The 137,255-nt window shown below is 37.8% G+C and overlaps 20 protein-coding genes and 1 non-coding gene across 33 annotated transcripts; 12 read left to right on the top strand and 9 right to left on the bottom strand.

Annotated features, from left to right (window-relative positions):
- The first annotated feature begins 3,661 nt into the window (after nt 1–3,661).
- Trnar-ccu lies at nt 3,662–3,734 on the top strand. The gene has a single exon. It is a non-coding gene; the product is annotated as a tRNA-Arg (tRNA).
- A 4,275-nt stretch (nt 3,735–8,009) lies between these two features.
- Nucleotides 8,010–8,740, top strand: LOC108595825. Its single transcript, XM_017981115.1, has 2 exons — nt 8,010–8,070; nt 8,134–8,740. The coding sequence occupies exons 1-2, from the start codon at nt 8,023–8,025 to the stop codon at nt 8,683–8,685; spliced, it is 600 nt and encodes a 199-aa protein (XP_017836604.1). The 5' UTR covers nt 8,010–8,022; the 3' UTR covers nt 8,686–8,740.
- Nucleotides 8,741–24,670: 15,930 nt separating this feature from the next.
- On the bottom strand, nt 24,671–25,071 carry LOC117134702 (protein FAM76B). The gene has a single exon (XM_033293207.1). The coding sequence runs from the start codon at nt 25,017–25,019 to the stop codon at nt 24,810–24,812; it is 210 nt and encodes a 69-aa protein (XP_033149098.1). The 5' UTR covers nt 25,020–25,071; the 3' UTR covers nt 24,671–24,809.
- Nucleotides 25,072–26,152: 1,081 nt separating this feature from the next.
- On the top strand, nt 26,153–34,027 carry LOC108594695 (sodium channel protein Nach). Its single transcript, XM_017979836.1, has 9 exons — nt 26,153–26,625; nt 29,822–30,019; nt 30,085–30,369; nt 30,432–30,668; nt 31,923–32,077; nt 32,209–32,274; nt 32,727–32,818; nt 33,750–33,855; nt 33,918–34,027. Exons 1-9 carry the CDS (start codon nt 26,153–26,155, stop codon nt 34,025–34,027), a joined length of 1,722 nt encoding a protein of 573 aa, XP_017835325.1.
- Nucleotides 34,028–35,886: 1,859 nt separating this feature from the next.
- LOC108595118 lies at nt 35,887–38,526 on the top strand. The gene is made up of 5 exons (XM_017980280.1): nt 35,887–36,624; nt 36,702–37,278; nt 37,344–37,414; nt 37,470–37,759; nt 37,823–38,526. The coding sequence occupies exons 1-5, from the start codon at nt 35,951–35,953 to the stop codon at nt 38,068–38,070; spliced, it is 1,860 nt and encodes a 619-aa protein (XP_017835769.1). The 5' UTR covers nt 35,887–35,950; the 3' UTR covers nt 38,071–38,526.
- A 457-nt stretch (nt 38,527–38,983) lies between these two features.
- LOC108597490 lies at nt 38,984–47,375 on the bottom strand. 4 transcript variants are annotated; one of them, XM_017984069.1, is made up of 7 exons: nt 47,245–47,375; nt 42,824–43,058; nt 42,545–42,763; nt 41,717–41,811; nt 40,077–41,658; nt 39,785–40,020; nt 38,984–39,714 (listed from the first exon to the last, which is right to left on the bottom strand). In XM_017984069.1, the coding sequence occupies exons 2-7, from the start codon at nt 42,923–42,925 to the stop codon at nt 39,546–39,548; spliced, it is 2,403 nt and encodes an 800-aa protein (XP_017839558.1). In that variant the 5' UTR covers nt 42,926–43,058; nt 47,245–47,375; the 3' UTR covers nt 38,984–39,545. The 4 variants fall into 4 exon arrangements, with proteins under 4 accessions (XP_017839558.1, XP_017839557.1, XP_017839556.1 ...); XM_017984068.1 differs by lacking the exon at nt 47,245–47,375 and adding an exon at nt 47,010–47,150; XM_017984067.1 differs by lacking the exon at nt 47,245–47,375 and adding an exon at nt 43,354–43,418.
- LOC108597491 lies at nt 46,171–46,677 on the top strand. Its single transcript, XM_017984071.1, has 3 exons — nt 46,171–46,195; nt 46,250–46,359; nt 46,421–46,677. The coding sequence occupies exons 1-3, from the start codon at nt 46,184–46,186 to the stop codon at nt 46,668–46,670; spliced, it is 372 nt and encodes a 123-aa protein (XP_017839560.1). The 5' UTR covers nt 46,171–46,183; the 3' UTR covers nt 46,671–46,677.
- Nucleotides 47,376–52,004: 4,629 nt separating the features above from the next.
- Nucleotides 52,005–58,410, top strand: LOC108597007 (semaphorin-1A). Its single transcript, XM_017983284.1, has 6 exons — nt 52,005–52,600; nt 53,605–53,698; nt 55,205–55,881; nt 55,946–56,965; nt 57,030–57,213; nt 57,279–58,410. Exons 1-6 carry the CDS (start codon nt 52,429–52,431, stop codon nt 57,448–57,450), a joined length of 2,319 nt encoding a protein of 772 aa, XP_017838773.1. The 5' UTR covers nt 52,005–52,428; the 3' UTR covers nt 57,451–58,410.
- Nucleotides 58,411–58,496: 86 nt separating this feature from the next.
- Nucleotides 58,497–63,269, bottom strand: LOC108597008 (ryncolin-1). Of its 3 annotated transcripts, XM_017983285.1 has the most exons (5): nt 61,637–61,823; nt 60,975–61,577; nt 59,706–59,847; nt 59,044–59,646; nt 58,497–58,984 (listed from the first exon to the last, which is right to left on the bottom strand). In XM_017983285.1, the coding sequence occupies exons 2-5, from the start codon at nt 61,078–61,080 to the stop codon at nt 58,933–58,935; spliced, it is 903 nt and encodes a 300-aa protein (XP_017838774.1). In that variant the 5' UTR covers nt 61,081–61,577; nt 61,637–61,823; the 3' UTR covers nt 58,497–58,932. The 3 variants fall into 3 exon arrangements, with proteins under 3 accessions (XP_017838774.1, XP_017838776.1, XP_017838775.1); XM_017983287.1 differs by lacking the exons at nt 60,975–61,577; nt 61,637–61,823 and adding an exon at nt 60,403–60,441; XM_017983286.1 differs by lacking the exons at nt 59,706–59,847; nt 60,975–61,577; nt 61,637–61,823 and adding an exon at nt 63,071–63,269.
- A 737-nt stretch (nt 63,270–64,006) lies between these two features.
- LOC108594696 (ryncolin-1) lies at nt 64,007–64,588 on the bottom strand. The gene has a single exon (XM_017979837.1). It carries the CDS (start codon nt 64,586–64,588, stop codon nt 64,007–64,009), a length of 582 nt encoding a protein of 193 aa, XP_017835326.1.
- LOC108597775 (general transcription factor 3C polypeptide 3) lies at nt 64,029–68,205 on the bottom strand. The gene is made up of 4 exons (XM_017984490.1): nt 66,228–68,205; nt 65,243–66,161; nt 64,698–64,830; nt 64,029–64,640 (listed from the first exon to the last, which is right to left on the bottom strand). The coding sequence occupies exons 1-2, from the start codon at nt 68,124–68,126 to the stop codon at nt 65,283–65,285; spliced, it is 2,778 nt and encodes a 925-aa protein (XP_017839979.1). The 5' UTR covers nt 68,127–68,205; the 3' UTR covers nt 64,029–64,640; nt 64,698–64,830; nt 65,243–65,282.
- Nucleotides 68,206–68,454: 249 nt separating this feature from the next.
- LOC108595498 (DET1 homolog) lies at nt 68,455–70,317 on the bottom strand. Its single transcript, XM_017980750.1, has 3 exons — nt 70,036–70,317; nt 69,277–69,980; nt 68,455–69,220 (listed from the first exon to the last, which is right to left on the bottom strand). The coding sequence occupies exons 1-3, from the start codon at nt 70,286–70,288 to the stop codon at nt 68,540–68,542; spliced, it is 1,638 nt and encodes a 545-aa protein (XP_017836239.1). The 5' UTR covers nt 70,289–70,317; the 3' UTR covers nt 68,455–68,539.
- Nucleotides 70,318–70,862: 545 nt separating this feature from the next.
- Nucleotides 70,863–73,118, top strand: LOC108594698 (putative helicase mov-10-B.2). Its single transcript, XM_017979838.1, has one exon. It carries the CDS (start codon nt 70,863–70,865, stop codon nt 73,116–73,118), a length of 2,256 nt encoding a protein of 751 aa, XP_017835327.1.
- Nucleotides 73,119–73,502: 384 nt separating this feature from the next.
- Nucleotides 73,503–89,311, bottom strand: LOC108596769 (PHD finger protein rhinoceros). Of its 4 annotated transcripts, XM_017982863.1 has the most exons (8): nt 83,295–83,718; nt 80,224–80,606; nt 79,781–80,169; nt 79,552–79,674; nt 78,777–79,342; nt 77,278–78,109; nt 74,811–75,545; nt 73,514–74,624 (listed from the first exon to the last, which is right to left on the bottom strand). In XM_017982863.1, the coding sequence occupies exons 1-8, from the start codon at nt 83,701–83,703 to the stop codon at nt 74,015–74,017; spliced, it is 4,047 nt and encodes a 1,348-aa protein (XP_017838352.1). In that variant the 5' UTR covers nt 83,704–83,718; the 3' UTR covers nt 73,514–74,014. The 4 variants fall into 4 exon arrangements, with proteins under 4 accessions (XP_017838351.1, XP_017838350.1, XP_017838353.1 ...); XM_017982862.2 differs by lacking the exons at nt 77,278–78,109; nt 78,777–79,342 and having other exon boundaries at nt 73,503–74,621; nt 74,811–76,976; nt 83,295–83,732; XM_017982861.1 differs by lacking the exons at nt 77,278–78,109; nt 78,777–79,342 and having other exon boundaries at nt 73,505–74,624; nt 74,811–76,976; nt 83,295–83,727.
- A 7,760-nt stretch (nt 89,312–97,071) lies between these two features.
- Nucleotides 97,072–99,968, bottom strand: LOC108595193 (sphingosine-1-phosphate lyase). 2 transcript variants are annotated; one of them, XM_017980377.1, is made up of 6 exons: nt 99,883–99,968; nt 99,366–99,529; nt 98,278–98,939; nt 97,774–98,222; nt 97,571–97,717; nt 97,072–97,515 (listed from the first exon to the last, which is right to left on the bottom strand). In XM_017980377.1, exons 2-6 carry the CDS (start codon nt 99,517–99,519, stop codon nt 97,293–97,295), a joined length of 1,635 nt encoding a protein of 544 aa, XP_017835866.1. In that variant the 5' UTR covers nt 99,520–99,529; nt 99,883–99,968; the 3' UTR covers nt 97,072–97,292. The 2 variants fall into 2 exon arrangements, with proteins under 2 accessions (XP_017835866.1, XP_017835867.1); XM_017980378.1 differs by lacking the exon at nt 99,883–99,968 and adding an exon at nt 99,587–99,692.
- A 356-nt stretch (nt 99,969–100,324) lies between these two features.
- On the top strand, nt 100,325–101,863 carry LOC108596762 (enoyl-CoA hydratase domain-containing protein 3, mitochondrial). The gene is made up of 4 exons (XM_017982848.1): nt 100,325–100,425; nt 100,479–100,538; nt 100,602–100,978; nt 101,036–101,863. Exons 1-4 carry the CDS (start codon nt 100,387–100,389, stop codon nt 101,415–101,417), a joined length of 858 nt encoding a protein of 285 aa, XP_017838337.1. The 5' UTR covers nt 100,325–100,386; the 3' UTR covers nt 101,418–101,863.
- A 523-nt stretch (nt 101,864–102,386) lies between these two features.
- Nucleotides 102,387–106,144, bottom strand: LOC108596763 (glutathione S-transferase S1). Of its 3 annotated transcripts, none has more exons than XM_017982850.1 (5): nt 105,994–106,144; nt 103,164–103,459; nt 102,926–103,105; nt 102,725–102,858; nt 102,387–102,665 (listed from the first exon to the last, which is right to left on the bottom strand). In XM_017982850.1, the coding sequence occupies exons 2-5, from the start codon at nt 103,432–103,434 to the stop codon at nt 102,498–102,500; spliced, it is 753 nt and encodes a 250-aa protein (XP_017838339.1). In that variant the 5' UTR covers nt 103,435–103,459; nt 105,994–106,144; the 3' UTR covers nt 102,387–102,497. The 3 variants fall into 3 exon arrangements, with proteins under 3 accessions (XP_017838339.1, XP_017838338.1, XP_017838340.1); XM_017982849.1 differs by lacking the exon at nt 105,994–106,144 and adding an exon at nt 105,583–105,704; XM_017982851.1 differs by lacking the exon at nt 105,994–106,144 and adding an exon at nt 105,583–105,698 and having other exon boundaries at nt 102,725–102,867; nt 102,938–103,105.
- A 6,529-nt stretch (nt 106,145–112,673) lies between these two features.
- On the top strand, nt 112,674–116,832 carry LOC108597581 (kalirin). The gene is made up of 7 exons (XM_017984195.2): nt 112,674–113,819; nt 115,162–115,257; nt 115,316–115,610; nt 115,669–115,755; nt 115,812–115,916; nt 115,974–116,108; nt 116,167–116,832. The coding sequence occupies exons 1-7, from the start codon at nt 113,011–113,013 to the stop codon at nt 116,668–116,670; spliced, it is 2,031 nt and encodes a 676-aa protein (XP_017839684.1). The 5' UTR covers nt 112,674–113,010; the 3' UTR covers nt 116,671–116,832.
- Nucleotides 114,142–114,920, top strand: LOC108597582. Its single transcript, XM_017984198.1, has 2 exons — nt 114,142–114,772; nt 114,841–114,920. The coding sequence occupies exons 1-2, from the start codon at nt 114,242–114,244 to the stop codon at nt 114,850–114,852; spliced, it is 543 nt and encodes a 180-aa protein (XP_017839687.1). The 5' UTR covers nt 114,142–114,241; the 3' UTR covers nt 114,853–114,920.
- Nucleotides 116,833–118,527: 1,695 nt separating the features above from the next.
- LOC108595048 (pleckstrin homology domain-containing family G member 4B) lies at nt 118,528–128,107 on the top strand. Of its 2 annotated transcripts, XM_017980188.2 has the most exons (7): nt 118,528–118,969; nt 120,300–120,464; nt 120,558–120,891; nt 126,537–126,623; nt 126,683–126,787; nt 126,840–126,971; nt 127,601–128,107. In XM_017980188.2, exons 1-7 carry the CDS (start codon nt 118,692–118,694, stop codon nt 128,042–128,044), a joined length of 1,545 nt encoding a protein of 514 aa, XP_017835677.1. In that variant the 5' UTR covers nt 118,528–118,691; the 3' UTR covers nt 128,045–128,107. The 2 variants fall into 2 exon arrangements, with proteins under 2 accessions (XP_017835677.1, XP_017835678.1); XM_017980189.1 differs by lacking the exon at nt 120,300–120,464 and having other exon boundaries at nt 118,529–118,969.
- A 6,851-nt stretch (nt 128,108–134,958) lies between these two features.
- LOC108595887 (maker34) lies at nt 134,959–135,641 on the top strand. Its single transcript, XM_017981176.1, has 2 exons — nt 134,959–135,445; nt 135,506–135,641. Exons 1-2 carry the CDS (start codon nt 135,040–135,042, stop codon nt 135,523–135,525), a joined length of 426 nt encoding a protein of 141 aa, XP_017836665.1. The 5' UTR covers nt 134,959–135,039; the 3' UTR covers nt 135,526–135,641.
- Nucleotides 135,642–137,255: the final 1,614 nt, after the last annotated feature.

Below are 137,255 nucleotides of genomic sequence, written 5' to 3' on the forward strand. Positions count from 1 at the left end.
TCAGTTTTATCCAATTGAAATTGAACTTTTGACCTAATGATCTCATATCCGCTTATATCCTAGGCACTAATATCCTCAATTTATATTCAGTTTATATCTATTATGTTTGTTCATAATTATTCCTTTGTTATTATTATTATTATTCTGATTTGTTTAAGTTGCCCAATTAGGTAACAGTGCACATAATCCTTGATATAATTTCTTAAATAAAAAAAAAAAAAAAAAAAAAGAAATTGAACTTTTACATTTAAAATGAACTTACTTATTTTTTGAATTAAATACTACTGCATTTAATATTTTCTTGATGCTATACAATACAAAATAATCGCTAAACCAGATTGGATTGCCGACAATAATAATAAGTTTAAACTTTTAAAAGCTCAAAGTCTACGAAATGGAATCGGTTTTGAGCTTCAAATGTATTTAATTGTAAATAAATAAACTATTTTCAAGTTATTTTATGAATTTCCAAGCTTATACATTAAAGTCTTGACTTACCCCTGAGCCATTTGAATACCTTTGAAGCACAGAGACAAACAACAGCACATTTAAATAATTTAGTAAATAAATCTGCCAGCTGTATTAGCGCTTTATGCCAACTGGCCCACTCATTGGGCGCTACCACTCACCCCTGTGACTATAGAGGGGAGTGCGCAGAGTTGTTGTTCTTCCTGTTTGGTGTTGAATGATAGCAACTCATTTGTTTGTTGAGCCAATTCAGCGAACACCTGCGCTCAAAAATGCGTTTTGTGGCACTGTGAATAATATGTTCTAATTAATATGTCGACCATACAATAAGCAACTTGGTGTGGACCATTTAATTAAGTGAAAACGCCTTGGGCTTGCGCTTGGAATTGGAATTGGTTTGAGTTTTATTTGAGGCTGCATAATCGTCATATGAAGTGTCATAAAGTGCAGAGCATGGGTTTGTCGAAATCTATGAATGAGTGGAACATTAAATGCAGCCTCAAGTTGCGTGCACGGCAGCTTTACGGCCGGAGAGCAAAGGAGAGAGACAGAGAGAGCCGTAAATAGCTTCACGGCTATAGCGATAGCAGCAGCTGAGTTACGACTTAGCCAGCATTTTAATTGCCAAGTGTCTGCCATTTAGGAAATTATGCCGAAATGTGAAATTTGTTATAGGTGCTTCATAGATACAGATACACACACACATAGACAACCAGACAGTCGTAGCTGTAGCTGTTAATACAACTGCATGCATATAAATTTAAGTGATGCTGGCGTATAAAAAATTAATGGCCACAAATTTGTTAAAACGATGCGCAAACGGCCAAAGCCAAAGCCAAATTGGCCAAACACAGGCAATTGTGGCAATAGAGCAATTCTAGGATATTGGCTTTAATGTCTGACCAGAATAATAGCTGAAAGTAATTTTTGTAAGAGCTTTAACCGCTAATGTAGGAATAGTACTGCATACAGAGTCTGTTCATTTTTAATGAAAGTGAAAAGGAATGCATTCAATTTGAATTAGCATTTTTAGAATGAATTCTGTTTGAATTAATTCCGGGGAATGCATTCAAGATAACAATTCAAATTGAATCTTAAAAAAGGAATTCATTCAATATGAAAATAATTCTTTTTAGAAGGAATGTGCGCGTAATTTTAATTCAGATTGGAAAAAGTGAATGCATTAACATGAATTAAATTCAAAAATGATTTGAATCTTTTACATCTCGATACAGGCTAAAAATCATTTAAAGCTGATAATATTATTTCGAAATATTCCAGAAACAGAAGAAGCATCAGAAATGGTAGAAGCCTTGATATATTTTATTCAAATGGAGAAAGGAAATAATTTTTAATTAATGCGTACAATTTATTTTGAATAGCAATTGACTTTGATAAGTTAATTTAATTTAGTTTTTATTTAAATTTAAAGCAAATTGTATTTCAGTAAAAATGAGTTGAAAATTTGTTATTGTTGGCAATTAAAAATGCATTCGGCTTTAGCTTTAACTCTTCGCTCTTTACCACTGAATCGCTCTCTCTTGCTTTTGCTCTCATCTGCACACATCCCAACTCAGTTAAGCTTTAACTTGTCTTGCCCTGACATGACAACATAAGCAAGAGAACTATTGCTAAAAATCCGAGCCATCAACTTGCACTTGTTTTGGAGCCCAGAGCGTGTTGAGCCCTGGGCTTAAGCTTGCCAAGAAATCTGTGTGTGCGCTTAAAGTAAATTGTTGGCTAGCCAAATATGGCTAAGCAACTCTTTGGATTGCTCTTGTCAGAGAGCGAGAGAGAGTGAAAAAAGGCGACAAACTAATTCGCATGCATTGCTGGGGGTAACCGCAAACTGTTTGCCGCTTATCTCGCGGTTGGCTGTTGTGAATTATAGCGGTGGCATGCCAAATAAAGCGACCAATAAAAGTGTGGCAGCGATAAGCCAAAAGTGGCAAAAAGGGCAAAAACAAAACAAAGCAAATGAAAACGAAAACAAAAATACAAAAATATTTGCTGTGATTTGTGCAGGGAACAAACAAAGCGTAGCAAGAGCAGCGTGTGCTGCTCTATTGTGTAAATATCATTTTTAATTGCCGCCAGATACTTGCAACAAAGACTGCATGTTGCAATCAGATACGCAGATACTTTAAGCATTTAAGCAGGTTCGAGCTACTTCGCATTCCACTTGACTTCGCTACTAACAAATATATGCACACACATGTGTGTGTGTGTGTGTTTGTGATGCTTTCAGCAAGATGAATGCGTTTGCTTATCTATTTTAGTTGCCCGCTGGCCACTCTGTTTAGTTTGGTTTTGTGGCCACTGATTTGGCCACGCGCTCGGATTAGGTTCCGCCTTTAGTTGGCTGTCAAGCTTCAACGGCGGATGTAGTTGCCACAGCCAGAATCCGAATCCGAATCAGTCTCAGCCGCAGTCTGTATCGTTTGCTGAAAGCTTTATGTCGGCACTGCGGCTATGTTTTGGGGTTTGGGCTTTCGTTTAGGGTTGCAGACGCTGTGTGTGGATATCTTTCAGCTTGACAGCGTCTTAACTAATATAATGCCCAATTTTCTGTGGTTTATGGCTTACAACTGTCAATGGCTTGTCCTCGTCGCCACCATCCATCTCAGCATCGAGTGTGTGCTGGTCACTCTATTGGTCACTTTTGCACAAAAGGTGGCTGGCTGTAGCTTTTTAAGCATTTGATTAAGGGGCTTGCCACTGCTAAAACACTGAAAGGTCGTTATTTAAATTGATATAAATGATATGTCTTCATTGCCCCGCCACAGCTTTCGTCTGTCTGTCTTTCTGTCTGTCTGTCCGTCCGACTGCAAACAGTTGGAGTTGACATTTTGGTTTCGCCAACTTGCTCTAAGTGAATTTCCAATGAGCGCTAAGTGACGTTGATTTATCATATAAGATAATACCTAAAGTTACACACACACACACACACACACACTTACACTTTTGTGTGCTTTGACGCAAAGCAAACATTTGCCAAAGACCTTGCGCTGTTTGCTCAGCTGTTGGCCCGCATGCGTTGCTAAACAATTATCAAAGGCTGCCTCTGTTTGCAATAAAACAGCTGTGGCTACTTCTAGATACAAAAGTAACTCATAAATACATTTCAATCTGAATAAGTTGCCGCTACATGCGCTGCGTTTCTTATAAGCATATAGCGCTTTACCCAATCGTTGCCTCAGTGGCCTAATGGATAAGGCATCGGCCTCCTAAGCCGAGGATTGTGGGTTCGAGTCCCATCTGAGGTAAAATCAGTTTGTAAATTTTTTTTATTTTATTTAATAGTTTACTACATATTATATAATTTTTATCTATTATCTTATTTATATTATTTATATTATAATTGCTTACATCAAAATACGCTTGTGACCTTAAACATATTCAATGTGTATAAGCAATTGCTTAGTAATTGACTTTAAAAAACACGCAAATAAGAACAAGACTATATAATTTGAGTTGACATTAAATAAATAAATACACATGTGCTAAATAAAAACAAAAACTAAAAAGTTGAAATTCCATCACTCTGGTCTGGGGGCTTGAACTCAGGTTCCACACGCGACAATCGGAATCTCTAGCAAAAACCCAATGCCCACTCAACGTTTCTAGCGACGTATGCGCTATATCAGATACGTTGAAATATATAGATATAGATTTGTATCTGCTAGTGTGAGTTTAAGAAACAACAGATAATTTTATTAAATTACATATATTTTTAGTTTTACGTTTTAATAAATTGTATGAACAAACAAACAATTTATTGAAATATTGAAGTGCAAAAGCATAGATAACGCTAAAGTAACTGTTTCAAAAAGAACAAAACAATCGAAAAACCGTTTCAAGCATATGTAAGCTCAGATTTTGTTGCTTTATAATATTCCCTTGGAATTTTTTGTACTTAGTACATATTAAAAATATTCTATATAATAGTTATGCATAAAAAAAATATAAGAAACTTACAACAAACAAATGACTTTGCATAGTCAAAAAATATGTTTAATTCTTACTTCGTACAAATATTGGGAACAGCTTAGTGTACAATTTAAATGTTATTTTATTAGCAAGTCAACACTTAATGCTAAAGTCTCTTTGTTCTATATTGTAACATATTGTAGCTATATTTGTCTATCTCAATTCTATTCGATTAGGCCAATTGAAGCGAGTCACACATATAGCTGAAAATGATTGCTTACAATACTCGAGTCTCGAGACCACAAAAATCAAATTTTCAACTTTGTGAGTGCTTGTAGCGCTTTCATAGATTCATGGAATTTTATATTATTTTTTGTTGTCAGTGGGTGGGCCGATCTGTACGCAAATAAGTTATTTTTTGCATGTTTTCAAACATGACACCTGAAACTTGGCGCTGTGCAAAATAAATTTATGGAAATATTTGCACATCAATTTGGCTGCTTGGCAAAACGGTTTGGCCTCGCTCCTTCCAAGGACTAAGTTAACTGCGACAGCCAATCAGCTAAGCCAAGTACCAGAGCTTGTATATATGTGTGTGTGTGTCTGTGTGTGTGTAACAAGCAAACACCTTTGGCTTCATTGAACTTGCAGCTTCGTGTTACAAATGCCTGAAAAAGTTTACTTTTCACATACATAAACCGAATCAATTTCTGAGCGTAGGTGGGGCCCAAAATATTTTTCAGCGATAAACTCAAGTTACACCTACCAAGTGGTGAGTGGTGAGGGGTGAGTGTAGGGGGGTAACGGGTGTAAAATGTTGTGTAAAATTTGCAAATGCAATAAATAACTCGTTTCGTTTGCGGGCTGCTTTTTCGATAGAAGAGTTGGTGGGTTGCGGGGTCGGTGGGGGGCTCTGGCAAGCGGATGCATGTAACGGCTTGTTTTTTGTTTAGCTTTTTTTACGCTAAACCAAAAGTGCGCCACATGTGCCACCAACTGCTTGTCGTAAGCCCCTTTATACAAAATATACACACATACTATATTTTTATACCTACAGCTACTACATCTACATATATTTTTGTATTCTACAGTTTTTGTTGCCTTGCCGAGCATCCCTAAAAAGTATGCAAATAATTTTTGGTATATCGTCTGCGCCAAGGCTCATATTTGATATTCAGTGTCAGTTGGCGGAAGGGTTACACATATATAAGTTATTGAAATTTGCATGCAACAGCAACAGCAACAGTGTGTGGCACGTATGGGTGGAGAGGGGGGTCGGAGGGTAGCCAGAGGGTTCATTCTCTTGGGGGCGCTCGCAATTTACAACACTTGTGTGTGCATGTTCCCTGGCAAAGTTCCTTATTGTTTAGCCATATATTTCAGATACAAATCTGCTGTGGGAGAGTGTAACATGCGATTCACGCTCACTCTATACACACGTGTGTGTGTGTGAGTGTGTGCGTGTAGTTGCTCTCAATGGGCGTAATTGTTTTGTAGTAAACGGGTTGATTATCTGCCGTTGATTTGCATTGGAAACAGAAATTTCGTGTATGCAAATACCTTAAAGGAAATAAAGTATTTTTAGTACAGATACAATAGCATGCAAATTATTCGATTAACATGAAATTACAAATTGCTCTGCATAAGATTTAGTTGATTTATGGAATAAAAAAATGCAGATATCAAAAAATTATATAGAGTGAAACAAAATCAACATAATCATTTAGTTAAGATAAATTATTGGCAAAATAAAACAAAACGAAAAAGTTTATGCGGTCAGCTGGCGTTTGTTTATGGTTTCAGACTTTATAAATGCTAAAATGCTTATAGTATAAGCAAAACATTTAGATACAAATTATGGAAATACTATACAAAATACTGTACAAAATCCTATTAACGTTGTTTATTAACCAATGTAAAAATAAATTAAAACACAAAACTTAACACAACTGAACATTGCTGCACTAGTTAATAATTTTTAGGTAAAGCTGATAAATATTAAATATAACCAAATTTAACTAGCCTGGTTCATAGATAAAAGAAGAATTCTTAACTAAAACTATATGCTGCGTTAACGACTTGTCGCTAACTTTGTGTTGCGATCGCGATTAAACGCCCGAATATATAACGAAATGTTTATTGTACTTATATACATATATTTATTATATGTTCAGGCAATTTATGTTTTAATTTAAATACACAAATAATGTTCGATATGTAACAATGTATTTAAATAATTATTGGCAAGTGAGACCCGCTTGCGAGAGCGACAAACTAATATATGTGTATTTAATTGATAATTTGTGAAGTAATTATAGGCACGGCCGTATTAATTATTAGCAATATTTATTAATTAATATAGTAAGCGACGGTGAGAGCGGCTTTCGAGAGTGAATAAGGCGATGAAGATTATAACGAGAGTGTGCAGCTGTGCGGAAGGCAAGTGCATAGAGAGAGCGAGAGAGAGAGAGAGAGAGAGAGCGAAATAATTAGCGCAGTGCAGATGGCAAACGTAAAAAGAGAGCGCCAAACTTAGGTGAGCGCAAAGAAGAGAGCGCGTGGGCTTCTTCAGCGCTATGCAAAGGCAAAGCAAATATCAAACGCTAGATCAGCTGTTCTAGTTAGGTAGTCGAATTAGTTGCCTTGCATAAGCAAGCACTATACTTTAACTAGAGCTTCGTTTATCTTTTACTATTTTATTACGCTATTGAATAGGCTAATGCCATAACCGATGTCTAATCTGAGATCAAGATACTTATGCTGACACATGAAAGTAAAGGCTTACCAACAATCAGTTGACTCGGCTTTTCTTTCTGATTAGATTCAACGATGATTGCTTCTGTTTGTTGTAAACTGTTCAAATGTTTATTGTGACAATTTCCATAATCTGGAAGCGACAACTTATATTAAATACACATCTATGTAACACCCTTACTCATATGCAGCTCATTTATATCGCTTACTCGCCATGTTCATATGTCAGAGGCTTAAAATTTTTGCAATAATTTGGGCTAAGCATTGTCAAATGGCAGAGAGCGGGAGAGATTTGTGGCTGTGAACTGTGCAATTGCCACTAAACATGGCTTATCAACGTTTAAATTGCAACTCGACGTTGCGCGCATTTTCATGGATTTGCCGGCACTCAAAACTCCACAAATGGCAAACATAGAGAAAAAACACAATGCACAGCAAATGATTTTCATTCGCATTGTTGTTGCTGCTGATGCCAGCAAGTTGCAACAGACGCTGCTGACCTAGTTTTTGGCATTTATCACACATTGTGAACGGCGAGGACTAAAGCTGGCAATATAACTCCCTGGACAAATGAGTAAGTGTCCACTTATATCGCTGTAAGGATTAGTTGCAGCAGCTACATACTTAGAGTTAAATTTTATGGTTTGTTTAATCTGCAGTTATTTCTTTGTGGCAGCTATAAAAGTGCGCTAAGCGCTTGAGGCGCCCATTCATCACTCACAATCGTCGGACAGTTGATTTCATATCGAACCTGCAATCGCAGTTCATCGTCAGTCGACATGATAACGGTAACGGTGTTATCTGCTAACGCACTCCTCAGCAACTCACTTCCCACTCGTTCAGTAGTCAAAAGTCAGTCCAGCCAACAAGATGAGCACATGGTCAAGCGTCGTACAATTTGCGCTGCTTCTTCTCTTGGTAAGTTTCCAATAGCCGCATGGCAACTCACTTCGCTTAGCCTCTGTTCCGTTCCGATCTTAGCTGCAGTCCGCTGCTATATCAGGCTATGGCGACCATGAGCGTCATCGCTTGACTTCGCAGGCGGCGCATAAGCTGAGCGCCATAACCAATCAGGCTGTAGCTCAGGCTACCGACTTGGCGGATAATGTGGTGGAGGATCTGCTGCTGCTGGACTCGCAGAACTCCATTATGCTGGGCTATCTGACCAACTTTGAATCGTTTCTGGGCATAGGCGAGCAGCAGGCAAATCACACGCTGGAGAACTTCTTTGACATCGTCTCGCAGTTCCTGGACGCCGATGCAGCTGAGCAGGCGGATACGCTGGAAACTCAGCTCATTGCCATGTGTCTGCAGCGCAACGGATTCGACCGCTGGAAGCGCACTGTGCAGCTGCGCACCACGCAGCTGGTGAAGTCCTTTGGCAGGAAGCTGCGCAAGCACTTGGACACACTGGATCTGGAGGAACGAGTGCCGGTCGAGCAGCGTTGGCAGCACATTGAAACGCGTGATGGGCAAATCAAACTGGAGAAACTACGCAAATTTATAAATTGGCTGGGCTCAAATGCTCATTGAGCAGTCCCATTTATATATTTGTTGTTATTATCGAGGGCTTTAACGAAATGTATTTATATGATAATTTATTTCTTCAAGCTGACATACCAACACATTCTGTATCAAAAACTATTTTTTAGATAAGCTAATTGCTGTGGTATCGTTCACATTATGCGCTACACTTGCCACGCTTGAGAGCTTTATGAATTTGTCAAGCAAAGTGTAACAAAGTGGCCAACTTAGTATTAAAGCGATCTCTTTCTCTCTCTCTGGATACCATTATTATGTTAATATTCATCTTAATAAACGCAAAGTGTTTTATAACGCAGATCATGTCAAATTATTTGCCCCAAACTTTAACAATCAGATAAAGCAAACTTATGCTCATAGCCTGTACTCCAGTGTTACACTTTTAAGATACAGTTACGACTATGTGCATATGTACACATGTTACACTGAAAACAATTGCGCATACATACATTTGGCTTAAGAAAAACATAAGCATGAATAGTTTGAAATAGTTTAGTCTTTAATATTTCTGTGAGCTTACAACGAAAAAAGACTGAAGTATCTAATGGATTGCAAAAGTAACTGTCTTAGATACCTTCTATTTTTTATATTGTTGCTTAAAAATCTTAGCTGTTACCATGTTGGCATTAAAAAATATTAACAAATATTTACAGACATCTATATTTCATATCAAAGTTGTTGACTATATATAATGAACATTAGTATAATACTATTATTAATAATAGCTTGACTGTGTCTTCGATGCTTTCAGCTCTGATAATAAAGTAAGTCAAATGCAAAGCTTTGAACAGCTCGATAGACTACAAGATTTTGAAACAATAATTTTGAAATTTAGCAACATATGTTTGATTTGATTGATTTATCTGCTGTTTGTACTACGAGAGGGGATTAGACTCTTCGTGAAGAAGACTACAACATGGTTAAGATTTTAAACGGAATCCGTAAAAGCGTAGCTCATACACTAAACTTGAATTCGGGAAATCAAGCAAGACGAACTCATTATTATAAGCTCATTAATTTTAATTGAATATAATTTTAATAAATGTAAACACTTAATGGCTTTTTATTTTGTGAGCATACTTTGTATTGTAATGTGTTTCTCTCAGTGTATGCGCACATCGTGCATACGCAGCATAAAAACCCAAAACTTTTACCTGTGGCTGTGAAGATGGCAATGAAAACTTTTCGCTTTATGGTGCACACAAAAACAAAACAAAATTGTAAAACTTGCTGCAAAATTATAAAACTGCATATGGGGAACTGCTGGGAACGCTGCTGGTTTAGAGGAAACAACAGAGCAGTCAGGTTGCGAAAAAGAAAATGGATACTCTTTATGCTATACAATGCTAAAAATATATATGTACATATATATATATGCATGTTATATGGCAGTGCAGACAGCCCAAAAAGATGTAAGACTCTGGTCGTGTCTAAGTGCAGTCCTGGCTTAGTCGGAGGACAACAGCGCGGAGCTAAGCTGAGCGAACTGTAGTGCCAAAGAAAAATGGCAACTGCATTTCCTGTCTGAAAGCTGACAAAGTGCTGAGTGCATTTACGACTTTTACTGTCGCTCAGCTCAGTAGTTTGTCTTTGTGCAGCTGCAAAATATACAGCCAGAGATATTGAAATGTCAGCGCCATAAGCATGCGTATCTATCAGATACAGCAGCAGCAGGCTATTAAAAGATTAAAATAGAAAACTAAACAGTAAATGAAAATCCAAATATTTATTTCGCAGCAGCATTGCATATAGTTTGATGCTCTCTACTGAAACAGTTGGGCTACCAATTCAGATTCAGATTCAGTACTCCTCAGATTCAGTACAAAATCCCAAGCCACACATAACGCCGCAAAAGAATGGAATGCACATTAGACCACAGACCAGGCACAAGGCCGACATGCCCACCAGGACGAAGAGTGCCGCCTTGACCGTCTCCTTATCTGGATTTGAGTTTCTCATTTTTGCCAAATGTAAATTTAAGATTTTGATCTCCAAGCCAAAATGATATTTATTGAATTTAAATGCAGTGCTTGCTAATATTAAATAATTAAGTATAATTAAATGTCTTGAAGCTTAAGTGCAGGATTTAAAATTGAGCGGCTTGTATATTTATCTCTTATATATCTATCTTAATACTTTTGATTTGTTTAAAAACTTTTTACTATGAAAATTAAACCATGAAATGCTTTATTTAATTATGAACAAAATTAGCTAATACATAAATTTGATTAAAATCTTAAGCTAAAGTACGTCATATCTCCTCAAGGACTTATGCGCCTCGACATATCTTCACAAGTAAATATATCCTTTGTCATATAACCACGATCATGACTAAAATCAAATCTAAACCAAAACTTTTGAATTCAGTTTGCTTGAATGCTTACTGTTTTGTTCATAGCTTGGTTATATATAAAGTTAACTTATCATATTTATGCTTATCATACATATCTATTAAATCCGCTTTGATTTTTGCAGACGATAACAATTAAAATAATAATGAAAAATAATTAAATATTATTTCAAAACTAACAATAGGTGCTTGAAGAGTTGTGCTTGGTCCGCTTTCTACATTTCGAGATCTGCTATAAATATATAAAAATCAACTTGCCCACCCTGCTCGAAGGCTCATTCCAGTGGCTTCGAATTAAGAAGCTCAAAGTCAAGTGCACCGCTTCAAGCCCTTCGCATTCCTTTTTTTTCGGTAAGAGCATTTCGCTGTGAAGTGACTTCTAATGATGCTTGGGCAACAACCACACACAACAAAAGTGCTCATTAAACACACACACACACACTCACTCACACACACACATACGCATTACTGCGCGGGTTATGCAGCCAAAATATAAACATAAAATGTATAAAAATTAATTTTTTTGCTTCAAGACATTTTTCATCTTTTGTTTCTATGCCATGCCAAAAATCTTTCTAGATCAGATTAATACACAATTAATATTAATAATTGTAAGACACGTCATCCAAAGACGCATAAAAAAATCATCTCAGCTAAAATCTTTACTTTAGAACTTTGAGGTGCACATCATATCAAAACATCGCCGCTGCCATCATTTATCATAATTTGAATGCGTTTGTCGAGCGACTTTTAAAATATTCATGCGAGTTGAAAGATTTTCAAGTGTTCGCACGTGTGTGCATAACAACGCCCACTGTGGCAATCTATGTGTGTGCCTGTGTGTGTGTGTGTGTGTGTGTGTATTTGCTTTGTGCTTTAAATCGCGATAGCTGCTGTCACACTGTTTATTGTAATTATAATAACTGTATTTTGTTTCGCGCGTATGAATGAATTAATTTTACAAGTAAATTGCTGACAAATTTATTTATTGCTTCATTCATTTGTAGTTTCTTGTTAAGCCTTCTTATATACACAAAGCAGTTGTACAGTGGGCAGCATAGCCGAAGAATTGACAAGCGTTCAAAGCTTTGAGTGTTTATAGTTAGTATATGCTTAATATATAAAGTGAAACTGATTTGTTTTTAGATTTGTTATATGCTATGCATCAAGCCGAAGAGCTAATCTTCTGTAGATTCAAGCTTAAGCTGCTGTATCTGTAACATTAAATAAATAATTAAAATATGTTAAAATAAAGTAGAAAAAAGTAATAATTGGTTTAATACGGTTAACCGCTGCTTTTTGTGACTTCTTGTAGTTAATTATTTCACCCAATAAATAAAAAACAATATATTATCATTTTCACTTGCACTAGCTGTAGACAATAGCTAAGTGCATATTTAATTATAATTTGTTGGAAATAGGTGAATTACATTACATTTGTAAGCACATTACGTATACGTCTGGTTGTCATTTATAAACTTTTCTTTTGCTTAAGTAGTACGAATGTCCTGTGTTCAGTTTCAGCTTGTTAGCTGCAATTATTTGCCCATCCAGCCCACTGTACATTGAAGTAAATAAAGCCATCGCTTGCGCTCTTTTGCATTAACAATGACTTTGTTATATGCCTGATTGCATTAATCGCTCTTAACTGTGTTTGTGGCTGTCGCTTATTTAAAAGTATTGCAAATGATATTAAAACTCTGTTTGTTGTTTATTATTTATTTAAAAAAAAAAACGCTGTCAAAGCCAAGATACATGCATAATCCCAATCCAAAGTTGTTGCGTTGCTTTTGCGACTATTGGCGGCATTATTAATGTTTGTCAGCCTATTCAAATCGTTGCCATTGGCTGCTAGTTAAGCTTCTTGCCAACTCAGATGTCAGCTAAAGCGAAAGAATGCGCATTCAACACACACACACATACACACACACACACGCACACTTACAGCATCGTCATACACACGGCTGCATGTCAAAGTGCAAAATAGTTTTTGTGGCGCAAAAAAGTGGCTCGAGCTTTGAGCTCACCCAAAAGCAAAAAAAACTGCAAACAAAATTCCTCCCCAACTTGCAGCTTGTGTGTGGCCCGAGGGACATGCGGGGAGTGGATTTAGTCAAAAGCACCGCTTGTCGATGTTAAAAGTTACGTTTACCTGTCGTTGCGAGGCTGAGTGAGCAATAGGCAGTGCGAAAGCTTTGCCAATTTTTAACTGCTCCAAAAGTTGCACAGCTCACTTTGCTGCCAAAGTGAGTTTAGGGGTGATGGGCGCATGAAAATTGCAAGTGCGGCACACTGTTGCGGTTGTTTTTGTGGCGAGAGGGGGGCGTAGGCGTTGCTAAACGCAGTTCAGGCAACGGACGAATGCACAAAGTAAACATGAAATGCTCTCTGTAGCTTTTGCCAGCAAACATTTATCCATGTGTGTGGCTAAAAAAAAGAGAATTGAACTTTGCTTGAGCGCAATTAAGTTTATACTCAACGCGCCGTTAACATAATCAAATAGAAACATTTTTTTATATATATATTTATTTGAAATCTATCTAATTAAAGATAATAAGTAAGTTCTATGACTATTTACATATTTACATGATAATTATGGGGTTAGCTACCACCCAAGGGTGGCCTTAAATAGAAACATGATGACAAATTAGTGAAAGTGTTGCAAGCAGCGTTTACTATGAAATTTCATGGCAACAAATTGCAGCGAGGCTCATTACATCTACATTTAATAAAATAACAAATTTTAGCAACTAATGTTGGAGCATATAACTTTTAAATATGCTTTCATTTACAATGGAGATACTCTCTTCAAATATATGGCGCAGCCGCTTAGTCTAACCTAAACAAGATAAGAGTAGCAGAAGCACAAATTCTGAGAAAAATTTCCGGCGTTTCGTGGTATGTCTGGAACAGGGAGATTGAAAGAAATTAAAAAGTTCCAATGATTGGAGACTTACTCCAAAACTTGGCAACTAGTTAGTGGAACACCTTGGAGACCACAAAAATTCAGTGACCAGGTAACTAACAGCGCAGCCTAGGAGAGGACGGTTCAAAAGATGCCACCCAGTTGATCTCCCTAAAAGGGTCATCAAATGAATGTAAATAATTTTATATAGTATATTGTAGTTAAACGTATGAAAGCATATGTATGTTTGATGTGATCCTTTTGTTATAGTTGTCCCTTATATATAACTATATTAAGTTTCCCAGCGGTAACAGAAAGCTTGTTTGAATTAAATAATAAAAAAAACAATCGAAAATCATTCACTAAATGATTCAATTTTAAAATAATATTGTAATATAATAGTAATTAAATTAATAATTACGCAGTTAATCTACCACTTATGCTAATAGACTACTTTTAATTAATCTCCCATCGTAACTAACCGCCGGATATGTTAGGCTCATATTTTAATGAATTAAAATATAGTTAAGGAAAATGACGCCTCATATTTGTTTGATCAACTAATTTTCATTGCTTCCCTGATTACAACAAATTATTCTTTACAACCCATAGCACTGGTTTTTATATCATCTTTGAACATTTTTGTAAAATGGAAAAAGGTATTAATGAAGCTGCTCAATTGGTCTGTACAGGGAGTAAGGAGCGTGGCCAGGACCTCCAGTATATTATATTCTTGATCGCTCGTACTAGTGAGCGATATAGCCATGTCCTCTGTCCGTTCGTCCGTCCGTCCGTTCCGTCTGTATGAGTGCGTGTTCTGTATGAGTGCGTTCCTCACAACTATAAGAGCTATAGCAAATAAATTTTGTAAGTGGGTGCTCCTATATCCAGGACACTACTCTTTTATTTTTTTTTTTTTTTATTTCTCCCCTGTTCCCCCGCAAATCGAAAAAAAAACTATATAAAGCAAGGCAGTAAAAATCTTTAAAATCTGAATATAATCACAAAATGCTCTAATCATTTTTTTGCAATTCAGAACGATCGATAACATAGCTTAGGATTTTACAATGACAATTTTCAATCTAGACAGCGGTGCACGTGTTGAGCGCCATACAATTACGTGCTGCCTGACCTAGCGGCGGCGTTCTGCTGTGATCGCTATCATTGCGAAAACGAAGCTTTGAGACGCGTTGCTGTTTTGTGGTATGTGTTTGTGAGTGGCATGCGTGTGTTGTTGCGATACCTCCTAATGGTCAAAGTGTATTTAAATGTTGTGGGCGCCCAACTTTAACCTGTCCACTTGTTTACTAAACGATTTATTTTAAATTTTTTAACTTAATAAACACTAATTTAAAAACAAACACTTCATTTTTAAATACTTTTAAATTTAATTGTAAATATTCTTTGTAATCATTTAGTTTCATAGTTGACATTAAATAAATAAATAAATAAATAAGCGAACTGCTATTAATTTTTAAGCATTCGCCGTACTTCACTGTAGATTTTTCTCTTAATAAAATAAATACTTCAATTTTATGCTGCTGCTGCAGCTTTTCTATATCAAACAATTTATTAGACATGACAACCTTTGGCCTGCAGTCGTTTGGCAACAGCTGCACAGACATTTTTCATAATCATCAGAGTTTCTTTTGTTTGAATGCAGAATAAAGCAACAGAAGATATTTTGGCATGTTCAATCGAATTTAGTCAACATGTAAACTGAACTTTAACTAAAACACGCAGCCATGTCTCGATTGTTGGACATGCACAGATACTTGTCTATTCCTCAGTTTTTATGTGTGTGTGTGTGAGCAAAGCAAATGCAATCATAATAATCATCTTAAACGCTGATCATCGCCTGGTCATCATCATATTCATTGGCACTCGGGCAATGTGGCCGAATTGCAGTCGTAAACTTGATTGTAATGGCATAATATTTGGCATTAAAAGTCAAACATTGCGCTAGCCGACCCACCCCCCCCCCCCCCCTCCTCACTTCAGTCATGATGCCTACTATGATTGTTGTCTTACATTTTCATGCAATTTTTATGGGTAGAGGAAGTAAACGCCCAACAGTCAGAACAGCCAGAACAGGAAAAAAAGAAATGCTATATAAATAAAGCAGGCAACGGAAGCTAACGCATAATCCGCCCCCATGGACCGTTCGCCGACTGCCCGAAAAGTTATTGTTATCCTTTTGTTTTAGTGCCGACACGCCCCCCACCCCACACACTCTCCACTCTAGAGCAGGATATGCCAGGCAGTGTAGATGTACATATAAGATTTTGCACGCTACGCATTGATTCATAATACATAAATATAAATATTGCGTATACGCAGCATTGCCATAAATTCTTATAAACGTGCCAGCAACACTAACACACACATACACACACACAAACACATATATATAGAGAGCTACTGCTCGACTGGTCATCAATCTTTCAGCATTTCACTTAGATATATACGAATCGCCCTCATGAGCTTCGGCTCTGCTTACTTTACTTTCAATATTTGTTGCATAAATATTAATATTGCATGACCTTGTTTATTTGCTGTCACGCCCACACCCGAGCACACGGAATTATGCCGCATAATATTTGCTTTATTTATACAAAAGTCTTGACTGGCTGATATTTCTCTGTTATAAACTAAACTAGATTTAGTCATTTAGTAAGCCCAATTCCAGTCCTCGGCACCGGCACAACACCACCAGCCATCACCACAGAAAATACAAAATAGGCAGCATCCAAACCAGAGCGCAACACACAAGAGCACTGCCAACAGTATATACAGATTGAGGTTCTCCATCTCGATCTTATGCGGCCGCCTGGTTGTTGTATCGTGATAGAAATGAATCCATTCCGTCGTACCCGTCGTGGTCATTTTCATATATAAACTATTTACTTTAACTAATTTAGAACGTACTAGCCAAGGCCAACTGATACATAGAACAAGCTTCACTTCTTATTTCAATTGTAGCTTCGTATTAATTGTTTAGTAGCCAAAGCAATTGAGGCTGTGAAGCAAATGTTCCAGACGAACAAAATGTCAGTGCCTGTAGCTCAGCTTGACAAGATGTTCCAGATGATGATGTCAATGATGACACTCATCACAAAAAGGGCCAGGAACTGCAGAAGCAATCTCTGGACTTCTCTCAGTTCATCCAACCCAGCCATGAATCAAATTTGTTGTTATTTTCGTTTTCTTTCTTGTTTGTCACTATTGCCAGACTCTACGTTTTATAACCATCAAATTGGTTGATTAGTGTAAAATAAACATGTCGGAAATGGATTGGTGGTGTCTCCCAAGATGGTGTCATTATTGTTATATGTAGCCATATTAACTTGTTTTTATATATAGAGCGATTGCACCGTGTCAACAGCTCAAGCCAACTTCACGTTGCTTAGCTGTCATTTACTGAGATTAGGTGACCTTTCATCCTTTTCCATCACTAACGATGCTTCAGAGTCCCACACTACCAGGGCCTAACATTGAATCGCATACTAACGGTCAAACATTATCCGCGCATTTCTAAATACTTCTTATATTACATTCTCCGACACATATAATATTATCTACAATACAATAACTATTTACTTTAACTAATTTAGAACGTACTAGCAAAGGCCAATTGATGGAACAAGCTTAAATTATTATTATTCCAATTGTAGCTTCGATTTAATTGCTTAGGCCTGCAGGCTGTGAAGCTTCAATTAATTTAAAAAGTTCAATATTTTACTTTAGCCTTTTCACTTTCCTTCTCCAGCTGCTCTTGCTTTGCACCCTCTAGGCCTTCGTAAGCAAATTCGTTTGTCGTTTGGCAACCCTCGCATGCAAATGACTTGAAAGTAAAAATAATAAATGATTGTGTTGGCAAGTGCACCCTCGGCGTGGACAAATCACAGCACATGTTGACATTAGCTGCGACTTATGCGGCAGAGAGGCAAGTGCAGGACACAGGACAGTCAGCACACTCGGAAAAACAAAATACGACTACAAGCGACACATTTTATTGATGTTAATTTAATGCAAGAAATAAAACAGGCGGCGCTGCAGCGGAAATAAAAGAAGAAAGCAGCGAGTCGCGGCGAGACAGAAATAAAAGATTTGCATATAAACAGACGTCAATACACACACACACGTGCACACATGTGTCTGTGTGTGTGTATGTCTATAGTTGGACATTTGCATAACAGGCCAGACATTGTTGGCTTGGCTTGGAGTTTTTGGTACTGTCATTGCCAAGGTTTTACATCCGCTTGTCGCAATCATCTGTCCATGCCGCTAAATGGGCGTATGGGCGTTTGCCACGCCCATCCATAATATTTATGGCAACGACTCATTCTTAAATGGCGTCCGCGACATATGCAACTGCTTATTGCTACATTCTCAAGTGGGGCTACAACAAATGTAAGTTGCTCTATATGCAAAATGGCCTCACACAAAATTTGTGCTCAAGTGTTCAAATAATCGAATGTTGAAGCCAACAACAAATTTATTGGCATTTGCCGCTGTCTGTGTCTGTGTCTTGGGGTTGTTCTCTCGTGACAATATCACTTCAATTCCGCATGACATTTTATTCAAACACCCAAAAAACAATATGCCATAAAGATTTGCAGGCCATAAGTGAGGTTATGTAAGGCGAAACAACATGTGGCGTATACTTACTGTACTCCCATTTAAATGTAATTGCAAATTGCTATTTAAATTTTATGCAAAGCATCCGCTGTCTTCAATATTGAAAGAATTCTATTTATTGCTTGCTAAATGTGCTGCAAATATTTGAGGCGCTAATTAATGGCACACAAACATATGCAGAAGTGTATTGGTATGGATAATAAGTAAACTGGAATTTATTACATACTTATATGCCTGAGCTACTGTTGAAATAAGTATTAAGCAATTGTTATTTATTTTATTTACTGTAGCAAACAGTCTCAGTTGATAAGCTTTATGCATAGAATTTAATTTTAAAATATGCATATTTGAAGTTTCTTATAGAATAATTGTTTGTTATTCATATTAATTATAATAATCCTTAAGAACTTCTTCATTTTTTTTTTGGCTTCCCAGTTCCTGCTATGTTACGACTAAAGTGACAAGGAACAAAAGGTAAAGTTATGGCTATGAAAATAATACAATAAATAATTTTTTTAAAATGGTCCATCAATGTTGATTGTGCATCGCTTATGGTCACCGTTTTTTTCACTAATTAATTTACTGACTAGACTCATGTCAGTTATGTTTTGAAGCATTTTTATTATATTTTCTCGACTTCACTATTGTTTAATTAAAACAAAACACATACAATTGTTCTTACAGACCGTTAAAACAATAATTGAACAATTTTTAATTTACTGGAACAAATTGGTTTTCAACTCAGCAGAGGTTGTATTTACTTAGGAAAAGTTGTAGCCAACAGATGCAAAATTTGCTTACCAGAAGTGGAAAAAAAACTGCTTAAAGTTTCTAAAAATTATGAAATAAATGCCAGAAAAAATGATAAATTAATAAATATTTAATAAGTCTTTTTTGTTTTGCTTATCAGATAAGCTAATATGATAAGTTTACATTTCAAGAGAAGAAAAAAAGGTCGTCAAAAGTGAGCAACTTAAGTACAAGTTCCGATGTCTTTCTGAACCATTTGCTAAAATTGATAAAAGAAAATTTAAAATTACAATACTAATAACAGCATTTTAAACAAGTTCTGCATTTTTTTGAAAGTTGCCTGAATTGCTAAACTTGTAGTCATCTTACCTCATCAGCTTCTGTTGAATTTATAATGGCAGTTAGCATTCAAATATGTAAGCAAATATCTCAATTAAACGTTGACCCGAAGCACATCGTTTGTCTCTTGTTGGCTCCGCTTTATATTTCAGCCTGCGTTATATGGAACAGTAATCCCAACTACAAACAGCTTCCCATACACATATATTTATTATGAATTCGCATAATAACTGCAGGGCAGACGCTCAATATAAGAAATGTAAAAGCTAAATTTTTATTCTGATTAAAAATCATTTTAAAAATAGTAAATAAAAACAGCATGCAATCTCTATATATATCGCAGCTTATATGCAAATCAATATACATTACTTTAACCTGCAGAGAAATATCATTAATAATTCAGTCAAATCACCTACTAAGCTGCCTGTAAGCATTCAAGGCACACAAAGCCCACCCACCACCCACCCACTTGCCTATCAATTATGCTCAGTACACGCTTTGCAAATCTTTCGCTTTGAGCGCAAAATTTTTGTGATAGATTTGATGGCAGCGCATGTAAACAGCGGCTTTTGTTAATCAAATTAAGTGCAAGTTAATGGCGTTACAAGTTCCACCCAAGTAATCCCACTCAAGGGGGGGTGGGGTGGGTGTGGAAGTTGAGCTCAAGAGTTATTGCTGCACATCATTCGATTTGGTGGGTTTCTTGCTGCTCGTTGTTTGCACACTGGGAAATGATGAATAATAAATTGCTAATCATAAATATTGCGAAATCAGGCAAAAGGCAAAAAATGTGAGCAGCCATTGCGTGAAAAAGAGCTCTCGCTCTCGCTCTTTCTACTTTGCTGAAAGCGAAAACAATAGCATAAGTACACATTGTTAAATTGAAAGGAAACAAATGTAAAATTTATGCAGCTGCAGTGAAAGCGCCTGCTGGCTAACCGCAGTGGGTGCAAAATCAAAGATTACTTAAGCTACAAGATTTGGTTGCTTAAAGTTTATAGCGAGTTAAACACAAAGTGCACATTGAATACAATATTTCGCACAAATACAAATTCCAAGCAGTTCAGTATCAGTAGTATGCTGAATCCTTTGAAGACGAGCTCCATGGTCACCTTGAAGCAACGATTGTCCACTAGCGACTGTTGCTGCTTAGATTCTTTACTCTGTCGCTTGCCCTTCGACGCCTTGGGCTGCTCCACTTCATCCAATGCTTCGAATATGCTGCTAAAGTTGAACGTTTCACACAAGCCATTGATCCAATACATTTTTGGTGGGTTTAGAAAATTGTGTAAATTAATTAACAATTTTTACAGCTTATTTTCAAATAGTTAGTGTGTAGAACAAAAGCCAACTAAGCTTAAAGTCAAGCAAAAAGTATTGCGTGCTCGCTTGCACTTGTGACTCAATCGCATAGCTCGCTATGGTGAGTATAAGTGTTTGAGGTGAGTTTCGCAGTCTATGGTCAAATTGATTGGCTAACTATTTAACGCAGAGTATTAATAAAAATAATTTATTTAATTTATTTTAATTTATTACTTTAGTCTTTACTCTGCTCGATTGTTTCTTACATTTGCTTAAAGTAAGCATTAGTCATTTTAATTTAATATATTGCAAGATATGTTGGTTGCTGTTTAACTTATTCGATCATTTATCTATATGTATCTTGTACAACTTCCAATGCTAAGCCACAAATTCAAAGCAGGCGCATCTGTTTATGCAACTTGACGACGCCTTGAGTTGCAGCTACAGCGATTAGTGAATGCAGCGCTGAAAATCAAAATCATGCAATAGCTGCTGCCTGAACAGATCTTAACTATCAGCCGCAATTAATTTTAAACTCTACTCTTCTCTCTCTCTCTCTCGCTTCCTCTTTCTCCATCACTCTCTCCTCCCTCTCTCTCTCTCTCTCTCTCTCTCTCTCTCGCATGCTGCTCTTGAGCTCTTAGTAATTAGCGCTGAAAAATCAATACAATCTCTGCCTTGCTGCATTCAGCAAGGCATCGCAATCAGCACGAAAGTTACGTGCGTGTATGCGTCTCTGTGTGTGTGTGTGTGTGTGTCTATGACAAATGCGATTGCGATTGTGCCGCAGCAATCAACACGAATCGAGCAGCTGACAAGTTTCTCATGAGAGGGCCAACTGTAGGCTACCAAAAATGTGTTGGTTTAAAACACAAATGACCGAAATGTACAAAAGTCAAGTGCAGCAGGTCCGGTGATTACAGTTACAGTTCGTTAGCAAGCGCCGTAACGGGAACTACAGACCAGAGCAGAGTGACACCAAAGCAGTTCATCCAGCCAGGCAACTGTAAGTTGTGTGGTCCATACTAAATTATGGCCTGATAACAAAAGCGCATTTAATTAAATTTCCTTTTTTTTTTTTTTTTATTTCATTTATTCACTGGGAATCGTTCAGTCTCGTATGAACATAACCTATGGGACTAAAACTTAAAACAATTAAACAACAAAGGTAACTAGGAATCTTCCATCCCACGATCTCCTACTCGCAAACTCCTATTACCCTTTTTGTAATGTTATATAGTTTATCCCACTTAGTTCATGTCATCAACGCACGATTCCCAGGAATAATAAAATAATAATAAAGATTACTCAGAATCTAAAAGATGAAAAAAAAAAAAAAAAAAAGGAGATCTTGCGAGTAGGGAGATCGCTGGGGTGAATTAAATTTCCTGTTCAATATCAGCAAAAACTACTTGCCTACTTTACAGCGCAAGAAACTGTGGCACATACACACACACACACAACCGCACAATGTTGGCTAAGGCAACAATAACAGCAGCAACATGCAACCAAGCAATTTGCAACATCTTGCCAAGCAACAGCTGCGCCACAGCAGCAACTTATAGATAAAATATTGCATCGAAGCTTAAACTGAACGCTGAATGTTCTGCAAGATATTTAAGCAAAGCAATAGAAATGTCAAAGCATTTGAAAAGCGCTAGAATTTCAATTGGCCAACGTGCAGTGAACTTTTATTATTTTCATATTTTTATGCATTGATAGAGCATCGAAGCGTCGCGATGCTCTGAATTTGTTGTAACTGCCGCTGTGTGGACGCTGTGAATTGTTGGCGGAAATGCAAGCTGTGTTGCTAGCTGTTGTTTCTAGTGGCATTGCCCATGAATATTCATGGCGGTTGCTGGGGCAGTCATTCATTCATTCGTGATTTCACGCAACCCGCCGTAGAACAAAGCGCAATAGGCAATAGGGTGGCTATAACAGATAGACAGTCAGACAAACAGTCAGACAAAAACATAAAACCGAATAAATAAAACAAATGTCAGCAGCCACAAAGGCGGCGATGCCAAGAAATTGGCGTGAAAAAAAATCAAGAAACAAATTGGAAAATTTGTTAGTTCGCTAAACAAACAGCAAACAACAAACGAAAATGCAAGTGTGTGTGTATATAAATATTTTAATAATTATAAATAATAATAATATAAATAATAATAAAATAATATAATAAATTAAATCGCCACTGCATTGCGAGCACTTAAAGCCGCCGCTTGGCCCACAAAAGTGAAGGCCAATTAAAATGTCCTTTAGGCAATTTAATTAACATACTCCTGCTTGCCTTCAGTTTGCAGCAGCGCAAGAGCATAAAGCACGTTTATTTAATTGTAAAATATACATATTTAAATAGGGCTTATTAAAAGGCAGTAGCAGATCAGCGGAGCCTGCTTGAGCTATAAACGCCACCCACGCGGCCACGCCCACTGGTCACAGCGCATATCAGCTGGCAAAGGTAATCAACTGGCCATGTAAAAGAAAAAATAAATAAATAAAAGTATGTAAGCCCGTTTTTAATGTAGCTCATGTGGGCGGCGGCCTCAATGCCCTGCGTCTGTCTCGCTGCAGCACAAAGAGCTGATTCTCAGATGCTGGGCGGCTGGGCAGCTGGACCGAAGCGAGGTCGAAGCATTCACTTTGAATGCGGCTGCACTCATTTAAATGCAAATTTAAATGAAATTTTAATCCAGTTTAAGCACTGTGCACTGTGTGCTCGGCGCAAAAACCTTTTGATGTTGCATGCAACATGCCGCACAATTGTTTGCCTTAAGGCCCAATGGCCAGTTCGATTTTACAGACGCTGATTATAATAAGTACAGCTTGCTGCAGCGCTTCAAGTTAATGGCAGCCAGTTGAGCGATTTATTTAAAATTACAATTCTATATGCCAATCGCTTGCTTGATCTGCTCCCAGCGTTGCGCCACCGAATGCTGCCTTATGGGCGATTCATCGCGCTCGTATGGCGGCGGCACCGGACGCGGCACAGCCATCGCCAGCTCCAGCTCTGCATCCGAGTCCTGCTCCAGCTCCAAGCTCAGCGGCGGCGGCGGCGTCTGATCCGTCACATGCCGCACCACGTGAAAATCACAGCGCTTGCAATGCTGCTCGTTGACCTCGCGTGGCTCGAATCTGCGACAGCAAATGATGCAGCCCTTGTCCGGCAGGCGGCAGCGTTGACAGCGATGCTCCTGATCCGACAGCTCATCCCACAAGCAGCGCTGGCAGCACTTGCTGCACAAATACAAACGCAGATCCATTAAATAACTTTTTTAACAGCAAGTAAAATGATTTTCAAGCAATTGAATTTCGTTGCAAACTACTTTGTAGGCTATAAGTTTTTTCAAAGTGAAGCAAGCAGTCTTCTCCAGGCAGAGCTGATTTATTTATTTAAATACAAAAATAAACAACTTGGTATTCGCTTTTGTATAATCTATTAAGTTTACTTTGATTTCATGTCAAAAGCGCAAAAAGTTGAATCATAAATGACGACTAAGCGACTCGCAAACTAAATAACTTTGTTATATAAGCGTAGCCAAGTCACAGCTACAAATTTTAAAATAAAAATATATATATTGCATCCGTTTTTAGCAAAAATTTCATGTGCAAGCAGCTAGTTTATTAAAAATTATAAACAATCCTTTTTAACATACTTGTAAGTTAAGAATTGTATAGCTCAAAAATATTACCTCAATAGCAGCGGTGAGAAAGACTTTGCTCTCAGTGCATCCAGTGCAGTTGCTCTGGTTACTCTCATTTGCTTGATGTAAATTATTGATGTACAATTGTTTGCTTAAAGTTCGATTTTACATCGGCTGATTATTATAAGTACGGCTTGCTGTAGCGCTTCATGTGAAATGCACAGCGGTTGCAATGCTGCTCGTTGTGTTCTCGTGGCTCGAATCTGCGATTACAAATGATGCAGTCCTTGTCCGGCAGTCGGCAGCGTTGACAGCGATGCTCCTGATCCGATAGTTCATCCCATAAGCAGCGCCGGCAGCACTTGCTGCACAAATACAAACGCATATCCATTAAATAACTTTTTGAACAGCAAGTAATTCACTAGATTTAAGCAATTGACAGATATATTTTCAATTTCTTTGCCGGCTACTTTGTAGGCTATGCGATTATTAAAGCGAGCAGTCTTCTCCAAGCAGAGCTGATTTATTTATTTAAATATAAATATATTCAGCTTTGCATTTGCTTTTAGACAATCCATTAATTTCTAAGGTTTTTCTTCAAGCATCCAAGCATTTTCTTAAAAAAAACATTAGTATGAAGTAATTCCAACATAGCCAACATTTTTAAATATAAAAGTTTTTAGCAATTAAATAATTTTCTAAATATGCTATACACAATATATTTGTAAATATAAATATAAATTATAAATTAAGTGCTTTATTACAATTTACGATTTTATACTTCAGATAAGTAATAAAATGTTCAGCCCCAGTTTGCTTAACAAATGCCATGAAATAAAACTTTGAATTGTTAATAACTAAAGCGTGCACTGACTTAGGAATCCAACAGTTCCACAAGCTTTAAAAAATTGACTTGACATACAAATTTTGAAATCAAGGGATCATTTGGTTTGCTTCTACTCTGGTTATAAAATTCCAACAGAAATTAACTTAATAAAAAGCAATGACAATTAGAAGCAATGTAGAAAATTAAACTATATAACATTAGGGTATGCCATAAGCGTTTGGTTAAAGTCGATCAGGCATCGCTTATTTGTTAAATGACACATCCTTGCCTTTGAGGCAAGGAACAAGGCATTCATTTGACATCATCACAGACCATTTGTTGAACAAGTACGCAGGCTATGAACATATTGACATACATTACATGGCATTAAAAACGCAATAATGATTTATCATGTGCGCCCGAGGTGGGCAGAAGGCTTAAAAAAAGAAATGACCAGAAATTGCATTGAGCGCATATTTAAAACAACGTATTCATGCTTAATGAAGAGTAAACTGATTTACAATATATAAAAGACTGACATATGTCTGTTTGACGTGGAGCACGACAGCGCTATAAAGAGCAGTTGTGAATTATAATGTGCAAATAATTATATTAAACGGATTATAGTGATGAAAATGTTTATTAAAAGCGCATTAAGAACGAACACGAGCACTCACTGCTTTATAATTTCAGGTAAAATGCAAGAAGTCTCCAACGAATTGAAAAACGCAGCCTACGAGAACTCGCCACCATTGACATCAATGGACAGCGAGGCGACACGAGCTAAAGCTGGTCCAGGCTTGCTGCTTTTTCCCGGCACGGCCCAGCGGCATCATCAGCATAATCGCAGCTTGCTTAGTACGCTGACGAGAACGGCAAATGGAAATGGAAATGGAAATGCTAATGATGAACACATTGCCATTAGTCAGCGTAAGCCGCCGCCGCGCAGCGTGCGCAGTATTCGGCGTCCGGCGCTTTGGCAGCGCACACTCCGGCGAGCGAACTGCGAAGGCGCAGGGGAACGGGATGGGGCAGAGGAGCAAGATGACCACAGAGCAAGCGGCACTGTGTGCCTGGCCAAGTTGCAAGCGTTCATAATTGAGTTTCTGCAGGGCTCCTCCATACATGGCTTTGTCTATATGGCCAAATTCGGTCTGAACTTTGTCGAGCGGTGAGTTTTTGGTTTCCACTCTAAGGCAGCCAGGATTTCGTATCAATCCCCCGTTGCTGTCAACGCAATGCGGCAATGCTTTTGAAAATCAATTGCCAATGTCGCCGATGTGTAGTTTTTGAGTAAGCAAAGCAGCATTTGTGGTTGTGGTGGAGCTGATTTCATAAAGCGAAGCTGGTTCCATATTCTTAGTATATTTATTATTTTAATTGCCTCTTCTTACCTGTGTCGCCTCTGAACGATCTTCCAATCAATCGCTTGCTTCATTCTTTCTCAGTTGTCTATTGCTTTGGGAAGTAAAGGACCTTTAACTCTTTTCCACTTAGCAACTACTTGCCATCAGCTCAACCAGGCAACAAGCCACATTTTAATAATAAACTTTTCCAAGCAATTAATTTGCAACCTTAATTAAACTAAAGCCGCAGCCGCCAAAACTTTCATGCTGCTTTCACTTTCGCTGCTCGGTCGGTTTAGCAAAGTTTTGGAAAGTGCAAACTTAAGCCTACAAAAACTGTAAGTCAAGGCCTTAAAATACTCTAAAGCACTCGCACGTGCAGCATCCAAAGCTACATATCAGTGACGTTTTGACCGCTTAGCTGATGAAGGGGGTGGTGAGTGTGGGAGTGGGAGTGGGAGTGGGCTGCTGCCCAATTCTAGACACGAGAAATAAATTTTTGTGCATGTTTGCGCTTGGATTTGTTTTGCCGTTTGCTGGAATTTGTGGTGCGAGGCAATAAATCCTTAAAACTGACATGACATGACAAACAGGATTACACCGCATGCCTGGCAAGGCTTAAATTGGTAACACACACTCCAAGTGGCCAAGAGTGCTGGAGGAGGAGGAGGCAGAGTAGCTCCATATGTCTCTACTGTCAGCATAATAAAAATGGACCAAAGCCGAAACCAGCAGCTGAGGGTTAATTAGTGGATAACATAGCCCAGTCCTGACACTACGCCAGACGCAGACTCCGCACTCCAATAGCAACTACAGCTGCCCAGCTCTATTACAATTTGTGTATATATGTATGAGTGTGTCTCTCTGTGTGTGTGTGTGTGTGTGTTTGACTGAAAGTGACAGGTGTTTCCATATGCTGGCGCGTGTAGAGCGTGAGCGAGAGGGGAGTGAGTGGAAATTGTGTGCAGCACGCAAAGCTTGGCTATAATTAATACAACCTCCACCTCCCCCTCCCCCCAGCAAAAATCCAAACACCTCTGCGTAACTCACTCCTCCATAACAAAATGATTTGTGATTGCTTCAATTTTGGTTTATTCATGACCATTTTTATTCATGCACTTCACTTTGATTTATTTAGATCTACGGGTCATAGCATAAAAATTATTTTACTTCAAAAGCGCAAAAAGTTGAATGTCGCCAACAAAAAATAAATAACGACTAAGCGACTCGCAAACTAACAATAATTATGATATATTAGCGTAGCCAAGTTACAAATACATAACTGTATTTCATGGGTAATGAGCGATGTTAGTACAAAATAGTAAAAGCCTTTTCAACAGTTTTGTAGATTAGTTAGAAATTCTAATAATTATAACAACGAACTTTTTAGAAGCTTGTATTAAATTTTGCTACAAATTAGAATTGTTGTTAAAATAGCTAAAAGCTGTAAGCAATATAATAACATAAAATATATAAGAAATTATATTCAAGTCAGTCCTACTCTACTTCTTAAACTAAATGAGTTTGTAGTTGGTTTCATAACCAGGAATACAAGTTGCTTAAACGAAGCCATTTGATTGCTTAATACGTTTTTAAATTATTATCAGCTTAGCACGCTCAAGAATTATTTCTTAGGTTAATAAATAATAAAATGTGCACATATAAAATCTGATCCATGGTCGAAACTCTTTGCACTTAGCTGTAGGCTTTGTAGGAATTCCAGGTATGCGTTATAGATATTATATATCATATTATCATAAGTGCTGCTTCAAATAAGTGAATACATTTCATAAAGCTGGCGTAACCTACTCCCAACTTCATGGAACGGCTTCACTTTTACTTGACGCACTGAAAAAAATGTACTTTAATTTTTGAAATGAATGCCAGAGCACTGCTTATAGCAGCTGTAAGCTGTAAATGGTAGCAAAACATGCCGACATGTCTGTGGAAAACTATAGACTTATACCCCCCTCAGCATCCTTACATATATCACTTAATTCAACATGCGCATGCATCACTGAGCTTCATTCACGCACAAATTTCATATATGGAGCTCATATGAGTGCTGACAAGATGATGAAACAAAGCAAAGGCAAAAGAGAAAGCAAATGCCAAATGACGGAGCGACAGACAGACAGACAGATAGACAGCCAGACAGCGACTGACATATATGACATTTACGATGTAATAATATGTAGAAAAGAATTTTTGGTAGCAAACATTTTTGCATGCCAAGTTTCGTCATAAAAACAAACCGACTGACTATTTCAAATAATTTAAAGTGAAATATTTTTGTAAATTAAAAAAAAGCAAGCGTGTAATTAAAGTTGAAAGCAGCAAACATCGTATACACTTTGAGTTCAGAAGTGCGACAAACGAATGAATATCTCTAAACTTTTTTAAACAATTAAATCACACATAAGTGTTGCAATTATAAAGCTAATCTTTTGCAATTAGAAAGTTTAGAAACTTAAAACAGACTCGATCTGATATTGAAGCAGCTACATTTGGTAGCTGAAGATCTCTGAGATCATGCAGCTCATGAAGTTAGTCGGACTTATTCAAACAGCTTGTCTGTAAATGACGACATACCTTTCGACAACATTAATACACCCTAAGATATCAAAGTGTATACAAATAAAAAGCCAAGTAGCTGTTAAGGCCGCGGCCATTCTGTGTGTGTGAGCCATTGCCTGCGTTAAAATGTCATCATTGTGTGATGACAGCAAGGATTTCCACTACTCCTGTCTGTGTGTGTGTGTGCATATGTGTGTGTGTGTCCATTTTGTCTGTCGCGCTTTTCCGTAAAGGGTTGTGTCGCCAGCCGTTCATTGACTCTTTGGCCAAAAAGTTGGCCATAATTCTTGCTACCAAAAATTTACACGCAATAGATTTTTATGTGCATTGCCACAATGCACACGACAAATGCGAAATGAAAAAAGAATCGTAGAAATATAAATTTTCTTCACACTCGTTTATCATCTGGCATGAGACTTGCTATTCTTTTTAATATTTTAATAGCATGCTCTGGTTTGCCTTCATCATTGTTGCGCTCTTCAGCATCATCTCGTTGAGTCATCGCACTTGGCAACGCTTTCAGACCTCGCCCATGGTCATCTCGATGGATCGCAACAAACTGGTGTGGAATACCAGCTTCCCCTCACTGACAGTCTGTCCCCATAAGCGCATTGATGAACTCAAAGTGGAGGACTATATGATGTAAGCTCAGAGACTTTTCCCATTATATGCATTCATATGTGCGATTGTTTCTTTTCCATGGACAGCGCTCATAGCGAGCACTTTGAGGATGAGGAGGATAAAGAGGATTTCCGTGATTTTATTGTAAAACTTGCTAGTCTCACATATGACAATTTGGAAAGTTTGCCGCTGAACAAATCGTTTGGCATTGACAGCGGCAAATATTTGGATATACTCTATGACTTGAAATGGGCTTTTGAGCCGGAAATCAGCAGCGGCGCCGCCGTCAAAATGTTCATCTATGAAACACAAACGGAGTTTGGTATTTGTCATTCGGTTAACTCGCTCGTAGCCCAATACAATAGCTTTGAGTAATTGGCAAATATACAAAACTTCCTTACGAATAAATAATAAAGTGTTTTTATATTTGCAGCTATTGGCGGTCGAATGATTGGAGCATTTTGGATCATGGCGATCGGGTTACAGTGCATCCCTTGGATGGCGAAATCTATGCGCAGATTATCAATTTATCCACAGCCTATGATGTTTACTTTCATGGTGCAGGCGATGTGCCCAACATATCTAAGCAACGCTATACCTTTCCTGAAAGTGATTATACCACAGTGGAACTAATTGCCCTGGAGATTTACACGAACGAAGAGGCCAGAGCGTGAGTAGATCCTTTGAGTCAATTTGATATACAAAAGTAAGTATAGCAAAATATAAGTTTCGAGAAAAATATATAAAGCATTGGCATTAGAAGCAACACTGCTGGCTTTAACCAAATCTGGATTTGTTTTACATATCATATGAATTGTTAATATAATTGTAAACCTAAGTGGCCATCTAGCCATTTGAGTTTATTATTATGACTAATTATTATTTTCTCTTATTATACGATTGAAAGTATTATAGGATGATCTATTTATTATAACCTTTCAACTTAATTGCTTAATTTAGCAATTTAATTGCTAATCTGACAGCACTGGCGCTAATGCAATTTGTCATCGCCGCCATTTTGGTTATACGCATGCATGGAAGCAGCGCAGCTGACTTTGGCAGCAAGCAAGACAGAGACATCAATAGCTGAGTAGATTAAGCTGCTTATCTGCTTTTACACATGCGCACATACAAAAGTCAAAGAGGCCGCCAATGCAATTTGACAACGCCGCCATTTTGGTTTTACACTCTCAGCAGTCGAAGCCGAAATTAAAATATGCATGGAAGCAGCGCAGTCGACTTTGGCAAGCAAAACAAAGACAGCAAGAGTTGCATGAGTTCAGCTGCTCATCTGCTTTTACACATGCGCACATACAAAAGTCAAAGAGGTATATGATATGAGTACATTTACCAAATGAGCAAATGAGTTAATTACAAGTTCCGATGTCTTTCTAATCGTAATTTTTTCAATCCACTTCACAAAGGTATAAAAGAAGCTAAAATGCGAACGAATACTAAAAAAAATCTTTTTTTTTACAAAGTTGCTTAAATTGATACAGGAAAAAAAAAAGTTGCTAATTCATTTCATAGTTGCCAGAAATAGCAACTTAATTGTTAAACTGGCAGAGCTGGTCCTTGTATATATAATCTTCAATAAATTAAGATAATTTCATCAGCCGAAGCAGCCTTAGTAGCAACCACAGGAGGCAGCATCCTTGCATCAGTTTGTTGCTGCTCTAACGACTAGTCTGCTTTAGATGTTTAAATTACCAGAACTTGTTGCAATTTAGGAAAGTAAGGCCAAAATTTAAATGCGTTTTAAGGACGAAGCCTTTGCCGTCGCGTAAAGGCAGTATAAGGAACCACTTAATATATATAAGGCTACAACATATGCAAATTGCAGCCAAATCGATGAGCCCATCGTAGTTCTCTCCTTGTAGCGGTTTAATAGCTTAATTAAATTATTTTTTTTATTTACTTACAGTTTTACCACTAAGCAGCGGCAGTGTCGCTTTCAGTATGAGGCCGAAGATATGCAGACTGTGCCAATCTATAGCTTTGGCTTGTGCCTCTCCGAGTGTCGAATGTTCTTCGCCTTACGAGTCTGCGGCTGTGTGCCGCACTTCTATCGCAATCGCTGTAAGCATTTTCGCATCCTTTTGCATATCCTTGTACTAACATAGTTGGCACTTAATTGGTCGCTTAACGCCTCGCAAATTTGCTTTAATAGTCTCTATCTCTCTGTCTCCCTTTTTGTCCTTTTTTTTCAGTGCGAAATGGACGTCGCTTGCCCATATGCGGCCTGGAAGGCATTGGCTGCCTGGCCAAAATTAAACGTGAGCACTTATTTTTTTTCTCATTTGTTTTTAATGTAAATTCGTCGCACATGCAAATATTTGCGTTTGTATTAAAATACGCTTTTGTTGTTGCTGCAAATTTCATCAGCATATAAATATTTTTTAATATTTTAATGCAGTACGTGACTATAATTTGTGTAGTTGAAGTTGGTCAGTGTGCAAAAAAAGGAAATTATGTGTGTCTGGATATTAATGCAGCCAGTTGGGTATTAATATTGAAAATTGTTTGCACTTCGGATGAAGCTACGGAGTGGCATTAAATATGTTGTGAAAATAAATACTATGTTAAAAGGTTGCATTAAAAACAATTAAGTAAATAGTGTTAATTAAATATTTGCAAAATATCTTAGTTGTGCTTTTTACAGTTGGTATATTATCTTTTTTTATATTTCGCTAAAATTTTACCACAAATATTTTCTTTTTTACATCAGGCGAAATAATCTCATTGAAATCGGATAAATATAAAATCAATTGCAATTGCTTGTCCAACTGTGATGATTCCAACTTTTTTGTACAATCCTATGTAAGTAGCATCTTCATTACAATAAAAATAAACGCTAAACAAAAGCACAAAAAAAACGGAACTTTGCCATTTTAGACAATGGGCTTTAAAAATGTTTACAACCCAAGCAGCGCCATCTAGCGCTCGTTAAAACTCGACAAAATGATTTCAACTAAAAAGAAAGACGCAAAGTACAGTCCGGCATAACAAGCAGTGTGAGACTCTGTTCATTGTGATCATTTAAACAAATGAAGGGAAATTTGAAAATATTCCGGAATGTGCGGGGAATAAACTCTCAACTTCTTATATACTATATAAAATCAAATACTCCGACTGTGTAAGACTAAACTGTAATTAGAATATACAACCAAGACTGATAGATGGACTCAATTCATAGGTTTAGTCTGCCACGCCTCTTTCTGCACATTATACGCAAATCTCAAGCAATTTTTAAATTTGTACAGGGTCTAAAGAGAATCACCATGTATCTTCTTCCTTACTTGGCTATTTGAACTTGAGCAAACACCCAAAAATTCTTGTTTTTGTTGTTGTTTCACGCAGTGGCAGTAAAAAATAATAAGCACAAAAGTTCGTCGCTGGCACAACGCCTTGAAATATGCAATTATTTCAGTTCGGCCCGCGTCGGCAACTGTAAAGTTTTTGTTTAACTTTCAGCGCTGCTCTGTTCACGCTGGATGTGGCCAAAGTTTTTGCATTTAATAATAATTTCAGCTTACTTGGCCTGTTATGATGTTGTTGCCGCTGCTATTTGCACACACAACTGAAAAAAATATATAATATTAAATAAAAAAAATAATAATGACAAATTCCTATATTTATTAAAGCAAATTAAATTTATATTTAAAAAATAGTGCATATATTATTAAATTTATTGCTATATTTTATAATTTTTTTCTGTGTATCTCTCTTTCACTCTCTTCTACTCACTTAGAGGTCGCGCGTCTGGTTCCTGGGCGCTAATTTACAATGGGGCATTATTGATTATCCCAAAATGCAGCTGCGCCGAGATGTGCTCTTCTCCTTTGCGGATGTCTTGGGTAAGACTTTCTTTGAGATTTGCATTTGCAGCTTAACTATTAATATTACTTTTCCTCCTCAGTTTACATTGGCGGTCTGGTGGGCTTCTTCTTGGGCTGTAGTGCTCTAAGCTTTACAGAAATTGTTTATTATTTTACAGCACGCTTGATACGACGCATGTTATTTAATTGAAACCTAAAATAATATATAAACTTACCCTTAATAAAATATATTCTCATTTGCTTTAAATTAACCCTTAATAATAATTTTGCAGCTTAATGACGCTCAAACCGAAAAATGTTCGTTTTTATTGACCAAAGCTAAACAAACGCGCCTAATCAATAATAAAGTACAATTGTGCAAAGTTAGCAGAAATCATCGAAGACCCCTCTATCCCAAATGCGAGTCCTTGCCACCCCACTTGTATGGTCTTTGTGCTATCTCAAACATTTTCATTGTGCTCAACGCTCGTCGCCTGGCATTTCAATGAACTGTTTCTGTCTGGAGCTGGACATCAGTCGTTATGAAGTCTAACCAGTCGCTAGTTCGAATTGTACGCCTAAAATTACTTTGTGCATTGTATTTTTGCCAACCTTGTCGATTTTTTATGGGGCATGGGGCACAATCATTTATTTATTATTTGTTGCTCGCTTTTGGCAAATAATTTAGAATGGCAAGTTGTGCTGATCGTTGAATTGTTTATTCGACTCAAAATGTGACTTTTGTTTTTCGGGTCATAGGGGTGAGTCATAGGAGTTGTGCTGGACATATTCCTTATAGCCATAGTTATTACAAACTACCCTCGCTAAAATTGCTTACACTCGTATTGACGTTTGTTGTTACATATTTTGCACATATGACTGAACTCGAATATTTTAGTAACACTAACTGTCAACATTGCCAATGCCAGTAAGCTTTTGCTATGAATTTTTGTGCCAAGTCATCAATAATGAGTTTGATATTTGGGTCAGCTTAGCAGGCAAAGACAAACACTACTTAAGAATTCCTCATACTTTACCCCACAATCAGCGTAAGGATATGACTTTTGCAACCCTTAAGCCAAACAAAATCAAAACACAATAGAAATCTACATTTCAATGGCTCTTCAACGACTCGGTAAATACAACAGATTTTAATATTTTTATGCAAAAATATAAAGAAAGAATGCAAAATATAACCACACTTTGCACTTTAACACTTCCCCCGCTGCCAGACGCAGACAGGATCAAGGCTCAAAGGAATTGTCAGCGTGCAAAGCTCGTTGGCACCTTGGCAGAGCAGCCGTATAGCATCAATGGTAACCGCAATCCATGTGGGGATTGTCGCCACCAACGCATGCATTATATATACTGTATATTTGTGAATAGGGGGATGCACACTCATTGGCCAGTCGAAGGGAAGCATACGTAATTCGAATGCTGCAGACTTTGAAGTTAACGCAATGTCAAAGGGTAGAATACAATTTTTTTCTCATTTTTGGCATAAATTTTGGAATTATTAAAATTTATTGTTTGCGCTGTGTGGTAGAAAGGGTTGGATGCCGTGCCTCTGGTTTTAATGCGCCCGTTAGGTTGCATAATTCGTCACGCCATTGATGACATCTATTGTTTGATTTTCGTATAAGTCTGAATTATTGAAACAGCAAAGATTACAAGTGACATTATATTGAAAAAGTAAATCAAAAATTAAATCTTTAGCAAAAGGTGTGGCAAGAAAATTAAATTTTCGTTACTTGGCGGCTTATTATTGCTCTGCCGCCACAAAAGTAATCGGTAATCTATTAAATGCGACAAGTATTTGGCGTCCCTCTGTCTATTGTATATGTATTATTACTGCAGTAGTCGCATTCTCTCCATCTTGCTAAAACTCTACAAATATTTGAAATGCTCAAAATTTAAATATATTGTCTAATTCAATTAAATTAAATTAACATATTTCAAATAATATCGCTAGGCGGCAAGTCGAAAAAGAAAGGAAAGTTTTGCTGCCCTGGGTAAGGTGACCAGCTTCGATAGTGTTGGATTTCGCAATCATCGGTGCTATCGATAGTAGCTCAAAGGAAAGGTTGTGTGGAGTTAGTCCGTGTTTTTTTTGTATTTATAAAAACACAGCGAAATGCACAAAAGTGCGCCACCTTGGCACTGCAATTGCACAACGTCTGCCACGACAGCAGCGATAAATGCAGGCGTGCAAGGTAGTGAAAAAGCAGCAGCAGTTGTATTTGCAACAAAAGTAGTGATAAGACCTACAATGCACGTAGCATCAACGTTGCCAAAAACACCAACCCCCGCCTACCACAGCAACCACCATAGCACACACTGGCTGCTGGTGTTATTGATGCTAGCGCTCCAACTACAGTCGACACCAGCCACGCATATTAGTGGCGAATTTCACACGGCTGACTTTTTTCAGTTCCTCAGCAAGTTTGGCTTTCAGAAGGCAGACCCGCCCACGCCGCTAAGTGGGATTTCGTATGGATATATATATGGCAATGTCACTTCCCAGGATGCATACAGTGCCCCGGTGACGTTGGCCGTGCTGGACAAAGCAACGTTTGTGGAATTTTATAGCAATCGCAGCTTCGTAAATCGCGAACTTGCCTGCACGCGCATGTTCTCGCATCTGCAACGCATTGTCTACGATCCGGACTGCAACCCGCAGGGTAAGCGAGATTTTCTACGCCGTGTGCCCTGTCCACGCGGCCAGCTGTGCGTCGATGAGGATGCTCCTTTAAATGTGATTGCTGGACATCAGTTCACCTATGTCATCAATTTGGAGGCGGAACCGCGGTAAGTAGCTGTTATCTTGTTTACTGATATAAGCTGTGATTATGCTTGACGCGACATCTATTGATTTACTCCTCTAGCTTTTGGTATGTGGCATTAGTGGCCTGTTATCGTAATCACAGCACTTGCAAGTGGCACTCGCATGAGCAACTGGCGCGTCAGAGCAATCGCAGCACTGCACTTCTCACTACGCTGCAGTATAACATTAACTTGGTTAATCTACATCCCAACAACTCGGCAGCACATCCGCTGACCTTTCAGTACTCTTATGACCAGCAAAACCTGCTGGAAATGTACCTCATCTTTCTGCTCGTCTACATTGTGCTATTGCCCATGCAAATCTATGCAGTGCGTCTGCAGAAGCATCCGGTTACTAAACTCTTTACGCTCAGTCTGCTCAGCGAGTTTATCAGCGAGGCTTTGATAACAGCGCATTTCATACGCTATGCGGCCAATGGCGTGGGTGAACCCAACATGCAGGCAGCGGGCGATGTGCTGGACATACTTAGTCGCAATACCTTTATGTTAATACTGTTGTTGCTGGCCAAGGGCTGGGCGGTGACGCGTCAGCAAATAAGTCGAACCGGCTGGATTATATTGATGTCAATTTGGGTGCCATATTGTGCGTTCCACGTATTTCTCTACATCTGGGATCGCGTGAGTTGTTATACGATATTGTTTATACAGCAGCTGTAAACAATTTTAACGAAATGTTTTTGCAGACGGAAGTGGATATCATCTCAGATATCGACGAGTATCAAACCTGGCCTGGCTGGATTGTGCTCATACTGCGGTAAGTTCAACTATCTATAAATGCTAGCTTAATCTTAAATGTTTCTTTAATTTAGTACCTCATTTATGTTGTGGTTTTTGTACGAGCTGCGCAACACTATGAAGTATGAGCACTCCAGCAAGAAGCTGGATTTTCTATTGCATCTGGGTGCCTCGAGTCTGGTTTGGTTTATCTATTTACCCATTGTTGCCATAGTGGCGTTGCAGATAAGCCCATTGTGGCGATATAAGCTGCTGCAGGGCATTACCAACTCGGCGGACTGCATGGCCTATTGCGTGATGACTGGACTGCTCTGGCCCAATCGGGCGGGTCAGTATCTACTGCTAGCGGGCAATAAGTATGCAGGTGAGTTCGAACTCTTGAGAAACTGTCTGCTTTGATGATTAATTTGCAATGCTATTGAAACAGGCATGGATGAGCTGGACGAGTTCAATGAGGCCATACACATAACACGCGAGCGACGTCGCAATTCACCGCCCGATGATATTTCCATAGATGCCAGCAGCAGCGGGGGAGTTACAATAACGAGCAGTGGACGCGGCATGGTTCTATCTACTAGCATACCACACTCGCTGAATGGCGATTTGCTTGAAACGGACGATTTAGATGCTGAATTACTCACAGATCTGAATAAGAATAGTCATATAGTGGCATAGTTTTGATTGTGAATTAAGAGCAGCTGCACGAACGGGTTAATTAGTAAGCTTAGTAGTCAAATATGTGCTAAATGAAGTAACGCAAGAATGTTAATCATACTACACACATTACCTATACAATTATATCTACATAGCTATACATACAATTAGTTATACATAGATATATTCCATATATAGTATATATAGTTTTTAGCCGCCTACAACGAACGTTAGTGAGAGTGCAAAGTGCAGAATGTTGTGTGATTTATCTATATGCATATAGATACTTGAGTATGTATTCGCTTGGATTAATATTTAGTTTTGTTCATCTAGCATATGCTTAAGTAGAGATCGACAAACAGACAAAAACCTAAACGCTTGAGAGTTATTTCATAAATTTAACATTATCGCGCATAACAAAAGTATTTTGGAAGCAACAAAAACACAAAACGATGAAATAAAATGAAATAAAATAAATCAATCATTTTAGATATATATATATATATACTTACTGATATGCTTATCTACTATAAACAATTGTTTTTATTTTCATTTATTTAGGTAAACGCGAGATTTTGGAACTGGGTTTACTTTGCTTTAATTATAACATTTAAGTTGCATGAATTTTTAATAAATTTTGATTGTGATCTTTTTAATTTAATTGTTTTGGGTTTTACACTTACGTTGGGTTTTTTCCAGTAATTCCCCACAGCAAAAAATCAAGCTAATTGTTTTGGGTCTTACACTTACGTTGGGATTTTTGCTAGAAATTCCCCACAGCAAAAAATCAAGGTAATTGTTAAAACGCATGTAACTGTTTGGTTTATTAAAATATATATAGCATACATATCTTAATATGCATTATTCATATCTTATTACATTTATGTTTGTTAAAATCCACAAAATACAACTCAAAAAATAATAGTTACTTTTTGTTTATATTGCACATTTGCTAAAATATATGCACAAAAACATTCATATGCATATATAGACACATATATTGAGTATAATATTAGCATTTTGCTTATAAATTGGCACGTCAAAATACGTATCGAAACTAAAATACATTGCTAAATAACTAAATACTAAATAAATTAAAGTGTAAACAACGATTTAATGCAAATGAAAATGCTTTTAACAATTGCTACTTAAGCTCAAGGAATGTAAATGAAATACGAAATGCTTAAACTTATGTTCTTTAAAAACTGCTGTGTGCACAGACGCGAGTATGGCCAATATTTTATATTGACTTGAGTAAAAAGTTGAAAATTGTTTAAACAAAAAGTATTGCACGGCAAGCGGTGCACACAGGCAGCGAGAGCGGGATGGCAAAGTAAGTTACAGTTAAAACGGATGGCATTTAATTGGCAAAGGGAAAACATCTACATGCTGTGTTATTCCCATATAACATTTATGGACATTTAAGCTACTATTTCATTAATCTTTGTTTGGCTATTCATGCGAGTATTTGTATGCAGAGTAGTTTAGTTTACACATTACAATAGCATGTAGGAATAATCACGCTCGAGTCGAGACCTTGCGCGCTTCTTTATGCTGCCGACAGGATCCGAGGGCGGTGGTATGCCATTAATCTGATGTGTGGGCTCCTTGTAGAAGAACTCTGTGCGTCCACACTTGTAGCCATAGAAGACGGTGTCCTGCGAGCTGTGCGAGCAAAGAGCAGAAAATCAATATAACAAGCGCACTATAGCAGATAATTGAATATTCTACTTACCGCAATGTCAAATCGGTGAGTTGGCTGTTGGACACCTGCAGATCGTGATGCATGCACTCCAGCGTCCTTAGGTCCAATGGAATCCAGGGCCCATTGCGCTGCCGGCACTCCCATTGGGAATCAACGCATACAAAGCTGTAGTCGCCGCCATCACGCTGATCGCCCTCCAAATTGACATTGAGCGTTTGACTCAACTGAGCTTCCATGTGTGGAAACTTGGACACACAAATATCAAACTGGCAAACAAATGATATCAACTTATATTATATTTGAGCTTAAGTACACTACTCACCATTTTTTGGACAATGGGCTGCTGTTGACAGGCGCCTTCCTCCATGAGCAGCAGCAGCGTCATGTTCTGCTGCCCGCATATGTAAAGCTCTGCGCGCTGCATTCCATCGTCTACGAATCTGCTGGCAAAGCTGGTGGGCTGGGTGTAAACAGCCAGTGCATCGACTGCATCCTCGCACTTCAGTGAGTTGCGGCGTGACAAGCTTTTGACGCTGGCGACTGGTGTTTCTATCTCAATGGGCGTTTCGGTCATCGCCAGCACTGAGAGCTTAGCCATAAGCGGTGTTAGGGGCACGGTCTGCGCCGGCAGACGCTTTGTATATGTAAACTCCGCGGTAGGTTCGCCTGCTGGTTTGAGCGGCAGACACATAGAGCGCTTGTCCTGCGGCGTCTTTGCGGCTGATTTGTTGAGATTCCCATCGGCTGCATCCATTTCCGCCGCCTTTTTACGCATGTCCTCCTCCAGCTGTGTTATCTCCTTGGTGAACTCGGCGAATTCGACCACCAGTGCTGCCAACTCCTCATCCTCAGCAGCCTGCTCACTGGCAGCGCCATAGAGCCGGCGATACTGGTCCACAAACTGCTCGAACAAGTTGCGTGAGATCTGCTTGCCATGTATGTTAAACACCGGATAGGTGGGATCGCTAATGGTGTTGGAGCTGGTGCGCTCATCCTCATCATTCTCTACATAATCCGGCGAGACATCTAAGCTATCCGCTTCGCCATTTCGATTCACGTCCGTCTTTAAGCCAACCGCCATATGGCCCAGTTTCTTGGAGACGGCACGCAGTGCATCCTGCAAGTCAGCTGAGGACTTGCGACGTTGCTCCTGCTTGCTGGGCGTGCCAATAAAGTTGTGGAAGAACCTTTCAACATCTTTCTTGATCGAACTGCGCTGGGATCCGGAGGAGGAGCCCGAATTCACCGTTGTCACTTCACTTGCTGTCTTGCCATTTGAATTATGCGCATCGCCCTGCTGCTCATCGGGATTGGCACAAATAGACATGACGCTGGCCACCGGCAACACTTTGTTCTCGGTCATGGGCGTATTGCAGACACTGGTGCGTCCAATAAACTCCGGATACGAATCTGTTTCGTCAAAGTTAATCGATGCTATGCCCGACTCGGGTATATCCTTGCTATGCAGACTCTTCAAACGCAGCGGCAAGTGAGTGGGACGCATAGACTTGGGACGCGCCGTTGGCAGCTCCACTTTGGCTGTGGCTGTGGCTGCTGCTGCTGCTGCTGCTCCTTCTTCTTCTGTGCCTGTGGACGACTGCTCCTCCTCTGGTATGTGACTGAAAATCAACGACTTGTCGCGCTTCAACTTGCGCTTAGCATACTGAAAGGGCAAACCACTGGACGTCAGCTGCGATGTCTGCGTGTGCAGATTCTGCGCGCGTTGTGCCTGGGAGCTGAGCTTGCGGTACTGCTGCCGATCCAGATAAACCGCAAACATTTGCACGCCATGTGGTATGTGGAACTGTTGCAAGTTCAGCTGCTCGGCGGTGCTACGCACATAACGTGGCTCCGTTAGAACCAGCTGCTTGGTGATAACATCGCCCAGTTGTGTAGCAACAACTCTAAAAGCAATAGACATTGATTAGTTGTAAATATCGCTGCTAAGCTGAAGCAACTTACTTGTTGTGGTAGAGTATCGCACCGGCGAGAACGCCCCGTGTCTGCTGACAGCTCTGAAGTGTCTGTATGGCCTCCAGATAGATATGGCTAGCGGTCTGCAAATAAAATAAAAATAGTTTATTAAACTTCTTATTATGCTGATATGTTATTGATTGATATATCCCAGAATGGCACAGGCAGCTTCCACCAACACTAGCTTATAAATATTTATTTTCTATGCCGGCAGAGCTCTTTAAATTGCTTATAGTCCACCTGTCCATACACAATTGACCTGCCGCCTTGTCTACCAGCCTCCCACATTCCGCTCAGCCGCTGCTGCGGTTTATTTGACTGCATTAATTGATGTACATATGTTTACAGTTAGAGACTGAGCATGAGAGGTACACTAGCTTAATGCTCAACAAAGAAAGTATTAAAGCTAAATATAAGAACATTTGGCGAATCAATGAATAAAATTTTCTTATTTGAAGTATAGCCTAATTGTGGAACAATTCAATAAAATATTTCTGAGCCTTACTCTTACTCTTGCTTACTATTTATGCTCTAAATGTTTTATATACAAATCGTAAGTATGAACCAAATATTTTTGATAAAAAGTCGAATATGCATAACTTAGTCAAACTTTAACTTTTCACAATATGCTCTTAATTTTTTTATGCATATAGCTGAGGCATCTTAATACAAAATCAATAAATTCTATACTGAAACATTGTTTTGAATTTAATTTTGTCTTTCTTTGTGGCTTTGACATGAATTGAAATTCCTAATGCTTAACTATAACTTTGCAGGAGCGTTTTAAATTTAAATGTTTACTTTAGTTTTACCTACCTTGGGCATGCGTAACTTGGGAACATCTTCAAAGGTCATCGTGTCATTTAGCATGGGTAGATATGTATCGAAAATATGATATAATCTCTCGCAGAGATTGCGACCAGGGAGTTCGTACAAAGTCTGCAGATCGCGATGAAAAAACTTGAGCAACGAGCCTAACACATCCGCACGGCTCTCCAGCAGATGATCCGGAATGTTGCGATCTGTGCCCACAGCCTAAGAAAAAATATTCATCAATATGATAAACTGTTTTTTTTTTTGTTATTTATAGCTTACCAGGATAAAGCGTCCCAATTCCCTAAGCACGAATTTGCCATTTTGCAATGCTATGATGCGTGGCTTGAAGAAGCAATCCTTGAGAAAATAGGAGGTGCCCATGAGCTGTCCACAGAGCGCCACCTTCTGTGTATCCGACACCCAGCTGGGATGAAAGTAAAGCACTGCTGAGATGGGATCATCTGCTTCATCCTTCAGACACTCTGTGTCGTAGACAAACACAATCTGCGTCTCTCTGTTCAAATAGAAATACACAAATGTTGATAATGTAGTTTATTACAGTTACAGTTTGAGAGTCACCTATCGAGCATGCGACGTTGCAGCTGCTTTAGTCTTTGTTGTCGCGTTTGATGTTGCTGTTGTTGCTGGCGCTTGTGCCTTGCATTGCGCCACTCTTTAAACATTTTGTCAAGAGCAAGGGCAACGAGAATTAAATTATACAAACAAATAGTATACGCAACAATTTGCAATTTTATTTAAGCTAAAGCCGCATCGTGGCAGCTCTTATCAACGCCAAGAGAAATACTAACTGAATTGCCAGCTGTCTAGCGCTGATAAATGTGATATGAGGCAGCGACATTGTTTTATAAATTCTCCTCACACTTGTTACACTCGAACAGGTGAGTCAATTGTTGTTGTTGTTGTTGTTGTTGTTGTGAGCAGTGGCTGGGGCTGGGGTATTGTTGTTGTTAAGCTTATTGTGGTGGCCGTAAAGCAATATTATTTTCAAAGCCAATTGAAGCAGTTACAACGAGAAAGTTGGCTTACTGTATTAAGCAAGCCCTAAACTATTTATAATTTAAATAATAAACTAATGTAACATAACTTTTTATCGAATTCTGCGGCAATGTAATAAAATATTTTACTAGAAACAAACATATAAAGCAAATATAAAATATGCATAGATTATATTGAGCAAATATAATAAATAACCTCGTTTAATGGTTATTAGGCTTAAAATATAAACTACTAGTCAAACTTGAAAACATGTTCATAGCTCTTATAATAATTGTTATGGCATACTTTTTGAAACTTCCAGCGGAACTAACGATTAGGTAGAAGCATTTAAGCACTAACAATTTGATGAATAAACTTTTAACGTTTCGATTATTTGCATAACTATAAAATAATTTTGTTCGGCTATTTCCGCATGAATACAAAGCACAAACTGTTACACAAACGAAACGAATCCTTATGCAACAGGCAACGTGACATTTGCAAAAGAAATACTTCAATTATACAAACGGAATGGCATAAGTGGGTGAACAAAATCACTGGAGGAACTGGAGGTTAAAGTTAAGTAAACATGTTTTTAATATGCAATGAGCTCTAACATAGAAACTGTGTTTCTAATATCTTTTTAATAAGGTTATGTTTAAATAAATATTAAATACAAAATTTGTTTCTATATTTGCTTAAAAAATTAGTAATTTAAAAATAAAGTTAGATAAAAAATCTCTAATCTATTCTCCTCAATTAAAATGTATCAAAAATTTGACAATAGTATTATTAGATGGATATTCATAAGGCAGAGCCGTAAAATTTCCGTAAATTTTTTATGTAAGCAAACTTGGAAGTTCTGAACATAATTTTTGTAGCTTTAGTTATTGGGTTATAATTAAAGTTCGTTAATTCATTCAGGGTTGTCACAGAAACTTTTTTTTTTTCTAGCATTTGCCAGTTTAAATATGAGAGCGGCCGGAGCTTCACCGCTTAGTTTCAAGCTGGAGGTAAACAGATTGACAAGATTATGTTTAGGGAGGTGAGTTGGCAATGGGATTCAACTAAAAAAAAAAACTATATTTAAAACTAACCATAGTTGATTGTTATTCTGATTGTCAACTTGGCGGCAGCGGCGCCTGCAACACTCGTTAAGCGTCAAATTGATGAGTTTGAGTATCGGTTGGAACCAGACAACTCACCTTATTTGTTACAGTGAGTGATATGCAAGCAATTCATATATCAAACTAATGTACTGTTATTTACTTAGCATTGAACATCTACGAGAGGAATCGGTGGAAGAGACAGAGCCTGGCAACCCAAAGCTCAGCGGATATTTTTACTAATCTTTTGATAATGAGGGTGGAGAGCTGAAAGTGAATTATATGGCCGGCCAAAATGGCTATGTAGCCAGGTATACATATTTTAAAAATGCAGCAGGCAAGCCAACCGAAATGGCTTTGCCAATTCCTCTCAGTGTAACGGCGTTGAAATCATCGAGCGGATAACAATCAAGTCTTAGCTTCTGTATCAAAAATAAACATTAATAGCTTTAATTTGTTATTGCGCTCCTATAACTTGACTGATTGCATTTAAGTACTTCATAAACTGGCGGGGGCTTTATCGATTTCTCGCTTATCAGCAGCTTATTGTTAAGGGGATAAGTGTGGGTGTCATTTTAATTATTAACATAAGCTGCATTTTAAATTGCTAAATTTGATTTTTAAATGCCAAATAGATCCAAACGACTCATACTAGAATATTCGTTGACAAAGACACTGTTTTATTTTTATCGAATTCTTCGAACATGTAAAACAAATTGTTATAAAATATTTGAAAAGAACAGAAAAAAATCCCCAAATGCCTACAATACCAAAGTTGCGAATCCTGCCCTGAGGTTATTAGGTTTTGACTATAAGCTACTCGTAAATATATTTGAAAATAAATTTTTTGTAATAAATATTAAAGCATACCTTTAGGAACTTCCAGCATTACTGACGATTAGGTAGAATTACTTTGCATGAACAATTTCATTAATATATTTTCAATGATTCGATTATTTGCATAACTAGAAAATAATATTGCTCAATTTATTTATGTTTATGTTTTCAGCGATTTCCTCATAAGCTCTAACATATAACATATTTCTTAAGTATATATTTCTATATTTATTTTTTTAAATATAAATTATGTTTGTATACTTGCTTAAAATCATTAATAAGTATTTGAGAAATAAAGTCAGTTAGGAAAATTCCTAATCTCTTTTCTGCTTTTATAAAATTTAGCATAAATTTGACAATGGTATTTATTGGATTGTTAATCAATGAGCAGAACCGTAAATTTTCCCTGTGAATTTGTTATGCAAACAAAGTTGGAAGTTCTTGCATACAATATTTTTAGCTGCCAATTTGTTATATCTTAATTTGATGAGTAACAGTCAGCCTCAGTCTTTTATTAATTATGAATTGATAGGTGGATTGATAGTTATTGGGTTATAATTAAAGTTCGTTGATTTATTTTTTGCCACCTCACCGTAGTCATAGAAACTTGTTTTTTCCCAGCATTTGCCATTTTAAATATGAGAGATGCCGGAGCTTCAACAGTTAGTTGCATGCTGGAGGTAAACAAATCGACAAGAATATGTTTGGGGCGGTGAGTTAGCAATAGATTCTACTAAAAAAAAACTATATTCAAAACTAGCAATAGTTAATTATCATTCTAATTGTCAACTTGGCGGCAGCGACGCCTGCAACGCTCGTTCCGCGTCAAATTGGTGGCAATCAGTGGGAAGCACGCAACCCACCTTATGTGCTAAGGTGAGTGAGTGATATATGCAGGCAATTTATATATCAAACTAATGCACTGTTATTTACTTAGCATTCGGCATCCGGTTGGCACGAGTGTACGACGGGAATCGGTGCAAGAGACAGAGCCTGGCAACCCGAAGCTCAGCGGCGTTTTTCAGCAAACTTTTGATATTGAGGGTGGAAAGCTGCTCGTGATTTATATGGCCGGCCAAAATGGCTATTTTGCCAACTATAGATATACTGCAACAGGCAAGCCAATGGATATTCCATTTGCTATACTTGGCTTAAGCCCAAACCTGTTGAAATCAGCAGCCGGCTAAAAATCAAAGTCACATATTCTGTATCAAAAATAAACATTATTAGCTTCGATTTGTTATTTCGCTTCTATAACTTGACTGAATGCATATTTTTATTGAGCAAGGAATGCTCTAGGCTAAAAATAATTTATGTACTTCATACTTGTAAACAGGCGGGAGCTTTATCGATTTCTCGCTTATCAGCAGCTTATTGTTAAGGGGTTGCATTAGTGTGGGTGTCAGAAATACCCTCACATTCACATACACACAGCCCCCCTCCAAGCGGTTGCATACAGCTGCCCACACAGTGCAAAGAAAAATGCCGCAGTCGGCTTAATACAACGCGTATGTTTATTCACTTACTTGCCAGACATTGCAAATATATTTGCGATGCCGTTTTCGCTGCAGTTTAATTATTAATACACCGTTTCATTTTAATGTAAATAGCGTTACACAAATGAAAACACACACCGTCTGTATGAAGGAATCGTTTTGAAAAGCATCGATGCGTTACAACTCGATGCGATTAAGCCTGCTCGATATATTATTATATATCTCGCGATAGTTGGGGAAAATATCGCTTACTATCGATACTTACTAGCTCTGCTTTGCAAGCGCATCATCCCTGGTTGTGTATACCAAACAACAGGCAAAGCAAAATGGCCGTCGTAGTGTGAAGAGTGTATTTTTGTGGAGTTCGTGTTTTTCGCTTAATTTGATCATTATTTGAACATTTTTTATGAATTTTGGTGAGTTAAAAGGCTGTACAAGTCTCTAAGGGTTGTGTGTACAATGAAAGAATGTATAAATATTAAAGTTTAAGTGATTAAAAGGTGTTTTAAATCAATGCTATTGTGATGCTACCTTATAAAAGCAACAAAAAAAAAACTACGTCCACAAGCCAACTCAAGCGTACAACCCCCGCGCCGTGCTCGCGTCTCGTCTGCCCACACCCAGAGTAAAGCAACAAACAGGTTTTTATTGTGTACAGACGTGTGTTTTTCTCTCTTTTAATTTATGCACACACCACACACTCTACTACACACATATAAACAAACCAAACATGAAGCATAAGCTTAACAAAAAAAAACTAGTAATACAAGAAAATACATAAATCGTACAAGTGTGTGTGTGTGTGTGTGTATGCATGTGTGAGCGAGTACATGTGTGTGTAACGCGCTGTAAACAGCAGCAAAGTGATCGAAGGCAATGTGCTAAAGTAAAGAGCAAAAGTGTGAGCGGGAGAGCAGAAGTAAAAAATAAACTAAACACAACACGATACACAGCTACAGGTGAATTGGTGGACTTGTTTCCCCCCACCCCAAAATCCACCTCAGCACAACCACTTCTAAGCAGTCGCAGGCGAGGTGGAGTGCTGTCTGGCCAAGAACTGTAAAAGGCAGCAGAAAACAAGTTAACTGCCTGCCGCTAACAGAGCAAAGAGTCTCGGCTAGAAAATCTAATAAATTAGCAGCATAATCAATTCGCGGTGTTCTGTTCTATAAATTTGAATTCACAAACGCGACTGCTAGCCTAACGGTAAAGCCAAAGAAATATGAATTTAAATTCATAATGCCAAAGTGCTTTAACAACGCCCAAAAAAAAAAAGGCAACAACAACGAGTTGATTTTAAGCTTAAGTGCGTTGAGTGTCAAAGTGTCAAAGCTGGCTGCTGCCCAAAGTGGAACGCGCAGTGTGTCCCACTTAACCTCGCTGCAGTCAGTCCACTCTCTTTAGCTCGCTCTCTCTCCAGCTCTAATAAATTCTACATACAAATGCATGCGCTGCAACTGTGTAAATAATTTATATATACATACGTGTGTTTGTTTGTTTGTTTGCTTGATTTAAACGCGTTGGTAAACTTCAAATTAAAACTCCCACGTTCATTTGACGTAAACGTTGAACATTTATTGAGCGTTTTGGCTTTTTTGTGAATGAACAAGTTGTTCAAACCATATTTGTCACGCTCATTATAGTATAAACATATACAGTATATACGATATGTAGTGTGTGTATTTGTTGTATCGAAAAGTTCATTTGTTACACTTTGAACGGTCTGAATCATTTGCGCTTCCGTTGAAAAAAAATAAGCATCTTGACGAGCAAACAGGTTTTTGTATTATATGTGCTCCAATGTCTGAATCATGTAGGAGGTTGATAGTAAATCGGAAGTAATGCGATAGTTGGGCCCAGCTCGATTGTTCCATGGATAGCAGTAAGCATAAGAAGCCAGCTAAAGTCTTGGAAAGTGCATTGAACTGAACTCTGAAGTGATAAGAGACACACACACACACACACACAGCTCGAAACAAAAGCATAATAAAAAGCTCTAGCAAAAACAATAAAACAAAATCGACAAGACAAACGCGCCAGAGCAAAAGAATAAATAACTAATTAGAGCAGAGTTGGGAGAAGGGAACTTGTAATTGGTGCTGCGAGCTCTCAAGATTGTTAACAGTAAAATTAGCAACAGGTCATTAAGCATTTTACATGCTTAGATTTTACATAAATTAGCTGGCTTTTGTCTTAAACATTTACAAACATATAGCAGATATATGTTTGCTATATGCAATTTCTTGCCCAACTAATTTCCTTAATAAATATTTAAGTCTGTCTGTCGTATAACCAGAATTCTAAATAGACAGCTCGAGCCAGTCAGTCTAGTGGCTGCAATTGCCACTTTATAAGGAAAATTCACAGGTGGCAGCGCTCGAGCCACCTGTTGCCACTAACTCTAAGCCCCTTGAGCATTGACTAAACGAACGCCCACAGACAAAAAACTGGTTGCTGCCAATCTGCAGATCGGGTTTCTAGCCAACATTTGTGTGTGTGTGAGTGTGTGTGAATATACTATATAGTTTTTCATATATGTTTGTCTCTAATAACTAGACGCATGCCTCTGGTACTGGTATCAATTTCTTATAGAGCACGTACCACTGGCAGACGCGGCGACTTATCTATCAATTAGCACGCTCACACTTCCCACACACAATTGGCAGCCATAAGCATAAAGCGGCAAACGGCAAACAAAGCGACAAACGTGACATACATTTCACCGTTATCGCTGCTGTGCATCTGGCTTATCTTGCTTATCTCTAAACTTATGTGTGCCAGCAGACAAGACATGCCCGAACATCTTGTTTGCTCTTGCTCTCAACACAGCAGCATCTGACTGCATTTGTTATTTAAGCCAGCATTAGCTAGAGAGCGAGCTAAATAATTATTTTAGGCCAGTCAGCACATCTCCGATCACCCCAGCATCGAACGCCAAAAGCGGAACACACTTCCTGGCATTGAACCAAATGCTGCTATGAAATATGAGAAATATATAAATAAAAATTGATACCTCAGCTCAGAGTCTGACGTTTGTAGAATTATTCGTACTACGCGAGAGTTGCAAAGTAAATATGCTTATTTATTCATTTATTCAATGCTAACTAGCTTTAGTCCAATAGTAGCACAATATAATGCTTTTTATTAAAATATCAATAGCTTAAAATAGTCAAAAATTATATATTAATGAATAAATTTAGTTCATTTAAAAAGTTATAACATAAGCTCGAATGTTAAAATGCAATCATTGCTTGTTCATTCAAATTCATATTTAGCTATGAATTTTCTTCTTAGAAAAGTTCTTAATACCGTCCAATTATGTGACCTAGCAACATATAATTTAGACTTTCCAGCTAGACAACGGCAAACCAATTTAATGTTTAATGTTGGTTAATTAAAGTGCGCGCCTTTTTCACACCTTGTAGTTTAGAAACCACCCTCGCGCGCTTGCTCTGCTCTGCTCTAAAGGCCAATTGCGAAGCCCCCATAATTTAGGCGCATCTGAGCGAAACCACATGAGCCAAAAAGTCAGCCGGGGGTTCAGTTGACCGAACGACCGACCGACTGCGATCGGTTTGCTGAAAACCTTCAAGCTGGAAAACTGACACCACTGACGACAATGCAACGAGCTTAACAGCGGATCGAGTCACAAAATTCATTGACAACAAAGACAAGACAAGACAAGTTGTGGCCTTCGGTAGTTGGTCAATAAAGCAATTTATTTGAAGATCTCGATTGTCGTCGTCGTCGTTACTTGCAGGTAAAAGTTGTCCAAGTGTGACGACAGGCGTGAGGCGTGAGAAAAACTGTAGCATGAATTTCCTCAGGCTAGGCTAATAAAAAAGAAAAACCTGAAAACCCACACGGGGAAAAAACGTGTGTGTGTGAGAACGTGTGATGAGTGCCTTTGGCAGGAGAGCACGTCCTTTAAACGGCAAAAACTAATTAGTTGGCAAATGGCATGCAGCATGTTCAAAGGTAGAATATTATATTTTGGAAAATACCGCACGTGATTTCCAACAAAAGCTGGAAAAACTATGAATCATACGCGATAGCAGGCCCAGGAACAGGACGCGATGAAGCCATGCGTGACATATTCAGAGCTAGAAAGAGAGAGAGAGAGAGAGCGAGCGCGTAAGGTAGCGACAGTTGACAAGTGAATGACAGAGATAGCTCATGTGGCAGTGCTGCTCAATCTGCGCTAGTTTTGTATGCACTAGTGTGGGTGTAACTTTGTGTTGTGTTATTGTTGCTTCCGTTTTATGTTTTGCCGTTACTTTCAGTGCTTGTCGAGTTCGCTACACGCGCGGTTCAGTTCAGTTCAGTTCGTTCATTCGTTGAAATTTTGCAGTTAAAGCATAAAATATAAAAAAACACACAACGCTGTAGAAAGTGTTTTGTTGTTGTTTATTAGCAGAATTAGCAAACAATTGGAGTAACAAATGCCGAAACCAGTTTCGCGATTATACAAGCAAAATTTTGTGCTTTGATGCGGTAATAAATGTGTAACAAATATGGAAACCAAATAAATTAGAAAACGCTGCAAACTTAATTAGCATTGGAATTAGAGAGCTACTGAAACAAACAAACAAAATGTCATGCAAGATGAATATATTTTTTTTCTTTGTGTACAAGTTTTAAACAAAGCAAATAACTTAATAGCTGTAATAACTTAATCTGGGCAGCAAAATTAAGTGTAACAAACGACGCTTTTTTTTGTGGTGTGACATTAATGCTAAAAAAAAAATCAAGTCGTTTAAAAAGCAACAAATAATGGCATATTAGCTCTCAATGGGGAGAGGGGCGAGCGGGGCAGACTAGTCGAATGAAATTCTTGACATTCCGCACGAATAAGCTTTCGCATTCGCATTCGGTGCATTAATTCACAACAATCTTTTTCTCATCTCATTGCAGGTTTAGCGTTTTCTTTTTTGTGGAGGCAGCAGCACCAGCAGCAACATCAACTAATAGCATTAATAAGCGTATATAAAACAAACAAAACGTAGTGAAAATTATTATTGTGCAGTTGGCGGTCACTTCAACAACAACAACAATAGCAACAGATATGCTTGCGACAGCAGCAGCAGCAGCTAAAGCGAATGGCAGCAATCAAAATGACAAACGGCAGTGATTAAAACCAGTCAGAGAGGCCAGGCCCAGGCCCGCACCAACAGCCACACAACTGATTTCCAGACCCCCATAGACCCACTGGCAGCAATCACCCAGTCAGTCAGTCTGTTAACAGCAACAGTTGCAACAGCAACACCAACACTAGCACCACCCCAACAGCTACAACTACGAGGCGTGTTTGCTGAATCATCAAGAACGGGCAAACGGGCAAGAATATAATTTTCAAGTGCGCCACATCAATTGAATCTACTTAAAGAACACGTCAAGAGACCTTCAACGTTCAGCAGCAGCAGCAGCTCTAGCTACATCTCCAGCAACAATGCTAATTACCGAGCATAGTAAATGTCTACATAACAGCAGCAGTGGCAGCGGCAACAGCAGACGCGATCGTGCAACAACAAATAACATTATGCTGCATATCATCTGCTTTGGTCTGTTGCTTGTAAGCGTCCAAGCTTGGATGCCCGATGTGCGGCCCGATTTGCAGACGAGTAAGTTTTAAGCTTAAGCTACACAACAACGATTACATTGATATTGTTGTTTATTTGTGCCACTTGTTGCTTTTGCTGTTTTCATCTTGTTTTTTCTCATTTTCATACGCGCGCTGCTTTGTTTGCTTTGCCGCGCGTTTATCAATGACAAAAGCCAATGTTTCCACAAGCTGCTTACAGCTTATCAAGCAACGCGAATTTTCGCAATGCTTGCAACAAATTCAAGTTTCCTCTTCTGTGGTCTGTGGTCAACAACAAATTTTAAACATGCATAGAACTATTTTATTGCAAAAGAGCTATGAACATTTTTGTTCAAGACCGCAGCTACTTTTTTTCTTTTTTATAGTTTATCTAACTTTGTTGCTTGTTCAAAATAAATAATAGGTTAAGGTTAAGTTTTGATTGCTACATGTTTCTAGACAATATTATGTAAATTAACATAGTTAAATAGTGAACTTATAGTTTCTTTTAAGGCCTTCTGCTTTGTAGAACAGGGAAAAGGTTCATGCTAGTAGTCTAGAGATTATGTCAAGCTTCAGGTAGTTTACCTAGAGCAGAGAAAACTGCATTAATTATAAAACGCTCGCGTGATCCTTAGTTATTAAAGAAAATTTAATTGCACTTGTCCGATATCTAAAGAAACAGTGAATTAGTAGAGAATCTATTATAAAAAAAGTTCAGCGAATATATCAACTGTTGCCTAAACATTATTTTTTCAAACTATTTTCATTTATAGCTGATATTGCAAGATAAAACATTTTTTAGCATATTAGATTTAAAATATTTTGTTTTGTAACTATTTCTTTTTTTTTGGCAATATGATTATCTTAGCTATATAAAAGCATTAAATACATATTTTTTTTAGTTGATATTGTGCTTAAAATAGAATTGAGTTCTTCAACTTGTTTGATTAGGCCTAATTTTGATTTGAAACATTAACATTTTATAGCGTTTTTTTCTCTGCTGTATTAACCCATTTCTTTTCTTTATTTCTCATTTAACAGAGGCTGATAAAATCACCGCCAGTTTCTTTGGCAACACCACAGACTATTATAAGATTTTGGATCACAATGACGACAGCATTCTCATTGGTGCCAAGTAAGTACCTGAGCAATTTAAGATTTCTACCTTTGTTATTGTTGTTGTTGTTGATTTGCATGGCGATTGGCATTCAATAATCACAACAACAATGCATGATTGGATTGGGTTTGTCTATCTACCTGAGTCTCTGAGTCGCATGCACAATGCGCATTGGCACATTGGCACGAGCTAACTTAAATATTTATAGGAATACAAAGGCAGCAAAGCAATTAATACGATTCGCGGAATAATTAACGCGCCATTGAAATTACGAGCATTGCTGATATTTTATTTATTTATATTCTCTAGCCACAATATATTTTTGCTACTTGTTGTTGTTGTTGTATCTGAGTTTTGTTAGCAAGTGCTAATCTCGCGTTTCCAGAAGGCTTTCCTGGAAACATTTGCCTGCAACTTAAATAAAACATTGTGTATACATTTATTTTATTTATTTTCGCTTTTCAGCATTCGCTTGAATTGCATGCAATAAGTTTCGATGTGCACAACAGCAAAATATAAATTTCATTTTGTATTTACGTGCATTATCAACAAATTTAAGAATGCATAAAAAAATTAAAACAGCTTAAGATAAACAAATTAGTATTGGTGATCAAGCATTTGTCATGTGGTTTTGTCATGAGCAATAAAAAATGCAATAAGTAATGCTAATTAGTTCTGCGAATTTGAGAAAATGATTTATAAGTTATATTTATCCAATCAATTTTGAAATTCTCAGAAGTAATTAGCCATATTTTTTGAAGATTATTATTATGTATAAATCTTTATTTTAAACAATCAAAATATGAGGTAAAATTATCAATGAAGAAGACTATAATTTATTTTGTATATTTAAAGATCTACTAAGACGTGGGAAGAAAGCATTCGAAATTCGAATTCGTCTTGCGATAATTTCAATATTTGCTTTGCTGGCATAAGTATTTATAATTTGCACTTTATGTTGATGAGATAAATGAATTATTGAAATTATCAAAACACGAATTCAAATTCATTCTTCCAAAATTATAGAGAAACATAATTTATAATGTAACGATATCTTGGCAAAATGTTTTTGTAGAAAGGGAAGTTATTAAAAAGTAAGAATAAATGTTTGAATTATTGTGAGCAAAACACTAAAGCTTAATTTAGAATTTAATTATATTTTTAAAGCTACTCAAACAGTAGAAAATACACACATTAGTAAACTTTTTTTTGTAATTAATAGACATATGTTTTTTTAAATTAGTCGCATATTCTACAGCATTTTTTAAAGCTCACTAAAATGTCAGCAATTAGTGCATAATAAAAAACACAATTGCAAACGATGAACATATATATATGTACATACTATATATGTATATATTATTTTAGCTACGAGCTGTAATTGTTTGCGCACATAACCTTGGCAAATAGACAAATAGAAATGTTTGCAAGTGTGTGTGTGTGTGTGCAGTCGTCGTGTCTGGCAATTAAGTAATTAATTCAATTGTCTTTGTCTATTTTTAACGCTCTCTCTTAATTTCGCAGGGATGTGATCTACAACATAAGCATGCGTGGATTAAAGGAGAACAGCCGCCTGGTTTGGAATAGCTCGCAAGCCGACCACGAGCTGTGCACCTTGAAGGGCAAACTAGAGTGGGACTGCCACAACTATTTGCGTGTCTATGCGCGCCTGAGCGATGGCCAGATACTGCTCTGTGGCACCAACTCTTACAAGCCGCGCTGTCGTCATTATACGCCCGTGGAGCAGCCGGCGGATGCAGTCGATGGCAGCAGCATGCGCTATGAGCTAACACGCGATGTGGAGGCGCAGGGACTCTGCCCCTATAGTCCGGCACACAATAGCACCTACGCCTTTGCCGATGGCCAACTGTATAGCGCCACTGTTGCGGACTTCTCCGGCGGTGATCCGCTCATCTATCGCGAGAATCTCAATCTGCGCACCGAGCAATATGATCTCAAGCAACTCAATCAGCCGGACTTTGTGGGCGCCATTGAGCGCAATGGCTATGTGCTCTTCTTCTTCCGCGAACTCTCCATGGAGTACATGAACTTTGGCAAGGCGGTCTACTCGCGTGTGGGTCGCGTCTGCAAGAACGATCGCGGCGGTCCCTACAATCATGCCAAGAGCTGGACATCGTTCCTCAAGGCCAGACTCAACTGCTCCGTGCCCGGCGAGTTTCCCTTCTACTTTGATGAAATACGTAAGTAAACAAAAATGATGACAAAAAGTTTGTTCTTCTATTTACTCTGGCTGTGCATCAACAGAGGCCATCAGTCCCATTGTGGAGAGCGGTCCACATGCCTTGATCTATGCCGTGTTCACCACTTCGGCGAATGCCATACCCGGCTCAGCTGTCTGCGCTTATCGCGTGGACGACATACTGGCCGCCTTTGATGGTGACTTTGTCTCGCAGAAGGACTCGCAATCGCATTGGCTGCCCGTGGAGCAGCAGCAGGTGCCCAAGCCACGACCAGGCCAATGTGTCGAGGACTCGCGTACGCTGGCCAGTATTTCGGTTAACTTTATCAAGAATCATCCGCTTATGGACGGCGCTGTGCCTGCCGTGCACGGTCGTCCACTGCTCACTAAAGTGAATCTGCATCATCGTCTGACTGCCATAGCTGTGGATCCGCAGGTGAAGGCGCTCAATGGCAATCACTACGATGTCATTTACAGCGGCACCGACGACGGCAAAGTGACCAAGTTCATCAACATGATCAATAGCCATCAGAATGGCAGCACCGATCGCATGCGCACTGTGGTCATCTCGGAGATGCAGGTGCTGCCGCTGGGCACGCCCGTGCGCGAAATGGTCATCTCGTCCAAGAAGAACACACTCGTTGTGGTAAGCGATGGACGCTTGGTCACAGTGCCGCTGCATCATTGCTCGCTTATTGTTGACTGCCTGGGCTGCCTGAGTCTGCAGGATCCGAACTGCGCCTGGGACTTGCAGACGCACGAGTGCAAGAATCTGGCCGTCGGCCCACACAAGTTTGGCACCAAGAGCTATCTGCAGAGTCTGAATACCACAAAGAAGGCGGCGGCGTCGCTGTGTCCCAAGACGAGCGCCGATCCAGTGATTGTTACCATGGCGCCCACGCAGCTGGAGGAGGCACAGAAGCTGCACTACGCCAGCGTCAATGCCCAACAGCCGACGGCACAGCCTGCCAGCAATGCCGATCAGTTGCCCACAGGCGGTGGCATTGACTTTGCGCTCAACGATTACATAGACGAGAACAAAATACCACAGGCTGCTGTCGATCCCGAACGTGTTATGAGCTATGGTGAGTTTGCTTCATTATGCACTTTGGCCAAATGGCGCTCATCTATCTTTATTTGCATTTGCAGATCCACAAAAGTCCAATGCTGCTGTCAATGAACTGCACAAGGCTTCATCCTCGTCCATGAGCTTGGGTTACATATTGTTTGTAGTGTTGATCTTCCTTTTGGGCAGTGGGTTTGGCATTCTCATCAAGATGTGCAATCAAAACGCTCACGATGCCAGTCACCACAATCATTTTGACAAGCACATGTAAGTTGATTGCTTGATTTTTGTTTTGTGCTGCAGCTAATTGTAGATTTCTCTTTGTTCACTAGACAATTCAAGGACATTAACTTGCTGAATCCGTATACGACTACACAGAAAGCAGCGAATTTAGATCTGGAAAAGGATCGTAGTCACGAGTGCAAGAACTCAACGGAGCATCTGGAGAAGGAGCTGCCCTGCAAAACATCCACACTGACGAAAGTGAAGCGCACTTACATTTAGATTTAGATTTGGCGGCGCAGGCAGTGTCCTCAAAATTAGTCGAATTTTCATTGTTTTATGTTGCAGTTAGTTGTGTAGTTATGAATGCATCCCAAGCCACGCCCACATCTGCACAACGCAGCGCAGTTTGCAGCGCGTTTGAAACGCGTGCGAATTCAAATTCGTTGTGCACACATTTAGTTATAGTTTTGTGTCTAAAAGTTTAGTTAAATTTATGAATATAGGTCATAGCGTTTATATGTTTATTGTTTAGATTTATGTTGTAAGTGAAAAGATTAAGAGCATATCAGACAGTTTTGTGGCCACAACAAAAATTGGCTAAGATTTGTTTTCTATTGAACAAAAGTTTTTGCCTGTGGCCAGTTAACTTGGAACTCGAACTCGAACCCACCCATTAACTCGAATAATTTACACGAAATTCAAACAATTATTATTCTTTACAAGTATTCTGTTAGACTGAATGTTTTTTTTGCCCGCAACACGCTAAGCCACGCCCCGCCACACCCCGCCACTCCCTTATTCGCACACAACAAGCTAATTATAATTGGAATACCACTGTGTATCTCTGTGTGGCTAACAAAAGCAATATAATTTGTATCTAACATAAAGCTCAATAAGGAATTGAATAAGAGAACATGTATTTTTGTAATGCTATTTAAAGTACGAACTAGCTTAAGCTAAATGCGTTCAACACACACACATCTATGAGGCTGTTTGCTAAGAACTGAAGAACCCCAGCCACAAAAAAACAAACTGAAAATATAAAAAAATATATAATACGCACAAATAGTAACAGCACGCGCCTTAAAATATATTTAATACACAATAAATATGCCTATGCTAAGGACTTAATTGTAAATTAAATTACTGTAAGTGCTTGTAATAATATATTTGCATGTATTTTAAGCAGATTCAGCATTTTTATATTTTTATGTTTACTTTATAAGCTGTTGTCCGTCCGTAACAAGCAGTTTATCGAATTAATAAACAATATATATATTTTTATATTAATATTGTATGTAACTAATATAAAAGAAGAAAAAAGAACATAAAAAAGCAGAAAAAAATATATAAATTTACTTCAAAATTTACAGTGCTTGGCCAACCCAAACCTGATATTCTCATATTGTGATAGATTTTATTGAAAATTTTTAAGATGAAAAATAATATGCCTTTTTTGGTTGAAAAACAATAATATATATTTGTGAAATAAAGTCTTATTGCATGCATAAATATTTAAGCGAGCGTCTTCCGCTTGAAGACACACAAAATTAATGAAACCGAATGTAATTGTACATTTTTCAACATGTATGTATTTTGTACTTGATTGTATATTGTTGTATAAGCATCCGATGAGCTATGTTAAATTTAATAAAGTCGTCATTTTTTTAGAAAAACCATTTGTTATTTATTTCAAACTCTACGCTTTCTGATTAGCATTTCCACACGCTTCAGCGAGGCACTGTGACCACTAAAGTCAACTCAATTAATGCCTTTGCCAAAGATATTATCATTGTACTTGCCCATCAGATTGCTAAAAAAAAAAAAGTTATTTAAGCACTCGAATCATTGAATTTTGGCATCAAGACTTACCTGGCATGACATTGGACGTACCACCAACCGCCAGTGAAAACCTCCGCACAGTTCTGCGCATAGCTGTCATTATCTCGATCTCGTGCTGAAAACGGATAACCCACATGAGCTTTCAAAGAGTCTCCAGCGTCGCCGGAGTAGACACCCAAAGTGCTCAGCTTGTAATTATTTTGTTCATCATCGATGCCAAAATGGCTGTACTTTGCATATTTTGTCACTCCCTCGTTATTCTCCATAACGATGAGCAGCTCCTGATCTTTATTTTTGGTTAGAGCGTATAATTTGTCCAAGCCAATAAAGAATTCGCCATGTACGTTGCCAATGCCCTGCTTATAGTCCTGCCAGAACAAGTAGAAGTCCACGATGCCATCCTGAAGTCGCAGCACAACAGTCCAGCCTCCGCCCTGAGTATGCTCATCACAACTTGCAATAAATGGAGCTTCACTGTAGCTGGGCAACTGCAGCAGATAAACGCCACTTTGGCGACTCAAGGCTGTTGCTTCCGCGCAGCAGCTAGGATAATGTCTGGATGCCAAACTTGGGTCGCAATTGGATTTCAAATTGAGTTCTCTTAACAGCTCATTTTGTTTTTCCAGCTCAGCGCTAAGATACGTTAAACTTTGATTTTGAAAATATTCATAATTTTCTTGTTTGATGCTTACCGCAGCGATTTGATCTGCAGCTCCATGTACTCCCTGCTATTGTCTTTGATTTCAAAGTGTATTTCGCTTTTTGTGCCATATTTGACAGTTAGATTGCCCAAACGATCAAGATGTTGAACAGACTGCTCCTCACATTTTATTACTGAAATATTTAGTAATAATACGAATAAGCAGACTGGCTTAAAAAACATCATCAACCTAACAAATAATAGGCAAGACTAATTTACATGAGCAAATAACAAATCGCTTTTAAAAATAATCTATACTAACTGAAAAGGTTATCTACTTATGACCCCTGTACAATTAAAATTAATATATTAATGCAATTGACTTCTTTATTAATTTGAATAATAGCTAAGCATAAATATTTATTTTAAATTATTTTGCTAACCATAAGGATTATTCCTTTGATGAAACTTAACAGTTACATTGCTTCACATTAAGTCGGGGCCATTTTGAAGGCAGCGAAAATAAAATAATTTGGTGATTTAAATGAACAAGTTTTCTAATTTTTAATTACAAATAAAGGCAACCAAATAAGATCTACAATCTATGCATCTGAAATAGACTAACTTGGTTAAACTAGCTAATATTTTGTTTTTCTCGGAATTATTTATAATTATTACTCTGGAAACTTGTTCACTGCTTGTCTAATCGCCAACAGTTCAGGACTTGCTGTCCTCGCTTGCTGCCTTACCTGTCAGCCTCCCACACAGGTAACCTCCGATCATATGCGCTCGATATCTCTACGTTGTGGGCTGTTCTGGATGAACACGAGCATCGCTGAGAGAGAGCTCAATGCGCAACGATCTATGGGTGGGTGATTTTTTATTATGGCTGCTTTGCGCGGCTTAGCAAAAATAATTACCTGATTTAAGCACAATTGTTATCAGAGCATTTAAGTTACATAATTTTATCATTAAACAAAATCTTCTCAATGATACTGCACTTAGTTGTAAGATAAAATAGGAATTGTATTCCCTTTATTTATTAACTCAAACTGTTTTTTTTTTTTACTTTACTTTATTTTTTATTGTAGATTTGTCAAATAAATCTTTAAGAAAAAGTTAAACAAATATTTTATTTTATACTCTGCGCTTTCTAATTAACATTTCCACACGCTTCAATGAGGCATTGTGACCGCTAAAGAGAAGCCAGTTAATGCCTTTGCCATAGGTTTTATCATTGTACTTGCCCATCAGATTGATATGAAATATTGTTATAATGCTCTTAATGATTTAAGTGACATGTACATTTTACAACTCTTACCTAGTATGACATGCAGCGTACCACCAAGCGCCTGTATACATTTCAGCACAATTATCCTTATAAGAATCATTATCTCGATCACGTGTTGAAAACGGAATTCCCGCATGAGCTCTTAAAGAGTCTCCAGCATCTCCAGTGTAGATCCCCAGAATGCTCAGCTTGTAATTATTTTGCTCATTATCGATGGCAAAATGGCCGTAATTTGCGTATTTTGTTACTCCCTCGTTATTCTCCATAACGATGAGCAACTCCTGATCTTTATTTTTAGTTAAAGCGTATAATTTATCCAAGCCAATGAAATACTCGCCCTGGACGTTGCCAATGCCCTGCTTATAGTCCTGCCATAACAAGAAAAAGTCCACGCTGCCATCCTGACGTCGCAGCACAACGGTCCAGCCTCCGCCCTGAGTATGCTCATCACAGCTTGCAATAAATGGAGCGTCACTGTAGCTGGGCAACTGCAGTAGATAGGCGCCGCTTTTGCGACTGAAAGCAGTTGCCTCTTCACAACTGCTTGGATAATGTGTCGATGCAGTTTTAGAGTTGATGGTGGACGTTGAACTCAGCTCTCTTAAGAGTTCATTCTGTTTTTCCAGCTCACCACTAAGATACAATAAGCTTTGATTTTCTAAGTAACTATAATTTTCTTATTTGAGCCTTACCGCAGCGACTTGAGCTGCTGCTCTATGTACTCCCTGCAGTGATCCTTGATTTCAAAGTGTATTTCGCTTTTTGTGCCATGTTTGACAGTTAAATTGCCCAATCGATCAAGATGTTGAACAGACTGCTCCTCACATTTTAAGACTGCAATATTTAGTAATAAAAATACACAAAGAGATTTAAGAAACATCATCAACTGCACAAAGAATAAACAAGACTAATTTGCATAAGCGAACATTAAGTTGCTTTTAAAAATAATCTATGATTACTAACTGAAAAGGTTATCTCTTAACGATCCGGGCACAATTAATATTAATAAATGAATGAATTTGAATTCTTTATTGATTTGGATGCTAGTTAAGCGTAAATCTTTCTTTTAAATGATTTTGCTAATGAGTTCTATTTAATTAATATCTATAAGACGTATTATATATTCGATATAATTCGAAATAAATAACCAAATAAAATTGCTCAATTTTAAATTACAAGCTGTAAATTAGTGCAGATTATATATTGCTTTAAATTAAACAAAAACTAACAAATTTTCTAATTTCATGTTCTACGCTTTCTGATTAACATTTCCACACGCTTAAGCGAGGCGTTGTGTCCATTATATGTAAACCAATTTATTCCTTTGCCATATGTAGAATCATTATACTTTCCCATCAGATTGCTGCGAAAATATGAAAAGGTTTTTAATTCTTGTAAGCCACACTTTTCTCTAAATAGTAAACTTGCCTTTCATGACAATTTTCGTACCACCAGCCGCCCGTATAAGCTACAGCACAATTGTCTCCAGGATGAGCATCAGCATCTCGATCACGTGTAGTAAAATACATTCCCTCGTGTTTTCTTAAAGAGTCTCCAGCATCACCGGAGTAGGCACCCAAAGTCGTCAGCTTGTAGTTACTTCTTTCGTCACCAATGGCAAAATAATCGTATTTTGCATATTTATGCACTCCTTCGTTATTCTCCATAATAACGAGCAACTCCTGGTCTCCATTTTTAGTTAGGGCGTGGAGCTTGTCCAGACCTATAAAAAATTCGCCATGCGCATTGCCAATGCCTTGTTTAAAGTTCTGCCAATACAAGTAGAAGTCCACGCTGCCATCCTGACGTCGCAGCACAACGGTCCAGCCTCCCCCCTGTGTATGCTTATCACAGCTTGCAATAAATGGAGCTTCACTGTAGCTGGGCAACTGCAGCAGATAAACGCCGCTGTGGCTACTGAAAGCTGTCGCCTCTTCGCAGCTGCTTGGATAATGTGTTGATGCTGATTTAGGGTCGCAGTTAGATTTTGAATTAAGCTCTCTTAACAGTTCATTCTGTTTTTCAAACATTTGCTTCTGTTCTTGTAACATTTTGTCCAGTTCAGAACTACGATAAGCAAAACTTTGATTTAGGAACTAAACATAATTTAGTTGTATGAGGCTTACCGCAGCGATTTGATCTGCAGCTCCATATACTCCCTGCTATTGTCTTTGATTTCAAAGTGTATTTCGGTTTTTGTGCCATGTTTGACAGTTAGATTGCCCAATCGATCAAGATGTTGAACAGACTGCTCCTCACATTTTAAGACTGCAATATTTAGTAATATAAATACACAAAGATATTTAAGAAACATCATCAACTGCACAAAGAATAAACAAGACTAATTTACGTGAGCAAATAATAAGTCGCTTTTACAAATTATCTATACTAACTAGAAAGGTTATCTCCCGACGATTCGGGCACAATTTAAATAAACGAATTTGATTACTATATTGATTTGAATGATAGCTAAGCGTAAATATAGCTTTTTATATGATTTTGCTAAAGAATTATTTTAAATAAATACCCATAAAAAGGATAAAAAGTTGATTGAGCTTATCATGCTTTCACCTTAACTTGGGGTCTCTTAACTGAGGGGACCGTCAATGAAATAAATAAACAAATAAATTTACTCAATTTTAAATTACAAATGTAATTACAAAAAAATGTAAATATACGTGGCATAGACTAACTTCATTAATTTAGCTCATTTGGCTAATTTACGATACAATAAACTTATTGAGCTAGTTTAATTATTATCCAAGAGTTCAATAAAATATTTCTGAGTCTTCTTTTGCTGCACTTACAGAAGACTAACCATAAAACTTTTTTTTTTTAATTACATTTTAATATTAAGGGCGTAAGTATATACAAATTAACAAATTAATGAGATTCATGTTCTACGCTTTCTGATTAACATTTCCACACGCTTAAGCGAGGCGTTGTGTCCAGTATATGTAAACCAATTAATTCCTTTGCCATAAGTAGAATCGTTATAATTTCCCATCAGATTGCTGCGAAATTATGAAAAGGCTTTAATTCTTGTAGACCATATTTTTCTCTTAATAGTAAACTTGCCTATTATGACATTTTTCGTACCACCAGCCGCCCGTGTAAGCTACAGCACAATTGTCGCCAGGAAGAGCATCAACATCTCGATCACGTGTAGAAAAAGACATTCCTTCGTGACGTCTTAAGGAGTCTCCAGCATCGCCGGAGTACATACCCAAAGTCGTCAGCTTATAGTTACTCATTTCATCACCAATGGCAAAATAATCATATTTTGCGTATTTATGCACTCCTTCGCTATTCTCCATAATAACGAGCAACTCCTGGTCTCCATTATTAGTTAAGGCGTGGAGCTTGTCCAAACCTATAAAGAATTCGCCATGCGCATTGCCAATACCATGTTTAAAGTCCTGCCAATACAAGTAGAAGTCCACGCTGCCATCCTGACGTCGCAACACAACGGTCCAGCCACCGCCCTGAGTATGCTCATCACAACTTGCAATAAATGGAGCTACACTGTAGCCGGGCAACTGCAACAGATAAACACCGCTGCGACGACTCAAGGCTGTTGCCTCAGCACAGCTGCTTGGATATTGAGCTGATGCCAAAGTGAAATTGCTGTTTATCGTAGCCATTTGTTGTGTTAATTGTTGGTTTTGTTTTTCGAACATTTGGTTCAGTTCAGCTCTACGACGGAGGACTTTGTTTTAAGACATAGGAACAATTTGCTTATTTCTTGCTTACCGTAGAGCTATATGCTGCGACTCTATATACAATCTGCAGTGATCTTTGATTTCAAAGTGTATTTCACTTCTACTGCCATATTTAACAGTTAAATTGCCCAAGCGATCGAGATGTTGTACATCCTGATTTTCAGCTGTTAGCATAGATATATTTAAAAGTAAATAAATTAAAGCTGTTTTGAGACACATCATTAACGCAATAATAAATACACAAGACTAATTTGCAAGAGCATACAAAGAGCTATAAACAATGTTATATGAACTGATAAGGTTATCTTTTCATGACCTGAGCACATTTAGAAAGAAAACCCCCTCCTTGGCGTCTACCAAAGACTATAATCATCGCATGTGCTAAGACCAGACTACATATGCTTCAAATTCGTCAATCTATGTGCTGTAAAAAGGAAGAAGGACTATCTACAACCTTTATGGTCTACAATAAGCATGCTCAATTATCAAAAGAACAACAATAATACATCTAAACAATAATTTAACATTGTTACAGAATATGTATATATTCAAAATAATACAAAAATATCTAAATACCTAATGATTATCAACGAAGGTTAAATAACTTATATGTTTACTAAACAACACAATATTGCATCAAGCATTGTCGTGCTTTCCACTTGTTTCCACTGGCTTTATAAATGAGATGCAAATTGAACGCCGTTTCATGTTGCAGTCCCAGTGTGGCAGCGTGCTCCGTTAGCAGCGGATGCTGCACGGCTAGGGCGCGCTCATAGTATTCCGTAGCCAAGTGTAAAATGTTTGCCTGATGATAGATGCGTCCGATGTTGTAGTAAATCTCCTGCTGAGCAGCACATGTGTTTGGATCGTCTTTATCATAGCTGGTGCTGCTGCCGGAGCGTAGCTCCGCATAGCGTTGAGCAAAGGCCACAGCCTGAGCCACTGCTGCCGACTTGCGCAGCACCTTCTTTTGCAATCCCAGCTGATTGAAGACCACGGCAATGGAGAGCGCAACCAAAGCATGCGGCTGCTCATGCAAGATGGGCACATAGACGTTCAAAGCGTATTTATACGAGCTGCAGTTGAGATGATAGTGACCCAGGAAGAGGCGCATGGGCTGTGTGACATTTGGATGCCGTTGCAGCAAGCGTCGAATGTAGCGACAGTAGCGCACCTCATCGCCCTGCTGCACCATGAGCGACAGCAAATTCCATAGATTAATATGCTCTGGCCGCTTGGCAATCAATTCTCTTAGATAGGAAAAGCCAATGGTGCAGTCCTGATTAAAGTAGCAGGCGAGTATCATAATGCGCTCAATCTCATAATGATAGTAGGTGAACCGTTTGGTGGTAACCATGGCAAAGCACATGCGCTCGATGGCGGCATGCATGCCACCACGAGTGAAAGCCGTGCGTAGCAGCTCCAGAAACAATTCGAACTCGTCCTTGATGGTTAGATCTGACGATTCGGTTGTGGCAGCCGCTTTGCTAGTTTCCTATAAAAAAAAACAAATATATCAACAATTTATCTAACAATAAATGTTTGTTAGTTGAGTTTGTACCTGCGCCTCCTGCTCGCTTTGACCCGCCGCCAAATTTCTCATTTGCATAATGGACTTCAGACCGTCCGTATTGTAGGCGCCGCCGCCATTGGCCGCCGTTAGCATCTCCTCGCGATTCTTTAGCTGAATGGAGTGTCGGCTAAGCAGCACATAGCCCACATCAATGAACTCCTCAATGCGTCCAATCTGCTGCAGCATTATGCAGCGCTCGTAAAGCAATCGAGCATGCAATGGCTGGCCTTCGCTTTCGCCAAACTGCTCCAGCGCTTTGACCGCCTCCTCATGCCTGCCCTGCTGCTTAAGCAGCGCAGAGAGCGTGAACTTGGCCTCGGAGCAGTAGGGCGCCAGTTGCACCACCTTCTGATAGCTCTGGATGGCCTCATTTGTGCGATTCAACTGACGCAGGCACTCGGCCTGGCGCAGCCAAACAAAGGCTGGACACTCAAAGGTGTCGGCATCAGTAATAGGACGCATTAGGGCTATGGCCTCTGCATACTTATGTTCCTGCATTAGAGCCTCGGTAATGTCCATATAGAGCTCAATGCGTTCGACGCTGGGCGTGATGTGCTCCTGAATATTTTGCACGAGGTAGCCCAACAAATGATGCGCATGCATGTTGATGAGACTGACGCAGAGCTTGGCGCGCAGCTCTGGCACATAGTCGTCGGGTATGTTGCAAAAGTAGATCAGCTCCAGGCTCTCGTCTTGTTCCGTTTCCAGCTCCAGCTGTGTGCGCTCACGCAGGCAACTCAACACCTTATCGAACTGTTTGTTGAGTATGAGCAGCTCCAAATAAATGTTGAGATCCTCAACCGTGAAGCGTTCGCCGCATACGTTGTATGCACCGGACATGGCCTCCAGTGCAATGCTATGCTTCTCAAGCACATGGAAGTACCGCGTCACACACTTGGCCGTGCTGAGGCATAAGCTCCATTCGCTGGCAGGCATCAGCGGCAGCATTTTTAGATATGTAAACATCGCTGCATTGGTCTCGCCCATGCGCTCCAGCAGCTGCGCCTTCCGCAGGCGCAGGAAGTAATCTTTATGCAGCACCTTGATGGCTTTGGTGTAGCAGACACGTGCGCGTGCCAAATTACCTTGTTGCACCAACAAATCGGAAATACGCAGCCACATGTCTCTATCTTGTGGATTAAGATGCGCTGCTATTGTCGAAAAATGCAGAAACTTGACTTCATCGCGGTTCTCGTAGATCTCCGCCAGCGTGTAGAAGGGCTCGCTGGCTAAAGGATTCTGTCGTATAATCTCCATGCAGATGCGCTCGGCTGTGTCGTAGCGTCCATAGACAAACGACAAATTTGCCTCGCCCATTAGGCCCAACAAGGCTGCGCTCAGCTGACTACGGCGACCCAAGTGGCCGCCTCCTCCCATACCACCGCCGCTGTTAGCTGCTGGTTCAGCGCGACCAGCTGCGGACGTCTCTGCGCTTGTCTTTGGCGCTGCAGTTTGTTTAGCTGCTGCTGCTGCAGCTGCAGCACTGGTGGAGACTACTGGGGCATCATCCTTTATTACTATAACTGCTTTATCCGTTGCCTTGCCGTTTTCCTCTTCGTCATTATTACCATCATCATCATCGTCATCGTCCTCATCGCCAGGCTCGAGCTTTGTGCAAAAATCGGGAAACTCCAAGCACTGCACATCCTCCACATATCGTCTAATCAACGCACTTTCTTCCTCTTTGTCAGTATCATCAATAGTCTCCCCCGTGGTTGCCGGCTGTTGATTAGCATCCTCAATATTACAGTCTATGATCTCCACAACTCGCAGCGGCTCCGTTTCTTCAAACTGCGCTAATTCATTTTCTGGTACATCGTTGCTGTCAATCTCCTCAATGAGCACCTCATCCGAATCGCTGCTGGTGTTTTTTGAATCTCGACTCATCTTTGCCAGCTTAATCCAATCACGCAATTAAAAACAATAATTATACATCTTACAATTGTTTTGAAGTTAGATCAGATTATATTCAATGGAGCGGGTTATTCAAAAGAACTAATGAGCCATGTGAACATGAACATTAAAATATCGAGCTATAGCAGCAAGTTATCGATTCAAGTGTCCTATCGATTTTATTATCAACGAAGCATTTTTTGAACATTGAGTTTTAGCACCAATATAACGTTTAATTCTGCAATAGAATTCAGTAAAAGGACAAATTATTTTTAATACATTTGTTATCTACTTATTAAACATATATCATACAAATCGTGTACATTGTACAATCTATAAAAAATAAAATAATGAATGTGTAAGCACAACAAACAAACTGAATATCATTTAAAACATATATCAGATTACTACTGCTCTACAACAGTGCTATGATGATAAACATGCAACTTGTATGCATAAACGGACACACATTTTTGTATGCTGATCGCCAGAGGCTCATACGGATGAAAAATGAACGCGCATAGCTCCCGTGGAGCCATGGCGGTGTGTGCTCGGCGTGCCTTTATGTTGAGACGAAACTTGACAAGGTTTGTCTCGCGGTCTCTGAACACAATGGGCTCTGTGGAGCAGACCTTTGGCCGTTCCAGTGGCGAAACAAATCTTTCTTCATAGCTAAATACATTAAAATTGAGGTACGGTGAGGTCGAGAAACTTTGTGTGCTAACAGGCACGCTGGGATTAAATCGCATTGCCGACTGACGCACGAAAGGCACCGGTTTGTTGTACTGTTGCTGCATAAGATAAAGTATGGGCGATGTTGGAGCATCACCGGTTTGCAGAGACCGAGCATTGCACAGTTTGTCGTAGAAGTGGAGCACAATTTGTAGGAGCTCAACTGAATCATCTTGATATACGCCAATGACATCCTCGCTATCCATACGGTAAAACACATATAGACGACGTGGCGGTGTTGGCTCTCCAGTCGTCAATGAGATGGGCAAATCGATGTCCAACGGCCGCTTCTCATATCTCAGCAGTAACAGATTATTGTCTACTAGCTGCATTTTTTCAATAATCATGTTTTCCATCTGCAAGTGGATAACTCAATATATTTGTAATTAACTGCTTTCGTATTTATACGTACGAATTCAAAGTTTTTATAAAACTCCTGATAACCGCTAACGCGGTCTGGACTGTCTGGCTGTATTTGGCGATACAGAAAACTTAATGCGCGTTGCTTAATATGCGTTATGGGTAACAAGGTGTTTACGTCAAATTCTACTCTATCCGTGGTGGGATTAAACACACAATCCCTTGGCCGTGGTCCAATATCCTGCTCCTGTTTGACGAGGCGTCCATTAACTAGTTCGTATATATACATAGTTTGCCGCAATCTAGACAGTATAACAATGGTGTTCCCATAGACGGAGACACCGTGATTATGTGACAGGCAAATGACATCCTGGGGCAACTCTACCTCGTCGGTAACAATACCATTTTGCAAATCAACAACAAAGAATATGTAAGAGAACGGATCCAGTTTATCAAATAGATCCGGAAAGCGCTCATAGTCAGCTAAAGGCAATGTAAAACCAAAAGCTACACACATGCCGGCGAGCAGTACATAGCGTCCATCCTCAAAAAATATGCTGAATTCGCGATGCAAATAGTAGCGCGAGAGCTTGCCCTGACATAGACGCAGCACGTACTTGGTTTTAAATAAACACTCAAAAATTTTAGACCTTGGCAAATTTATATCCTTGTCACTGAGGTTTTCGGCACTGGCTACGCAGGCCTCGTCTAATAGTTTACCAACTCCCGCTGCTCCAATGCCATTGTAAGCATACACTGCAAGGGAAATCTGTTATTAATAATTATAACAAAATGTCATCTGCCAACAAACCTATGCATGAACGCTGATCATGTGAAAATGCTAACAATTTGCTGCCGTCAGGTGTAAATTTGCGCAGGTAAACGGGTGGTATTATGATTCCAACAGTAAGTCGAGGTGTAACGGCTGTAAACACCGGGCGCTCAAATACTAGTGGAGCACTTTGACTAATTTTGTATGTGTAGCCCGATTCTCGATTTTGCAGCATATGCACAATGTTCTGACTTTGCAGGCGTTGATTAAAAGCAAGTTTATCCAAATCCATTTCAAAATATTGTGAATGTAAACAGCTGTATTAGGGATGGGTGAATTGCAAATCAAATATTCAATGCAAAGTCGATGATTCGTGCCTAGCTGCGATTATTATCGGTATAAACACAGTGCTGTCTAACGGCTGCAGACCCTTAACGGTAAAAACATTTGGATTGGCTATATTTTGTTCTTGGAATTGTGTTTCCCGCGTATAATTCGGTGCGTTTCCAAGAAAAGTTAAGTATTTATTACGTCAGGAATGAAAGCATCTACATATGTATGCAATAAGTGGGCTCGGTAAAGTTTGGTTTTTAAGACCCAAGCGTTTAAATAACTTGAATTAATTGTTTGCAGATCGATTTGAAACTACAATCATATGTTCGTACATAAACCACAATGATTGCATATCGGGAGTGTCAGAAGGAAGAGCTTAAATTGAATGCAGTTATGCGTATACTCAAGGTATATAGTAGTGATGAATCCGATACCGATTCTGAAGATGAAGAGGCTGAGCGACAGAAAAGGTAAGCGTGCTTATATGAGCTAAAGCAAACAAGTAAACAAAGTTTTGCAGGTTGCTCAAAATTATGCGGAATCTGCCGCACTATGAGCCCTCGCAGACAATACTGAACGCGGAACAGGCAGAGTTTGACAATGAAAGCCTTACCATAAACGACGCAAAATTTGAGACATATCTGCAAACAAAGCGCTTGGGCGCTGATAATGTGTGCTCGGTGCTAGCAAAGCTGCTTAGCATTGAAGATGTGTCCACCATGCAATTGTATGCGCAGTTAATGCAGTCGGATGTGCATATTAATAAGATGGGCAGATTTGTCTATAGCTTCCAGCTGAGTGCAACGCAAGTCAATCCCGAAGAGGTGCTGGCGCCCTTTCTCGATGATGTGGTGTTAATATCTCAAGAAAGTTTAATAGCATCACCACTACCCAAACAGGCTGTCCTGGCATTGCTGCCACACAAGCACGAAGCTCTGCCTATAAAGGATCCATTGTGTCGTTATATTGCCAGTGTGGATCAGGTAACACGCAATCGCATACAGTTCAAATTCAAACGCGGCGCCTGGCCTGGTGATGAGGCACTCAAGAAAAGCTTCTACGTGATCTTGCGCTCACGGCGCACGCCTTTTCGCTTTATGTATCGCGCAATGCATTTGCTTCAGGAGAGCCCCGAGCTGCGTTCTTATTTGTTTCCCAGCAAAGACCAACAGAGCAGCTACACATCAAGGATATTACCTGCTGTTGAATTGTTCAACAAGAGCATTTCAAATAATTTGGAGCAGTTGCAGGCAGTGCAGCAGCTGGTGCATGGCCCTAGCAGCCAGGCGCCCTACATAGTGTTTGGACCACCCGGCACCGGCAAGACCACTACCATTGTCGAGGCCATATTACAGTTGCGACTTCAGCAACCTCGAAGTCGCATTCTTGTTACCGCCGGTTCAAACTCAGCCTGCGATACCATTGCCTTAAGAATATGCAACTATTTTGATACTAATGAGCGCCTGCAGGCGCATTTCGCAGCTCAGGCTTTGCAGTCACCCTTGATCACGCAAGATGTGCGTCAAGATCAGCAGCTTATGCGTCTTTTTTCCCGCTCCATTTACGCAAAAGGCATAAGCTCGGTGCCGAAGCTACTCTTGGAACATTCCAATTGCGCCAAAGGGGGCTATGATCATCTGCGCGTCGACAAGCTAAGACAGTATGGCATCATAGTGGCCACATTGTGCACAGTGGGACGTTTGGTCACCGATAATTTGGGTAAATTTAATTTTTTTACCCATGTCTTTATTGATGAGGCGGGTGCCTCCACCGAGCCCGAGTCGCTCATTGGCATTATGGGCATTAAACAACATAATGCCTGCCATGTCATACTTTCCGGCGATCACAAGCAACTAGGCGCTGTTATTAAGAACAATCGCTGCGCTACACTGGGATTGAACCATTCGCTTATGGAGCGACTGCTGCGCAGTGAATTGTATGCATTGGATGAGAATGGCAATTACGATGTCAGGCTGCAGACGCGACTGCGTCGCAACTATAGATCGCATCCAGAAATTGTTGGACTTTACAACCATCTGTATTATAATGGGGAGCTTATAGCTGAAGCGCCACCAGAGCAAGTTAATCTGGCAGCCAACTGGCCCTTGTTGCCCAACACCAAGTTTCCAATAATATTTCAGGCCACACATGGGGTGACCAAACGTGAAAAAGACTCTACTAGCTCCTACAACGCCCTGGAGGCCCAAGTTCTTTGCTGGTATGTCAAGCGTTTGCTGCAAGGTGGACTGGGCGGCGGCATTAGCGTTAGTCAGCAAGATATTGGCGTGGTAGCGCCTTATGTAGCACAATGCAAGCTTATCAATGAGATGTTGCGCCAACAAGGCTACAGCCAAGTGGAAGTGGGCAGCGTGGAGAACTATCAGGGACGGGAGAAGACCATAATAATAGCTACTCTGGTGCGCTCGTTTGCCAGCATGGGCTTTATGCGTAATCCACGTCGGATCAATGTGTTGCTGTCGCGCGCCAAGTCCTTGATGATACTGATTGGTAATCCTGTAACGTTGCGCTATCATCGTGACATTAATTTCATTATAAACGAGTGCAAATTGCATGGCAACTACTTGTTTAAAAAGAAGCCTGGTGGTCTGCGACCAAACTTCCTGAGTGATGTCATTCTGGACGAAGAGGAGATTGTATTTGATGATGAATTGGAGAAGGATTTGCCTTGGTATTGTAAAATGCCGCAGGATATAAATAATCATGGTAAGATTAAGCTTTACGCTGAAGATTTGCTTGTTTCTTCTGATAGTGATTCTACTTGGAATTGAATCAACGGTTAGATCGTACTGCAAACTAATTACAAATATGTAAACTATAACAAGACATTATTACACAATTAGTTCGTTAAGTTCAAAACGTGAATTATATTATTTTTTGTAAGCTTGTAAAAATGTTGGTTGCTGCTGCAATCGAATATATAAAATATCCTATGTCCTATACCCACATCACAAGTAGATAATGGAATATTTGTTAAGTGCCTGTCGAAAAGATAAGAAGAAAAACAATAAACATAAGTTGAATTAAGTGATTTCTTAAAAATGTATACTTAGTAAGATCGAAATGACTTTTATGTTTGTTTTTAATTTATTTTCATAAAACTAAAAGACAATTTTAATTTATTTAATATTTTTATTAATCGCGTAAGTGCGTTGAAGCCAATGTTTGGTATTATTTCCAACTTTTTAAGTTTATTTATGTTAAATATTTGTGCTCATATATAATTATGATTAAATATAAGCAGTGACTATATATTAGTAAACAGTTTACAAAATACAAATAAAATTTCAGTAAAAAATAATTTTGCATTCTTGTTCTTTTTTGTTTGCCTTTTCTATTCGTTTAAATTCGTTCAGTCTTTGTTAATTAAACAACTTGGTTAAAAGGGTTTACAATTGGAAATATTGGAAAAAATGCCGCTCTTGTGTTAAGTTCATTCAGATTAACATATTAACAATGCGTTTGTTCGATTCTTGTTGCAAATATGTTATATATATGTAAGTTTATATTTTATTTTGAAAATATATTCAGTTAGCATAATGTATATGTATATATTATGTATGTCGAACGCTCTCATAAACTACATTTGGTATAAGTGCTTGCCACTGCTCGTCCACAAGTTAGGATTTACTAAAAAAAAACTACATGGTATTAGTTCTTGGAGTTTCTACAGCATAGCGCGCTTCACGCCACATTCCGTGCAGAATTTGGCTTGCTCGAGAACGAACTTGCAGCCACATTCGTGACAGAATTTGGACATTTTCATACTCGTTGTCATGCTGGACGAGCCATTGGAGGTGTTGCTCATTAGTGAATGCTGTGACATGGTTGGCGTTACGGTTCCTCCCAACATGCTATTGCTCAAATTATTGGCGTTCAGCTCGTAGCCATTATTATTATTGTAAGGCTGCTGGTACTGCTGCAGCTGCTGCTGCTCATGTTGATGTTGAAGTTGCTGCTGTTGTTGATAGTTGTAGTTAGAGGTTTGCTGCTGTGTAACGGCCGCTGGAAGTGATTGCTCTGAGCCACTGCTGGAATACTCAGCAATACCATCGCCAGCGACGCCACCGCCGGCAAACATGCGTTGGCGTGCTTTCAATGGTTTGCCATAATCACACTGCGCCTGCGTGATGGCATCGACACCCAGGGACTGTTTGCTAGATGTGGACAATGCACCGCTGGCTGTGTGCGGACGCAACAGCTTGTTGTTATTGTTATTGGACTGTAACTGGATTTCGCTGGAACGCTGGCGAGACAGACTAGCCGGAGAGTTGCTGCTGTTGGCGAAAAAAACAATTTCAAATTAAAAATTAGGCTTTATCAGTTATTGGTATTGATAACGTATAGAAATGCCGTTACTGCTTAAATAAAATTCTAATTTATCGATTATTTGGCAATTTTGACTCGTTACTCGTTTAAAAACGATTTGGCTATAGCTAAATTTTTACAAATCGCAACCTCACCTGCCATAAGCCGAGTCCGTGCTGTTCTTGAAACTAACGCCATGATGTGAAGAGTGCGAGGAGGACATGGGATAGCCATCCAGACTACTCTGTTCATCCGAGTCTCCTGATGGAGATGGCGTTAATGGTGAGTTGGCTTTCAGTTCCTGTTGCTGTGCCTGAATTTGTTGTTGTTGTTGCTGTTGCAGCACTTGCTCTTGACGCTGCAAGAGATCACGACGCACGGAGGCGCCAATTTGCTCGCCCAGCTGCTGAAAATCGTTGCGCATGCGCTCAAATGCATTTTTAGCATTATTTGCCTCCACATTGGGGGCTAGACTTAGCGCTGGCAGCGTGGCAGATGAGCCCGCTGCTGTGGCTGGCCGCCTCTTGGGAATGCGGCTAGCCTCAGCAGCGAACTCTGCCTCCTGCTGCTCCTCATTATCGCTTATCTTGCTAAACTTGGCGTGCTCCGGCTCATTGCCATTCTCAATATGCAGCACATCAATGGGCGTCTGAGCATTGCCCACCATATGACGCAGTGAATCTGGCGATATGGGTGAGCTGCCCTGTGCATTTGGCTCCGTTTCAATGCTAATGAATATTTCACGTTTTTGCGATTCGTCCTGCTTTAGAGACTTCTCATCAGCGCTGCCGCCTCCGCCACCGCCGCTGCTGCTGCTGGCCGTAGCATAGCGACTGTTTGACGCCGACTTCTCGGAACTGACACTGCCAGAATCATTTGAGCCTGTACTCCTGTGGGCGGAAGGCAATAAGCTATTAGCACTGGGCGGCGTTATAAATTGTGGCTGTCTTGGTGTAGCTGTTGGCGTCGTCGTGGTCAAGGTCGGTGTCAAAGTTGAACTCGCTTTCTGGCACGAGCGCTGTCGGCTCGTCGTGCGATTCAACAAAAACTCGCGACAATCGCGAAACAGTGGAAATTGCTCCTGGTCATGCTCTTGGGCAAATGACGAGAGAAATTCCTCAAAATCAAAGTCATCAAAACTGGGCGTGGGTAAGGTGTGTGTAAGCTGCTGTTGCTGCTTCTGTTGCTGTTGCCAGCATTGTTCATCAAACTCCAGTGAGCTGCGATTGCCCTCATCATCGGCACAGCTGCCTGCCTCCTCTGGCGAGGCATCGTAGAGAAACTGATTGCGTCCCAGGCGCATCTTGCGCTTGAGTAGATTTCGCGCCTCGCCAGAATGTCGACGCTCCTGGGTAATGGTAGACTGGGAGCTGCTGCGACTTTGTAGCAGCGTCTGCGGCGTCGAGCTGGCCTCTGAGCTGGTGGCGCAAACATTGAGATTATCGCAGGCATTGATTAACTTGGGATCTATAAACTCGGCCAGACGCTGGCCACCAAAAATGTGCTCCAGCTTGATGGGCTGCTGATTCACATTGGGCGTGCTGGGCTTGTGGAGTAGCGGCTCCAAACGAAGCGGCGCCAAATTCTCATTGTTCTCCTTACTAGGCGTGGCGCTGGGCTTGATCAGCGGCGGCAGCTGAGTGTTTAGATTCTTTGCCGAGTTCTGTTTGCTTAGATTGTTGCTCTTATCCTTGAGTTCCTTGCTGCTAAGCTCCTTGTTTTTGGCAGCCACTTCCGCCGCCTTAGCATTCAGCTGCTCCAGCTCATGCTCATATTTGAGAAACACCGCCAGCGAGTCTGTCTTGGCCACATTGCGCTGTGGCTGCGACTCATTTGCTGCACTCAGTGGCAGCTTCAGCTGCTGCTTGCGATTCGAGGCGCTTGTATCCCGACGCACTACACGCGGACTGTGGAAGTCGTTGCCACAAGCAGCACGCACTGGCATCTCATCATACTCCTCGGGTTTCAGAAAATTGCTGGAGATGGGACCTTCGTCCGAGAGTCCACGCTGTATAGTCGGACGATAGTTGGTGGCAAACAAAGGGCGACTGGGCAGCAAAGGTGTGCGACGTGGACCTCTCAAGGAGGCAGTGCGTCTAAAGTTTGACGGCGCTGTAGCCTTGGGAGTACTTGTCGCATTAGGCGTAGTCATGGTCATTGGTTTGGTCAAACTGCCAGTTAGCGAACTGGACATGATCGTTGTGGCTGTCGGTGTGGGAAGTTCATTGTCGGGTGGAGTGTTGGGCGTGCACAGCTCCTCCAGCTGACGCTTGGCTGACAGAAACGGATCGTATTTGTCGCCAGCGAGGGAGCTAAAACCGCTGATAGAATTAAAAAAAAAAAAGAATTTAATTTAGAAATATGAAATTTAGACTAATTGTAGAGTCAAATGAAAAAAATATCCGTTTAAAAAAATTAATTTTAGATTGTAATAGATCATTCAACTATTATAGTGTATATAATTTAGAAACCGAATTGGAAACACCCGTTTAGTAATATTAAATATTGTTAAGAATGTATACTTAGATCCAACACCGCCACCGTCTATGCATCGCCTAGATTGTCGTCAGGTTCAAAGTCTGGACTGTGGGAATAATATATAGCGGTGAATATATAACAAACCTCGTCTTCGAACTACTCTTGCTGCTGCCTCTTTTCTTGCTCTTATGTGCCTTGATATACATGGTGCCGTCCTCATCCTGTTCCAGCACTACCAATCGGCGACTTATAGGCGGCAATTTGACAGTTGCTTCCTGTTCTTGTTCTCCATTATCAACATCAACCTGCTCGTCTTCGCTTTCGAGATCCTGCAAATCTTCAGCAATGTCGTTCGTATCATAATCGTAGGGCTCCTCCAAAAGTTTAGCCTTCTGCAGCAGTTGTCCAATTTCAATATTTGCCTCCTCATAGGCTTCTTCATTTATATCCAATTCGGCATCAAGCTCATCATCCTCATCATCAGTTGGTTGATCATCATACCGCTTATGTGGCGGGGAGAACTCGAGTCTAGGCAACAGATTAACACCTAGAGCTTCCAAGCTCTGCTTGATCTCTGGCATGGGCAGTGCACGCAAGGGCTGGGCGTTGCCCGCTATAGCGGGCAGATTGTTGCGTTTCTTAGGTCGGCATATCCGTGACATGGAGCTGGCCTCCAGCTTGATTTGTATCTCGCCATGCGGCATAATACTGGATTTGCTCTCATAGTCAGCGTACAGCTTACGCGGAATCTCCTCCAACTCCTGATATTCATTAGACAGCACTTCCTTGGCCAGCTCACATTTGCTCAAAGTCATGGGTGGTGCATCTATGCAGCGCACATCAAAGTCGGGATTCTCCTTGGCGGAATTACGACGACGGGCCTGGCGCACCAGCGATGTGGATGTGCGCAACTTGCTACGTATCTTCGGTTCTGGTTCGGCCATGTTCATGTTCAGATTGGAGATGGCTGCGCTACCTGAAGGGGGAGGCATCCTTTGCTTAATTGAAAATCACATCAAACTACAAACATTAAACTACTTCTTTCTAGACTGCTGCTTCATATGGTGTTTTATGCTTCGTTGATTTGTAATTCGGGCCTGCATTTCAATTAAGAATCATCAGCATGCTACGGCGCTTTTGAAGCTAATTATTAAATCATTTGAAGTTGAGATTAACTCGAAGCACGCTATGCAGCTTAACAATGGGTAACTTATGGAGTTCCGCATTAAGTCGTTGGACTTTATGCTGCTCTTGTTAAGAAGATTCTAGATATTGTTCATGCTCAAGCTTCTCAAACAATATTGGAATCAAAGGAATTTATAAAGAATTCAAGAAACTAAACGAAATGAATTGCAACGAAAACCTCATGAAATATTTAAACTAAATCAATAGTATATATATTCTGTTATTGCTAAGTGGGTTATTAAGCCTATCACATAAAATCAGAAGCGATAGAATTCATAAAAAATTCATGAAACTAAACAAAAAGAATTGAAACGAAAACATCATGAAATAATTAAATAAAATCAATAGAAACGACGATTCTAAAACTGATGTTCCTATCGTAGCTTTCCTATCTTCATTATTTCGTTTCAAAAGTCTTTTTCCTAACTTGTACATGAGATGCAAAACCCTAGTCCTACCTTTACGTTTAATTAGACCATTCAGTTCATCAAATGTCATCGTGACTTGAGGTTGTCCTGCCAGAAGTTCAGCAGCTTCTATCTTCTGGCGCTGAGTTTTCGTAGTACGCTTGGCTACAGGCTTCAGTGGAGCCGCTTCCTCGCAGTCCAGCTTAGCCAGCTGCAGGGATTCCGAAGTGGGAGCTCGCATTAATTGTTTGCCTTGCTTTTCTTTAGTCTGCTGCTTGCGCTTCGTTTGTTCCTGCTGAGCAGCATGCAGATCCTCCAAGCTCTGATTGTCTGGAGAGTCAACTTTTTGTCGGTTTGTCTTGTTGCGACGATTTGCGATCGGACGCAATGGCGCTGCCTCCACACAGTCGAGCTCGGCATTTTGCAGCGACTGTGAGGTGGAAGTGCGTTTCAAACGCTTCATTGTGTCATCAATTTGTTGGCAAGTATCGCCGGCCTTGCGTCTAGAACGATCCTGATTGCTGACATTGATATCGTCTGTGGTCATATGCAAGCTAACTGTATTCTGGGTGACAATAGTTCGAGACTTGCTTGAGGTCTTCACAGACTTCTGCGAGCTGATGTGGATTTAGATGTGAAAGGGTGGTTTGGTAGGGTTATAGAGTGGAGTAGTTGAAGAGCAAGCTACGGGTCTACGGCTACGAATAGAATATTAGACGACAACCCTGGCATACACCAGACGTGGCAAACCCAGACTAAAGTCCACCAAGTTATGTTAGACTAAGACTACAGTAAATACAAGCTAAAGTCTATAACTGCTACTTACTTATCACTGTGCACAGACGATGCCATGGAGGAGGTGCTCATTGTGTATTGTTTGGGTGAAACCATTTCTTGTTCGTATTGTTCCTCGTTGGAGTATTTGTCGCGGTTTATGGAGCGTTTCGTTCTAAAATAAATAGAATTGAAATTGAAAGAAATCAGAATGTGAAAAACAAAAAAATGAATGTGGCTTAAGTAAAAATTCAGAGCATATATAGAAAGTCAAGGCTTACTTTAGATTCGGTGGCCTATATTGCTTGCGTGCTTCCATGCGCTCCTTGGCCTTGCTGGTCTCAGTGGTGCTGCTGGACTTGATCGTAGCTTGTATGGCCTTCTCCTTGCACCACTCCACATGGCGATCAAAGGCCTTGGGATTAAAGCTGCGCTCACAGTGCGGACAACGCTCCGAGGCAACGCCTTGTATGCGACGTGCCAATGAACGATCCGAGGAGCGCATGCGATCACGCGCCAAGGGTGGAGCACCAGCTGCAGCTGGTGCGGCAGTTGCAGTAACTGTGGCTGCAGTTGCTGCTGGGCTAGCTTCAGTTGCAGCTGGAGCAGCCGGCTTGCGCATGGAAGTGCGCGCTGTAGTGCGTCGCAGCATCTGAGGTGACTCTTTGACCTACAAATTAAATAACATTTATTAAAAACTCTATTCTAAATAGGCTTGGCTCACCTCCTGCATGGACTGGCTCATGCCTGATGTGGACACTGTGCTCGCCTCGCGACTTGCTGCTGGCGGCGTATGCACGCCTGAGGCTTTCTCTGCATTGGGCAGCCCAAAGTTCTTGGGCAGCACATAGGTTGAGAGCGCGGTGCCATCGCGACGCTGACGCGACGAGTCAAACACTTTACGCTTCTTGGTCATTTTCTCACAGACGACCACGTGTTTGCGCAGCGCACTCAGATTGAAGGTGCGACTGCAGTTGGGGCAAGGTGTTAGGTCGGTGCCTGTGCTGGACACATGCTCGTCCACGGGCACACTGTGGCCTGTGGTCAGGGGTCCCGGTGGCGGTCCCGGCAGCTGCTCATCATCGCCTGTGTCGGACTCCATGTTAGCTGTTGTGGACCACACAAAATAAAATTATTGTGAATATTATGTGAAAATATATAAATTTTATTTGTTTATTTAATATTTGACTTGTAGGGCTTTAGATCTGCTGTTAAAAATTTCTGTAGACACTCGTCTAGACGCCCTAAACAAATTGCTTCTAAAATTTTATTGTTGTAGTTTGATTAAGTGCTTAGAATTAAGAGGCTTATATGATGATAGTTGATGATAGTTGGAAAACTAAATTACAAATTAAAAAGTGATAGATAGACAGCCAAAAGTTATAAATATACCCAATACTAATAAATAAAATACTTTAGCTTTATGTTTCTTCTATTGACTGAATATGAGCCTCAGAAATTCAGGTATAAACAAAAATTGGCACAATCGCCAACACTTTGTTTATTTGAGCCAACATATACTATGCACAAAAGAAACTCTTCTGTTATTATTGCTTTACATATTAATAATAAGTTAGGTAGCAGCCATTTTATGGACTGGTTCAGACTTCACGTACAAAATGTTATCAAGAGAAGCTCAGTATGCTGGCATTTATCATTTATTTAATCAGATTGAAAGTAATTATCACTAGATGGATTCGATTTGAAAATAATAATAACGCTACAAAGTTATTTCTCAAATGTTTTTGATTCAATGCTATGAACTGGAATAAGGTTGATGGCTCAACTGAATTTATGTCACATTCGTTGTAATCTTAATCGACAATATAAGCAAATTAATGTTTAAAGCAATGATTATAGTTTAGTCTAGGTTAGAGAGATTATCACCAACATGTAGTACTTATTATACAAAATAGTTCAGTGAGTCCTAAACTTAACTAATTTGTGCTTTCATTAAAATTTTTCCACTTTCATTAAAAAGTAGAGTGTTTGTTAACAAATTTATCTCGTATCAGTTAAGCAGACTCTGAATTTGAAAGGAAGCCAAGAAAACGAAAATTCGCTTGGCAAACAATTTGCGTTGGCGTTTAGCCAAATGGCGTAGACTTGAGCCCTACGAAATAACTCTCACATAAAAAGTGAAAAGCCTACAAGCCAGCTGACAAGCATTTTCACCAAGTTTGGTTTTTCCGGCGACAATTAATGCGCCAAAAACGAAAAATGGAGCAAGAGCCCTATAAATTCTGCCTTTAGCAAGACAATAGACAAATATATATTGTATTTTCAACAAATAATTTATAGTTGTTAGTTTTGTGTGCTCGCTCCATAAACTATTTATGTGCTCGCTCTGATGGTTTCAACAATTGCTTGTTCAAATGCTGTAATATCCAAGTTTGGCAGCTGGTCTCAACCAAAAACTGTGTTGTTCGTCACATTTGTTTGTAGGCGTTGAGTTTATTATACAATATTTGTTGCTGGAAGACCAACACCTGTCTTAGAAGGCGCTCTACATTATTGAGGAACCCTAACTGTGCTTTAAGTTATTTCAATTGCAGTTGCAGTTGCATACAAATTGCAGCTTACAATCTGACACGCATGTGCAACATCTTGTGGCACTCAGCTCATTTCGAATTCAAATCAATGCAGATGCAGTCTTCAGCTATGTAATCCCCATGAGAAGTGGGTGAGTACTCTGCACTGGGAAGCAGCTGAAGATTTTTTTATAGCCATGCATATATGTATATATATATATATAGATATATATGTTAATGATGCTTGCAAAATTGCATAGAGTGCAGCTACTGTGGCCATTATAAGATTATTTATGCATATCTTTCAATTATTTCCACTTGAGTTTTTATAAATACAAAAAGGCGCTGTGGTCAGCCATTAGAACCAACTGCTAAAACAGCAGGGCGCTCATTGCTGCCGCTGCAGTGAGCGTTGGACTCTTAAGCAGATTTTGATTTACATTATGTGGAGCACTAGAAAGTTCAAACGGTCGAAAGTTGAACAGCAGGCAATTGCTAATTGATTTGCAGTTAAAAAGACAAACTCTCGTACTTCTTAAATTTCGGCGTATTTAGTTCAGCTGATAAGCTTATGGAAATGTCAGCTGGGGTCTGCTCTTCAACAAATATAAGAGAGCTTAAAGGCAATATGAGCTTATAAATAAATATGATTGCACAGAGGCTGAATCTATAATAATAAAAAAATGGTTTCAACACTTAAAAGATTACACAAATAATTGAAATATATATAAAAACCCAAAATCAGCTTCGAGTTGGCTAACTTAATATTCTGAGCAATTGAATTCCTTTATGTTCTGTTTTGACTAAAATTTACAGCGCTTGCTGTGGCTAACCCGATGGACTTGTTATATATTCTATGTGTAGTTGTCATGAACTCAAAAGAAATCTAGTTAATATATTTCTAAGCTAGCTAAGACCATTAGTCTGGAGTTCAGCACCCATTGCTTGACTAAACTTTCACGAACTTTAACTGTCGCTAATTTAACTAAATTAACTATTTAAAAAGAAATTTAATTGTTGCGCTTAAATGCTTAATAAGTTGTAGCGCAGCTTTGTTAATAATTTGTTATAAATTTACTTGTTACTGTTGTTGCTGTTGTTGATGCATGCAAATGATTAGCATTGTTAGTAAACATGTTAGTTGTTGGCGTTGCTGTTGCTGCTGCTGTTGTTATATCGATTTTATTGACAACAATCAAAACGCGCTGCAATTGTGCTTTGGGCGTGGGCGTTGGCGTAGGCGTGGCCGTGACCAGCAACTCACTTGGCTTAACATTCTTGTTGTTGTTGTTGCTATTGTTGCTGCTGCGACGCAGTGAGAATGTGTTGCGAACGCGTGTAAATGTGGATAGCTGTGGGGCATGTTGCTGCTGCTGCTGCAATTGTTGCGCCTCAGTAAGCGCCGTGGAGTTGAAAGAACTTTGCGGCGGCTGCTGCTCAAACACATTGCCGTATTTGTTTTCGTTTTCATTTTCATTCGGCATTTCATTTTGCATTTGATTTTCACTACAAATTGTTTGCAACTTTTCACCATTGAGCAGTTCATTTAATTGCTGATACTCCTCGTAAATGCCGCGACTGTGACGCTTATTGATTTTGCTCAACTGTTGCTGTTGCTTTTGCTGCTTTTGTGATTTCGATTTAAAGATTTTGTGCCACATTTTCTTGCTCATTTTGTAAACTTTTGTATTCCTACTGCACTCGCACGTTATTTTTAAATGCACATTTTAATCCCAAGCGCGCTTTTGTCTGCATAAACCACACGCGCCGGCGTTTTCTGCTCAACTGAGCGCCAAGCACGAAATCAACATTCAACGACAGCAGCAACACCAACACCTGCGAGAGAGAGAGAGAGAGAGAGCAAAGCTTATAGCAACATGTTGCTGGCGAGCATATTTTGCATTCAATTAAAAATAGCTGCACTCCAGCTGCCAGTTTATGTTCTGCTGTGTGGGTGTTGCAACAACAACAACAACAAGAATATTTAAGCTTAACAATGGCGTCTATTCTTTGTTCGACTGCTGGCTAGCTAAACTTTAGTCTTAACGCTTGATTTATTTTATGTTGCCGGCTGCAATGTTGCTGAACTTTGGCTAATTGAAATCTTGCACTTAATTTCCTTTCAGTCAATCAGCGAAAACATCAAAGGTGACAAACTTCCTGTGCCCCGGGCTTGGGTGTGGGCTGGAATATTATGCCCCGATTTGGTCAACAGGGGGAGAGCAACAGCAGAGAAAACAAAAATAGTTACATAAGTGCGCCCAAAAATGGTAGCTGAAACATTTTGCGGCGCTCAGCAACATTTGCTGTTGCATGCGGCACACATAAATAAACAGCTGGCAATGGAGTTGGAGACACATTTGGCTACAGTTTGAAATTAATTTGAAATCAAGGCTGGATTGACTAGCAAAGTTTTTATAATTAATTCAAATTTTGCCTAAAAATTAAAGAGCTACAATTTTTAATTCAATTCAAGAATTTTGTACTATTTAATTTTAGTATTTAATTTAAATTAATAACTCAAAAGTTAAAGTGGAAGCAAATTTTTAACTCAATTGAAAATAAAACGATGCTACTAATCGACTTGAGAATTTTATAATATTTTAATAATTTTTTTTTTGTATTTATTAAAATGTTGCATTAGAGTATTTACACTTCGTTGTTGTCAAGCTTTGCATTTTAATTCTTCTTTTACAGTTTCGTTTTCGTTTCAAGTTTGTTTTTTTTTCCAGCTTATTTTGGTCGCAGCCTCTTTTTTCTTAATTGAAATGCGAATGCACTTTTGAGTGCCTTTTGTATCTGTATCTGTAGCTGTAGCTGCATCTGTATCTGTCTCTGCTCGTAAGCGGTCTCATGATAAACTCAACTGATTGCAGCTCGCCATAAATCACAATACAACGAACAGAGACTGCAGCTGATCTCAATAGAGTTGACAGTTGGCCCGATGACGTCACTTGCGATGCGTAGCAGCGACTCTTATGCAACTTGCCTTGACAAACAAACATATTTCATCGATTGGGCCAAGAGGCTTTGCTGCTTTAGCTGGTGTAATGAACTTGAAGCATGCCAGCGCTATCAAAATTATTGAACCAACAATTCTTTGGGGCGTTTGGGTTGCTCTGTGGTCGCCCACGCGTCCTAGAGTTGCCATAAACCATTCTCCATAATCTCCCATAATTGTCATATGCCTCGAGGCAGACAAAAATACATTTTGTTAGCTGCTCTCTAACAGATTCTCCATCAACAAAAAGGGCGCGTGCTTATAAATAGTGCACTTGGTTTTGGTTGGCTGGCAGTTTTGGGAGCAAGGCAGGCACACTCGACATGAACTCAATACTATAATGTGCAAATGCATTCAATGTTTCCATATGCGTAAATTAGTTGAGACACTAAACTAAAACTAAAGACACTGAGAGAAACTTTGAGTGTCAAAGTCAAGCAAAAATTCAAAAATTTGCTACAAAGTAATTGAAAAATATCATGAAAAGGAATAAAAGTGCAATGAATTTAACTTTTTTTTTGTATTATTAAAAATGAATTATATATAAAACAGTGGCTATAATTATTTAATTTATTAATATTATGTTCAAAATCAATTCTATACAAAACAATTACCAAAATAAATTTTAAACCCTAGCACTTATCTGACAATAAAAAATAACTAATGTAATCTTTTAACTTTATCTTTAAAAAAAATTTTAATTTAAAATACATACTAAATTAAATTCTTTTTAATTTAAAATATCAAAATAAATTCTAAATTTATTGCACTAATTCTCAACTTTTTACAGTAGCTTTAAAATCTATAATATTCATGAAATATCAAAACATGCCAAACATTTTTCCATTTATTCTCTTTCTCTTAAAAAACACTTTACTCCGCATATCATCAACAAACACTTTGAGACGTATTTTCTCACTAATGTAGCAGTCGCTGTCAGCAGTTTTCCCACACTTTTCCCCTCTCGATTTCCCTCTTGCGTTGTAATGAAATCATTTCAGTTCATTGGCGTGCTCATATGTAACAAAGTTGAGTTGTTGTTGCTTTTTTTTTTACCCAAGTTCTTAGCTGCATTTTGCAGATTGCACAATTTCTGTTCTGTTATGCTTTTGTTGTTGTTTTGTTGTAATTGCTTGTTGTTAATACAAATTGATGTTGATTTATGTGTTTTCTTGGGTTTACATTGTTGTTGGCTTTGCTGATTGCTTTTAGAAAGTGGAAAATAGTTTCTGTTTTTAGCTTTAGTTTTGCATAGACTGTAAAGTTATTTCCGCTTGCTGCGGAACACAATTATTGATTCGATTTGGAAAAGATGAAAGAGCTGAGAGAGTTTTAATTGTTGCTATAAAATAATTAAAAATAGAAGTAAATTCTAAATTGTTAAAAATGCAAACTCTCAGAGGAATAAATTAATGCAATGTCAACATTCCTATTTTTACTGCCCAACAAAAAGTAGTTTTTGCAGCACAGCAACACTGAAAAGCTTTACTCAAGCTTTTGCGCTAAGCTTAATTTGAACAAAGCAGTTGCTCAACACAGCTGTATAAAAATGTTTAAAATACTAAACAAATATTTTACAAAAATGTTTAAAAATAAATAAACATGAATTGTTATGATTTAGTTTTACACTTCAATTTTTACTACGTTTTAAAACTGGTTTTAACTGCAATTTGTCAATAACAAGCGAGCTTTTGTTTAAATAACAAAACAATAACAAATTGTTGCTGTTGTTGTTGTTGTTGTCTAATGAACTACGTTGCAAAAGTTAAAAACTGGTATTTGACTTTGGAATTCATTCTATGTGCAAAAATCAAACTGGAATTCGAGTTGAGGTATTGACAAAGCAATTAATGTGGTTCAATGTCAAGGAAATTTCAAGTGGGATCAGTTCTAATAATATTCAAGTGGGTGTTGCTAAACTGGGTCAGAGCTTATGCAAAAGAAATTGTCATGCGGTGACTTTTAAGTTGGCTAAGGGCCTAGCCTAGCAAAATATGAAGTGAGTGACAATGAATTTATTGAGTAAAGTTAGATATTGACGGCATTAGTTAAAGCACGCACGCAGTTTATTTCTCAACGTGCTGCGCTTACAAAACAATCTACGCTCGATTTCTGTCAACTATATAGCTATATAGTATATCTGCGCATATATCTTATAATTTATATACGTAGGTGTGTTGGCATTTTATTAAATATCGCCAAAAACAGTTAACAAGTCTCTTGTTGCTTAAGTCGTAATTTAATTAAAATGAATTCATGTCAATTTTGGCGACTCTAAATGGAAATTGGCATAGTTAGGATATGTCGGCGTTGTCGCTTACTTGGCTTCTTCTACTTTTGTATTTATTTACGTTTGTTAACGTTTTTTGTTTGCACACATAAATTTTGTTTGCAATTCTCACTGATGTCATTTTCTAGAAAGTTAACGACTTAGAAAAAAAAGAATGTTGCGAGCACTAAAAATTGCTTGTAAATATAAATATAATAAAAGATTGCTTGTATCAGATATGAGATTAATTAATTAGATTAGCTTCTGAGCACAGTCAAAGAATTATATTATATATTTACTAAAGAAAATATTCAAAAAGTCCGAGTTACAGTATGTGACGAAAATATATTTATAAATTCATAAAAGCCCATTAAGGCTTAAAAATATAAAAATTGTATGCGAAACAAATCTATTGAAGAGTAGGGGAATAGAAAAAAATCTTAAATAAACTTGATTTTTATTAGAAATCTATGTTTGAGATGTAAGCTTTTATATATAAGCTGGTAAAACCATTTTTTATTAAGTATCTGAAATAATAAACTTTTAATAATATGCATATTTTTTTTTTTTTGACAAACTGAAAATTAATTTAGTTTTGTTCTCATAGAAAATATCTATTTAGTATGCTAAATGCAGATAAATTAAAACAAAAACTTAATGGACCCTTATGTTCGAAATTTAAATTAAATGGAAATGAAATGAGATGAAATAATTAAATAATTAAATTTAATTTGAACACTGTAGGGCATAAGAGTCGACCAATTTATATCGAATTTAATTTAAGTTTAATAAAAGCTGAGATATTAACTATTTCATAAAATATAAAATTGTTTTTGTTAATATTAGCTGGGTATTAATAAAATATTTCCTGCATTTAAACAAAATATATTATCATGTAAACTATATGTGATTCAATTCCTATACAATGTCTAATTTTTATTCAACACTAACTATTTATTGTATTTAATTACTCTATTTACTGCCACACTTCGTAAGCTACATAGCAAATTACAGCTTTTTACAAAGTCTAAGAATTTGTTTGTTTGAAGTAGATTAATTGAAATTGGCAATTTTATTATTTACAAACAAATTAAAAGCGTTGACAGTCTAAAAAATAAAGTATGCAGCTCACGCTAACGCTGAAGAATTCAAAATGCTAACCGGAAATGTCTGCAGTATTTATTCAAAACTTGTGTTTATTGATTTTTCACAGCATTTAGTGTACACACTTTTAATGACTTCATTAATGCACAAACATATTTATATTGTTTTAATCGAAATAAATATTTGATTTTCTAAGCCTTTTGTCTAGGCAGCCACTTCCTACCTTGGCTGCGTGCCTGCGCCTGCGCGGAAGTCGCTGCGATGCGATGCGATGCGATGCGGCCAAGACAAGTTTTATGAACGTTAAAGCGTTAACGTTAACGTTATTTTGTTTTTGAAACTTTTTATGCAGCTGCTGCTACGTGTGTGCATAAATTAAAAAGCAAAAAGGCAATGCACTTGAGGTACTTATGCTAATTGCTTGGCGTCTCGTTAGTGCTAGTTAGCCATAGACAAGCGGCATATACAGTTAGTTATGGGCAGACTTACCAAAATCAAAATGATACATAGTTGGCAGATCGCGCGGCGTTGTCGTGCGCGTGAGTGAGGCGACGATGAGCGGCGTTGAAGGTGGCGTGGTGATAAAAATCGCCTCCAGCGGTCGCGCCAAATCCGAAGCCATTGAATCCATTTTCACTTACACAATGCAGTAGTCACTTAATTTATGCAATGTGCCTGTGCCTGTGCCTGTGCCTCTGCCGCTTGTTGCAAATTTCAGTTTCGGCTGCTTCCCGTTTAAATTTGAAAATCGCGCGCGTTTTGTGTCGCGCCGCGAGCGATGGAAAACGCGCGGCGTTTGGCGTTAACGCTCACATGCAAACGCTTTGTTAAAATATTTATACATTAATGTTTGCTACCTCATTTGCTAATTAATCATATTTCGTTTTCACTGCACTTTCAAAAAAATAAATATAACAACTTTAGCAATATATTTTGCTCAATGTTTTGCCTTCTTTTTGGCTTTTTGTTAATTTTCACAATTATTTGTGGTTTGGTCTTTTTTTTTGTATTTTGTCTGTTATGCACGCGAAACTTTTGTGCCAAACATTTGAAATTCGTATTTTGTTTGCGGCTGCAAGTTTTTCACATTATCTCCAAAATCATATGGAAATTGTTATTGTTGCTGCAGTCGGGCGTATAATTTTGAGACTGAGTGTGGGTGTCTGGGCTTCGCTTATTCATATCGCGTATATGTATCTGCAAAAGGTCAGAGCGTGAGATTTAAAAGTTTTGACTTTTTGGCAACAACAAAAAGAGAGAAATGTGTATAAATTATTGAGTTACTCGTAGTTGAAAAAATATAAATCTACGCTAACAGCTGAAAGGTTAAAGTTGAATTTTTAGTGACTGCAAGCGTGAGCTTTATATGTATCTCAAAGATACACACAACTCAATGCTGCTGACGTACCCCAGCCTCAAAATAAACATTCACCAATGAGGCTAAGCGCATATTAGCTAATTTGCACACAAACACACACACACACACACACACACGTAGTATCTGTATATTTGTATCTCATGCATACGCCAAACAGAATATGATGAAATCGTCTAAACTTAGCTAGTCGAACTTTTTTGCAAACTTTTCTTTTTGGGCTCGGCTCACGCAACAAAGAGAGCTAGTTAGAGTGTGAAAGAGATAGCGAGCTAGCCAATTAATTACCGTTAATGTTCGTTGTTGCTTTAACTGTAACTAGATCGTTGTATCGTTGCGCTTGAATGTCGAAATCAAACTGAGCTGAGAATTCACTTGCCCGCTCTTAATTGCAAATGAAAGTGAACAAAGTTTCTTCCAACGTCTGAGCGTTTGTATGTGGCAATTGACAAATTCACGCTCCCACCAGCCTCAGCCCCATCATCATCATCATCATCATCATCATCATCATTGAGATGAACTGAGTACACGCTTTCAACATTTGTTGAGCAAAAATACAAATAATGTTAATGTTTATTTGCCAATATGTCCATTTTGCTTTAAAACTAACTGCGCAGACAACAATTAACGTGTCACTTCTAATTATGACATATTTGGTTATTTTAATCTTTTACACACTTTATCATATCTGGGGGCCATGACCTCGCTAACCATCAATACTAACTGTAGCTCATTATGTATGTAATCATAAGCGCGTGTGCTTAAATATTAATATTACAAATTACAGCTATCGCTTTCTATAAATTGTTAGTCAAATTATTATTATTTTTTTTTTTTGTTCATCAGCTAGTCAAAAAGTTCAGTTAAGCCTTTTCTTCTCAAAACAAAATCAAAATAAAAGCTCATAGAGATTAAAAATTTTGAATTTAATTAATTAATTAGTTTTTCATTCATAAGAAGCTAAAATGGGATACGTAAAATTTCATTTTTTTCTTTATAATTTCCCCCAATAAAATATTTTTTTTCCAACTAAATAAATGTAAAATAAATAAGACAATATTGCATTAAAAGTTTTTGTTTAAAAATGTAAAATTAAATGATAAATATTTTGCAAAGCCAAATCACTAAAAGCTCCAAAGAATTTTTTCATCAACACTTTTTTATGCTTCACAACAGCAATTATTTTGATTTCAATCGTAAAATATAAAAAATTGCAATAATTATAAATTAAATTAAAATTTTCTATATTTCTTAAGTATCCAATTAACTTGAAATTTTAAACATATAATCTTGAAAAATAAAAATAAATACTTTTCATCAATTACTAATTCTTTTAACAGCTCTATTTTGATAGTTATAAAATCTGAATTAAAATTTTTCGATGCGCAATAAATGTAAATTACTAGTGCAATCACTAGTGTATTTAATTGCAAGCATTAAAGCTTAACTTATTAAAGTTACTACACTAGCTTTGCTAACTAGCGTGCTTATCTTACTTAAAATCCAATGTCTGGCACGCCTGTCAATAAGCAAAACCACAACTTAATTCATAAACAATTGCCATGTACTTTAGTTTATATGTAAATCAATAAATTTATTATTGTTGCCTGCTTACAGCAATTTGTACACGTGTCACTTTATTGAAGCCGCAATACTTGAGCTGCTGCTCAATAATAAAGCCAAATATTTATGGTTTTGCTATTGTGCATAACTTGAGTTGAGCTCTCATGCAAATAAATCGTTATATACAGCAAACAATTGAATTGATTTTATTATCTGCTTATGAATGCTACACTTAGTTATAGACAGAATGAGTTAGGAGCCTCTGAATGAGAACGTGACTAGCATAATCAATTGGTTGGCTAAAGCAGTGACTAAGCAGCAGCAATGAAAGAAAGAGCGCGCTTCAATTTAATAATATTTATTTTACTTTATTTTATACAAAGCTATATTTAAGTAATTTGAATGCCCACACAACAAATTCCAAGACATTGACGCATTTTTACAACTCCTACACAATTTGCTTTTTAAACTTGAGCACGCGCTTGAAATGTTATTTTGAATGTGGCTTATAAACTCGCCCAAAATGCAAGCATATAATTTATAGCTTATAATTTGATATCAGGCAAATATATAAAAGGTAATTAAGAGATTGGGTCGCTGTCAATGTCACTGGGCAGCGAGCTAACTGGAGCAACATGAACAGGTTGACAGATCAATGGCCAACAATTGTGCCTCTGCGCTTTAAGCCAACACAACACGACAGCTGTCTGCCTGCTTATGACTGCCACTGTAATTGTCTTTTGGGCTGCACTCGGGTTTCACCTTCGAGCGGATTTGTGCGCAATGCGCGCATCACTTTCGGTGTGGCACAGTTTAGAATGAGAACAAGAATGAGAACCAAACCAAACAGAGCTTAACGGGTGATGACGACTTGAAAATGCACTTTGGCAACATTCAAATTAGTCAGATTGATTGATTGGCTAATGATATGTTAAAGTATAAATAAGGGAATTTTTTTCATTACGTCAACTTATCGTAGATACAACAATATTTTTATATTTGTTTAAAATTACTATAAAATTATTATTATTATAAGGATGTTAATAATAATCATTATCAAAATAAATTTATTCTATGCGAGACTCTAAATTTATTAAATTAAAATTAATGAAATTCGATTGCAAAAATTATTCGAGAAAGAGTTGCTTTTTCTGTTTTACATTTTAAAATTTTAAAAATTTCGCCAAACGAACAGTTAAATTTATGATCACAAAACGAGCACAAATATGTTTAATTTAAACAGAAATAAGACTAGAAAAAGACTAAAATTTAAGCAAATATTTATTAAAAATTCTAAATTCATTGCGTCAGCTTTGGGTTTTCTAATCTTTGCTTATATGATAAACAAACTAAAGATCTCTAACCTAATGTAAGGGTAACAAAACAAATATAAACAGCGTGGACACTTGTTTGAAGGTCACATGAGTTTGTTGGCGTTGTCAGCGGTGTCAGCTTACAATTTGTGTGTGTGTGTGTGTGTCTGTTGCCACATGTGGCAGTGTTGCATTCTTGAGTGCTTATCAGCCGCTTCAAGCGATAAGAATTTGAAGCAGCACTCAGCAGTTTAAAAGTAAAATTAATTTGCTGCTAAATTTATAAAGCATTTCCTGCAATTTGCAACGATTTGTCAGCCAGCTGAGGCTAATTATATTAAGTGCAACACAATAAGCGAGCTAAACATGCATATAATCTATAGAGCAGGTAACCCGATGCATTTTCAGAGAACCGCACGTTTAGTCAGTCGATCAATTAGCAAGCGAATGAGCGTTTAACCGCAAGCGCATGTGTTAGCCTAGCTAGATAAATGATTTTGAATAATTGAGTGTAGCTTTCGCTAAAAGATACTTTCTGCAAGTATCTACAGCGAATGCGAAGCGTGCTTTTGTTCTCAGTCAACAGCACAACAGCCAAGCTGATGTCATTTGGCAATCACTTGACGACTTGGCGTTCGTTTGATTGCTGTAGCTTCAAGCTTAAAACTCGTCAGCACGTCACGCCTCTGAAGGTTACACACACACACTCTGAGATACTTTGGCTGAGTTCTCAAGTCGCGTGTGGCAAGTGGTTGAGTTACTTTTTAGTTAGACGCTCCAGGTATCAAGTCGTAGCCAAGTCTAGTCCGAAAACTCAGCCAGCGCCTGTCAATAGCACAATGTTTGTACTTTTTAAACTTAATTGCAAACATATGTATCTTATGTATGCTAATGTATCTACATTTGTTGTTAGGCATGCAAAGCAATTTTTTTGTTTTCGTTTGCCTCTTGTGATTGCCGTTTATTGGATTTTTTGGAGCGTTGCAAATATGCATGGAATATATCGTCGTTGGATTTGCCAACATGGAAAGTCAAGTCAGCCAAGCCAAGCTTGAGAAATATTGTGGAATTTATTTATACAAAATATGCATTTGTTTCGGCTTTGACTTGCAATTTCTATATACATATATATATATATATATATATATTTATTACTCACAGCAGAAACTGCTCTCTCGCCAGTTTTAACTGCGTTGCGGGCAATAACAACAAAGTTAATTAACATAAAGTCAAGCAAGTCAGACAGCAACAACAACAACAACAAATCACAGCGAGCACAAGCGCCCGCATCTTTATATCAGTTACTAACTTTGCTACGATCTGCCATTAAGTAGCTGTGAAAAAAATAACCCAAGTTATCGATTTAACACACACACTCGGGCAGGAGCGCTGGCGAAAGTTCTAGGAACTCATAACCACGTTGGAATTGCGCTATAAATGGTAGCATGACGACAACAGGGCTTAAAGGCCGCACCCTGGTAACCACAGAGCGCGAGCCAATGGACATCCCCTGAGCCCACTTGGGGTGTTGTTGGCCAATAGGCGTTTCAACTCAACCCCATATGTTATTGTGTGGCAAACAACTCGCACTCGCACTCGCACTCTATATGGCTATGTACGGTTGCTATAGCATTTGAAGTTGTTAAAACATATGTAAAATTTGTTGGGGGTCTGGGCGCTCATTATCTTGACCCAAAGTTTCATGCTGATGTTCACTTTGCATGCACAGTTTCGAACATAATTTTGTTTCAACGGAAACAGCTGAATTGTAACTTTTTATGCCTGCAGCATTATCTTATCTAATTTTGCGCAATTTTAGATAAAAGCAAAAATAATATTTAGGTCGCTTATCTCTGACTATGGCTGAGGGCAAAAGATGTAAACAAATTGAGCGTGTAAGCAGTTTTAGTTTTGAGGATATCTGAAGAATTCAATAGTTGGTTTATGTGATATTTGTGAGATTAGACATAAGCAATGAGTAAGGTGTTGTATTTCCAGAGCTGATAAACATAGAGTGCTCAAAGATAATGAATCTGATAAAAAAAAAATAGACTGTAGCATGCCTGGAAATAAAATCTAATGTTTACTTTGTTTGGAAAAATAAGTCGCTGCCAATTTAAAATATTTATTATTCACTAAGAGCTGAGAAAATAAATAGTTGTCAGTATTTAAGATAAAATACATTTTCCAAAAGCAGAACTACAAAATTTTAGAATGCTTACATCTTCTGTATAAAATATATTTATATTTGTTGAAGATTGACAAAAAATTTAATAAAAGTTTAAAATAAACTTTAGGATTTTGGACTTGTTTCCAATTTAAAATATTAAATATAAACAGAACAAATTTTGATAAATATTTAATAGAATTTACAAAATTCTCAAAGCGTCTGCATCCCTGATATTTAATTAGTGTATTCAGTCACTATGTTATGTCTGCCCTGCCCATTTATTTGCAAATTAGCTCAACTTTAAAACCAGTTGTCAATAGATTCCACTTTGAATGTTTGTTTAGTATTTTTGGACTATTGTTTGCCAAAGGTGTTGTTATCTTTAAGTATTGTGTGTAGTACATGATGTTACTTAATGATGAGTCTATAATTGCCTATAAATACGCTATTTAAACTTATCGCTAAAGTCTGATTAGAGTAGCATAAACTTAAAGTAGTAGCAACAATTTACCTTTAGAAGTGTACGAAGTATTCCAGCTCAAGTGCAACGCTCTTACTCTCACTCAGCTACTTTTAATTGTTGTTACTATAGATTATATGCACATATCACACACACGGACGTACACACACACACATATACACTTGGCAATATTACTTTCGTTGTTTTTCCATCAGAACCAGCGGGCGCCACTTTTGTTTTTATTTTTTCACTTATTTTGCGATAAAAAATACATACGACGTCACTATATATAAAACTTTTGCCCTTTTGCTGAAGCAGCAAATGTTGAACGCGCTCGCTGATTTTATTTTATTTTAAAACGCTTTAATTAATTTGCATTTTATTTTATTATATATTTGTTTTCCCAAGCAGGTTTAATAGCTATTTTATTTTGTTTATTTATTGTATGTTTGTTTGTTTGGCTATTTAACACTCGCGACGAGACAAAGTCAACTGCGACTGGCGCTCGCAACGGACGCGCTACGAATGACTTGAGGAGAGGCAGCCCCGCATTGAGCGAGCACCAGCAATAAGCCAAAAGCCATAAGCCGCTCTACCTGTGCGTCGGCGGAGACGCCGACTGCGAAGTCGACTAAACTCTCTCACTTTTGGGTGTCAAATAAATGCTTTGATACTTGAGTATCCAAGTATTACATTTTAAGCTTCATTTATATTTATAGATTTTTTATTATTGATTTTTATAAATTTATGACATTTTATAAATGCTGTATGTATTTTAAATAAGTGAAGACTATTAAAATAAATACAAATATTAAATATGTGTATAAATGTATTTAATTAATTTTGATTTAATTTAAAGCAAATAATAATTTGTATTAGCATGATTTTATGCATATATACATTTTTATATGTATACATATTTATTGATTTTTAAAGATGTACATATGTCAATTTTTATATTCTTTGAATAGTGTATTACATACATACATATATCTATGTTTTTAAATAAGTTAAGTTTACAAAAATATATTCCAATTAAATATAAAAAATGTTTTATTTTTTTATTTACTTTTCTATATTTTCTAATTTTCATACACTTGCACCACTGTGCGCTGTGATTGCGCTTTTGGGCTTATGAAAATATTTATACAACGCAACGTTTGTCGTTGTTGCTTTGTATTTTGGCAACACCGGTTTAATTTGTGCTAGTTAGACTTGTATATAGTATTTTTTTTTTTAAATTTCTTTGTTTTTTTTTTTGGTCAGCCGTAATGGGAATCTTCAGCTGAGTGAAATATGAAACAATTGGAGGCGTTAAAGTGTATGGACTGTGGGTGTTTGGATGAGTTTTGACTGACGCATGTTAATGTGCGACAGGTTTCATTTGTTGCACAGCTGTGTGAAAACTTAAGATCTCTTTGTGGTTGTCTTTTTATTTCGTGCAGACTCCAAGGGGTCTACACTTGTTGCTTTGGAGTTGCTTCGACACCTGACGCACGCATTTCGGCAGCTAAACGAGACGCATTTAGTTTGGCTGTTGTGATTTGTCGTTATGAGAAATAAATGCTTCCGCCACAGAAAAATGCATAGGCAACTTGACATGGAGCAGGAAATGGGCGTGTCAACGACTAAATTAAAAACGCCGACGCGTGGCAAACTTGGCCAGACAAAGATCAGACCAGATCAACTAGATTGGTTTTGTTTTTCTGTTTTGACGCCTACGCATAACAATTAAGGCATGTCTCAGTTTTTCAAAAACATTTTCTATTTATTTAGAGTATAATTGGTTTAATGTGAAACTATTAAGTATACAAAAATAATTAGTATACAGTGGCTATAAGTTAGCTTCTGAGACAAAATACATATACAAATAAATTGCAACAACAAACAGTTTTGCCATTAGCTAAATTTACATATAAAAAACACTGATATAAATGCCTATAGCGTTACAATATCAACAACAAGTTATAAATGTGTGGTGGTCTGGTCATGGAATGCGAATCGCACTCATTTCTCAGGTGTATAGTACATGGAGTGCAAGAAGAGACGCGTCACCTCGCCAATAACCGAGCGATCGGGTATGCTCTGAGCCATGCCGTAGAGTGCCATTTTACCCACAACGGGCTGTCCCGGATCCTTCATAATCTCTGCCGTGCAGCTGCGTAGATCAGTTAAGAATTTGTCCGCCACACCGGGCTTGGTGTGCATATCCGTAATGCAAATGTGTATGCTGCAAGTATAAAATGTATTAGATCTAAAAGTTTTAGCAAATGTATAATGCTTACCCTGAGGGAAATTGTAGAGCATTCAAGTTCCAGCCCAGCTTGCAGAGTGAGTCTGATAGACGGAATATATCAAATATATTGGAGCCGATGGCAATGACAGAAGTTGCTGGCTTGCCAAAGATAAAGATGCCATCAATTTGACGCACACTATAAGAACATACGATATTAAAAGAGTTGCTATAAATGTTGCCTGGCTAACTTACCCCCTTTCAATATAACGAGCTGTATCGACAATGCGTTTGGTTGCCTCTAGGTAACCCTCATAGCCAAAGCTCATCATAGTAGCCCAGCAGGCAGCAATAATGCCACCAGCACGTGAGCCATTTACAGTGGGTGAGCCGTAGACGCCGCCAGGCCAGTCTGTAGTGACCGTAAACTGATGATCCTTGTACTTTTTGTGCGAATACATGATGACTGAAGAGCCCTTGGGTGCAAAGCCATATTTATGCGTATCAGCAGATATGCTAGTGACTCCCTTGACAGCGAAATCAAACGGACGCAGCTGATAGCCAGCATGACGCACCAGCGCCACCACAAAGCTGCCCAAGCAAGCATCCACATGCACGGGTATGTTGTACTTAACACCCAAAGCAGCAATGCCTTCAATATTATCCATTGTGCCGTAAGGGAAATTGGGTGCAGAGCCAACAAGCTTAAAAACAAATATAAGTAAAATTATCAGTTTAGACTTTGGAGCATTGACTCACCAGTATGGTATTACTATTAATGGCACTTTTGAATTTCTTAATGTTCACTTCATACGTGTCTGGGTCCACATCGACGTAGCGCACATGGATATTAAAGTATTGGCCGCCCTTATCGAAAGCCGCATGCACCGTACGTGGCACCACAATATTGGGCTTGGTTATGCCCTTGTGCTCGCGCGCATAATCGCGGTACGCCTTCATGGCCATGCAGATGGATTCGGTGCCACCGGTGGTCATGGTGCCGCAGCTCTCGCTGTTGCCATTGAACAGTGTGCAGGCCATGCGCACTACCTCTGCCTCCATTTTGCAAACGCCTGGGAATAGATCGGCATGCAAGGGATTTGTATACGATGCCTTGCCATAAACCTCGGTCACGAGTTCCACCAGCTCCGGCTTGTAGCCGTAGACAGCGCCAGAGACGCGACCATCGCGCCAGTCGTAGTGACCCGTCTTCAGATGCTCGTCAACCAGCGCCAATATCTGCTGCTTGCTCATTCCCTTCTCGGGCAGACGCAGCGAGTAGGTCAAGTGCTGATTGTTCTTCTTAATTTCCGACTCGAAGTCATTCTTAGCCTTGGCCAGCTCGGTCTCCACCTGACGACGCACGGCGGGCACTTTCCTGGCCAGTCTAAAGAACTGCCGCTTGCCACGTGCATAGAGACCTGCAATATTTTTTAATTAAATAGACTTTGTTTTATTTTTGTCAAACTTATCAAACGCTTATCTAACGGCATAAATAAAAACAACAATTTAAACAGTAGCTAGGCTAATTAAGTAATCACTCGCCGGAAACATACATCAATATCTTAATGGAAAATATTAATAAAGTTTGATAAACATGTGATATAAGCAAAATTATGTCGTATGCATGACTAGGGAAAACATTTAGTAAAGTGCCCCCGCAGCTATCAGAAATTGTAAACACGGTGCTCTTGAACTATAGACAGCATTAAACTAATCTTTGCTCATAATCCATTAGTTTAGATTAAATCAAAAGTTCAGGTTACAGGTATTTTTATAAGACTTACGATTAACTTAATGCAGATAAGATTACTTAATAGATTAATCTTTGAACTTTGCGTACTTACTTTCATCTTGATTGAGCACGGTCCATATCCAGACTGTGCCCAAGATAGTGGAGGCGGTTATAGTTGCCACCTGCCAGGGCTCCCGGCTTCCAAAGGCGCGATTAATCCCGTCGGTGACGGGCTTTATGCAATCGCTGCCGCTAAAGGGACGCATTATGTCGCAACTAAATGAAAAGTAGTCTTTTATATTAAACTTTCGTTTTTATATGTATCTCACATACACGTCTGTGTTTACTCTAGAGTTAAATCTACACCTTCGCACTCGCGCGCTGCCTTTCAATAACTGCGCCTTCGAGCGATTATGGGGACAAGCGAAATGGTTTGACGGCTGATAAGCTTATCATCAGGTTTCATATTTACTTATACTATATACACATGGATACTTTAACTATAAACAAGCACACACTCAATTGCACAAACAAAATGCGCAACAGCGTCACAGAGTCTTTGTTATTGTTACTGCTCATGGCAGCAATAAACAAAAGCAATTTGTTTGCACTTTAAAGCGTTCACTCACCTGTGGTAAAACTCCCTAATTGAGCTTTGTGTTAATTAATTATGAGTAACATGGATCTTATGGCACCTGTTTGCTTTCTTTTAGACTTATAAACAAATCTTTGACATATCGATATATCGATTTTTTCATAAGCGATGGATTTTTGAAAGGCAGTTACGATGTTATTTCATTTCTGCTAGCTTTTGTCAGCGAGCAACAATACGAAACTGCTTAAACACACAAAGAATTGGCACTTGCTAAATTATCTAATTTCAAAGTTGTCCAAAGTGCATTCTACATGTAAACTTTTAAATTTATAATAAATAAATAAATAAGTCACAACAAAAACCGCTCTGCGCTTTGCGTACTAAATCAATGAGTCATGTTCCGAACGGACTGACTCCGCTGCTTACATATCCCTCAAGCTTATCGATATATTCATTTAAATGCTGCTCATCTCTGACAGCAAATCAAAACAACTACATATTGTTTTGAAGTACAATTGTATATAATATAATACTTAAAATGTTACGTAGACTAAGTTCAAGAAATACTCTACAATATGTAAGTAATTTAAAACTTTAAATTTATTTATTATATATATTTAATTTAAATAGTGCACACGCTTGGCCACGACGCGATTTATGTGCAACAATGGTGCCGAAAAGTTCCTTGAGGTAAGATATAGTTGAGATTTTGATTTTAATAATAATATATAATATAATTCATTTGATTATCAGGTCACACATAAAAATGGAGTGCGGGAGATTACATTAAGCCATGCAAAAACATTGAATTCTCTGTCTATGCCAATGATGTGCCAGCTACAGGAAGCCTTATCTAAGGATCAGGATGCAGTGGACTTGCGTTGCATTGTGCTGTCAGCTCAAGGCAAAGTTTGGTCAGCTGGGCACAACTTAAAGGAGTTGGCCAGCTGTGAATCATCAGCACGAGCGGAAGTTTTTCAGCAGCTCAGCGATGTTATCATGGACATACGCAAGTTGCCGGTGCCGGTCATAGCAAAGGTGAATGGCTATGCAGCTGCTGCTGGCTGTCAGCTAGTTGCATCTTGTGATTTAGTTGTCTGCACGGACACGAGCAAATTCTCTACACCAGGGTAGGTCCTAATCTAAAACTAAGTGACACTTGCTCAATTGACTTTCTCTGCTTGTAGCGCCAGCGTGGGCATCTTTTGTAATACACCTGGCGTGGCAATTTCTCGCGTTATGACGCATCCCAAATCAGCTTATATGCTAATGACTGGCTTGCCCATTAGCGGTGAGGAGGCTTATATAGCCGGGCTGGTAACCAAAGTTGTGCCTGAGCAAGAGCTTGATGCAACGATTACTGAAATAACCTGCGCTATTAAGTCCAAGAGTCGATCTGTCATCAGTCTGGGCAAAGAATTCTATTATAAACAGCAACAAATGCCTATCGAACAGGCATACGCAGCTGCCCAGGCTAAAATGGTTGAGAATATGCAAATGGATGATTGCAAAGAGGGCATCAAGAGCTTCTTTGAGAAACGCCCACCCGAATGGACACACAAAAATTAAAATTGCAAAGTTATCTACCGACCAGTTGTGCATTTAACAATAATTATGATAGAAATATACACCTGTTGAAATTGTTATGAATATACAAATAAGTCTGTACTGTTTTATAGACTGCCACCCTCTCCAAATAAAAACCAAGTTTGCTGCTTTCGAAAAGTATGCTCATTTCTTAATTTGTGTATTATTTATTTCAAAATAATTGTATGTGTTGTATGTGGGTGCAAATATTAAGTGCAGGGCGTAGTGTAATGCATATAAGAAATAAAAATAAAAATTTATAAAATTGGCAGTTATTGTCTGTTAGGAAAATTGTAACAATTTGTTCATGTGAGTCTTTTTAAAGAGGGGGTGGTGTTGGTTGGTGGGTGGGGTTTCGCTTACAATGGCCGGACGTTGATAATTCTTGAGGACACGAGTGATAGTCAAATAGAAAACATAAAAAATAATTAAACTCAAAATATTTGCCTTGTTTTCAAGTGTATGTATGTATGTGTGTGCAGTTAAAAACTCTTCGCATTGAATTAAATAAATACAGTAGAACATTAGAGCTTAAGGACGAGAAACCTATAGATATGATATATATATAGAAATATATGTCTATAGTATAGTTTTAATAGTAAGAGCATTGCAAATATATATGTACTAGCATAGTATACTAAAAGTAGTATTATTATAATTGTGCAATCAAATATTAAGATAAACAGTATTTCTTTTTTTATATAAGTTTTGCTTTAAAGCTGAAAAATAGTAACGTAGTTACGCTTTTTTGTTTAATGTGGAGGCAATGCAAAGAGAATTATGCCCAAAAAGAATTATTTAGTGCAGACTACGCATAGAAAAATTTCGAAATCAATTTTCAAACGTAGCCCCGTGCGTTTGCTGCCCCTTTCCCTAACAAAAAGGAACAAAATGTGTAACAAAATAAAAAAAACTTGAAATAGTTATAGAAAAAAGTAAATGTAGTGTGTGTTGTTTGCGTGATGTTGTTTGTTGTTGTTGTTGAATGCAATTGCTGTTGCTGTTGTTGTTGCTCCTTTCGCACTTGTGGGTGTGGATGAGAATAGCCTATGGGTTATGTCCTTAGACCTCGGTGACTGGACGCTTCTCGATCCAGGCCTTGATGGGCTCCAAGGCATTAATGGCATCGACGACGCCACGCAGAGCCGGATACGGCTCCAGCAGATCACGCTTAACCATGTAGTTCATGTAGTCGGTGATGCCCGCGAAGTAAACATCAGCCCAGGTTAGCTAAAGATAATATCTAGAGTGGATTTATCTCTATTTAAATATATTATATCGGGTGGCACCTTGTTCAATGCCAAGTGGCCGTCGTTATCCTTGACGGTCTGCTCCAGTTTCTCCAGATAGAATGGAATGACCTCGGCATTTAGGGTGACCAGCTTCTTCTCCTTGATCTCATCCTCGGGCTCATACGAGACGACTGCAATTTCTATACATTAAAAATTCCAGAGTTAATCAAGGACACTGAACATGCAACTGAAGCACACATTGTTCGCTACTTAGACGGAAGTCATTGATGGTATCAACAACAATATCAACTTGCAGATCCTCCCACGGCGTGGCTCCGCACAGGCCCACCGTCTTGGCCAGGAAGCGAGCCATCGAAATGCTCTGATGCACACGTTTGCCATCCACCTCCAGCACCGGCATCTGACCCATTGGCATGGCTAAGCAACAGAATTAGTTTCACTGAAGGCTGGAGCGACTGCGACTGGGCATACTCACTTGGCTTTAGCGCTGGCCACTCGTCGCGAGTGACGCGCACATCCTCGTACTCAATGCCGCCATAGGCGAAGAGATAGCGCAAGGGTTCGGCGAGCGCTTTCACATTGAAATAGAAGAGCGTGTAGCTGTGCTTGATCGGCTCGGCGGGCTCGGCGGGTGGTGCTGCCTCGCCCTCTGCTGGTGGTGCCTCGCCATCGGCTGGTGGTGGTGCTGCCTCACCCTCAGCGGGTGGGGCGCCCTCAGCTGCTGGTGCCTGTGCTTCGTCAGCCATTTCTGCGCTTACTCAATGCAAATCTCTGCAACAATAAACAATTTGCAGTCCCTTAAAGAATGTCAGACAGACTTGAATTTGTTTAATTTTCAAACACACAAATCTCTTTTATCTCGCGTCAGTAAACTGACACTTGTTATTACGATGGAGAAATATGAGATTTCAGTTTATGTGTGTGGCCTCTCTTATCAAGCAAGTGCAATTAGTAATTATATTGACCTACATAGCATTAAAATAGTGTGACTTGCGCACTTAAATAGTGAAAAGCTTTTTGGATAAGATAAAGTTATATAATCTGGGCAGAGAAGCTCTTGAATACACTGCTAAAGCAACAGGTTGAACTATATTGAGCTCTAAATTAAATGCAGTCTGGATTTAAAACAAAAATGATCTTAAGCTATATTTACAATATATTCAATAAAAATACTTATTTATTTACATTAATTTGATATCTTTTAGAATGAATTATCGTTGGGTATTTTTATATTAAATATAATTCATATCAATTCGTTTTTTGTATTTTTATATTTGGTAGATTTAAAAAAATATAAATTCTTACTTAGTATTTTTGCATTTAATAGAAATATATATTTTTGTAAGCCTAATATACTTTGATTTAATTGATTCTTTGAGTTACTTCAATCAGAGATAATCAAAAATATCATCATGAAATATCAAATATCAATTTAAAATCCATTTAATATCTTATTTCGAAATTTTAATTTAAAATCAGCAAAATAATCAGCTTCGAGCTGGTTTTAGTCCTTGATATATTTTAAAATATTTTTTTTAATATTTGACTTCGTAACTTAGTATTCCAACCAATGAAATTTCTTAAAGTTCTTACGATTTAGTTTGACAGATTTCAGAAAAAAATGACTACAGATACTTTGAGATTATTTCAATTATGGATCAACGAAAAATTCCATTAAATATCAATTATAGATTTAACCTTCGCTCATGAGAATACCATAAATTAAGTTCATAAATTTTCCATTTACAGAAACTTTCGCTACCGTCAATTGTCAATGAGTTATTTATAAATCAAAAACTATTGCCATACTATGATATTACCATATAAATGCAATTTATATAAGTAATTTATATAGTATATATAGAATGCATTTAACTGTCTGTCTGATCTCGCTGCGTTGCGTAGCGGAAATGCATTGATTATTGCAAGGGAGAGGGGGAGACAGCAACTGAGCCAGACTTGCCCCACACCCACGCACAAAGCTCTAAAGTGAAACGAGTGTCTATAGATCGCAAAGCGAACTTCAAGAACTGACAAGACGTTGGGGCGTTGTCGCTGATTTAAACGCCCCTATAAACAAGCATTGTTTTTATTTCATTTTAATTTTGTTCTTTGGCTCTCTGGCACAGGAAGTGACGCCGGCGTTCCTCCTTTTGTGTGCCCTTTTGGCAAAGCCGAAACGCCAAAACGAGAGTTTGCCTTTAAGTGTTTGTTGGCTCTGCTAAAAGAGTCCCTTGCCACATTTGGCAACGCGCCCATTCAGTCATGCACGCCCGCCCGCCGCACCCCGCCGTAATGCACGAGTGGTCGGTCGAGTCGCCTCTTCCGCTGCAATTTCGTGTCTCAAATTGCAACAATCGATTGAACTGCACTGACGCTGTCTCTTTCTAAAGTTTAATTGAATTTAATTTGGCATGATCTGCGTGCGGGTCTTAGGGAGGGATTGGAGGGGGAGAGTAGGGTGGAGGGTCGGCTGGTTATTTTAGTGTCATGATTTAATTAAATTTCGAATTAAATTTCGCTATTTTAAGTCTCTGCGCTTGTCTATCTCTATCAACTTAATTGACTGCAAACGTTTGCAAAGGTTAGCGAAAGGTTTCCCATAGTTAAAATCTATAAATTTACTATTTAGTTTCTTTCACTTTAAGTGCACTAGTCCAGATGTTAAAACAATTATTGGAAACGTCTCACACAGATTACAACTGAACAGAACGTAAATTGCTTATCAATAACGTTTTTTTCAATTTCAAGCACTCATAATTCAATTCTATATACATATACGCTATTAATTTCATTATCAATTTGTATAACTGTTGAATATTTTATTTAGTCAGCTTATGTAAGCGATCACACTATAAGAAATGTTGCGTAGGCCGTTCAAGAATTTTTAGTACCTCACGCTTTGAAATTCGTACGCGCACTCCACGTTTGATTTAATTTCGTTTTATCAATTTACTACAAAAAGTTTTCTAAATGGTAAATTCGAATTCGATTGCGTTTGCGTTTTTTGGGATCCACACACGTCGTTGTCCTTCACATATTTGCGTGCGAATGATTCGAGTCGAGAACGTTGAATGGTGTGGGCACGAAACGGGTTCAAAAACTTTTCGATTTCGAATCGAGTGACCCACAAATCAAACAATCAAGACGACAGTTCTAAATTTGGTGCACCACCGATTGAAGATTGAAGATGAAAACGAAGACCGTTTGGCATAGAAAATTGCCCATTGGCGATTTATTTAATTACATCACTTGCAATTGGGCCTTTCAGCTTTCACAATTGCACTCACTGTCTGCTTGCTTACCTCAACGAATGCTTTTTGGAAAAATGCTCAACGTCCAGCTCAGCTGCAGTAATATGCAAAAATTAATTTTGTTTGGGGACGAGAATTTGGAGCACACACAGAGGCAAATTGAACTTCAACCGATCGATCACAGCAGCTAGAGCAACAGCAAATAAACGCCGACTGTTGTTGGAGCAGCTAAGCGCCGGCTTTTATATGCTTCAATTGTCGCCAGAGGGCGTTGCCATGCCCACATGAGCGTAAGAGAGAGCAGAGAGCAGAAGCGCGCTCTTGCGCTGCATTTCTTAAGCGTCGTTTGGGCGTCTGTGTGTGTGTGTGTGTGTGTGCGGGAGTGAGAGCTTGCCGGCCGGTTTGCTTTTCTTGCTTTCTCATTCAAGTGTGTGTATCTATCTGGAGAGAGAGAGAGAGAGAGAGAGCACGCAGAGTTGCAATTGTGTGGGCGTTTGTCTGCATGCTTTTATTTTAATGCCTTACTAAGGAATTCCTTGGCTGTTGAATTTAATTAAATGCTAGTTGAATGTGAAAATATTTATATGTTAATAATTCTTTATGTCTGGCAGTCTGCCTAATTGGGCATTTCAATTCTACAATTCCACAAGTCGCATTTGCATTGCCAGCTCACGCTCGCTGGACTCTCTTGCTCTTAACTTTGGCAAACTGCTCTTCATGCTGCTCTCTTTACTGATGCTGTCTTATTTGTTTATTTGGCTTGCCAAAATATTTGCTAGGCTTTCAATTATATTACGATTATAGCTGGTAGCGTATACCAAACTAATATTTGCCACAGCTTTTAGTTTAATTATAGTTTAAACAATAAGCATTACCTTGATTTTGTGCCAATAGCACATCTTTTTAGAGTTTACACCCACCAAAACAAGAAACTTTCATCATTCGTTATCTCAATTTCATTTCCTTTTAAGTCTGGCTCTTGTTATTTTTAGCAGTTAACGAGAAATTGCCAATTAGCTGTTGAGGAAAATTTTAACGCCAACCTAAAGCGTCGATCGGCTTTTGAGGGTGTCGAGTGATCGCAAACTCATTGGCGCCGCCAGCGCCCTGAAATCTGAACATTTTACATCAATCAGTTGCTTAAGCTGAAGTTCACGGCATACAAAGTCCAAGGCAAATGTTACAGATATGCCAGTTATGATATACTTTGTATAAACACAGCTCTTTTGAAATATAAACTAATATTTTATAAGGTAAACAACAACAAGCAATTGCTTACGCCAATTAAATTGCATATCAATATTTGTTTTATTTTGGCACCACCAAAAATAAATTAATAAAGCTAAAAAAAGCAAATAATGACAAAATTTTTGTTTTTTCTTTATGCAAAAATAGTTTGCGCATAAAAAATAGTTAGTAGCTTTAAAAAATATTTAAATAAAACGTTTTTTAATATGAGCAAGATGATTATGAAAATTATGATTAATAACATTTATTTATAGGAATCGTACAAATATATCACCATCAATTAAAATGTATAATGGGCACATTCAATCGTGTTTTCTTTAACTGCTATTAAACATTTGGTAACAAAAATAAAACTAAAAAGAAAGAAAATGATTGAACAGCGATTGGCGGTCAAGAACTAGAAAAATATTGTTTTTGAATCGCTGATTATTTTTAAGATTTTCCTGCATATTCAAAAATGGCCTATTAAAAAAAATTGTCTCTAAAATGAAATAAAATTTTTGGCACTAATTTTGTATTGAGCTTGGCACGTTTTTGGAATGTAGTGTCGAGTTTAAGAAATGGATGTGTACTAGAAAGTATAAAAAAAATCGCATAATTTCTAAATCCTTCAATGAGTAGTAACAGCCGCGTCGCAAATTGTTTAAAAATTTATAATTTTGTTTTTTTGTAATTTTCTGAATTTAGATTTGCAGCTCAATAGCATGCTCCATTTTTTTGTTTAGCTTTTCAACTGGATGTTGCTGTTAAATGCACCCGCACCCGCTGTTAGCGTTGAGTTCCCAATAGACACCAAAAGGTTTGCGCTTGCGCTAAATCGGTTTACGTACTTGCTAAATGTGGGAAATTTAGAAAAGCAACTGATTTTTAAAATTCTTAACCGTGCTAGTTGAAAACGTATTGCAGCTTTTATGAAAAACATGAGAAAAACCCCATTTTTAGTTAGCCCATAATAAGACCCATGACCTTTAAACAACAATTAAACAATTCACGCCAAATATTTATATTAAGTCTAGTTCATTAACTGAAACAAACAGCAATGTTGCTGGTGACTCCCCCTCCCGACCCGTTTTGTTTATGGCCAACTAAAAACGTTCGAAAATGTGCAGAGATAAGCAAAAAAGTGACAAAAGTACTTGAATGCCGACTAAAGTACCCAATGGTCAATTGGCCACAAGTATTTCATTGTGGGCGATCATATTGCAAATTGGCTAAAAGCACAAATGTCTGCTGATAAGATAACTATAGTATTTGCACTTAGGCAAGCAAATATTGATATTAAAATAAGTTAGTTATACTTACTATTTTTAAGAATTTTATACAATTTTCTGTTTGAACTATTCCCTGACAATTTGTTGACAATTTGAATTTGTGGCCTGCTTTGAAAGTTTTCTCAGTGCTCTGATAACAATATATAAAAATTTTGCCGGCTCTGATCTCTGAGAGTGTCACTACAATGTCTCGGCCTAGACTAATTAAGAATTTATGCCGTCAACATGTAAATAAAGAAAAGAAAAACCAGCAAAATAATAAAGCGCAACACAACAAAAAGAATTATGACAATAATTTGCTCTGTGGAAAATGCGGCAAAGACACAATCACAGCCACAGCTGTTAAGTTGTGTGTGAGAGAGTGTGCAGTCTAAATAATAGAGAGCGTGCAGCAAAAAAAAACAAAAATTTTATAAACTAACGCAAGGCGGCAACAACGCGAATCACAATCAAAGCAAACAGTTAAAAACCAACAAATACAACGAGTCAGCCAGCGTGTGATAAATAAGAAGAGTGAGCAACTAGCAAATTGTGCACAGTGGTACACAGTCGGATGAGCATTGAGGTAAATATGCAAATAGAACGAAAAGTTGTAAATACAAATTTAATATTTGCTTTTTTACTTATTAGGTGTTTTATTAGATATTTTAATTAATTAATAAGTTTATTGCAAAGGCAATAAACATTTTAAACTGATATAAACTTATGTATTTTAAACTCAATTTGTATTATTTTTAGACATTTTTTTAACATATTTTTTTAAGAAGAGAATTAGTTTATAAGTTATAAGCCGAACATCACTACAATAAATATTCTTTCTCAGGAAAATATAAGAATTTGGAGAGAAGTAAATGAATTTAATTCTGAATGACATTGGCGCAATCTCAAACTTTCTATTAAAGCTTCTTCTTATAGGACTTAAATCTTCTGTTTCTGTTTCTGCTTATATATCATAGTATTTAATTTTAATACAATAATTACATAATTCAAAGCTTTAAAGCTCAGCTTGTTGAAAAAAACATTAAAGCAGCTCTCTTTAAAATTTATTTTTATTTAAAAATTTTTTTTTAACAATTACGTTTTGATTTTTATTTCTTATTTTTATAATAAAAATCACATAATAACTGTTATTTTTGATTTTTATTATAAAAATCAGAAATAAATTGTTATTTTTAGACTGAATAAAAAAAATCTATTATTAATAGTTATTTCTGAACTTTTTTAATAAAAGTAAAAAATAATAATTATATAATAAGGATATTTTTAAAAATCAAAATTAACTGTTTCTTATAGATTTTTAATATAAAAGTTAAAAAATAACTATTAAATATTGATTTTTATAATAAAAGTTATAACCGTTACGGTCCCTGCTTTAAATATAAAAATTATAATTAAATTTCGGAAGCAGAAACATTTTCTCAATTTACTGCCATTTATTCTGAGTTTTCCAACTCAACAATTTCATGCGCTTTCTGCACACTCTTGAACCACTGTCATTTAGAGAGACATTGACTGCGTACTTGCTGCAAATGCGAAATTCCGGATCAGTGCCAATTCAAATGCGCAGGTGAGCTGAACAACGTTCCTATTGACGCTCGCAATTTCGTTTTAATTCGTTTCGTTTCCTATCGAAAAATATCGTGATCGTTAACGTTTCAGTCTCAGTCTCAGTCGTGTCTGCGCAGAACAGTTAACAGCTTTATTTAAATGTATGTATGTGTGTGTCTGTGTGTTGAGTTGGTGCTGTGTGCAAATTGCGTATACGCCGTGTATGAACTTGTAGAACCTTTTGAAACAAATAGACTTTGCAACTGACCTCAAACGTAGTTGGGGGATGACAAATTTTGTGTATGGGGAAAAAACCCAAGCAACAACAATTTTTTTTGTTATAAAAGGAAATTTGTGTAAATGCACGCGCTTACAATAGCAAGTTAATTGTCTAATTAGCACGTGCACACAAATTAAATATATATATATGTAAAAAATATATATTGAGTGGCAAAAGCTGCATGTATAACTAATTATGATAAATTATAAAGCTTCAACATAGAGTTTTTTGTTTCAGTTGGGGTTTTTGTACGTTTTATCTTTATATATTTGCATATTCATATTTAGTGGCATTTTAAGTACAGCACGCATGTGTTAGTGAGCTGGCAATACATGTGTGTGTGTGAGTTGCGTACTAACTCGTATCAGTTACGGCTGTATTAATTCTAACTGTTTGCTTTAGTTAGCAGCAAGTGTTGCAAATTTTACAGCTGATATAAAATAAAAATATGTTATATGAACTGTCAGAGTTTTATTTTAGTTACTGTTATGTTACATACGAATTATTGTCGATTCATGCACAAAAAGTTTCCCTTTTTTATCAGCACATCTGTCAATTGCGTTTGAGTGTTTATTGCATTTTATATTTTATGGCGGAAATTCCTAGAATAAAGTTTAAAAGCTCATTCAGATTAGAGTTGAAGATAGCAACAAACAATTGTATAAAAGTTGGCATACAATATTAATAACTTGGCATTAGTTAAACAAACCTGTTTCAAGCGTTTGCATGCAATTAAGATTTAAAAATAGCGTTTATGACAATCTAATCAATCAGAATTGTATAAAATTTTAAAGTTCTTAACTTATCGTCTGAGGCTTGAATAATGTAAGTGCTATGAGTCAGTTAGGCAAGTTTACTGCGTTGCGACTTTAGTTTAAATAATTAAATTACATAGGGTGTGGCTGAAGTAATGAGTAAGCAATTAACTTAATGTGTTTGTTTACTAAACAATAGAGTAAAACACAAACATGCCTTGGCAATATCAGTTGTGATAACAAAGCTTATAAATTATGCGGCATTAAATGTTCTATAAAAATGATAGTTAAATCGACGAGTTTTCATTGGAAACCCCACTGTGAAATTTGCGTTGCCTTATCGACAAATAGATAAGATAAAAGCACACGCAGCCCTGAAGTGAAACTAACTTAACCTTTTTTTTTGGACATTTAGACGAGTCAAGTGCAAGTCTAAATATCAGGTCAGTTATCTAACTGGGCCAACACCAGTTGTGGAGTTAATCAAAGCCAATGTCAGTTGTCTATGTTTATAGCCAAATGCAATAAACAGTAGCTAAAAATACATCACTTGGTAAACAAACCTTGAAATACGCTTGGAAATTGACATAGATTTTTTTTCTAAATTTCTTTATTTTTATTCTACCAAGTACACCTGCAGTTACTCAATTATTTCTATTTAAATGCAAAACAAGTTTCTTATTGAACATTAGTCGCCGTTATTGCCTCATTTGCTGTTTAGAGCGTTTCCACTTGTGTTCTGGCCAAAACGTCACACATAATTAACTACAACAAAACGTTTTTATATATACAAAGCTGACAAAGTTCTCTTCCATTTGACGTCAGTCGCTTTAGCTGAACGTAATTCTAAACAAATATTTGATATTTAATAATTGTTAAAGAGCTTTGTTACTTTATCTTTAACGGGTAAACAAACTCAGCTACAAAGTTTTAAACTGGGTTGCGGTATATTTGAAATCCATATCCATTAAATCGCTCATGAAATGAAAAACAATAAAGCTAATAAAAAATCAATTTGTTCCCCTATAAACAAGTTTGCTAAAAAATAACATTAGCCATAAATTCAAAAGCATTAATAAAAAATAAAAATAAAAAGCAAAGCAATTTTAGAATTGAATGCAGTGCAAAAGATAAAAAAATAATTGCCAAGCTTAATTACATAAATCTTAAAAATTAAATAAAATTATAGAAAATAATGGTATGATCGTAATATAATATTTTTTCAATATTAAAAGTCATTTGCCCACTGTAACTTTTACTATTTCAAAAGCAGTTTAACTTATTCTAACTTATTGTTTGCAAATACTCTTTATGCCAATTATAGTTAATTAATTTGCTTTCTATTGTATTTATGCAGTATTAGAAATTGATAGTCAATGCTCTGACGTAGAGTTTCTAGTTGCTTGACTTCATTAACTTCAAGCGTTCATAAACACTTGATTTTAATTTTAAATGCTTTTGCAATAAATCGCATTAACCGAAAAAAAAACTTACTTTTTTTTGTCATTCGTTTTGCAGTGAATAAAAACAAACAAAACTTGGGGCACAGCTGTCGACACACACACAAACAACAAATACGTGTTTTTTGCAAAATATAATGAGCCGCAACAGCAACAACAAATGAGATAAACAATTATATATGTACATAAAATTTCGGCGAGCGTCGACGAAATAAAAATTAAAATTAAATTTAAAATCGAGCAATAAACGCTGAGCCCGCCGACGACATTGAAAACGCCAAGAGGAAAATTAAATTGACAAAAACATTTATCAAACACGCTAGAGCGTGTGAAAAGTTTTTTATGTGCAAAAGACAAAAGCAAATTGCTTAATAATAAAATGCAACAACAACAACTTGCACTGATTTCGATTAAAGTACAATAGTCGACAACAACAACAGCTAAGTTGAAGAGAGCGCACAATCGCGATAAGACAGTCGTTATCAGAGGCTAGCCACGCCCACGCCATGGCCGACGACGAAGATCTCAGCCCGCTGCCATTCCGACGCGAACGCAACTTGAGCAATCGGAATTTCAACAAACGCAGCTCACGACATCGCATTAGCAGCAGCGGATCCGTCGTCGAACTGGAGCGCCCCAGTAGTATGACGAACGCGGAGAGCGCCAGTCGACGCAACAGCAACGCGAGCAGTAGTTCCAGTTCCTTTCAGCTCTCCTATTCAGTCAACTCCGATTCGGAGCAGGCGTTCAACCAACGCTCGACGCTCAAACTGCGCACCATGGGCGATGAGCAAGCAGAGCAAGCGCCAGCGCTGCAGCGCGGCACGCCCATTACGCCCACCGGCGCTGATCCAGCGCTGCTCGATGTGCGCCAAAAGGTGCAGCGCTTCGAGACCTTGAAGTCCAACATTTGTATACTGCGGCAGGAGCGGCACAGCTTGAAGCTGCTGGAAAACCGCCGCCATCCCAGTTTCTCCCACCTGGACGCCAATGCGCCCATTCGCACGCCACCCACGCCGCGTCGCATTCGGCTGCCTGGCATGAGCTCTGGCAGTAGTTCCATTCACAGCAATAACCATAGCATTGATGAGGTGCGCTCCGAAGATGAAGTCGATCAGATATCCGACTTTGAAACAGATGCAGCGCCGATCCCCGAGCACATCATCAGTGAAAGCAGCTCGGCGGTGCTGATCGCCAGCTCCGAATCTGCAGAAGAGATGAAACTTGAGCAACAGCAGCAGCAGATGCAACGTTCCATTAGCGCCGATCAATCGGGCACGTTGCCCATGAGACGGAAAGACAAAGATTTCGCTAGGTAAGTTCAAAGCTTAAGTTTGAGTCTCTAGTTAGTTACAATACTGCTACAGATAACTGTTTATTGCCCGACCGGTTTATCAGCAATTTTTCATTTACTGCGCCGTTTTACAACACTGTTTGTTTACTGGTACTTCCTTTTAGATTTCAAGTTTGCCTCGAACTTTTGAATGCTTCGCCAGTTGAATTTCTCGGCATTTAATGACCATATTGTAACTAATTGGCAAATGTTGTTTTTAAATAGTTGACCAAGCTACGCATTGAGTGTTAATTATATTTGTGACTATTTTGGAGGGCGGGTCGAACCGGTTGTTCGTTGTCAAAACTGTCAGCAGCTTGCTTGGACTCGATTTGGAAATGTAATAACAATTTGTAAAATGTATTTCGACAAATGGAAGGCGTTCAACCAACTTCCGCTGCAATATGAAGAAGGATCAGGAAACACAGGACAATCTACCGAAACCGAAACGCAGCAAGGTTAAGCCAAAAGATGAAGAAGCAACACCAGCAGCACCAGCAGGTGCTGCAGCAGATGAAGAAGAAGAAGACGAGCGGCCAAGTGTCAGCAGACCAGTTCACCTGACGCCAACAGTTATAGTTGTAAACGAAACGCAGAGCGCAGAGACGAAGGAACGAAACTCACTTAAGAAAGCTTCGAGACAATCAGTTCTACAAGAGAATAGAGCAGAGAAGAGACCAAGTTCACTTAAGAAGGAAGCTTCAAGATTTTCAATTCTACAAGAGAATAGGTCGACTGCTAGCATCGAGAGCTCTGCATCAAGGAAGAAAAAAAAGCTGGTCATAGTGGAAGTAGAGAGTGACAGTGATCAGGAAAGTAATCCATCCAATACGAACAATCGGAATACCTTATCTGATCGGTTTTCGGCGTCACCATTAATGGTCCCAGATGAGCGATTCAGTGATGGGGTCTGTACGCATTCACCACTAATGCTAGTATGTCTACTCCAGCTTTCAAGTTTGTATTCTACAGTTGATTGGCTTTATTATTACCGCCTCCACAGCCCTTCTGTTGATTGTTATCTCGTGGTTTATTATCTGGCAGCTGGATTTCTTTATAAACAGCATGCGTGTGCTGGCCGAGGCTTTGGATAAAGTATTCCGCTACTTCAATGTGTTTGCAGGACAGTCGCATGATCCATTGTTGATAAGGGTAAGAGGGGAAGTACCTCAACTAAAAGCTCAGTGTGACTCATGCTTACGTCGAGGCACTCGACTTATCTTCCATTCCGTCGCTATTGTTGTTTGCTTTGTCTAGGCAATGCCCCTCAGTCTTATCAGCATAACGTGCTATAATAAGCTTTGTATAATTGTTATCGTTGCAGAAACTACCAGTCAAAACCGAGAAGAAAGACTGAAATCGTTGGCACCACAAACCAGCAACTGATTGAAAAGTTTCACTCATTCTATCAGCCCAATGAGTAAGTCTATAATTAGTAAACAAATAACACTTGCTTGAATATATGTTTGCGATTTCAGTGACGATGATGAGATCGAGCTACGCGACAAAAGCGACAAGTTCGTGCAACCCGTGCTCGAGGAACTCATACGTACCGAGGAGGCCTATGTGAACACGCTGTTTACAGGTCTGGAGGACTATGGCAACTTGTTTCAGCACAAGGATCTACCGGTGGGTTTGCGTGGCAAAAAGTATGATCTCTTTGGAAATATTGAGCAAATCGCCGAGTTCCATCGGGACGAATTTCTGCCTATGCTTCATCGTAATCGACGCGATCTCAAGCGATTGTTTGACGAATTCATAGAGTTCCTGCATGTAAGCAAAGATTTTATTCCAAATTCCAGCTGATCTTATAATCGTTTTTAACTTGCAGCAAAACTGCTTCTATGGCTATGTTATATTCACCATGAATAAGCAGAAATCCCTAAAGCTCTGCGATCAATATAAGAACTTCTTTACAGTAAGTTAATTAGTTTTGTTGTGTTGTACATTTAGCTAATGCCAATTTTCTTGCAGAGAATAAGCAAGGAATGTGGTGATAAGCTGGGCATCAATAGCTTTCTGACGCAGCCCATACAACGTATGATGCGTTATCCTTTGTTGCTCAATGAGTTTATCCAAGTAAGCAATGCTTTTAAGCTGTATCTATTTTTTACTTATTCGTTGCATTTGCTGCAGAAATTCTTCAAGAATCGTAATAGTGAAATGAAACCGCTTTTGGACTCCTGTTGTCGTTTGGAGAAGCGTGTACGCAATCTGCTTGATACCACCAACGAATCGGAGACAATAAATGATATTGTGGACTGTCATGAGGTAAGTCTTTTGACTGATTCGACCGCGCAATAGTTTTCATTCTGTCTTTTGTTTGCAGTTCAATGTTTACTATCAAGGCAAGTTCCGCAAAGTCAGCGAGTTTCAGGTGAACGATCACAAGCTCAAGCGCAGCTATCGTGCCAAAGCTTTTATATTCGACAAGTGCATTATTTATACGGAGATCAAGGGCAAGCAATTGATCTTCCATGGTCGCTATCCTTGCGAGCATGTAGGCATTTCGGCTCGCACAAGGTCCTTTACACTTTACTATCAGCGCCGCAAGCAGCAGGAGTGCGAATTTACCGCCGATGCTGCCCAGATTGAAGTCTGGCTGGATCTCATACGCGACATGATCAACAATTATGCAAATGAGGAGCGACAGAAGCTGCAGGAGCGCTACTCACGTGAGAACGATCATTTGCATCGCAAGGCGCCAAGCTTTTCGCTTTACCGCGACTCGAATCGCTTTAGTTCGGACAGTGGCATTGGCAACATGTGGACAATGCCCAAGCCGGATGAGGATACAGCCAGCAATCGCACCACTTGGTATGCAGCCACTTAGACGAAGCGATTGCCAAGTGTAAAGATAAAAGACAAAGCCAATTAGTGTAATATTATAATAATATTGCTGTTAGTTTAATACCTTGTTCTTAGTTCTATAAATCGCACACATAGATAAACTTTTATTGTTAACGCTAAATTACCAAATGCTTGCATGTTATATTTAAGCAACTATTTTTACAAATCTACTTTTTAATGAATAAATTAAACGCTTGTTATTTAAGCTTATAATAATTTGTTTACTTCAAATTTTATTTAAGTGTGTTTCATGTATTGATTGATCTATTGATTTAATTATTCTAGTCGAATTATTTTAATTATTCTCTCCAAAGCGCCTGATTTTCATTGTGTGAATAAAATAACTAAACAACTTAAGCATTTTAAATCTTCAATATAATTTCAGAGAGTTTTTTAAACTTACTTAGACCTCCTGGCTGGTAACCTGTTATTTTATTCCATTATTATTTATTAATGAAATCAGATTTTATTGGGTCTTTAACCTTAAGGCATTAGCAACTTTTAACTATTTATTTAACTATGATTGGGATTGTTTCAATTATTGCAACAGATGTGGGCAACACTTTTTTGCTTAAATAAACATTTAATATTATTAACGTACGCCTAATGAGTATAAAATATTAATTTTCAATTATTTTTATTAATTTTTAAGAATGTATTCTTACCGTCGACTGTTCATACTTGACATAAAATAAATAAAACTATGAATTCGTTTTTATATAAAATTACAACAAATATTATTAATGGCAATGTGATAAACCTTCAACCCATAAGAGTATTAAAGCTGTGTCAGTTTGTTAATTTGTTTGTAAAAAACAAACAAAAGAATTTAAATCCATGCCACCCTCAACAAGTTGCGTTCAATGCAGAGAGACGTCAAAACAATCAACAACAGAAATTTCTCATGAATAGGTCGCACGCTATTGAACAGCCGTGAATTGTCAGTTGATCATTTGCGCCCGCCGCTCTGACTCCGCCACGCCAGCGGTCCAGGCAATTGCCCCACTGTGATATTGTTAATAATAATACGCCAGCAACAGCAGCAGCAGCAGCAGCAACAAAAACTTGTTTTGGCACTTGCCTGGCGACTGTGACATCACTTTGAAAATGTTTAAAAATAAACAATTGACTTTGGCGTATACACAAACGGAACAGATATGCTTAGAATTTATGCAAAATGCTTGCAGTTGTTGGTTGGGGCATGCAGCTCATCAATCGAATGAAGCGAATTTATTTTATGAATCTATCGATCCAGCGAAATTTATTTGAGGCGTGTACGAGTTATAAAATAAATATAAATATGCATAATAAAATGTGAACAGTTTTTATGCGAAAAATTGCAAATCGTTGCTGACGACAACGACAAATAATTGACGTAGAATTTGCTACTGTGTGAGATCATCGCCATAAATTTCATATATGCAACGGAATTTAGTTTAGCTAATGAACTAAAGCTAGAACTATCAACTATCAAGTCTAGTTTGAGCTCACTGAAAACTTAATGAGTTTGCTGAAAAGTTCAAGGCAAGCCACGACTTTTGTCTAATAACAGTTATAAACAATAATCAAAGCAACGCAATTGTGCAGAACAAATTATGCAAAATTAAAATTTTCGATTTCTTGGCCTGCCTATGAAAGCAAAAGTGTTTGCCAGACAGACTGGAAAATATTTTTACAGTTGTCATTTGGATTTGTTTATAAACAAATGTGAAACGCGTGGCGCCAAAGAGCGCAGTTGCTATAAAATTTGCGCTCTTAAACAAAATGTGAGCTTTGAGTTTATGGCAAAGCTTTTGGCGATCGCAGCGTGCGCAAGCTACAAAAATTTATGGCAAACTTGCTGTCAGTTGTTTTTTGCGCTTAATGCGCTGCGGTTCGTGTTTTTTCTTTATGTCGAATTTTGTTTAATTATTCAAGTGCGCAGCGCGTTTAAACGATACGAAATGATCGCCCAAGTATTTTAACCGATATAAATCAAATAAAGTTAAGCGCAAGAAGTGAAATATGATTGCCATAAATTGGTTCGATGTATTGCCAGTGGCCATAACTTTCCTAAGCATTATCTTTGTGCAAGTGTTGAACGTTTATTTGCACATACTGAACGATAATGGGCCAGCGAAGAATGTCGATAAAGTCGATTCTAGTGAAGTGGAGTGCCTTATAAGAAGCTCACTCAATGGCAACACAAGTCCAAGTCCAAGTGCAACAGCAAGAGGCTCCCAAACGCCCACGCTAAGCAATGGCAAATTAGAAAAGCAGACGAGTCTTCTAGACTGCGATAGGTAAGTGTGTCTTCAAATATATTTTGACAGCTGTACATCATTTTTCATGTTGTGTCAGTTGTGTATATTGCATGTATTTTAATGTTTTTTTGTTCAGCTGCCCTTTGCTACGTATACGTGATAAGATAACTCATACGCTTTTATTACGTTAGTGTTTACACTATAAGCTTGGTTTTATTTTTAGGCGTATTTCACGCGAATTGACAATCGCTTTTATGGGTTTGCCGCCAGACGTGACTTGCATAATAGAAATGCATGCTATGCTAGTTGGGAAGCACTTTAAATTATAATGATAAGCTAAATCTATAAAGATAGCAGGCTTGAGCGGATGTTCTTATATAAACTAACTGTAAAATAATAATAGCAGCTACTTGAGCACGGAAAATGCAAACAAGTGTGTGCTTCGCTATTTATAACCCTATCAGATTATTTATTTGCTTATTACTTGTGCCGTCATGAATGACACTTCCGACAGAATATTCGTTGTGCACAAAAATATTGTAAAATAATTTCTGAATTATTTTTAAACAGCGTAAAGCTTATCAGACACTTGCTGTATATCTATTAAGCTATCCATTTGTTTTAAATTTTGCTTAAATTTTAAAATTCTTTTTAAGCAAAGAAGCGCTTATCAGATATTTTCTTTACACATGTCATAGTAACAAATTGTTTAAAATACTTTTAAAATTCTTTTTAAGCGAAGAAGCTAATCTCTTTACATTTATTAAACTAATAATTTGTTTAATTGAATTTTAAAATTATTATAAAGCAAAGAAGTGCTTTCTATTTTTATTTTCTATATATCTATCAAACTCTTTGTTTTAAATATTAAATATTAAGCATAAAAAAGCCTTAAATAATTTTAAAAATATTTTTAGGCAAAGCAGAACGTAAAGGAGACTTTCTTTATATCCAGAATTTGTTTGAAATAATTTTAACATTTTTTTTAAGCAGAGAAGTGCTTATCAGATATTTTTTTATATACAATTTTTTCTAAAGCAAAGAAGATAGTTTTCTTACTTCTATCCAACTAATTGTTTAATTTAATTTAAAATTCTTTTCTTATCAAATATTTACTTTACATCTATCAAACTAACCAATTATTTTCAAAAATTTGAAGAAATATATTAAGCAATTAAAGTTCTAAAGAGATCTGCTTTATATCTATCCTTGTTTTAAATAATTTTAAAAATATTTTCAAACAAAGCAGAGACAAAAGAATTTAATTCTTAAGCAAACAAAAAGCACTAAGAGACTTTCTTCATATTTATTCACCTATCCCATTTGTTTGTCCCCATGTTTGTTATCGTTATCGTTACTGTGTTTGCAGCGGCATATCATTGAGCTCCATCAACACAAGTGTCACAGCAACAACAACAACAAGCACAACAGCAGCAGCAGCAGCAGCAGCTGCAACTGCAACAGCAGCAACATATAGCACACACAATGGTTTCCTCACCCATACGCTCAGTTTCGAAACCTTGGGCGATGAGTAGTAAGTACATCCCATATACATGTTCAACTTTAGTTTCACTTTTACACACGTGCCTGCCTTATATGCATACTCATTGCTTTCACTGTTCTTTAGCCATGAGGATGAGGATACGCTGTCGCTTGAGAATCTTTTTCCCTGCGATCAAACGGAGATCTATGCCTCGAAGAAAATCAGCTTCATTATCGATGAGCTCATCCAAACGGAGGTCAACTATGTTAACAATCTGCGCAAGGGACTCGATAACTATGGCAAGCTGCAGCTTGTAGAGGATTTGCCTGAGGCTCTGCGTGGTGAGCAGCGTCAGCAGCATCTGCTTGGCAATATCGAGGAGATATTGGAGCTACACGAGCAACAGATACTGCCGCTTATGCTGCGCAATCAGCGCGATCTCAAAGCTCTGTTCGACGAGCTGGCTACACACTTTGAGGTAAGCCTGAAATTCGAGTCAGTTTAAGACTTAATCCATCAACAGCAGTTATGCAAATTTTTATTTATATAGCAGTCAACTATTGTGGGCAACGCAGTTAGTTAAATATTGATGAAACTTAACTTGAGCTGATTCTCTATTTAGCTCTCTTTTCGCTTTTGCTTTTCTAGCTATTTTTAAGCTAAATATTTGCGCACATGTGTCGGAGACAACAGTAAAAACTTTTTGTGATTGACGTCTTTAGATAAAAGCACTATTAGTTTTCTATATTTATTTTCCATTTTTGCGCAACAAATTCCTTACAATTTAACGTTATTATTATTTCGCACTAAACGCTATTTTAAGCATTTTGTCGAGCTCAGGCAATTAATGCAAATTTCAAACAGATGCGGTTTTGCCTTAATTAGGCGCCAATTGCTTGAAATGGAAATAATAATTTAATTTAATGCTTGCCAGTTGCTAATAAATTATTAATATATTTAATTTATTTTGTATATTCTTTTTTTTAAGTAATTTCAAATGAGTTAGCTGACATTTATTCACACCTGTTGACAAGTCCCGCACGTTATGCTCAAACTTCATTATTATGCTTAAACAGTTGCGCATTTTTAATGCCGTTTTTTATTTCATTGTTTAAACGAGTGTGTGTGTATTTTTTTGGTGTTTTTCGTGCAGCTGTTAAGTGCTTTTGGCTTGACTTGGGTGTAATGAAATAAAATACGTCAAAAGCCACGTAGCAAGCCCAGAAAGTAAGAAATTTAGAAACTGCTAGAAAGATCAGCGCTACACTGTTAAAATATAAATAGTGTGTTAACAGCTGAAAGAGCTATAAAGAATAAAATACTATAAAATTTATTAAATAAGTAAGAATTAATTTTGTATATTAAATGTAAATAAGTTCTGGTAGCATTAGATCATGTATTTCACTTTATCGATGCATTTCACTATCGATGGTATCGATAAGTAGCTATACAAAATAAATATTTACAAATTTATTAAAATGACTTAACTTTTAATCAGGCTGTACAATAGTATTATTGTTTGCGACTATAGTGACAGGCTTTTTATTATTTGCTTATAAATAATACAAAAAAATATGACAAAAATTGCTTTTAAATAATAAACCAATAATAAAAAGCCTGACTCTGTAGTCATAAGCATAATTATACAGCAAAATTAATATAATCGATACTATTTATAACTTTCAGGCTCTACAATAATACAAAAATAAACTAAATCAAAATATTTCAGCAACACTTTCTGTTCAAATAACAGCACCAAAAAAGTTATTGAACTTTAAAAATAAAAGTTGCTCTTAAGCTATAAAAACTAAAAAAAACATTTATAAAAAAAAAACTTTAATTAGGCTGTATTATTTTAAAGAAAATAATACAAGCTTTGTCAAAGTCAATAACCTTAATACAACATGAATACAATCGTTAATTTTCCAAATGCTAAGCATGTCTCTCACTTTAAATAAAATCAGACAGCAAAAGCAGTTTCTGGATAAAATATATTTGCTTTGGCAGCAGCTTAAAAGCTTAGAAATAGACAAACAATTGAGCCTAATGTTAAGCACAAATTGATAAACAACACTGAGGTTATTTCTTTATTAACAACTCAAGCAATTAGCAGAGCAGCTACAAAAGTCAAACGATGACGAATTTGCCAAGACTTAAAGCAAAATTCAGTTGATAAGATTGCAATTATTCTAACGAAGCAGCTTAAGCGCAAAAATAAATATATGTACATATGTATACAATGTTATGTATGTTTGTTAATTGTATAACAAGACGGAGGAGTGACGTCATCAGAATTGAGTTGGGCACAAAACATTTTTATTGCTTGGGCTCTATGCAAAGATTGTGTGCGGCATAAACATAGATATATATATCTATAATACTTGTGTGCTGTAGTTTGTTGTGGAGCTTGTCGCGCTACAAAAATAAATGAACAACAATAATTACAAATGATAAGCGCTTCACTGCTAAAAGCACGTTCATACATATATATATTGTTATAGAGCTTGATTTTTTTATGGTGCTCGCTCTCTTTTGTGTTGACAGCCAAATAATCAATTTAAATTGAAATTGTCTGTGCCGCAATGGAAGACAACATGTGCATAAGAAATATGTTAAACTTATGTCATGCCAGATTCCAAGAAAAAACAAGATATATACGTATATATAATATGCAGTTTATATATGCTTGAGAGCAGGTAAAAAGAACAATCGACTTAGCGCTTATTTTGTTTTGCCCCGAGGACTCAAAACTTAATGCTCAACAAACATGCAAAGGCAAAAAAAAATTACTTAGCTGATTTATGTGTATTTTTGCTTTGGCACCTTTTTATTTTAGCGTAACAAATTTTTGCCAAATTTATCATCAAAATGTAGCGTTTTGTTTATAATTTTTTGGCAACAGCAAGCATAAACAAAGTTTATATATTATATGTATATGAAAAATATATGCTGGCTGTCAACATTTGAACTTAGCGCATTAATGAGGCGACTCAAACTAAAACTAATTACTTTCAATTCAATTTGATGTATTTGCTTTGATTTGTTCACGCATTAAAACTGGATTTGATTTATGAGAGAACCAGTTGCTTGTCTAGCTTGTCGCTTGAATTTTTTGGACATATATCTCACATCAAAGGCATGGCCATAAAAAGCGTCATTTATAAATTGCCTTCAAAATTGACAAGCCAGTGAGTTTGGCGCAGCAATTTACAATTGTGATTAGGCCAAATGATTTATAAAGCTGGAAAAATGTAAACTAAAAGTTTTCGTTTCGCCTTCGTATTAACCTTAAGCTTCATTTTCATTTTGTGCTCACAGTCTGTTTGCGAAATCATAATTTTTGAATATTTAAGTCACGTAATTCCACACACACACACACACACACACATCTAAAGCTTGTGTGAGCCTTGGCAAAGCCACTGAATTCAAATTGATATTCCAGTCGTTGTGCAGAGGCCGCCCGCATGCCCAACCTCTTGGTTGTAGCCAAAAATTTTACGCAAACTAGTTCAAATTGCAAATTTATTTTTGAATTTATTTTTTGTTGCATTTAATTTGATTATGCAAGTCTGTCAGCACACACATACACATATATATGTATGTATGCAAATTAATGGCTTAATAATTATATGTCTACTTGCCCATAGGGAGACAGATATAGTGCAGTTAATTGCATACTGGTGTTATGACAATAATTGCATTGGCTGGAGGCCAAATTGACGCACAGCTCTCGCTGTTGAGCTAACAACGAAAAGCAGCAGCAACGCCTAACTTATGTTTTTTGATCTTAAACTACAAACATTTACTTATGCTAATTTACAAATTATTTGTGCATTGGCTTTAAAGCTTAAGCTCTGCTGTTGTCAGCAATCTAATAGCAAATTAATTATACGACCCGTTGACCGTAGGGGACAACAACTGACATTAGATAAGTTGACTTAATGTCGGTGTTATGGCAATATTTGCATTTGCCAAAGGCTCTTGATTGTTGATATGCCTCACAGCATTAGCAGCAGCAGCAGCGGCAAATTTATTGTCAAATGTGCATTTCAGATGACAGCATGGATATATTTGTGTTAATTCTCTCTCTCGTATGCAAAATGATTTCAAATTGTGCTGTAGGTATTTTCTATAAAAATTCAAAATGCATGTCAGACAGACAGACAAACGAAACTGACTCATTTGCATTGTGTTCTCTAGCTGTCGTATATATTTATTTATAAAATATTTATAAATAAATGTATGGGGAGTGCTTGACTAGGCGAAATTCAGCGAGAGGGAAGCAAAGCTGTTGACAGATGCAAATGATTATAGAATAATTGTTATTAACAGTACGTTTCATAATTTGAGCTTAATTATTATTCTATAATGAATGAAGATAGACAAAGCTGTGATTAAATTAATTTAATTAATCTATTTAATGTATTAGTTAAATCGTAAGATTAACTTAGTCATTTTAAGTTTAAGCTTTAAGCCAATAAAGAGACTAGGCAACTGGTTAGCAATATTTTGTTATTATATATTTATATGCACGCAGTGTTGCAATAATAAAACAATAAATTAATTTGAATTGCTATATCTAATTGTGCATTATTTAATATGCGAAATGTGAAATAAAAGCGCCTCGGATTCTTCATTGATACGGATTAAGGTTTATGACTTAATTTTGTTGTGTCTATAAACGATTTCACTTTTTAAGTTCCTGCTTGAGAATTGAAGTCAAATTGTATTAAGAAGCACTATCAAAGCAAAAGAAAGACCATGTGAGAGAGAGTGAGAGTAAAGAGTATTTAAAATAATTATTCATTTACAGTTAGCTGCATTTGCTTACTTAGAGCAGCAGAGCAAAGAAAAAATTCCACAGCCAGCGATCACGTGATAAGCTTCAGTTCTGATTTGTCTATAGAACGAGCTTAGTTGTCGCCTAACTGTAGACGAAGCTCTCGCGACGTGAGTGCTGCAGCAGCGCAGCTAAGCCGAAGCGCTCTCTTGATAAAGCGCTCTCTCAACGCTAAAGCGGCGCAGCTAAGCCAAACCGCTCTCGCTTAAGCAGCGCAGCTAAGCTGAAGTGCTCTCTTGATAAAGCGCTCTCGCGACGGTGAGGGTCGCTGCTCTAGCGCTGCAGCAGCGCTGCTGAGCGTGGGAAAAATGTTAGAGAGCATGCAGGCCTAACCTCACGAATGCACTAAGAAATAACGGAAGGTCGCTTTGACTAAACAACAAAGGTGGCGTGATCGACTTGAAGATTTAACTGGGAAGCAATGCTTATTTAGCTATTTTACTTTAATTCAATTAATAATTGTATACAAAATAATTATTTTTTGTGAAATAATCGTGATAATTATATGTATAATGCCCAGATAAAATATTATCAATTACGATTCGAAATTAAAGTAAAATAATGCAGGATTACTTGAGATCATTAAATTAATTTCAAATAATTGCTAGCAATTGCAAATAATCAGAATCAAATTAATCGTTTTGATCTTATAAGGCCAAGGGGAAATATCATCTATTGCTAATCATTACAAGTACAAGAATATTGAATAGTAAAATATTTAGTAACCATAAGTATATTGACAAAATAATATCTAATTGCTGTGGAAAAATTGGCAATGTACATAATAAATTTAAACTTATTCTGCTCTTAATTGAGCTATAAAAAAAAGTTGCTTTTAAAGAACAATAGATTCATTAATTTTTAAAAATATTTTTGTCACTTAATATAATTTTAAAAGTATTTTTTAGTACAGCACAATAAATATCTGAGCGTGAAAAATTTAAATAAAATAAAAATAAATATAATAAAATTCCAAATTTGTTTGAGCTAAATTCATTTTTTGGACTGTAGCGTAAGTATTAAGTGCTTTATTTTTAAATAATGACACGAGTATGAATTTAATAAACATTTTTGAAAGTCGTCAAAGACTGTTTGGCGTATTTAAAAATATAAAGCTGTAAAAGTTTGTCGCGCGTACTTTTAATTTATTTGAGTGTTGTTTCCGCTGAGTGAATGTTAACAAATTTGCTAAAATGTATTTTGAATTGATATTTAAAATTTCGACAAAACGTATTTTTAAACTAAACGACATGACATGCAATATTTCAATTTTATTTTTGCAGAAAAACAGCTTCTATTGCTATGTGAGCTTTACGATGGGCAAAAAAGTTTCAATGCAGTTGCGCCAAGAGAATCGCGAATGGCTGCAGGTAAATAATAGAGAAATAAATGTTGCAACATATTGAACAAAAAAACTCTTTTTTTGTAGAGCTATCAAACATTAATAAAAGACAAACTGGGCATTGATAGTTTTCTAGTGCAGCCCATACAAAGACTGACCAGATATCCATTGCTATTGCAGCAATTTATATCGGTAAGTAAAATGGTAGAAAAATAAAAATTATTAAATTATTTGCGCTTTGCAGGAGTTCTATAAGAACGGTATTAGCTGTAAGCCAGTGCTGAGCGCTGTTTGCAAGCTGGAGACGCGGATGCGTAGACAGCTGGATGTGGTCAATCAGGCGGAGGAGATACACAGCATAGAAGAGCTCAATGAGGTAAACTAGCATAAAATACCAGAGATGTAAAAGAGCTAAGTAGTGAATGAATCAACTATAATTGAATTCTAGAACTTAAAGATTACGAAATGTATTAATTTTGTTTCAAACTCAATTTGAATTACACTCAGAACGAATTCTTAACGAATTATCATTTTTTAAAATTCAATTTAAATGGAATGTTATTGATTTAATTCAAACTGAATTAATTGTTTTAATTGCTAATGCAGTTTCTGACCGAAATTCAAATGACTTATCTACATAGGCAGTGCGGAATTTTTTAAATGTCCTATCCTATACTATCCGATGATAACTTTGAAAATTTACTTTTGTTAAAAGACTTTACTCTAATATTCCTAATATAGTAACTAGAGTTACGAATACTAGAGTATTGAATACTTTTGTACCGAATACTTTAGTATTGAAGAGCTGAGTGTCGAATATTAGACTAACGAACACTACAGTAACCAATAAATTTACGCAAAGAAAGTCGAAGTATAGTCAGTACAAATAAGTTCGAAATTAGTTTTGAAATAAAATTAAATGCATTCAAAATTTAATTTAAATCTTTTATATCTCTGCTAATCACCCAATTAAAAACATTATCTAATGCTTTGTTCTATTTGCAGTTTGATCTGCATCAGCAGGGACAATTTCGTCGCTCGACAGAATTTGAGGCTCAGCATTTTCCCACACGCAAGAAATATCGCGCTAAGGTTTTTCTCTTCGAGCGCTGTCTGGTCTGCACGGAGGTGCGAAAGAAGCGTCTGGCCTATCGCCAGCACTACAACTGGGAGCATGTGGAACTGCAGCGTCCGCTCGAGTTGGCCACTGCGAATGCCAACAAAATTATCAATCTGCTGGTCAAGCAGCCGGATAAGGAGCGAAGCAAGCGTGAGGAGTACTCATTTGTTGCTAGTGAAGCAGCTGTGGTCAAGCAATGGCTGCTGGCCACTCATAGAATCATTGAGATTGCGCGCCATGAGCAACTGCAGCGTGATACGTTTAGTCTGCCCATGGATTTGGTGCTGGGCGTTCTCCTAGCCATTTGGCTCATTTGGCAATATTTGTAGTTGCGACTGTTACGCTAGTTTATAAGCCCATAGAATAAAGCTCTAAGTTATTTCGATCAAAAACTCACTCACTCACACACACAGACATGAGAAAGTCTCCACGCTGTTGTCGCAGTCGAGCGTAAAATAAGTTGCTGCCACAAATATTTATGATATATTGTCCTTGCAGCAGAAGCTGCCGCTGCCGTTGCTGCCGTTGCTGCTGCTGCTTCGACTCAAGGCAAATGCAAAATGTAAATAGCTGCCACCCACTTCTACCCTTTGGCCTCGCACAGTGGCGCGCACTTTTTGTTCGAGCTACGAATTGCTTGTGACAAATCTATTTGTTTAGAATTTATGACAGCTGCCAGCAGTCAGACCATACCCTTGGCCAAGTCATGCAGGGCTGAACACACATAGTGCCACTAATGAAGCGTTGCCTCAACTCTGCTTGGCGCTTATATAAGAGAAACAGTTTGTTAAATAAATAAACAGTTGGATAGTTTATTTATAACTTAAGATTTTCAAGCAGTAACTTTGTTGATTTAGTTAAAAGTTTATTTACAAAAACAATGGCGTATACATTTTATTTTCGGATCAAGCACTTTATGGTTGTTATCTGATGCGTATACTTAATCTTTTACTGATTTATTAAGCGTATGACTCTTTAGTTAGTTGGAATCAACCATGAACCAACGTAGATCGTGCAATTTGCTTTATTTACAAGGAAAATTAAATAAATTGCTTCAAATAAAAAAAAAGTAAATTAAATGTTTCATATAAAAATATTAAGGAATTAATAATTATCACTTATCATTTAGCAAAAGGATGTCCCTTTTTTTAACATATTTGTAATGCAATAGTTACCTTGAATTATTGTTAATACAATTATTGTTAATGCCAAGTCGGATCAAAACTGAAAGATGGGAAATTTGTATGAAAAACTTTGAAGATCAACCAAATATGAAGCACAAAACAAGCAAATTTCTAACATATTTACCTTAACCTTTACCTGTTTACCTTTTCATATGAAATTTCTTAGAGCGAGCGTTTTTTTTATCATAAAAAAAATATATTTTTAAAAAAAGGAAAGTTCATCAAACAAATATGAATGAGAAATCAAATGGATTGGATATTGACGCTCAATAATAATAATTTGGCTTTAATTCTATTATGGCCATTAATAAATATTTATAACTAAAAGTATTGTAATCAATTCAATGCTTAAGGTAATTGAGAATTCTGTAAGTTTTTCTTTTTAAGGTTTTCTTGTATGTTTGACACCACTGTGGAATCAAAATCAAAGCACATGCTCTGATTATCCGGTCAAGCAATAGTCGACTATAATTTATCTTCACAAAAATTGCAAAGTCAAACGCCAGAGAGTGTCCCAAAAGCAGCAAATAGACTGGCCGCAGGCCAATCAAAAAATGTTGGCCAGAAGCAGAAAAAAAAAGAAAATGTTGGCATCAAAATTGCATACAAGGCACACTAATGAAGTTAAACAAGCCAAGCCAAGTATGCCATGCAAATTTAGAAGCTGTCTACGTCGTCGTGTGTGTTGTGACAAAATTTGCACAAAAGCAATTTGTTAAGAGTGCAAAAAATATTAGAAAAAATAAGTGAGACGCAACGCGAGTCCATGACAATGACCTGCTCAAAAAAAAAAAAAAAAACAGGAAGTTGGGGTGAGTGTGGGGGGCGCGTCTAACGGCATTTTGGTGGCTGACAGTTGATTTTTATGCATGCAGCAGCGAAAGCAGCGCTGTTGCTTTATTGTATTATGTCAGTTAAGTTGTCGTTGTTGTTGTGTTGTTGTTTGGCTGCAAGGATAAAGGACATATAATGCGACCAGCTTAAGCGTATTAATGTCTGTCAAGTAATTGTCATACAACTGACGTCGGTAAGGTTATATAAATGATTTGACAGTTTTCAGCAGCACGAGACTGAATTTTCAAATAAATATTATGCTGGCCAAAATGTAAAGCAAACGGCAGGACAACATAAATGTTAAAGATTTAAATCAGCAAATGTAAATAATGTTTATTTTATTTTTAAATAGAAAATCACTTAATCTTAATAGACAGAAAAAAATTATGTTCACTGAATTCATTTAATACAATCCATCCTCTTTCATATAAGATTTTCTAAATTAAAAATGTATAATTTTATACATTTTTCTTTATTAATATAAAACTCAGCATCTGATAATTATTTGTGAGCAATAAAAAAAAAACATCAAATAAAGGAAATTTTAAAAAATGTATTCAATTTAATTTACATTGAATCTACAGGTTTTTTACTGAATTTGGACTTTTCCAGTCTGAAATACAGAGAGATATAAAAGATTCAAATCATTTTGGAATCTAATTTGTGCCTCATCCAGAATTTGAAATACGTTCGGGTTGGATTTTAAGAAATTATTTTGTCGCTGAGTTAATGCTTTTCGTAAAATCAAAGAGTATAGAGCTATAGACTATTTGAAAGTCTAAAAAAGTTTAATTGGAATTTTTATTTCGAATACATTTGCCTGATTGAAATTGATTAAAATTTGAAATTCGAATTCAAATTGAATGTGTGAGCAATTCATTTAGTTGCCTTGTCAATTGCTCTATCCTGTAGCTTATTTTTAATTTGCAGGCCATTTGCACTTTAGCGCCTAAAAGCGAGCAATGGAATTTTAAAATAGACTGCTAGCATAATTTATTTGAATTTGAGGCTATAAGCGCACGTACTCAAGGCCAAAACATGAACCGAACCGGCGCAAGTAATTGCGTAAATTATTGCACGTAGCATAGGCGTAACACATGTCTAGGCACACACACACACGCGCACACGCACACGCACACACACATATGTGTGTGTAGTTCACGCTACATTAAATTAACTTGACATATTCACGCTGACACGCAACTGTTGCTAATTTTTGCTTAATATGCCACACACCAAGCTCATCCTTGCCACACACACACATGCTTGCCTCCTCTTTTATTTTTTTCGGAGTGAGTGGCGGCGCCATTGATGTCCAGCTGCTGCTCCCAATACTCTCTGCTCAACGGTATAAATTATCCCATTCACGCCTCAGCGCAGTTGTTGCCCCCCTGCCCCTCAGACTCTTGGCTGCCGCCTCAGGCCACAAATTGTATTACGTCGTCGCATGTAAATGCAACACTTAGGCACGCATCAACTCCAGTTTCAGTTCCTACGCCGCCCATTCTTCCAATTTTCATCTTCAGCTTGCTTAACGCTCGCTCTGGATTTTGTATTTGTGTATTTCTATTTTTTTTTTTTTGTTTTCGAGCAAATACGTTTGTCTTTCGGCATTTTGGTGCTTGCAAAAAAGTTCCAATTTCTGTTGTCAAATGGCACGTGAACCAATGCGTCGAGCTCAGTTTTGTTGCCGCTTGTGCTTGGGCGGGAGCTTAGGCATGCACAGTGGTACACAAGCTGTTCAATAGTTGAAAAGTGAAGTCTCTATTTTTTTTAACTTGTTTGAATTTGTAACACTAGGCAATAACTTAGCAATAAGATTCCAATAGCTTATAAACAAACAAAACACGTAAATTAGCTTTAAAAAAAACTGTGAACGGCAATATTTATTTTTTAAAAATTATTTTGAATTAGTTCCTGAATTGCTCTAGCGATGTTGTCTATACATTAACTATCAAAGATCTGATTGTCAATTGATTAAATTCAAACTTTATCATTTAAATATTTTTGATTATTTCTGATGATTTGTGGTAATTTTAAATTTTTCCTGATTTTTTGTAATCGTAATCATTAAATATTCATACATTTTTTACAAGCGATCTATATAGTCACCACAAATATTTTCCAAAAATAATTTAATTGATTAGTAATTCTAATCGCAATTTAATAGCGGAAATCCAAATATTCAACTAGAACTAAGTAACAAAATTTAACTTCAGGCCTAGAAGCAATTTTTCTTACGAAGGAATAAGCTTTGAATTAGTTCCAAGTGTGTCTTAACAGATTATTTGTTATTTAACAAGAAAGCCCGACGACAGACAATTAACAATTAAAGCGCGTGAGAAATATCAATATTTATTTTAACAGAAGGCCAGTATTCTTTTAAAGATATAATGATCCAATAATCTAGTAAAACAAATTACTGGAAATCACCAATTAGAATATTTTGCTAATAATTTAATTTTACATTTAATAATATTCGGATACAAATTTAAAATTATATGTTGTTACATTTCAAAATCTTTTGATAAAAACTAACAAAGTACAAAAGCTGCAATTTGCATTTCCAATAGCCTTCACACCACTGTGCCTATTGGTGGTGGGCACAAATCAAGCAAAACGACAATGCCTCTGCGAATGTGTGAATTTCTCGACGATGACAACTGATAATAGGTCGAATTACATGCGCTCTCTGCTCTAAAAAGGCGCTCAGCTCATCCCAGGCAGTGGCAGAGGCAGAGGCAGTTGCTGTTATTGTTCAAGTGGCAGACATTGTGTGGCAAGCAGTTCACACGTTCCACATGCAGCAGGACCCTTAAGACCTCTTCCACTCACACACACAGAGACACACTCATGGCATTAGATAAAAAACAAAGGCATGTAATTTTTGGTATTTTGGGTCTTAGCCTGAGAATTTGGGGGTGGTGGGTTGTTTGGCCTTAAGCCACAAAACGAGCAAAGGCCGGAAACGGAAACGCTTGATAATCGCAGCAAAGCGCAAAATGCAGCGTCAACTGGTGTAGGCCTCACGTATTCAACATGATAATGATGCTGATGATGTCTGATTGTGTGTGTGTGTGTGTGTGTGTGAGTCTGAGGGGTTCAAAATCACGTATACGCAGCTTTGGCTGCGTCGCATTGATAAATGCGCTTCCAGCTAGCTAAGTGGCATGTTTTGGGTTAAATGCGGTGTAAAATGTGCGAGAACCCATACCTAATAGCCATAATAACAGTATTCAAGGTGCGAAAGAGAGAGCGAGAGAGAGAGAGAGAGCGCAGCAAGGTGGCAACTGCTGAATGACAGTTCAGTTAGCTGGGCCTGTCAGCCTCGTTGGCGTTGTGACGCGTATAAATCGCCAAGTTGTCGACACACCTGCTTGCCACTGCTGCATGCCAGCAGCATATGCCACACGGCGTTGCAAGCAGCAGCAGCAGTGTGTGGGGCGCGGCGGCGTCTTGTACATACATCTTGCTTACAGGCCAGCGCCAAATTGAAATTTAAAACGGCAAAACCAATAAAAAACAAGTTACAGACGACGCTAGCGACGGCGACGACGACGAAGGACAACGAAGGCGGCAATACAAATTGCAGCGACGACAGCTCAAAGGCAACGGCAGCGGCAGCGGCAACGGCAACGGGCACACCCTGAGCCCCAAATGCAATTCGCGCCCGACGCGCTGCATACAAATGCCAAAGCCAAAGGATAATATAATGCACGTTGTTGAAGAATAATGGTTTCTGCCAAGAAGACAACGTTGTTGCCTGCCAATGTCTAAAGGACTAAGCATGTCTGCCAAGGCAAACACGTTGTATCCTGCCCCCAGCTCCTTCGCAGCTCTACAGCCTGCTTCAAGCCTTCTCTTGTTTGTTGCCCAAGACAGACAGACGGACAGACAATAACGATGCCAGTCAGGCCCAGCCAGCAATGACAGGCGATTTTAATAGAATCTATGAGCCTGGTTTAGGGATTGTGCTGCGTGCCCATTGATAATAATGTGCCCACTAGCCTACGAACTGATTGTCGCAATTCCTTAAATTTAATGTTTGCTCAAGCTGCAGACTTACAATCGCTTATCATTAAAGTAAACACAGACTGCGAATTGCAAAATTTGGCTCATGAGCTTATAATAGCTTAGTTCTCTAAAAGAGAAAACTATAGAGAGTGGCATTATCTTTAAATTGTATTTTGTAATAATTTAAAAACACTTAAATTAAGATTAATACTTTCTTTTTGTTAATCTATATCACAAACTTACTTTCTAAGCCTTAAATAAACATAAACGCTTATTGAGCTTGAAAATATTTAATATAATAACATTTTTGAGATAATATGAATATATGTGCACAAGTTCTTCATAGACTTCATTATTTTATTTTATTCTTTTCAGTATTTTGTAATTTAACAACTTAATCCTTAATGGAATTTATGGCAAAATACATCGTTTATTAAATAAAGTCTTTACTTTTTTGAATTCAGTATGAGCACAAAATGTAGGGCTACGTTTTTTTTTCTTTGCAATAAGAAAATCCTTTTTGATAAAGCTAAATATGCAATTATATTATTAATAACTAAAAGTTTTACATATATATATTGTTTATGTCCCAGAACACATGGGAATACAGTTAGTTGTATGAAGTATCCTTTGAATATTTAAGTCACAAGCCAAGAAATTGTTTTTAAATTTTTGTGAAATCTTAATATTAATCCTTTCTACCACAAGTTTTTGCCTGAAGAATCAAACATTTTTTTTGAATCCATTCTTTTTGTAAAGGTCAAAGAAGTATTTGAGCAAAATTTCAAGTTGCCACGCCTTGTTTATTATTGAAAATAAATTAAATTTAACTCTAACATAATTAAGTTAAATCATTTATAATTTTATAAGTAAATCACACTCTTTTATAAAGTCTCAGAATTTCAGAATAATTTTTTCAGTGTTTTTCAATTTTTATGCTGAGTTTATTGAAATATTTTGGTCATCTGATGTCCAAGTTAACATAAAAAACTACTATAATATCGATGAATATGCAGAAAATAATAAAAGAAACTATTACAGTTAGACTTAAAACATTCGACTTGCTCAAAGGCAAAGTTAGGATCGAAAGAGTTAAGAGTTCTGTTAATCTTGCAATTTGTTTAAGGGGGGATTGACTCAATTTAATTTTTTCATATCCTTTTGCCTTGTCTATAAAAATAGATTTCAAATAAATGAGTAAAACTAAATTCAAGTCGCAGTAGCTGGTTTTAAATATTTCAAAACACAAATTAAAAACACACCTCAAGTTTTTTTATCATACTGACAATAGTATGGACACTTTGCCAGAGGAGGATACAAATTTGTCCCGCGCTGCTTTGCGCGATGCTGAGCTGCGCATAATTGCGATGCTTGGTTGCCCCTTGAAGGTGCGTCAGGGTATTCCAGTCTACCAGGTGCTGGTCACAGTGCCGCCCCCCATTGGCAAGGAGAACTCTCCTCAGCCCATCATTAGCTGCAAGCTGATCTTCAGCTGCTTCACTGACTATCCGAGTAATCCGCCCCATGTGCAAATTCGTGGCAAGCGAAACTTTCCCCGTCGATTGGAGTCTGTGATCTATGCGGAATTCGATCGGATTAGGCGTGTCTATAGTGCTCAGCATATAATGCCCATGGTAAGCAGCGCTTTGTATATCATCGAGTGTGAACAGATGCGAATCTCGGCGGCTGCACAGTTGGGTGAGCTGCAAATAAATCCTTAGTCGGTCTATTTAATTAAGTAAAGTGCGTTTCTTACAGTTGGCACTAGCGTCGGCTGAAGATTGTCTACAAAATTAACATTGTCCTTTTATTAAATTATTTTTGTTCTGTTGTTGGCTTTGTAATCTTTGCATTCAGCTCCAAATATATAAGTTTTGTTTTTTTTTTTTCTATATTTGTGGCATTTTATTAACATTTGTATTTAAAAACTTTTAGCTGATAATTTAATTTATTTATTTACATTTTGGGGTTCCATATTAATATTAAAACATGTAAAAAATTATTGTTATAATATAATTAGAAATCCAAAAAAAATATATATAATTGCTTTTGTTGTTGAAATCGATAAAAAATACTTTGGTCATTTTTTTTATTGTAAATTTATATTACAAAATTTTTTTTTTTTTTTTAACTTTAATAATTGTTTTTTGTTGGGGTATTAAGATTATAAAATACATATATAAAAAAAATAATGTTTTAATTGCATTAGAAACCACATAAAATTGTTTGTCATTTTATTAAATTATTTTTGTTCGATTGTTTGTTTTATAACTTTTTATTAAAAGTTGCATATAAATATATAATTTTTGTTTTTTCTCCAATTGTTATTCAATATAAAAATTGTTTGTCATTTAAACAAAACAATTTGGTGATATGATTGTTAAGTTTTTATATGCTTAAAATTTTTGCTTAATTTCAATTGAAATCAAAATTAATATTCTTGGCAATTTTTTTTTAATTGGTAATCAGCTTTTTATTGTGTTTAAAGCTGCAGATATAAAATTTTCAAAATTAAAATGTAATTTTATATTTTAATTTGTTTAAAGCTTCAAGCGCCAAGTCTAATTGCAATCACGTTTGTGGCCCAAATCTCGGCCCAGACGAGTGTGTGCAGTGCTTGGAGAGCATAAAAGTAAGTGTGCATAAAATTATGAGCATGAGAGTATTACAGTGAGTCGCATAAAGCAAACATATGCTGCCCATTTATGGCTGCGATTGCAACTTTTACAAGGCGCACATAGAGAAATGCTGCGTGTTCATATAAAAATTTCAACACGCTTACACAAAAATTGCCAATTAAGCGCATTTATGACTGCAACATGAGAAAATATGCCAGCGAGCGAGTGAGAGAGAAAGAGATAGAGTGGAGTGGAGTGTGTGTGGCATGCAACGTTGGCGTGGCCGAAAGTCAAGCCTCAGACGCTTGCAGTGCTTTGGCCAAAGGTCATAAACATTCTTAATGTGGCGACGTGTGCACTCGCTTCGAATCCAGCTGGACCAGCCAGCCAGCCAGGCCGGCAGCCAGCATTATTATTAAGAAACAATGAAGCGCCAAAGATAGCAAGTGTATGGGTGTGTGTGTGTGTGTGTGTGTGTGGGGGGGCCAAGTATGCAATAAAAGCGGACACATAATGCCAAGTTTATGGCGCAAGTTAAAACCGGCAAACTAAATAGTTGACACCAGCCTCAAGACTCTGGGAACATGGACAGCGGATTAACATTTAGTGCCCAAGCGAGAGAGGCAAACGTCACGTCGCGACGAGCTGCGTCCGCTTGACAGTCACAGAGCTATTAAGGGTTGTCTTCACCACCCACCCAATGTTGGGTGGTTCGTTTGTGGTGTTGCACTTTCGGTGGTTGCTTGGGGTATTTTCTCTCGTAAAGCGCACAAATGACAACATAATTTGTAATTTGAATTTGTTTCGTGTTCGAGCATAAGCAATGAGCTCGCCAAACAAAACCTGGCCAAGTCTACTTTTGCTCGTGTCCGAATTGTGAAGCTATCAAA

This window comes from Drosophila busckii, chromosome 2R (genome assembly GCF_011750605.1).
Source record: "Drosophila busckii strain San Diego stock center, stock number 13000-0081.31 chromosome 2R, ASM1175060v1, whole genome shotgun sequence".
Lineage (NCBI taxonomy): Eukaryota > Metazoa > Arthropoda > Insecta > Diptera > Drosophilidae > Drosophila > Drosophila busckii.

What these genes read in the sequence shown, in the direction of transcription:
- LOC108595825 (XM_017981115.1), top strand. Translation starts at nt 8,023, where the DNA reads ATGAGCACATGGTCAAGCGTCGTACAATTTGCGCTGCTTCTTCTCTTG. An exon ending in TTGCGCTGCTTCTTCTCTTG is followed by an intron (nt 8,071 to 8,133) that starts GTAAGTTTCCAA and finishes TTCCGATCTTAG; the next exon opens with CTGCAGTCCGCTGCTATATC.
- LOC117134702 (XM_033293207.1), bottom strand. Translation starts at nt 25,019, where the DNA reads ATGGATATGCGTTTGTATTTGTGCAGCAAGTGCTGCCGGCGCTGCTTA.
- LOC108594695 (XM_017979836.1), top strand. Translation starts at nt 26,153, where the DNA reads ATGCAAGAAGTCTCCAACGAATTGAAAAACGCAGCCTACGAGAACTCG. An exon ending in AAAGTGGAGGACTATATGAT is followed by an intron (nt 30,020 to 30,084) that starts GTAAGCTCAGAG and finishes TTCCATGGACAG; the next exon opens with CGCTCATAGCGAGCACTTTG. An exon ending in CTGCCTGGCCAAAATTAAAC is followed by an intron (nt 32,275 to 32,726) that starts GTGAGCACTTAT and finishes TTTTTACATCAG; the next exon opens with GCGAAATAATCTCATTGAAA.
- LOC108595118 (XM_017980280.1), top strand. Translation starts at nt 35,951, where the DNA reads ATGCACAAAAGTGCGCCACCTTGGCACTGCAATTGCACAACGTCTGCC. An exon ending in AATTTGGAGGCGGAACCGCG is followed by an intron (nt 36,625 to 36,701) that starts GTAAGTAGCTGT and finishes TTACTCCTCTAG; the next exon opens with CTTTTGGTATGTGGCATTAG. An exon ending in TGGATTGTGCTCATACTGCG is followed by an intron (nt 37,415 to 37,469) that starts GTAAGTTCAACT and finishes TCTTTAATTTAG; the next exon opens with TACCTCATTTATGTTGTGGT.
- LOC108597490 (XM_017984066.2), bottom strand. Translation starts at nt 43,227, where the DNA reads ATGTTTAAAGAGTGGCGCAATGCAAGGCACAAGCGCCAGCAACAACAG. An exon ending in CAACGTCGCATGCTCGATAG is followed by an intron (nt 43,059 to 43,123) that starts GTGACTCTCAAA and finishes CTATTTGAACAG; the next exon opens with AGAGACGCAGATTGTGTTTG. An exon ending in AGCCCATTGTCCAAAAAATG is followed by an intron (nt 40,021 to 40,076) that starts GTGAGTAGTGTA and finishes TTTGTTTGCCAG; the next exon opens with TTTGATATTTGTGTGTCCAA.
- LOC108597491 (XM_017984071.1), top strand. An exon ending in AACCCACCTTATGTGCTAAG is followed by an intron (nt 46,360 to 46,420) that starts GTGAGTGAGTGA and finishes TTATTTACTTAG; the next exon opens with CATTCGGCATCCGGTTGGCA.
- LOC108597007 (XM_017983284.1), top strand. Translation starts at nt 52,429, where the DNA reads ATGCTAATTACCGAGCATAGTAAATGTCTACATAACAGCAGCAGTGGC. An exon ending in GCGGCCCGATTTGCAGACGA is followed by an intron (nt 52,601 to 53,604) that starts GTAAGTTTTAAG and finishes CTCATTTAACAG; the next exon opens with AGGCTGATAAAATCACCGCC. An exon ending in CTTCTACTTTGATGAAATAC is followed by an intron (nt 55,882 to 55,945) that starts GTAAGTAAACAA and finishes GTGCATCAACAG; the next exon opens with AGGCCATCAGTCCCATTGTG.
- LOC108597008 (XM_017983285.1), bottom strand. Translation starts at nt 61,080, where the DNA reads ATGCGGGAATTCCGTTTTCAACACGTGATCGAGATAATGATTCTTATA. An exon ending in TACGCTGCATGTCATACTAG is followed by an intron (nt 59,848 to 60,974) that starts GTAAGAGTTGTA and finishes TAAATATTTCAG; the next exon opens with TAATAAAATGTGAGGAGCAG. An exon ending in TACGTCCAATGTCATGCCAG is followed by an intron (nt 58,985 to 59,043) that starts GTAAGTCTTGAT and finishes TTTTTTTTTTAG; the next exon opens with CAATCTGATGGGCAAGTACA.
- LOC108594696 (XM_017979837.1), bottom strand. Translation starts at nt 64,588, where the DNA reads ATGGCTACGATAAACAGCAATTTCACTTTGGCATCAGCTCAATATCCA.
- LOC108597775 (XM_017984490.1), bottom strand. Translation starts at nt 68,126, where the DNA reads ATGAGTCGAGATTCAAAAAACACCAGCAGCGATTCGGATGAGGTGCTC. An exon ending in AAAGCGAGCAGGAGGCGCAG is followed by an intron (nt 66,162 to 66,227) that starts GTACAAACTCAA and finishes TTTTTTTTATAG; the next exon opens with GAAACTAGCAAAGCGGCTGC.
- LOC108595498 (XM_017980750.1), bottom strand. Translation starts at nt 70,288, where the DNA reads ATGGATTTGGATAAACTTGCTTTTAATCAACGCCTGCAAAGTCAGAAC. An exon ending in TGATCAGCGTTCATGCATAG is followed by an intron (nt 69,981 to 70,035) that starts GTTTGTTGGCAG and finishes TTTCCCTTGCAG; the next exon opens with TGTATGCTTACAATGGCATT. An exon ending in TTTATAAAAACTTTGAATTC is followed by an intron (nt 69,221 to 69,276) that starts GTACGTATAAAT and finishes ATCCACTTGCAG; the next exon opens with ATGGAAAACATGATTATTGA.
- LOC108594698 (XM_017979838.1), top strand. Translation starts at nt 70,863, where the DNA reads ATGCGGAATCTGCCGCACTATGAGCCCTCGCAGACAATACTGAACGCG.
- LOC108596769 (XM_017982861.1), bottom strand. Translation starts at nt 83,703, where the DNA reads ATGAGCAAGAAAATGTGGCACAAAATCTTTAAATCGAAATCACAAAAG. An exon ending in CAACAAGAATGTTAAGCCAA is followed by an intron (nt 80,607 to 83,294) that starts GTGAGTTGCTGG and finishes GGTCCACAACAG; the next exon opens with CTAACATGGAGTCCGACACA. An exon ending in ACGGACTCGGCTTATGGCAG is followed by an intron (nt 74,625 to 74,810) that starts GTGAGGTTGCGA and finishes TTTCGCCAACAG; the next exon opens with CAGCAACTCTCCGGCTAGTC.
- LOC108595193 (XM_017980377.1), bottom strand. Translation starts at nt 99,519, where the DNA reads ATGCGTCCCTTTAGCGGCAGCGATTGCATAAAGCCCGTCACCGACGGG. An exon ending in CGTGCTCAATCAAGATGAAA is followed by an intron (nt 98,940 to 99,365) that starts GTAAGTACGCAA and finishes AAAATATTGCAG; the next exon opens with GTCTCTATGCACGTGGCAAG. An exon ending in GCTCGTTATATTGAAAGGGG is followed by an intron (nt 97,718 to 97,773) that starts GTAAGTTAGCCA and finishes ATGTTCTTATAG; the next exon opens with TGTGCGTCAAATTGATGGCA.
- LOC108596762 (XM_017982848.1), top strand. Translation starts at nt 100,387, where the DNA reads ATGTTACGTAGACTAAGTTCAAGAAATACTCTACAATAT. An exon ending in CAAGAAATACTCTACAATAT is followed by an intron (nt 100,426 to 100,478) that starts GTAAGTAATTTA and finishes TAATTTAAATAG; the next exon opens with TGCACACGCTTGGCCACGAC. An exon ending in GTGCCGAAAAGTTCCTTGAG is followed by an intron (nt 100,539 to 100,601) that starts GTAAGATATAGT and finishes TTTGATTATCAG; the next exon opens with GTCACACATAAAAATGGAGT.
- LOC108596763 (XM_017982850.1), bottom strand. Translation starts at nt 103,434, where the DNA reads ATGGCTGACGAAGCACAGGCACCAGCAGCTGAGGGCGCCCCACCCGCT. An exon ending in GTGGCCAGCGCTAAAGCCAA is followed by an intron (nt 103,106 to 103,163) that starts GTGAGTATGCCC and finishes TCTGTTGCTTAG; the next exon opens with CCATGCCAATGGGTCAGATG. An exon ending in CCGTCTAAGTAGCGAACAAT is followed by an intron (nt 102,859 to 102,925) that starts GTGTGCTTCAGT and finishes TAGAAATTGCAG; the next exon opens with TCGTCTCGTATGAGCCCGAG.
- LOC108597581 (XM_017984195.2), top strand. Translation starts at nt 113,011, where the DNA reads ATGGCCGACGACGAAGATCTCAGCCCGCTGCCATTCCGACGCGAACGC. An exon ending in AATTCATAGAGTTCCTGCAT is followed by an intron (nt 115,611 to 115,668) that starts GTAAGCAAAGAT and finishes TTTAACTTGCAG; the next exon opens with CAAAACTGCTTCTATGGCTA. An exon ending in ATATTGTGGACTGTCATGAG is followed by an intron (nt 116,109 to 116,166) that starts GTAAGTCTTTTG and finishes TTTTGTTTGCAG; the next exon opens with TTCAATGTTTACTATCAAGG.
- LOC108597582 (XM_017984198.1), top strand. Translation starts at nt 114,242, where the DNA reads ATGAAGAAGGATCAGGAAACACAGGACAATCTACCGAAACCGAAACGC.
- LOC108595048 (XM_017980188.2), top strand. Translation starts at nt 118,692, where the DNA reads ATGATTGCCATAAATTGGTTCGATGTATTGCCAGTGGCCATAACTTTC. An exon ending in GAAACCTTGGGCGATGAGTA is followed by an intron (nt 120,465 to 120,557) that starts GTAAGTACATCC and finishes ACTGTTCTTTAG; the next exon opens with CCATGAGGATGAGGATACGC. An exon ending in AGAATCGCGAATGGCTGCAG is followed by an intron (nt 126,624 to 126,682) that starts GTAAATAATAGA and finishes CTTTTTTTGTAG; the next exon opens with AGCTATCAAACATTAATAAA.
- LOC108595887 (XM_017981176.1), top strand. Translation starts at nt 135,040, where the DNA reads ATGGACACTTTGCCAGAGGAGGATACAAATTTGTCCCGCGCTGCTTTG. An exon ending in CTCGGCGGCTGCACAGTTGG is followed by an intron (nt 135,446 to 135,505) that starts GTGAGCTGCAAA and finishes CGTTTCTTACAG; the next exon opens with TTGGCACTAGCGTCGGCTGA.